Source organism: Podarcis gaigeae (genome assembly GCF_964106915.1).
Source record: "Podarcis gaigeae genome assembly, chromosome: 13".
Taxonomy (NCBI): Eukaryota; Metazoa; Chordata; class Lepidosauria; order Squamata; family Lacertidae; genus Podarcis; species Podarcis gaigeae.
Window position 1 is genome coordinate 54,367,283 of NC_139689.1, and position 104,655 is coordinate 54,471,937.

General features: G+C 43.6%; 2 protein-coding genes and 2 long non-coding RNA genes across 8 annotated transcripts; 1 reads left to right on the forward strand and 3 right to left on the reverse strand.

Moving 5' to 3' along the window:
• Nucleotides 1-26,505: 26,505 nt before the first annotated feature.
• On the reverse strand, nucleotides 26,506-64,145 carry SPMIP7 (sperm microtubule inner protein 7). Of its 4 annotated transcripts, none has more exons than XM_083709668.1 (10): nucleotides 62,752-64,145; nucleotides 59,154-62,669; nucleotides 56,848-56,945; nucleotides 55,970-56,043; nucleotides 47,343-47,481; nucleotides 45,918-45,985; nucleotides 43,093-43,134; nucleotides 39,776-39,883; nucleotides 29,695-29,802; nucleotides 27,111-27,715 (listed from the first exon to the last, which is right to left on the reverse strand). In XM_083709668.1, exons 2-10 carry the CDS (start codon nucleotides 59,635-59,637, stop codon nucleotides 27,592-27,594), a joined length of 1,245 nt encoding a protein of 414 aa, XP_083565794.1. In that variant the 5' UTR covers nucleotides 59,638-62,669; nucleotides 62,752-64,145; the 3' UTR covers nucleotides 27,111-27,591. The 4 variants fall into 4 exon arrangements, with proteins under 4 accessions (XP_083565793.1, XP_083565794.1, XP_083565792.1 ...); XM_083709666.1 differs by having other exon boundaries at nucleotides 59,154-59,772; nucleotides 62,777-62,902; XM_083709667.1 differs by lacking the exons at nucleotides 27,111-27,715; nucleotides 62,752-64,145 and adding an exon at nucleotides 26,506-26,631 and having other exon boundaries at nucleotides 59,154-59,776.
• On the reverse strand, nucleotides 43,948-45,903 carry LOC310830309. The gene is made up of 2 exons (XR_014557570.1): nucleotides 44,699-45,903; nucleotides 43,948-44,551 (listed from the first exon to the last, which is right to left on the reverse strand). It is a non-coding gene; the product is annotated as an uncharacterized lncRNA (long non-coding RNA).
• On the forward strand, nucleotides 63,844-98,768 carry ZPBP (zona pellucida binding protein). Of its 2 annotated transcripts, XM_083709685.1 has the most exons (8): nucleotides 63,844-64,152; nucleotides 73,442-73,504; nucleotides 74,961-75,086; nucleotides 79,727-79,876; nucleotides 81,560-81,778; nucleotides 83,804-83,880; nucleotides 92,914-93,091; nucleotides 98,578-98,768. In XM_083709685.1, the coding sequence occupies exons 1-8, from the start codon at nucleotides 63,858-63,860 to the stop codon at nucleotides 98,667-98,669; spliced, it is 1,200 nt and encodes a 399-aa protein (XP_083565811.1). In that variant the 5' UTR covers nucleotides 63,844-63,857; the 3' UTR covers nucleotides 98,670-98,768. The 2 variants fall into 2 exon arrangements, with proteins under 2 accessions (XP_083565811.1, XP_083565812.1); XM_083709686.1 differs by lacking the exons at nucleotides 83,804-83,880; nucleotides 92,914-93,091 and having other exon boundaries at nucleotides 64,018-64,152.
• On the reverse strand, nucleotides 67,006-69,305 carry LOC310830347. Its single transcript, XR_014557609.1, has 2 exons — nucleotides 69,187-69,305; nucleotides 67,006-68,852 (listed from the first exon to the last, which is right to left on the reverse strand). It is a non-coding gene; the product is annotated as an uncharacterized lncRNA (long non-coding RNA).
• Nucleotides 98,769-104,655: the final 5,887 nt, after the last annotated feature.

Consider the following 104,655-nt stretch of genomic DNA (forward strand, 5'->3'; position numbering starts at 1 on the left):
TGGATAAGGTTCCGCTACACTTTCGTCTTGGCATGGAGCCGTGCCAGGTTGAACAGACTCTAGTTCCTCCTTGAATGGATGTGCACACCGTCTTCAGCTGAGCACCAGGGAGAAGAATCTGCCCCAAGAGAACTGGGGTGAGAACACTGCTCTTTTGTTTTGCACTGCTCTTTATGTCCAAGGAGGAGCCGTCATAATAGACGGTGCCACTCATGTCCACCATAATCTTGTGGAGCTTAGGTGGGCACCCTGTCTTATTTAGCAGTGTGAAGAGTCCTTTTTGGCTAACTCGGTCAAAGGCCTTTGTCAGGTCTGTAAACGCAATGTACAAGTGGGACCTCTGCTCTCGGCATCTCTTCTGCAGCTGGCACAGTGGGAAAATCATGTCGACTGTTGACCTCTGATTTCTAAAGCCGCATTGTGGCTCGGGATAGACCCTGTCAGCTGATGACTGTAATCTGCCAAGAACTGCACAGGCGAAGGCTTTCCTCGCAGTACTCAGCAGGGAGATTCCACAGTCGTTGCCACAGTCATGGCAGTCACCTTTGTTCTTGTAGAGAGTCACACATGTCTTGTGGCACAGATCCTTGTTCCCAACACTGCAAAAGGAGGCCAAGGAGGAAAGTGCTGGGTGAGATCCCATGGACAGTAATACTAAAAGGAAAGGGAGTTCATGATGGCTGGGAGTTTGTTAAGAGGGAGATAGTAAAAGCACAACTTCAGGCAATACCAATGAGACGGAAACATGGAAGGTGCCTAAAGAAGCCAGGGTGGCTATCTAAAGAACTTTTAACTGACTTAAGATTAAAAAAGGATGTGTACAAAAAATGGAAAAGGGGGGGAACCACCAAAGAGGAATTCAAACAAATAGCCAGCACGTGTAGACACAAAGTCAGAAAAGCTAAAGCACAGAATGAACTCAGGCTTGCTAGAGAGGTTATAAGCAACAAAAGAGGCTTTTATGGGTATTTTCGTAGCAAAAGGAAGAACAAAGAAACAGTGGGGTCACTCAGAGGAGAAGATGGGGAAATGCAAACAGGGGACACAGAAAGGGCTGAACTCCTCAATGCCTTCTTTGCCTCAGTCTTCTCCGATAAAGAAAACAATGCCCGACCTGAAGAATTTGGAGCAAATGATTCAGCAGAGGAAACACAGCCCAGAATAACTAAGGAGATAGTACAAGAATACTTGGCTAGTCTAGATGTATTCAAGTCTCCAGGGCCAGATGAACTGCATCCAAGAGTATTAAAAGAACTGGCAGATGTGATCTCAGAACCACTGGCAGTCATCTTAGAGAATTCCTGGAGAACAGGCGAAGTCCCGGCAGACTGGAGGAGGGCAAATGTTGTCCCTATTTTCAAAAACGGGAAAAGAGAGGACCCAAATAATTACCGCCCAGTCAGTCTGACATCAATACCAGGGAAGATTCTGGAGCAGATCATTAAGCAAACAGTCTGTGAGCACCTAGAAAGGAATGCTGTGATCACCAATAGTCAGCATGGATTTCTGAAAAATAAGTCATGTCAGACTAACCTGATCTCGTTTTTTGACAGAATTACAAGCCTGGTAGATGAAGGGAACGCAATGGATGTAGCCTACCTTGATTTCAGCAAGGCATTTGACAAGGTGCCCCATGATATTCTTGTAAAGAAGCTGGTAAAATGCAGTCTTGACTATGCTACCACTCAGTGGATTTGTAACTGGCTGACTGACCGAACCCAAAGGGTGCTCTTCAATGGTTCCTCTTCATCCTGGAGAAGAGTGACTAGTGGGGTGCCACAGGGTTCTGTCTTGGGCCCGGTCTTATTCAACATCTTTATCAACGATTTGGGTGATGGACTCAAGGGCATCCTGATCAAATCTGCAGATGACACCAAACTGGGAGGGGTGGTTAACACCCCAGAGGACAGAATCACACTTCAAAACAACCTTGACAGATTAGAGAACTGGGCCAAAACAAACAAGATTAATTTTAACAGGCAGAAATGTAAAGTATTGCACTTGGGCAAAAAAAAAGGAGAGGCACAAATACAAGATGGATGACACCTGGCTTGAGAGCAGTTCATGTGAAAAGGATCTAGGAGTCTTGGTTGACCACAAACTTGACATGAGCCAACAGTGTGACGTGGCAGCTAAAAAAGCCAATGCAATTGTGGGCTGCATTGGCTTGTGGGGTCCTATTTCAGGGAGAGGTGACAGACCAGTGCCACATGGAAAATGTCGCGTTCATAAGACACATGCTGGCCAGAGCAAGCTAGTGAAGGGAGTCTGCTTCATGAGCTCCAGGAAGCCAGCTATATCAAGGGAAGTAATAGTACCACTGTATTCTGCTCTGGTCAGACCTCACCTGGAGTACTGTGTCCAGTTCCGGGCACCACAGTTCAAGAAGGACACTGGCAAACTGGAACGTGTCCAGAGGAGGGCAACCAAAATGGTCAAAGGCCTGGAAACGATGCCTTATGAGGAACGGCTAAGGGAGCTGGGCATGTTTAGCCTGGAGAAGAGGAGGTTAAGGGGTGATATGATAGCCATGTTCAAATATATAAAAGGATGTCACATAGAGGAGGGAGAAAGGTTGTTTTCTGCTGCTCCAGAGAAGCGGACACGGAGCAATGGATCCAAACTACAAGAAAGAAGATTCCACCTAAACATTAGGAAGAACTTCCTGACAGTAAGAGCTGTTTGACAGTGGAATTTGCTGCCAAGGAGTGTGGTGGAGTCTCCTTCTTTGGAGGTCTTTAAGCAGAGGCTTGACAACCATATGTCAGGAGTGCTCTGATGGTGTTTCCTGCTTGGCAGGGGGTTGGACTCGATGGCCCTTGTGGTCTCTTCCAACTCGATGATTCTATGATTCTAGGCGCAAACTCTCAGCAGTAGGATCCTGGTTTTACAAGTGGTTTCCCTCAATGCCATGCCTCCAGTATAACCACTTAGCCACTACACAGCACCAGCCTTCCAACTATCCATCCCTCTGATCCACACTGGCTCTCAGCTTTCACATTCCCCCCCCCCCCAGCTGGGCAAGGGGGCTGCTCTACCCGGGTATGAGCACACTTTTAGATTCCACTCTCCCCTCCCTTCTGAACCATGTAAACCAGAGGAACATACAGGAAAATGGGGTTTGGACCAGCGTGCGACACCCTGAAGTTGCAAGGAATGATGGGAATCAGGGCCTGTCTGCTGCCTTCCCATTCTCAAACTTCCTTGTAGGCTTGGTGTGTATTGTCAAAACTTCAGAGGCTGATGGGCAAATAGGTTGTGTGGGTTGTCTCCCTCTCTCACCCATCAAATCTCTCTCCCGAAATCTACAGCAGAAAAAGGAAAGAGCGCCTTAAACATTTTTTTGAAAGAAAGGTAAAATGAATTTTAAGCGAGCCTATGTTGAAGAACCAGGATAGTATATTCATTTTATTTTGTATATCTAGACATTGATTTTAATGTTATGTAAATTCGGCTAGCAATTCCTAATCTATCCTGAAATGCAAGTGTCAGCGCTCTTGTGTAGTACAGGTTACTGATGAGAAAAACAAGCTGTGTTTTGCACAGGGAAAGAGCATGATTACCAGCTTTAGAAATTCAGGGCTTTCCCCCCTTCATTACAAATTTAAAATAGGACAAGCTAATGCAATGGAATCTGAGGGAGCACCGGCAGCTGAAAAAGCCAGTATTTTTTTTTAAAAAGAGTCAAGTTTGACAAGAATTGTTTTTCCTCTCTCCTTGAATCTGGACCAGACATTGTTAGATGGAGCTAAGCACTTATTAATTGTCCAGGCTGAGCATTGGCCTTCACTTTCTCTTTTTAAAGGAAAGCTCAAAGGATGTTTCCAAACATATTGGCTTAGTTTCGCATGGGTAACTTGAGGCAATCATGATGAGTAAGTAATTCCTGTCCATTGGCTCAGTGGCAACGGAGCTGAACAAAGCAAAGGCAGCCTGTCCAATCTCCTGTGATTGCACTCATCAAATGCTGCTCCATCCCCGGCGCAGCCATTTAACAGTGGGAATCTGCCAGAGCGTTCGGAGGATCACCAAGGAAATTTCGCCTGGAGGAATAAGGAGGCAAACAGGAAACTGAAGTCCCCCCTCAGGTGAAACATGTGAAGAAATCTGAGGGGAAACATCTGTAATGAGACTAGCAAAATTTCCCAGGGAGGGTTCCACATCCCCCAAGGTGTTTGCCAGATTTCAAAATTTGGAGCGAATGGGAGACGAAGAATACTGGGGAAACACAAGGCACTTGATAAAATTTGTGAAATTTTTCAGAGGGTGCAGTGGAGAAAATACAAAACTAACTTATACAATCCAAGTCAGACTATTGTTCAGTCTAACCCAGACTGACAGTGTTTTTTCAGACCGACTGTGACATAGATCTTTCCTAGCCCTGAAGCTGGAGATGTTTTAACTCGAGTTGCTTGAGATTTAGCATCAGGTGTTTTGCATGCAAATAATGAAGACTGGTACAATGCCTACCAGGTTGTATTTGTATTAAAAGCTCCAATTCATCTTGCTTGTTTCCCATTTGTGTAGAGACAATTGAAACCATGAGTTGTTTCCTCTAGCTGCTTCCTTCTGCTTTAGTTTCTTGCCCTTTAGCAAGTTTCTGGAGTACCACCTCAATTTCCTGTGCATCAATGAAGCTATTATCCCCAGTACCGTGTAGTCTTCTGTTGTCTGTAATGCTGTCTCCCTCCCCCTCAATATCTAGTTTAAAGCTCCCCTGACCAGGTTCGCAAGACTCTTAACAAACACATTCTTGCCAACTGCTTGAGAGTGGTGCAGCCCATCTCTTGCCACAAGTCCTTCCTCAGGGAAGCAGAGACCATGACCTCTACCTCTGCCCCCCCCCCCTCTGTAGGGAGTCACCTATCAGACCACACATCACTTCATCCTCTGGGGAGTGACAGGAATTGTTCGGTACATTGTCCCTTCAAAGCCTCCTTGGAGTATTCTGAGGTCTGCAACGGCTGGTCTTGAGTCTTCCTGTTGTCTTCTGGAGCATATCTGGATATTGTTGGGATAGATTACAAAGGCAGGAAACCAATGGCTTGAGAGCCAATCTGGTGTAGTGGTTAAGAGCGGTAGACTCGTAATCTGGGGAACCGGGTTCGATTCCCTGCTCCTCCACATGCAGATGCTGGGTGACCTTGGGTCAGTCACACTTCTCAGAAGTCTCTCAGTCCCACTCACCTCACCGAGTGTTTGTTGTGGGGGAGGAAGGGAAAGGAGAATGTTAGCCGCTTTGAGACTCCTTAGGGTAGTGATAAAGCGGGATATCAAATCCAAGCTCTTCTTCCAGTACTTGTTGAGTACTTCCTACTGCTTCCTCTCAGCTTGCCTTCATGCTGATGGGGATCAGTTGGTCTGTCACCACCACTTATGGCCCATCATGGTGATATCAGCAGCGGATGCAGGAGCTGGTTTGGGGTGCTGTGGCGAGTGAGGTGGGTCCAGATGAGGTGGTCATTTCTCACAATGCAGCTGCTGTTGGGAAGCAACTGCTGGGTTGGTGCCATCATCCGTGGTGGGCGCAGAGGGGGATGACTGGGATTTGAACTGCATGGAGCCAGGACATGCTGGGGACAATGATGCTGAAGGAGGGCGTGGCAAGAAGGCCTTGTGCTGCTGAAGCAGCACCCAGCAGGATTGAATCGTCCTGCTCTCTGCAGGGCCATTGTGGATGGGGAGGAGATGCAGGATCTCCTCCCACCCCCCTCCAGCTTGTATATCTTAATTATACATTATGGTGGTGGCTATTTTGGGGACAGATCTGGGTTGTTGGGAGGGTGACTGGTGCTCCCAGCCCTAGAAATTAACAAATTATATCATCCAGTTATAAATATCAGTATTTATTTTGTTTCTTGCCATTCCTGAGCACACTTTACAGCTAGCAAGCCATGTTCTGCACGCAGAAGATGTAAGTGTTCAGCTAAATTGTGGAGTTTGCACACCCTGGTACAAAATGTTTTAAATAATTCACAGCATCTCAAGCAAGTCTAGTGGTACAGGGATAGCTGTGTGCTGGGACATGACACTTTACAGGAATGAATTAATTTTTGCTTCCAAGGAAGGTCAGAGGTTACTTCAAAACAGCAACATGTTCAACAGCACAGGCACATCTGCCTTGGCTACTGCTGTCAATGAAGTTAAAACAGATGCAAGCATTCATCTAAGTAATTGCAGGAGGGGAAAACATTAAGAATATGGCACATGTTAAAAATGAACCCTAATTAAAACTGTTACTTAATAAACAGGCCCCTTTTATTAATCATGGATTAAAAAAACAAGTAAGTGGCTGTAAAACAAGCAATTATAAGGCTTATAGAACTCTATATTGTGATTAGGAGGGAAAGTCATTTCACAATCGTCCAATGATCCATTTTCTACCCCACAGCTGTCAAAGTAAGCAAGCAATTGGCCCTCCTTTCATCTAGAGATGCACCGTTGCTATTTTGATTACATACTGTTGCTCTTAGAGCCAGTAAGAGCAGCACTCTCAGACTGGTCCATGCTGTAACTGATTACAAGCTTGCTGACATAACTGTGTATATTTTTATGTATTTATTTATAAAAGTATTTTTATACCAAGTTATAGTGTACAAGGCGGTGTACATTATAAAACAGAAAGCATCAATTAATTTTCTCCCAATGTCTCCCAAGACAGATGAATACAAACAAGATAAACTAATGAAGAATAATTTATTTTTACAAAATCATTTAGAAGCTATGCATTTATGTATTTATAAACATTTATTTGAAAACTGCTGCAACTTCTTCCATTCTTAACTACAAGAACCTGCCAGAGTCGTTTCGCTGTACCACATCATTACTACTAATCACATTTGTATACCCTTCCTCCAAGGAGCTAAAGACAGAGGCTGTCCTGTTTTATTGTCCCAACACCAAGCACTGCTAAGCAGAAAAGTACTGGCCAGCTGAAGGTCACACCGAGTCTCAGGTCTCCCTGCTCCATATTCCACATGCGCCCCATTACGCCAGGCTGGCTTTTCCATCCAGCGAGTCGAGAAGAGTTCCCAAGCACCCTCTGTAGCATTTCTGCAGTTCCTGGGGTGTACCTTATCAGATCATAACATTGCCTAACCGAGTCTTGCCGACACAAAGCCTTGCCAACAGTAATTCACACCAGCCCTCATTTGCCCAGATATTTTATAATCCAAATCAGTTGTAGATCTTCTGTGTGAGTGCTGTCCTGCATTCTGGCAGAGGCAGATTTAGGGGAGCAAGACCAGTTCAGTTGCACTGGGGGCGAAGCCTTGGGGACACACCACCACTATTATTTAGAATGGAGGGGGGCGGGGAGACGGACAACGACATTTTGGTGTTGTATAGGGCACCGCTGAAATTCAAGACACCAAGGTCTGCCTCTGATTCTGATTTAACTGAATGTATTGTATGCAGCATTTTTTAAATTCTTCTAGAAAAATAGGTGTCGATACACACCATGAAGTTGTTACAGTAATTGCCACACTTTTTAACAACAACAAAAGAGATGCTGGTACTGCATACCACTGAGTACCCCCTGAAAAAAGCACTGATTGTACGAATGATGCCCACAAGTTTGTCTTGTGTACAAACCATGGCAGCGATCCATGGCCACCTCTCTCACCATTCTATAGAAAGTGTGCACAACGTTGTGCTGCTCTGCTTCCTGCCTTTTCAAATTTGTATGATGAAAGAGAAGCCAGTTTTCTGAAAGGTGGGGAGTCTTGAGTGAGACTACATATCCTATCCTGGCCATGGGCACCAGCATTCTAGAGACACTCAAAGTGCCACTGAGCCTCTCTTGTTTGTGTGTACATGCAATCAGATAGAACAGATAGAAATGGTAGATAGAAAGTTGGATAATTTCATTTAAAATTAAATGTACATTCTAGCTAATACAGTATAGTTGTTGGATATATAAAAAGAAAAAGAAAAAAGTTAATAATGATGATGATGATAATTAGCAATAATACAGTCATTTCTATACTGTGAATTCAGTGTGTGCATATGTACACAACAGTTTTAAGGGGACTGAGTGCCAACCCCATGTACATGTCTGTTCACATGACATTAGTCTCCTCCAAGTGGCACTTCCTCCTAATTCAGATTTTCTGAAACTGGGGGGGGGGGGGCAAATCCTCTTTTTTTGTTTTGTTATTTTCTTATTTCTTGGAAAATAAAAAGAATAGCAGTAGAATCATGTGGGGGTTTTTAAGCTTTGGAAGATGAGAAATGTCAGGGATCTATGGAATACAGACCTTGCAAAAGCATGGAAAGGATAAGAAGTAGAGGGTAAATATCAGAGATAAAGTGGGTCTGAGACAGAGAAAGAAACATAATGAAGATTAGAGACAACACATCAGAAATGTAAAACCTGAATAAAAACAGTTGTTATTTAATTCAGCAGCTTTTAGCTAATTATACTGAATACTTTATTTGGTTAAATAAAAACAATAGATTTACATAGGAGTTTATGCTAGATTTACTGATGAATAGGAAGAAACAGAAGTCAAATAGTAGATTAAGACAGAAAAGCAAGAAAGGAAAGATGGGTATTCAAATACTGGGTGTTCAAATATTTCATCCACTGATATATTTCCCACATTGGCCAAGCAAATCTGATCTTATAAAGCTAGATCTAAAAAGTCAATTTCAGTAGAGTAGGAAGATATATCATGTCAGCCCAAGCTCACAAGCAGAGCATTGTTTTGTAGATGCTGTGCTTTAGGAGAGGGGACAGTGGGTGCAGAATTCTGCTTTCTGGAAATCATAGATTCACAGAATTTTAGAGTTGGAAGGGATCGTGAGGGTCTACCCCCTGCTATGCAAGACTACGTTGCCCAATGGGGGGCTGAAACCCACGACCTCGAGATGCAGAGCCTCATGGTCTACTGACTGAATCATCCCTGACAACTGGCCTAAGTTGGACCAAATCTCAGCTTTCCTTTACAAAAAAAGTAAGTGTCTCAGCCACACAGATAGGAAGATCTGTGGAGAGAGCGGTGAATTCTCAGAAGCCAAAATGATGGTAGGGATAAGATTTCTGGTAGTTGAGTGGGAATGGATGGGGGGTGAGGCCCTTGATGAAAAGTGCTCCTGTTTGCAAAGAGGAGAAGAATCAAACAAATGAAGATGAAAGAAATCCTTGCTCATGATTAGCGCCAGGAAGACAATAAACATGTTCTGTAAAACGCAAATAACTAACCTTGAGTAACAGGAAAAGGGAGGCCATTGCTATAGTCAGGAAGTGGGAGATAATGAAACAGGTGGCAATTGGAGGATTTGAACAGCAAGTGCAGCATGCTTTTCAACACATTGGGGTTACTTACTAGAAAAGGGGTACACACTACAAATTGTGGATTAGGGTGCAAGATATGTGCAAGGAATCCTAAGGCCTCCTGTAAGTGAGCCCCATCAAATGCAATGGGGTTTATGGAATAAACATGCGTGTCAGTGGGCTTACTTATTGTGTTTGGCAAGTTCAGTCCTAGTTTTCTGGGACTTGCACCTTGTAGACCAGGCATAGGTAAACTCCAGATGTTTGGGACTACAATTCCCATCATCCCTGACCACTGGTCCTGTTAGCTAGGGATGATGGGAATTGTAATCCCAAATATCTGGAGGGCCGGAGTTTGCCTTGTCCCTGTTCTGTCTTCTGAGATTGGGAGCCAGGACAGGAGGCTAGCTGTGTGAGCTGCTCATCTTCAGGATATGGCCCCTTCGATTCTGGAGTCTCTAGAGTCTAAAAGTTAATCTCTGACTAGCAGGCATATGCATCTTGTCTCAAATGCATATACATGCATATACATGCAAACGAAAGTTCATGAAATTCTGAGGTGTCATGTGAAGCATAGCCCGGCATTTTGCATGCTGTAGCTGGTACTTGTTTTAATGTAGTAACATTAGTGAAAATTAAGTGCTCCGGTGGGTGCACAAGTACAAATGCAAAGAATGTACAAGTGCAAAGCATTGGGAGAATGTGCATCTTCTGAGGAAAGATGTGCATTCTGGACTTCAGATGAGATGTGACAGTATGGTGAGAGAAAGCACGTGTATTTCATGCTCTCGTGCTGCAAAATGTCTGGAGCCCCTTGTGGTTAGGAGGCCCTTTCAAAGGGCGATCGTTCACAAGGCTGGGAGCTGCTGCAACCGATACCTGGCTTTAGCAGCGTTTGAAGGGCTGCTAAGTGGGCATGCCTTAAGCATTCTTCTTCCAAAGAGCTTTAGAGATGCCAATAACTTTATTTTTCAGAAAAACTATGCTCATCCAACTGCAAACTGATCCCTATCAGAAGAATCAGAAAACTGAAGAGCCGGAGGAGGAAGGAAGATGATCAGTATCTGTGGGCACACTCTCAAGATCACTTGAAGGTGTCTGTTGACCTTTTGCTGCAGCTCTGTGTGTGAAGCTTGGCAAAGGGGTGTGAAGTTGTTTTCTTCCTTCCTTCCTCTATCTGCTTCTTAGCATGGAACATTTGCATTTTTGATTCTGAGAATATTCCTGTTAAATAAAAATTAACGGGCTGCTTTCATAAACATGCATTGGGTGGGCACACAGGCAGAGGAAGGGGGGGTGTCCGCCCCGGATGTCATTCCTGAGGGGGGGGTGACATTGCCCCCCGCCCTTCTGGGAGGCTCACAACCCAACCCCTGTGGGTGGCTCGCCCTGCCCCCGGGTGCACAGCATGTGCGCCGCTCCGGGTGCCGGAGCAGCTAGCTCCGCCTCTGGGTGGGCAGAAGCCACACCTTCTTTTTAATGTATTTTTTGCTAGCATATTTTTGTGGAAAGGATGGTAATTCAAGCATGATAACATAATAACAATCTTGAAAATGCAGTGCAAAAAGTGATCAGACCTGCACAATTTGCAACGCACTAAACTGAGTTACCATGGCACCTCCTGCAAGCTTCTGCCTTTGTTGCCTAGTTGGGACTACCAAATGAAAAAGAAAAATGGGTAGGTTATAAGAACACTGAGTTGAGTTTGGTGGGTCACAAGCCCCAGTGTAGACTGTCATTTTAATTCTAGATTATGAAAACAGTGTGAATGGTGAAACTGAATTTGGGGTCTTCCATGCACCCTAAATATTAATGAGGCAAGACTTTGCTGCAAAATAAATGCAGAATCACTAGAGTGCCTAAAAGTTAGAGTCCGACAAACCTTGGCTTCAGTTGGAGCAAAGAGATTTTAATCTGAATGGTCTGTTTTAAGGTTATGAGTGTCAAACTGTTTGTTCTGCAGAAATCAGCAAGTGAAGTTTTCCATTGCATGAAGACAAGCAGTATTGTGCAGGGGTAGCGGTTTTTTAAGGGTTAGGCAATCCTAACACAAATCCTAAAGCAATGAGATTGTGCTAGTCAGTTTACCAACACACACCCTTCAGAAGCCATTGCAGGACTGACTATTACAGCGTAAAGGAATGCTGTGTACAACAAGGAATAAATTATACAAATTCAGATCCATATTTGCACCTGCGAAATGTTGAAGGCATGCCTGCAGAAAGCAGCCCAAATATGCTTTCCCTGTTAATGTTCAATATATATTTTGCCTCTGCAGTTACTCTTTTTTAAAAAAAGGATTTGACTTGCAAACCTTCTCCGAGCTCCCAAATGCCCTGATTTCCCCGCTGAGAATACAACATTATCGACCACCTGAATGTTTAGTGCACTGTGCAGCCACACTGAGCGTGATATTTATAGTACATCTTCTGTAACCAAAACCATGTCAGTTAAACCACTAGAGACCAATAAATGTCTTGGTGCCATTTGACAACAGGATATAGTGTCATGTGAGAGGAACACCTACGTTTCTGTCTGTTTCTCTCTCTTGCAGAGAGAAGCAGCCTACAGACCTGTGTTTGAGGCGACCAGTAAACATAGCAAGCAAGCAAGCTTACTAGGATTTTCCCAGCCCCCAAATGGTCTCCTGGGCAGGGCTGGGTTTTGAGGGACCCTCAGCAAAATGCCCTCTGGTGCTCTCCTTCCCAGTGGGCCTCCAGTGGTGAGGTTGCTCAGTGATGGTGGCAGCAGGTAGCTTTGCATGACTACAGTGGATGCTCGGGTTGCAAATGTGATCTGTGTGGGAGGCACGTTCACAACCCGCAGTGCTCAAAACCTGCATCTGTGCATGTGCAGGTTGCAATTTGGCGCTTCTGTGCATGCGCAAAGTCAATTTAGCACTTCTGCGCATGCGTAACCGCCAAAACCCGGACGTAACCTGTTCCGGTACTTCCGGGTTTTGGCAGTCCGCAACCTGAAAAAACGCAACCTGAAGTGGCTGTAACCCGAGGTATGACTGTATTTTAAATTGCAAGCTGAATGGTGGAGGGGTCCACAGCAAATCCCGGAAGAGGCCTCTGTGCTGGGCCCCCAGCAGCTTCCTGAGAGTGATAATGGCCAAAGTGCAAAGCTGTGTCCTGGCTCACAGCAGAGCGCCCAAGGCCGTTGCCATTGTGCTGGGAAAAGGAAACTCAGTTCAAGAGTCCACTTGGGTGGAGGCTGCCTACAGTGTCTCTGTATGCTTTACAACTCAGCCCTTGCCGCCTTTCAGCCAATGTCTCCTGGAAGAGGGAGGATCGCAAGTGGCCGTTCTCTTTGCATCACATGCAGTCAGCTACTTCAGTCACACCTGATGCAGAGACACACCACGGAGATATATTTCTCTCTCTGCGTGTATTTTAATTCTATTAATGTTTGATTGTTTTTCATGAGTCCCTCATTTGTTTTTAGCTGCCTTCCCTGTCAGGGAAAAAGGTGGGTTATATACAAGCAAGCAAGCAAGCAAGCAAGCAAGCAAGCAAGCAAGCAAGCAAACAGTGCAATCCTATGCACATCGACATGGGAGTAAAATCCATGGCCTTCAGTGGAAACCCCTTCTGAGTAACCACACCTAGGATGCCCCTCCTGTGCCCTTCTCTCAGTGGGGGCTATTAGACTCCCTATTAGAGCTACAAGGAAGCAGGGAAGCATTGGGCAGATCCCCTTTGGGCACCCGGCTGTTCTCCTGTGCTGCCCCAAGGCTGTTCTCCTGTGCGGAGCAGGGAAGCTTCAATGACTGAAGAGGGATATAGTTTGTATATATAGCTTTACCCAAATAACAGTTGGCTTTTAAGTGAAAGGAGGACAACAAATTAAAGTAGTATACTTTTTATTTTTTATTTATTAAATTTGTATGCTGCCTTTCATCTGCAGATCTCAGGGAGGTTCACAACATAAAAATACAAGATTAAAACACAAAATGCATAACAAAAACAAGAAGAAAATGAAAATAAAAACACAAACCAATAACCCTACTCCCCCCAACCCCACAAACACATTTTAAAAGGGCATTGGATGTCAATCAGCCAAAGGCCTAGTCAAAGAGGAACCTTTTTGCCTAATGAAGGCACCAGGCAAACCTCCCTGGGGAGAGCATTCCACAAATGGGGAGCCACTGCAGAAAAGGCCCATTCTTGTGTTGCCACCCTCCAGACCTCTCATGGAGGAGGAACACAAAGGAGGACCTCTGGTGGTGATCTTAGGGTCTGGGTAGGTTCCTTGAGGTATAGAGTTTCTGAGCCATTTAAGGCTTTATAGGTCAAGAGCAGCAGTTTGAATGGAGCCCCAAAATGAATTGGCAGCCAGTGCAATTGAGCCAGGATTGGTGCAATGTGCTCAAACCTTCTTGCCCTGGGGAGCTGCCTGATTTTGCACTAGCTGAAGTTTCCGAACAGTCTTCAGAGGCAGCCCTACTTATAACGCATTGCTGTAATCTATCTTTGAGGTTACCAGAACATAGAGAACAGTAGTTAGGCTGTCCCTGTCCAGATAGGGGAGCAGCTGGGCCACCAGCCGAAGCCGAAGGAAGGCACTCCGGGCTACTGAGGCCACCTGAGTCTCAAGCAACAGCAAAGGATCCAGGAAGACCCTGAAGTGATGTACCTGCTCCTATGGTTGGAGTGGCACCTTCAGCATTGCGCATGTGTAGCTGGAGGGTGGTGATGAGAATATTGGTATGAGAATAGGATTGTCAAGTGCTCCTATTTTCACCTATGGAATATTGGAGAGTATGCTCATATGAGCTGAGTGTGTGCTCTTGAAAATGCCTTGGAACACAATTTTCTGTAACAGGTAGACTCTGTAGGGGGCTTTCAAGGATTCTCCAGCAGAGAAGCTGATGTGGAAAGTGTTCTCTGGAGGGAGAATGTTTCTAAAACATTGCATAATACAAGATTCTCTGGAACTGATGTTGAGCCAATGGCGTTGAGCACTTGAAGCCATCCCTGGCAGATGTTTATCCTACCCCTTCATGAGCCAACAAAGATTCTGCAACTTCTTTGGCAACTTGCTATATTGCCCAACTTCTCTTACTACTAGGAAATTTTTCCTAATATTTGTCTTGAATCTCTGCAGATAGAACCACTTCCTCTTGTCCTAAAACAACAGGCAAAAGGAGAACAAAGCTGTGGGCTACCTTCTCTGTAACAAGCATTTGGGGTTGTTGTTTTTTTGGTGTTTGGCTTTTATTCTGCCCCCCCCCCCAAGTTGTTTCTTCTTTTGGTTACGCAGCAGCGAAGGCTGGTAGCAGATCGGCTTGAAGGTGTTCTTGGGTGGAGCCTGGGAAGCAACTCCTTGAGAAATCCCCCCCCTCCCCATGCAAATAAACAGTGTGCCCTTAAGCAGTGCAGTTACACAAATGCTTAGTGCTGAAAAGCGTCTGCCTTGGTTCAGAGGGATCCCAGCTGTCCCACTTGCTTCTCTGCAATCACATTTCTGGAACTCCAGTTAGAGGGAAAGAATTTGAGTAAATCTAAGTAGCACCTCTCCTCTCACTGGTTTCCCTTTCAACCCCCCCCCCCCCCTTCTCAACTTCACCACTCTAAGTCAGAGGTGCAAAATGATTCCAAATGTGTGGTTCTGGTCTCAAATCTTCAGTCTTACACCACTTTGTAAGCCATATCCGCCATGGAGTCTATATATTGTATATACAGTATTGTATATACAGAAAGCAACACTACTTGTCATGACCACTAATGTTTCAGAAAAATACTGATTTGGCAGCACATTGGGCTATGGTACGTGTGCAGGTGGTTTTGAGTGATTTTTTGTTTTTTTTTAATCCTTTGTCAAGTTTACTTGGAAGCAACTTCTACTAAGATCATTGGAGCTTACTCCCAGGTTAGTGGGTGTGGGATTGCTACCTTTGTTGTGAAAGTTGGAGAGATGTGACCTGTTGTTGTTTAGTCATTTAGTCATGTCTGCCTCTTCATGACCCCATGGACCAGAGCACGCCAGGCACTTCTGTCTTCCACTGCCTCCCGCAGTTTGGTCAAACTCATGCTGGCAGCTTCGAGAACACTATCCAACCATCTCATCCTCTGTCGTCCCCTTCTCCTTGTGCCCTCCATCTTTCCCAGCATCAGGGTCTTTTCCAGGGAGTCTTCTCTTCTCATGAGGTGGCCAAAGTACTGGAGCCTCAGCTTCACGATCTGTCCTTCCAGTGAGCACTCAGGGCTGATTTCCTTCAGAATGGAGAGCTTGGATCTTCTTGCAGTCCATGGGACTCTCAAGAGTCTCATCCAGCACCAGAATTCAAAAGCATCAATTCTTCAGTGATCAGCCTTCTTTATGGTCCAGCTTTCACTTCCATACATCACTACTGGGAAAACCATAGCTTTTACTATATGGACCTTTGTTGGCAAGGTGATGTCTCTGCTTTTTAAGATGCTGTCTAGGTTTGCCATCAATGTTTCAAAAAGCAAGACCCAAACGCTCCCACACCGGATGGCAGCATGGTGGGCTGCCAGGGCAAGAGCCCAGGGCACATTTTTTAAGGGGGCTCTGCACATTTGGCTCCTCCGGCCAGCCTTGCAGCCCTAGGCCGCTTTGCGATGCTGGGATCTGATCTGAATAATAATAATGATGGCGGTTTCTTCTGTTTTGTATTTTTTATTTTGTCTGCTTCTCAGAAATCAGCGAAACCTAGCAAAACCAAAAAGATGCTAGGTTCCTTACACTTCAGCAGCTTGTAACGTGAATGTAATATAAAAAAATCAGTTTGTAATTATTGTCTGAATAAAGTATACTTTCAATAAGTAAACGTGGTCATTTTGGGGCAAAGCAAGTTGTAATTACAACTTAGGATCCTAAAGGAACATAGTTGCTTTCATTCTGCAAAGGGCACTAAAAAAATGCAAATTGTTCAACCTCCCTAGCCATTTTATTATTTATTTTCTTATTAAATTCATATACTGCCCCTTATCCAAAGATCACAGGGTGGTTTACAGGTTTAAGGTTTCCATTTGTGGGGGAGGGGATTTTTCCTCCATGGATTCAAAATTTATGGAAATTTTACATCTCTAATTATGTGTAGAACAACTTTTGTCTGTACTGAATCTACTGCCAATTAGATTCATTGGAGGAACCCAAGATGGAGCCACTCTGCCCACGTCAGCTAGACTTTTGAGGACAGGCACAGCTTTGAAGAAGCTCACATTGTAAAACATTTCAGGGTGCTTCTCCCTCCCCCAGCTACTGCACTTGAACTTGGAACAGATAAGTGGTGAAGATCTATTAAAACATTATTGCAGAAAAGCTTTATCAATCACAAAATACACCATCTCTGCTGAATCCCTGGGTTTTTCTAAGCTGCTGTGCAAAGTCTGTAATGGAAAGGTGGGAAGAAAATACAGCATCTCTATTTTAGACTTCATGGATCTTTAACAATTATTTAATGAAAGCTTTGGGATTCTAGGTCAAAATAACCGAGCCAGTAATGACATCAAACAGTTAAGAAAAAACGAGTTAATGGTGTTCAACACAAGTAATCATGTTAAATAGTAAAATTATATTTCTTAAAAACTTAAATCCTCATATCTTCTGGAATGCATTGTATTGCAAGATGTTGGAGTAAATTAAATTCTCCCTTCACTCTAAAGCATCAATTTCCTTATGGTAATTATCTGCTAGATTGGATCTGTCAGTAGCAGGGAAGCATGCCTGACATTATACCCTCTTCACAAAAATGATTACAAAAAATTAAGACGAATGAGTAAAATTAAGGCTGGGGCTGGTAAGCCTATATAAAGCTCTCATGGATCACTTTACATAAGGTCCCATTGTACTGGGGGCTTCAGCTTTTAATGACTAGCCATATAATGAGGTGAAGTCCATTAAAGTGCCGCAAAGGTAACCGATCACAAAGATAAGGGCTCAAAAAAGGATTTTTCAGCCAACTAGAAGCAATTTATTATATACAGCTCTAAGTGAAATGCCTGGATGGATGCAAAAGTTTTTGAGGATTGACAGATTTTCTTCCTGGGAAAGTTTTTGCAAATATGATGGGATTGCATTTTGTCTCATTTGATTCCGTGCGCCCCCTTCCTTTTGGACATTCATTTCTCTAAAAGACACTTTTTTAAATGACTGAGTGAAAGCATCCAGCTGCATTAAATCACATAAAATAAATTAGAAGTTGGCATGAGGGACAAGACAGCATTTCTTACATACAGAGTCTACACTGAGAAACAAACTAATTTTCAACCTACCTCTGTAAAATTGTTCTTGGTACACACAGCTGCCGGGGGGGGGGGGGATCTAGAGCAGCATAGTGAGAAACTTCTAATGGGAATTCGGAAGTTGTGTGAGGGAATTAATGATTTCTAAGAAGAGAGGTGCAGCTTGGAAGTCTGATTCCTTGACTGGCAGCTCTGTCCCCAAACTCAGATATTTGGACGGTGGTCTTGTTCGCAAGGGGGAAGCATTATTCGTATACTCAGACTGGCCTCCAGTTGCTGTTATTTCAGCACCACGATGCTAATATTACTAACCAAACAAAAAATTCCTTCCAGTAGCACCTTAAAGACCAACTAAGTCAGTTCTTGGTATGAGCTTTCGTGTGCATGCACACTTCTTCAGATACAGATATCTGAAGAAGTGTGCATGCACACGAAAGCTCATACCAAGAACTGACTTAGTTGGTCTTTAAGGTGCTACTGGAAGGAATTTTTTTTGTTTTGACTATGGCAGACCAACACGGCTACCTATCTGTAAATATTACTAACAGGTTGTCAATGCAGGTCCCAGCTCAGTTTAATTTCTGGCCATATGCAGCACAGTCCCATTTAATTCAGTTATGCAATCTGAGCAGCCACTTTCCATATCAGCTGAAGCTTCACTGGTCTCTGTCAGTTTTGTGCCCTTTTTTAAAAAGGATTTACCAATGTTTTCTTTCTTGTTTTTGCAGCCTGAACTGCTAGAACCTCATTTTTCTTTTAAAATGAATGCAGAGACTAATCTGATTCTCAGTTCAGTTTAGATAGAAAAAGCACAAACTTGTGATCCTTTTCTGAGAACTATTTCTGAGTTTAAGTGGGGCACGTGTTAAATTCTGCATATACTTAACAGCTCTGTTTTCTTTCGGAGGAAATACCTCTTGAAAGCAATGCTGGTTATTAAAAAGACATTGTGTTGTTTATATCGTATTGGCCCGAATATAAGCTGCACTTTCCCCCCAAATTCTGATTGTGAAAAGTTAAAGTGCGGCTTAATTTTGCGACCTCACAAAAACTGGCTTTTACAATATCACTGCTGAAACAGACACATGGTAAAACAGAACTGGTGAGAGTGCCTGCAGAATTTTGAGGGAGCGGCTTATATTCAGTTATTGCCTTTTTTTCTTTTTTCCCCCTTGAATTTTAAAGGTGAGGGTTATATTTGGGTGTGGCTTATATTTGGTCCAATACTATTGTTTAGTACCTGGGTGCAGAAACAACAGCAGCATTAGCATCCCAGAATTCCCACAAATTTTGCAGGACAGAAAGCTCTGGTGGCCTTTTTAGTCAGCTCCCAACCTCAAAAAGATTTCCTTTTCAATTCTCTCAGCCCACACAATTTCCCCCTTCAGACGTGTCCCCCTTCCACCCAAAACTGCGATGAAATGATCTGCTGCATTGCTTGCCCATTTCCTGGCATTAATGGTTAGGGGTCAAGCCAGGGCAAAGCTGAAGCAACACTTTGAAGAAAAGAATATTGTGACATCTTCAATGCTCACAGAGTAGAGTAAGGTGAGACTAAAACTGTGGCCTATGTACATTATGAGAGTAGGGGTGGGGGATAAATTTGATTTTATTTGCATTTAAAGGTGACTTTTACCAAATTTGCCATTTCTGAAATAAAATGAGAACTGAAACACAGCCATCCTTCAAAATCCACACTTATCCAAATTTTTCAATGCAGTTCTCCAAGTTACAAAAATGTATACATTAGGGGAAAGTGTGCAGAAAAATGAATTTATTATTGAAAATAACAGGGAAATTGCCTGCAGAAATTTGTGCACTAGTCAAAATAGTATATAAAAATGTTTCTTTTAGGATAAATTCATAATAAAATGCTGGTGATGAATTGGCACAGCAAAGTGCTGCAGAAATGCGGAGAGTTGAATTTAAGATTGAAAACATGAGAGACAGAGAGAACTGCCACTGGCAGATCTTTCCATCACTACCTGAGAGTAAATCCAGATGGAACTCAATGGGACTTTCTTCTGGGGAGATTTTGTTTTTTATTCCGCTGTAAAATTGTTTAGTAGTCATTCCTTCTCTCTCCTGAGGAAGCTGTCGTTATGTGAGGAGCACCAGGGAGTAGTGTCTGTCTGAATTAACTTTTTAGATGGGGGCAGGTCCTGTACTTCCATTTCTTCTAATCATTTTCAGTTTTGCATTGAAAACCCTTCAAGGCCTCAGCAGTGAGGATGTGCAGCCTGCGCAGAGCATTGGCACTTCAGCCGTGTAAATACCAGCTTATTTACTGTGTTAAGCTGTTTGTAGCTAATATAATTATATGCTTTCTCACTGATATCTGATCTGTTAATTAGCTGGAAAAAAACACTTTGATTGGGGTGACTGCTTAGTTAAATTGTTTAATAGTCCCACAAGCAAGGCTGTCAGCGAAAAATATGAAAATGACCACAAAGCAGACACAGGCTTTTGTTGCCGTTTTTAAATCACATTAATTGAGCTCCAGGTTATATGCTAGATGAACATGACTAGAAAACGTGGCGAAGAAGCAAATGGGAGACAATTTTTTATTTTTGCAACTGAATTTGGTATTTGACACTTGAGATATGTATATTTTAAGGCTATTATTTTAAACTGTTTTTAATACTGTATTTTAAATTGTCGTGACCCTGTCACCTTCTGGCAAAGGCTAGGTAATAAGTTAAAGTAATAAATTAAATAATAAGGATAAAAAGCAAGAGCTCCCAGGCTGTTCTTCTTAAATCCATGAATCTCAGTAAACTTCATTACTTTGTCAGAGTGTGGAGTAAATTTCCTGTTGCTTTTCAGAAAATCCCTGCGTGTTGCAGCTGGAGTTGTTGAGATACTCCATTTAAATGAAGCCTTTCTAGCAGGTCTTGAACTGCTAATGCTGGAACTGTTCTGAGGTGGACAGTTCTCTGCAAACCCTTTTACCTCTTTCACCATGTTTTTGTTTCTGATCATTTCTTTTTTCAGGAAGAAAAAGTATTCTCGACTCAAAAGAAATAGACTGAAACTTATTGATTAATATATGCTTTCCTATCCTCTTTAAACATATTATTTTCTCCAAATTCATTTTCACGATGTCAGGACCAGCCACCAGCTCCTCCTGGTGCCATCTCATTTTCAACCATTCATTTGTTTCTGTGTATTGTTTATCCAAGAGACATTTCTCTTTCACTTGGTATATTCATTATGAAATAATTCTCTGAGAAGATACAGGCCACTGATTTTTTGCAATTTGCATCAGCAGACTCTTAAGTTATGTTGAAAGCTAAGCTTTTTGGTCCTCTTGCTTCAGAAGTACATTAATATTTCTGTGACCTTTACCGGGTGGCAGACGAGAAGCATTAGGAATAAAATAACAAACAAACTCAGAGGTGTACTTGAAATTACACATTTGTGAGCCTGTGCTAAAAATGAGCATGAGGGGAAAGAACCTGCTCGTTACGAAGATGTCACATAAACTAAAATTTAAAATAACCCTGCTACCCTGGGCTAATTATCTATTACATTTATCTCTCTCCAGGGGCGCCGAACTTATAAAAAATATTGGGGGGGCGGGGGCCCATACCGACTTATAAAAAATATTGGGGGGGGCCAAGACCTCCAAACCGCTGCTGCTGGGGGAACGAAAGGGGCGAGCCCCGGGCTGCCCCGACCTTAAGTGAACCTGTGAGGGTCCGCCCTTTGCGGCAGCCGATTGGCTGCCGCCGTGGGCGGTGAATATTAATGAGCTAGGAGGAATCCCCGCTTCTCGCGGGGCTGACGCCAGCGAGATTGTTGATGGGTCGAGAGCCCGCAACCCCACCCCCTCTCTAGATCGGGAGTGGCTTTGTTTTAACTCATTACTGAATGTATTTTAAAAGGTAACTATCGTCAAACAAGGAAAATAAAAAATACCAACATAATTTTGTGATTTTACAAAGCATAATATAACTAATAATTTTCTTAAATTGTTGGGGGGGCAGAGCCCCCCCAAACGAATTTTTGAGGGGGCTCAGGCCCCCTCAGGCCCCATGGAGTCGGCGCCTATGTCTCTCTCCGTTCTTCTGCCATGGAATTCAAGGGTAAGTGGATGAGATCCACAAGGATATGAGGTTCACAGCTCATCTCCAGCCCAAGTCTGCTAACCTTCCACAGGACTGTTGCCTCATGGCCTTCAGGCCGTACCCCAGCTTTTAAAAAACCAAACAGAACTAAGGCTGTACTTCTAAGCACATAAGCACCCTTAAATGTCACTGACCTCATAGGACTTTCTTCAGATTAAACATATGTAGCCTCACACTGCAAAAGCTCTAAGGAACATGTCCCATGTCACTGTACTGTCTTTCCTCACCTTCCCACTACGCACCATTCCTTATGGATGGGGAAAACCACAGGGGAATCACAGTCTGGAGACAGTGGACAGAATCCTCACATTGTAGAGCTGGATGGGACCCCAAGGGTCATCTAGCCCAGTGTTCCCCAACCGGGGGCCATATGGGGGCCACAGATGAAAAATGTGTAAATGGGGGGCCACAGTGGAAAGTGAGAAATGAAGAAGAAAAAAATATTTTTAAAAAATCCTGATTGGCTGGCTAACTACTTGCCAATCACAAGCAGGTAAGGGGAAAGGGAAATGCTCCTTTTTGCCACATGCATTTTCTTGAAGCAGTCCTGGTTTGTTTCCGGTAGGAGAGGGCGATCGCTGAGCCTCCCATTTTGACCAGTAGAGCCCGCAATCCAGAATCCCCAGGTCAGGTTCAGTGTGGTGGTGGGGTGGCAATGGGTAGGGCTGGGCGAGCCAGAACTGCTTGTTGCTGCCCCCAGTGCTGGGCCCGGTGGCAGCCTGGGCCTGACTCTGCAAAGAGCAATCCACCCCAGCGCCTAGTGGATCAGGGCCTTCAGATGCTGCTGCAAGGTGTAGGGTGAAATCCACCCCAGCACCTAGCCAAACAGGGTCGTCTGGTGCTGCTGACTTGCATCTAGTAAATAACTGTCTACTCAGAAGAAAGCCGCACTGAGTTCAGTGGGCCTTACTACCAGGTAAGGGTGTGGAGGGCTATAATGTTTTATCTAGGCAGCCAGGACTCCTTCGGATGACAAGATCTTTTTACATCAGGTCAGTGAGGACCACTTGCTTTTTAAAATTCCCCCATATATACAGAACACCTTGTGCACCTTTTGGACTGTATCTGTAGCTTTCCCACCTTGTGTCAAATAACTGGGGTCACATAAGTGCTGTTTACTTTTTATTGTACGTGGAAGATGGATCTCGCTTGCGAGGTTGTGGACTCTCCTTCCTTGGAGGTTTCTAAGCAGAGCTTGGATGTCCATCTGTCATGGAGGCTTTAGCTGTTTCCTGCATTGCAGGGGGTTGCACTCGGAAGATGACTCTTGGGGTCCCTTCCAGCTCCATGTTTCTATGTTTTTCTGCTTCAACAATATTGAAGATCCTTTTTCACATAGACTACTTGACAGCCAGGTCTCCCCCAGGTGTCCCTTGGTTGTTCTCTCCCTGCTTGATGAGTCTTCTGGAGAGGCTCTGTGCTGTTTGCTCTGCTTGAGAGTCCTGCTTGGAGCGCCCCTTAGACCTAGGTGCGCTGCAAAGAGCTACTCGCTGGGAGACATGGGGTGGGTTTGTGTCTGGCTGTGGACTAGGGAGGGCATCTGGAGCCTGAAATGAGCCCCTGCTTGCTGCTATCCTTTGCTTGTTTGTTTATTCATTTATTTCATAAAATTATCAGTAAAAGAATTACAACCACTAAAGGGACCAGGAGACAGCTTATAGTGAGGGATGTAAGGCATTCCTGTAAGTAATCCTCAAAATGTCTCTTGCAGCAAAAGGACCAGGGCTGCTGTTCTGTTGGGCATCTTATGGTGAGGGGGACACATTTTCCACTGCTTCCAGCCACCTGCTTTGCTCCGACCTCAATTGCGCTTGCCTGGCTGGAATGAGTCCTCCTTGAACTTGGATTCCTGCTTGCCAGGATGGGAAGAGAGAGGAGTTGGGACAACACAGGTAGAAACTGTACAAAGATAAAATCCACATTGGTTGCTCTGCCCACCTTTGCTCTCACCCACCTTCAAGCTATTATTTTGTGCTGTGCATTTAAGTATTGAAGCTATCACACACAAATTAATTGATACTGAATAATTCCAGGCTCATTCACTTTCAAAGTATTCATGTTAGTTCATAAAGCTGTTGTTGCAAGCAACAAGTTGTATAGCTTTTTCCTTTGTGTGAACAAAATAATCAGCTTCAGATGATGGCTTGAAGAAGCGTAACTTCTCCTTCTGTGGAGTGCTGGTTTGTTCAGTGTTTTAACTTCGCACAGGAAGTCAACTCATTTCCTGTTCACTTAAGTAATGTTAATGTTAACTAAGGTCTCTGGCATAGATGTACCATTATCAGTTTCTGAACTCTCTTTAGGAGATCAGGGGCACGCAGCAGGCTTTTTCATTCCTGTCCTCTTCCCCATCTAATGAACACCTTTCTCTTTGAACTTAAGAAGAGCCTGCTGGATCCGACCAATGGTTCATCTAGTCTAGCATTCTGTTCCCATAGAGGCTAACCAGATGCTTGTGGAAACCAAGGAGCAGAACATGAGCACATGAGCACCACTCTCCCCTCCTGCAGTTTCCAGCAACGGGGGTCCAGAAGTATTGCTGCCTCGGGAGCAGTAGGAGGGAAATAGAAGCACAGCATCATGTCTCTGCAACTATTAAGTTGGAATATTTGCGGTCTAAATTCCCCGGAGAAGAGGAGGAAGGCTTTTCATTTATTAAAAAAGGAACAATTGGACTTAATCTGCCTACAGGAAACACATGTGATTAGGCTTCACAGGAAAGTTTTGATCAATAAAAGATTGGGCCAGGAGTTTATAGCATCGGACAAGGTTAAAAAGAGAGGAGTGGTCATTTATGCAAAAGAAAGCCTATCACCTAAATTTATTTTTAAAGATGAACAAGGAAGGATTTTGGCAATTGAAATTCAAATTCAAGGAGAAATTTTTTTGATTTTAGGCATTTACGCACCAAATGAGGGGAAATCGGAGTTTTATAAGAAGTTGCATGAGACAATGTTGGACTACATGGACTATAATAACATCATTATGATGGGAGATATGAATGGAGTGGTATCCACGAATATGGATAAGGCACAGAAACAGACTGTTTTGAGAAATTAAAAGACAAAGTGCGAGATTGGCTTCATTATTATCAAGTAAGAGAGGCCTATAATTTGGATAAAAAATTGGGTTTCCAGAACTGTTAGCACCTAAAACTAAGATTCTTTCAAGAATGTATAACTTGCTGTTAAAATGGAATACACAGGATGAAACAGTCAAATCAGCTATGATCAAATGGGCACAGGACATAGGTCATAACATTATGTTTGCCGACTGGGAAAAGTTGTGGACCACCGGTATGAAATTTACGGCATGTAATGCCCTAAGAGAGAATATTATGAAAATGATTTATAGGTGGTACATGACCCCAGTCAAGCTTGCAAAGATTTATCACCTGCCTGATAATAAGTGTTGGAAATGTACAGAGTCTGAGGGTACATTCTTTCACCTATGGTGGACGTGCCCAAAGATTAAGGCTTTCTGGGAGATGATATATAATGAACTGAAAAAGGTATTTAAATATACCTTTCTTAAGAAACCAGAGGCCTTTCTTTTGGGCATAGTCGGCCAATTGGTGTTAAAGAAAGATAGAACATTTTTTATGTATGCGACAACAGCAGCAAGAATACTCATCGCAAAGTATTGGAAGACACAAGATTTTCCCACCTTGGAAGAATGGCAGAAGCAAGTGATAGACTATATGGAGTTGGCAGAAATGACTGGCAGAATCCGAGACCTGGGAGAAGAATTAGTGGAAGAGGACTGGAAGAAGTTTAAAGACTATCTGCAGAAACACTGCAAAGTTTATGAATGTTAAAACAATGTTGGATATGGAAATAATATGGCATTACTGATATAGTTTTAAAAAAGTATGCAAAAATGCAACAGAAAAGGGTGAAAGACTAAAGTTATATTATGTCGAAAGTAAATAACATTTTAAAGGTGTTTAAGTATAAGGAGGAAAGATTGGAGACATAATAGAATGAATTTAATAATTAGAAATGAGATCTGAAAGAGGGTAAGGATTTGCTGTATCTGATTGGGTAAAGAGGAACACAAAAAAGGGAGGCGTGAGGAAGTCAAGAAAGGAAGCTAATTAAGTATGATTTTAAAAGTTGGAGTTTTCATGTTTTGTATTTTGTTGTGTGGAATCTTATTTTTCTGTATTCTATTGTTCTGATTTGTTTTATATGTATCTTTGATTACGGTATGTTTTGTTTCTTTTCACTTTTGTGGTAGTTATGTGTTTTTTCTTTTGTAAAAACCTAATAAATATATATATTTTTAAAAAAACAGAAGTATTGCTGCCTCCAGCTGTAGAGCATAACCATTATGGCTAGGAGCCACTGAGAGCTGTCTCCTCCTCTGTCAATTTGTCTGATCATCTTTAAAAGCCATCTAAGTTGGTGGCTATCCCTGCCTCCTGGGGAGTCTGCAGGTGGACTATATGCTGCACAAAGAAATCTTTTCTTTTATCCGTCCTGAAGCTTCCAACATTCAGCTTCACTGGACGCCAGGGAGTTCTAGTGTTAGGAGAGAGGGAGAAAAACCGTTTTTGTCCATTTTCTCCATGCCATGCATCATTTTATAAACCTCTATCACGTCACCTCTTACTCACCTTTTCCCTAGACAAAAAAGGCCTAAAGATGGCAAGCTTTCTTTACAGGGGACTTGCTCCATTCCCCTGATCATGTCGGTTGCCTTCTTCTGAACCTTTTCCAAATCTTCGATACCCTTTTTGAGGTGAGTTGACCAGAACTGTACACGGTGCTCCAAATGTAGCTGCAACATAGATTTGTATAGCAGCGTTATGATACTGGCAGTTTTATTTTCAACTCCTTTCCTACTGATCTCTAGAAAGGAATTTGCCTTTTTCACAGCTGCCACACACTTGGTCAACATCTTCCTCCAGTTACCTGCTATAACCCCAAGATCTTGCTCCTGGTGTGTCACCACCACTGAAATACAGGCACAGGGCTGCACGTCAGTAATCTATAACATACAAAACCTGCTGGACCAGAGATAATAATGAGAGAAAGAAAATGAAAGCACATATGTAGAACAACAGTGACCTAAAATGCTGGAGTGGGGTGAGATTCTATGGTGAATGTGCAAATTCAGCTTAATTATTTTGAAGTGTTGGGGGGGGGGGAGATTGTAATAACAAGGAACAAGGTGGAGAATGGGTAAACATTCATAAACTCAACATACATATGGAAAAGACGACAGTAATAGGATTAGGGACCTTCTGAGAAGCATTTCAAAAAACCTGGCTCCTGGAACAAAGCATGCCATTTTGTATGGACTAGAGAGACTGCTGCACAAGTTCTGACCTGTCGAGTCCAATGCTTTCCACCTGCATGCACTGTGGCCAGCATCCTCCAATGAGGCTGAAGAAAAAGGCTCTTGCATGGCTGGCAGGCTAAATTCAGGCACAATTAGTTGAGCAGACATGGTAAAGGCAAAAATGCTCCACATTAGGCTACATTCATAAAAATATCTCTTTATTTATCAAAAAACATTCCACAGGACCCAAAGTAATGATTGCAGTATAAGATCAGTTTAACATTATTTGAGGGCACACACAGGAGTCCCACCTGGCAGCAGATGGGTGGCATATCAGGCAGACCTGTTGATCCCCCAGCAGTTGAAGCAATGCCAGCAGCCTCACACCTGGTGTGGGCTGAACAGCATGAAGCACCTCAGACATGCGTGGCCTCTGCAGCCGGGCATGAGGAAATGTTAATGAATACGAAGAGAGAAGGTACATTAAAAAAGAAATGCATTAATCAGTGTATGCTTGAAATGGTCATTTGGAATATACAGAAGGTGTCCCACATCATAAAGGCATGTCCTTATGAAGTTTTGTTTCTTGACCATTCTTGAAGAAGGCATTCATTCCACAGCCTTGCTTGTTTCCCATTATCTCTTAAAGCTTGGAGTTGTGCCGTCAGAGACAGATATTCTTTCAAAGTTCAATTCTTTTTTTCTCCTTCTTATTGAAAGGATTTTGAGGTTCAGTGGGTACAAGGGTCTGTGACAAAGGCCCCAGATGCGGAAATTCAGATGGTTGCCCATGCTTAGCCAGGTAACTGCAATCACAAGAGGAGACAAGCATCTTTCTCACCTGAATGTGAATTTCAAGGTCACAATCACTAATGACACCAAGAGACAGTGGGTAGAACTTGCTGGTATTCCAAACAATTATAGACTGTAAGGGGTTGTTGTTTTTCTTTGTTATTATGTTATATAGTTACAGTGGTACCTCTGGTTGCGAACTTAATTAATTCTGGAACTCCGTTCTTAAGCTGAAACCGTTCTTATCCTGAGGCATGCTTTCGATAATGGGGCCTCCCGCTGCGCAAGCGCCTCCGGTGCACGATTTCCTTTCATATCCTGGGGCAAAGTTCACAACCAGGAGCAGCTACTTCTGGGTTAGCGGAGTTTGTAACCCAAAGCGTTCGTAACCAGAGGTACCACTGTATACGGTAAACCTCCCTGTGATCTTTGGACAAAGGGCCGTATAGAAATTTAATGAGAAATAACAGTAATTCCCTTTGACCCCTTCTCTCACACACTCCTGAGGAGGCATAAGAGCTGCTTCCTCCTGGCATGATCTTGCACTGCTGTGTCATGCGTGCAAATAAACAGAGGCACCCGTATTTGGGGTCAGTGGTGTGGCTCTTTCTGCCCCAGTTGTTGCCTAGCTTGAAGGGAAGGCAGTCAGGTGAAAAAGACACACACACCTGACCCAAGCCATGCGGGTACACACTAGGCTTGGGTGTTGCACCAATACATTGCCCAGGACTGTTATGAGGGCCAGAGGGGGGTGGCTGCTTCACCCAGTGGAATAGCGCAGGTGAAGCCGCCACTGCCGCTCCCCAATCCCTCTGACACCACTCTGGGGTAAACTTCTGATGCCTAAAAGTTTCAGGATCACGATATGGAGGGAAGAGTTAACACCCATTCCAAGTGCCATCTTCACAAGCCTGATAGCAGCCATCGAGAAATTTACACTTTAAAACACACACAAATGGCATTAAACTATATGACACATAGGGTGCTTCCAGAGTATAAATTATTATTATTATTATTATTATTATTATTATTATTATTATTACCCCACCCATCTGGCTGGATTTCCCCAGTCACTATGGGTGGCTCCCAACAGAATATTAAAAACACAATAAAACATGAAACATTAAAAATTTTCCTAAACAGGGCTGCCTTCAGATGTCTTCTGAATGTCAGGTAGGTGTTTATCGCTTTGACATCTGATGGGAGGGCGTTCCACAGGGCGGGCGCCACTACCGAGAAGGCCCTCTGCCTGGTTCCCTGTAGCTTTGCTTCTCACAGTGAGGGAAGCGCCAGAAGGCCCTCGGAGCTGGACCTCAGTGTCCGGGCTCAACGATGGGGGTGGAGATGCTCCTTCAGGCAGACTGGCAGTATATTGTGGGAGGACTTCATGTACATACCAGAATTTTGGTTTCCAGCAATTAAAGTGAATTAAAGGGCTTTGTTGCTTCAGCCCAACTAATCCATTTTAAAAACGCGCAACTTATTGTGGTTAGGAAGTAATAGTAAAATGCATTGAAAAGTGTGGTATGGAGGAATAATTCCTAGGAAGACAGATAAACAGCCTGCAAGCAAATAAAGATGACTGCTTGTTGTTGTCTCACCCCCGCTGCTCACAAACACATCAGAATGAAGGCTCAGTGAGGACCACAGACAAGCTGAGCTCTGTGAAAACTCTGAGCTAGCAAGGCAGGATGATTGCTCAATAAATAGGTCATCTGGAGAAGCCCAGTTTTGCCCTCCATGCTTTAGAATTCTTTCCACCTCTCTCTCTGTTTTCAAAGGAAAAGAATACAAATTTCAAAGGAAATACAAAGGAATCTGAAAACTACAGCAGATGTCAAATAATCCTGAAAGCTTTTCTTATAGGTTTTGACTCCAAATTTTTCAAAACCAAAGAAATGTTGTGCTTAATGTTTAATTGTTCTTTAATGAAATAACCATAATTAGAATTCTAATGTATCTGAGCAAATTAAGTAATGTGCCTCACACTTACCAATACATTCGTGAAATTATTGATGGTGATGTTGGTGGAAGATTAGAATTTGCTGGTTGGGTGGCTGACCAATGAACCTTGCCAGTGTATCCAAAGGTGTTTGGAGAGCTAAGGGTAAAAGTTAAAGGGAGAAAAGGAATTGATTAAATGGGCACAGGCTTGAAATAATGACTTCTTGATAGCTCTAATTAAGGCAAAAGCTTTTGTTGTTGCATCTGAGGTGGGTGGGGAGAGAAAAGATGATGCAGCAGGAAAATACCAGGCTACTTCCTAAATGAAAATTGTTATTCCACTCATCTTCATAAAACTCAATCATCTTAGATGAGGATCTTGTTGACATTTAATATACTTTTATACCACTTTTCAGTTTAACCTCACAAAGTAATTTACATTAAAATATAAAAAACAATTAACTATCAGTTAAACAAAAACAGTTAAGAAAAGCTACAAGGGTGGGGAGTGAAGGGTTTTTTGAAAGCCAGATCTCTCCTCTATGCAGGGCAAAATGGTCAAGTAGCCACTGGTGGCAGAAGGAGGATGGAACAGGCCACCTCAGCTGGACGCTAGATGGCAGGCCCTATCCTGCACAGATACAGAATGATGTAAAATTCCACATATTTGTATTTTACACCCCAATATCAGATTTCTCACTTTTTTCCATGGGCAACATTTTGCACTAATGGAATACCATCTGATTCTAAAAGAACTGATATTAGACACTGCCACGTACTCTTGGCAGCTGTATTTTCATGGATATGGAATTTTGCCCTAAAACCAAATTTCACACATACAGCTCTAAAGCATAAAATGACAGCACAAGACCCATTTGCAAAATAAAGCAGCACAATAAAGAAGCAAATAATCTTATGTACCAATGTACAAATTAGATTCAAGCAACAGAACTACATACATGTAGAATGAATTTGTGCATACAAATTGTCTAGTCTGTGGGCAAAAAATAAATTTCAGGTTCAGTTTATTTGGCCATAAACATAAAATACAGTAGAGAGTTATCAAAACAACAACAGGAGACAGGGGTGGGGAGAAAGATAATATATAAATACATAATGAGAAATAGATAAAAATTCAGACAATTAATAATTGTTTCGATGGCATCGAAAGCATTGGAAACTGCCACTAAAATTGAAACATCAATTTCATCTCTGTCTCCCAAACTGACGGGCAAATACCTAGCAAGTTGATAATCACTACTAGATTGATACAGTGGTGAGCAAGCCCCGTTTGCCAGAGCTAGTGAATTTTGCAAATTAAGACCCAGAGCTCTGTCTAGTATAAACGGTTGCCTTTTCTAGCTCAAGCGACAGAAGTTTGGGTAGTGACAAGCCAACAGGGAACCTGCCAGCTGGGCAGGCCCAACAACCAAAGACTACATTGGATCCAGGCTGGGGAGGCGTCACTCACCTGCAACGCTGCCACACCAGGAAGGCTAAGTGGACTTGTGTATCTCTTCCCCCTTTCCATATCTAGGATTTCTCAATGTATGATGTGATAAATTCCTGATTGCTGTTGTGATACATTGCTCAATAATCAGCACCCAATCACATGAGAGAGAGGCTGGGAAACTTGTTGTGTATCCCCAGCATGGAAATTTTAACTTCAATGCATGCCCACCCATGAGGCAAGGTGAGGCAACTGCCTCCAGTGGCAGGATCCACTGGGGCAGCAGATCCCAATAGAGATATTTATTTTGTCCTTGTTCCTGATGTACATCTTCACTCACCCCTTCTGCCCTGACAGTGAGGGGGGCGCCATTTTGTTGTTTGCCTTGGGTGTCAAAATGTCTTGGGTCAGCCCAGCCATGGTGCAACATAGATAAATTAAATGATATGCATGCATGCACCAGGCCTAGAGAGCAAGGCACTTGAGATTTGCTAGTGCTGAGCATTGTCACACAAAGCAATGATGTGTTAAGCAGCACTAGTAATGAAAAGGAATTTGTGGTTGTTGATATGACATTTGGCTAAGAATTGCATGGCCCTCCCTCTTCGTTCCCATGACTGTTCCACAGGAAAACCCCATCTTTAGTGGCATTTCTCCCCCATTGACTTAGAACACCTGCAGAACAAAGTTTCTTGAGTGCTGTAACCTTCAGTGCAGCATTGTGGGGAGGGGGGCAGAAAAAAGGATAAGATACAGCTAAATGAAGCTGAGAAATGTGCTAAATATCAAGTCTGTGCAGTTATGTTTATGTGTGTGAATCATTTGTTGTTTGCCAATGAAAAATTAATAGTATGTTTTTCTGACCACTGGTCCTGTTAGCTAGGGATGATGGGAGTTGTTGTCCCAAAACACCTGGAGGGCCATGTTTGTCTATGCCTGATCTAGGGTATCTAGGTAGCAGCACACAGGTGCAGAAGACGACAAGGTTCCCGTGCCTTAAATGGTTGTGTAAAAAGAGAATTTTGCAGATGCAGCTTCTCATCACGCTCATGACAAGTTGCACCAATCAAGCTAAAAAAAGAGACCCTGCTAGTTTGAAAACTAGGCATGAGATAGAGAGCAGCAGTTGTTTAAAGTTAGAGGAAAAGTTGGGTATTATGGTAGACCCAGTGAAAAGCACTGGATTTGAATAAATTAAGATCATTGGTTTCAGTAGCTTCAGGTATGCTTAGTACTGGATATACCACCCACTGGAAGAATATAACTAAGGAAAAATATAAATAGAAAATAAATTGGGGGGAAACCAGAAACTCTACTAGGGTAAATGTAGACAGCAGCACCTATGTTTTGTTTTGAACTTTTACTACAAGAAACCAATACTATTTTGAGATATACAGCATAAGCAGATATAAGCATTATATCTACATAAAACGTCAAACCATAGGTGGGAAGAAGGTTTCTACTGCTATTTATATTTTGGGGTTTCTCTGACATTTAGGTCATCATGAGGACTATTCTTAAAGGCAGCATCTCCCAACTGCTCTTACAAGCCATTTAGGGCACATGAAAAGCATTGCATCCCAGGCCCTGCCCATCCTGCACTTCCATAGCAAGACCACAGCCTTGGCAGGAGCCCTGGCCATGACAACAAGGAGATCTCCCTGAGCATTCAGGAATGGATCAGATTCCATTCATCCATAACAATCCATGCCGGGGGACACTGCCAGTCAGCCAAAATCTCACCGGGGAATGATCTGTCCATAACATTGGCCTCCCCAAGCACTCCTAACACTGGATCTGTGCCAGCCAACTCTGCAGACCAAACACCTGCCCTGCCACATCTATGTATCAGTCAGGCCTGTGACATATTGAGATAGCTCCATGGTTGTCATAGAGAACATGAAGTCGCGAGCTAGCACATGACAAGGCCACCACAGCACAGATGTTAGGCATAAAATCGCCTATAAGCTGTGGAGCTGAGGGCGCTGCGGTGCATTTGGGGGGGCTGTACACCAACATCATCTTGGGCCCAACACCGAGAACAACCCCTTGCAATCAGTCAGAGCAAGCTGGCCTCCTGGTGAGAGCAATGGAAATGTTATGGATGACAGTGACTTGCCCCCTGCCCCACAGGGCTGGGTTGGTGTTGCACCAAGTACCTGGGGGGACAGTGCTGAGTCAGCACAGCCCCCTCACGCCAAGTCAGCCCACTCACCCATGATCAGATCATGAATGACAGATCACTTGCTTTGGACCACCCTGGAGGTTAGTGGCATCACCAGAGAGGGATTGGTTGGCATGCTCTACCAAACCACGACAAGTGCAGAAAGAATGATAGATTAAAAACTCTCTCACTCCTTTATCTGTACCCCACTGTCATACCGGCCCCATGCTTGTCACTACAAAAATGGAATCCCAGACCTAGCCCAGGCACACAGCGCCATCTCCTCTCAATCAAGCAACAGTCAACAAATGCCGTAATGAACAACCCTGTGTAAAACTGCCTAAGTGCCAAGCAGCAATGGAGTGCAGGTATAGAAGAAATAAAAGTATCTAATAACAGAAAAGGACCATGTTCCAAGTGCAAGTGACCTCACCTTTGTTGTTGTTGTTGTTGTTTAGTCGTTTAGTCGTGTCCGACTCTTCGTGACCCCATGGACCAGAGAACGCCAGGCACCTCTGTCCTTTAGGCTAGGCAATATCTGTTTTTCAACATTGTGATACATCACCAGCTAACCATGGTGATATAGTGATATATCACAATGCCTGAAATAATGCTGAAAAAGCAGTTGGGCTGGGGAGGGAGGGAGAAGTGACCAGGAGGAGGGGAAGGAGGCTGCTGCTGACTCAGGTGAAGGAGCTCCTGCCTGATCCCTCCCTCCCTCCACAGCCCAGCCTCAGCCAAGGGAGCCTAAGAAGGTGTTCTCCCATCTGCTTGCCTGCCTGCCTGCCTGCCTGCCTGCCTGCACGCTTGTCTTCGCCTGAGCAAGGGGGCTGCCTCTTTCCTCTCCGTTGGTCACAGGAGTGACAGACCAAGACCGCCTTTGTCCAGTGACATGCACACCCCTCTCGAACTTCAAACGAAAGGAACAGAGTCCAAGGCACATCCAAGCCATGCAGAAACAACTGGTGCCAAGCAGGGCTAATGAGCTAATGGGCTAACCCTGGGGACAATTTTGAGGGTCCGACAGAGGCCTGCAGGGCTGTTTTGGCTCCGGGGCCACAGGTTCCCCACCCAACTTAAAGTGTGATGCTGCAAAACAAAACAAAACCACCCTGCAGCACCATCAGCTTTAATGGTCATTAAGGGATGGGCAAAGATTTTCTGCAATAGGCGGCCAGTGCTCGGTATAGCAGTCCCCACCTCCAGTGGCCTCCCGTCTCTCACCCAGGAAATATACCACCACACCAAAGCTAATCCTGTCCAGGCTCTCACCTCAGGAGTCACAGATATCTGGTGTCCAGACACCCAGCCAACTCCAATCCCTGTGCCAAACCAAGGTGTGCGCGTGTGTGTATGCCTCCCCTTATTGCAGGGGGTTGGACTAGGTTACTCTTGGTGTCCCTTCCAACTCTACAATTCTGTGATCTCCCCGAAGGATCTTTGGTGTTGCTTTGACTGACAGTGTTCTGTTATCTATGGCAAGACTTGCTCCTTTCAACAGCTGGGCCCTGGGATCGGCCCCGTGGTGTCCCTGGCACCTCCCACTGCTCTTGCAACCAGCAATGGGTGTAGTTGGCCTCCCCCTGCAACCCCTGTCCTTGCCACTTTCCACTCTGGTGCAGATGGCAAGCTGTCATAGAGGGAATCTTGCAAGCCATAACTGATCTCCTCATTCAGGAATCCCTAAGAGGCTTCCAAGGAACAGCAGAATTCCCCAAACGGTTTAAAAATGATTATTTGGCAGTAGCACAATATATCCTCTTCTGGTTTTTTGTTCCTTTTGGCATGCTCCACTGCTAAGATTCTCTAGTTCATATAAGACTATATTTCAGAAATGGCATGCGGCAGAAGCACAATTAGCAGCTGTGTGAAAAGTTAAAGGAACCAACATTTTTACAGCAGTAAACCTTTAGCATCCTCAGGCGACCTCTAGCGGCCAAATGTCATCTCCACACCTAAAGTACATGGACAAGGCCACCATGGGCAGAGAGTATATTTCAAATAACCCCATGTTTTTTTCTTGTGTTGTTAATGGTGAAGAATCATAGAACTGTTGGAAGGGACCCAAAGGGTATTCTGTCTAGCCCAGCCCCCTGAAATACAGGGTTGTGTTTCTCTGGAAAATTCTTAGTACCTGACAATTTTATAATTAAAATGAATATATATTTAGTTACATTTCAGTACACACATATAACTTGCCTTTCAAATGAGACAGTAAATTGGGATTTCCCATTGTGCACCATGCATAGTAAACCATTAAAGTCTCCTGTGAGCCCAAAGTCATTGGGAGTGGAATTCCTCACACCAGCTTTGGGGTGGCTGTAAATTTCCACAGACTGCCTGGGAGTGGCTGGGAAATGAAGGGGTGCAAGCTTGGCAAATGTCTGTATTCTGCCAGCACTGTTTTCCATCAGGATTCTTCCGTGGGCACCTATGTCATGCTGGTGGCGTCTTCCAAGACCCACGGATGTGGCTGAGCTCCCCACTCTGTCACCTTCCTAAAGCCATCAGATATCTGAGCATTACACCTTAAAAGTGTTTTTTTTAAAAAAAAAGACTTAAAGCATGAAGGTTGTGTACACACTCTGGTTTACTCTGTATCCAGGGGATTCCCATGGATAGTTTGTGGAGCTGTGTGCTCATAATATTAGACTCAATGCTTATCCATCCTGTAGTTTGAGAAACACTGCATTTTCAAACCAGTTTTGAACTGATTTGAAAACAGAACCCTTTGGGAGACCTCCATGCCCCCTCTCCACCCACTGGTGTGGACAGGCAGTGTGCAACCGAAAACGCATCCATCCATAGTAACGTGTACAATGACATGCAACATGCAATTAGAGGGTAAAGGACCTCTGGATGGTTAGGTCCAGTCAAAATCGACTCTGGGGTGTGGCACTCATCTCCGCTTTCAGGCCAAGGGAGCCGGCATTTGTCTGCAGACAATTTTTCTGGGTCATGTGGCCAGCATAACTAAACCACTTTTGGTGCAACGGGACACCGTGACAGAAGCCAAAGCACAAGGAAATGCTATTTACCTTCCCGCTACAGTGGTACCTATTTATCTACTCATGCTAGGTTAGCAGGAGCTGGGACAGAGCAACGGGAGTTCACCCCGTCACACAGATTCGAACTGCCGACCTTGCAATCAGCAAGCCCAAGATGCTCGGTGGTTTAGACCACAGCGCCACCTGTATCCCATATATTCAATTAGAAGTGGGGGGGGGGGAGGGTAGGGAAACAATTACCTTGCTGGGTTTTAAGTAGGTAGTGAGTACACTGCTGAAGAGTGCCTCCATTTTCAATCTTTAAAAAAGCATGCCTCAGGGAGCTTGGGAAAGATCTATTGAAACACTGAAATAAAGAGAAATTCCTCCATACTTATTATTAAATTTATACCCTGCCTTTTTTGTTCCTGGCAGGGACTCAAGGCAGCTTACAGTCAGAAATAACTGCTAAAAACATGGGGGGAATAATTAAACAATTAAACACAGATTGAATTAAAACCAGTGCAATTTTTCAAGAAAAAGAGGTGCCTGAACTCACCATGAACACCTCCCTTGTTTTCATATAATGGCAACGGCCTGAGAGGTGCCAGAACTGAGTTCCGGCTTAAAAAACACCCTGATTATATGTGTGTATCTAACAATCTATTATCAATTAAAAACAAACAAATAATTACAACAGAAACAGCATAGCACCAGCTGTCCTTACAAGCAGTCAGTCTCCCAAAGTCTCCACCTGCTGGCAGGAAGACAAGGTGGGAGCCAGTCTAGCTTCTCCACGGAGGGAGTTCCAAAAGTGTCTGGGAGCAGCCACTGAGACAACCAAGAGGGAATTGCTCCCTATTAGTGGGTCAGACTATATGAACTATTCATATACTGTGTTTAGTATCCAAAAGGCATTTGGATGTCCCTATTCTCTTTATCCTGAGGTCCAGCGCCAAGGGCCTTCTGGCGGTTCCCTCATTGCGAGAAGTGAGGTTACAGGGAACCAGACAGAGGGCCTTCTTGGTAGTGGCACTTGCCCTGTGGAACGCCCTCCCATCAGATGTGAAGGAAATAAGCAGCTATCTTACCTTTAAAAAATATCTGAAGGCAGCCCTGTTTAGGGAAGTTTTTAATATTTAATGCTGTATTGTTTTTAACACTTGATGGGAAGCCGCCCAGAGTGACTGGGGAAACTCAGCCAGATGGGCGGGGTATAAATAAATTATTATTATTATTATTATTATTATTATTATTATTATTATTATTATTATTATTATTATTTACCATTGCAGTAATTCTGAGATATGTATCTGCTCCTTTTAAGACCTGATGCTTAATGAGTAAGTTAAAATAGCTGCACCCAAAGGCTAGCTGCAGCTTAAAAACTGAGCTATACAACCATATTGAGCACACAGATAATATCTTACATATTCTTGAGAGACAAGATCACTACAGATAGCAGATGTGTGTCAAAGCCTTCCCTGTCTGACTGCTCTTACCTATGAAAATGCTTCCTGTACATAGAAAACTAGCATATGATTGCAGATGATTTTATCCCAGGCCCCCTGATATGAGGCTTGCTTAGGAGAGAGCATGCCAGCCAGTGATCCCTGCCAACAGTGTGAAGAGGTACTTCAGCAGTAACTGGACAAAGTTTGTGTAGCTTGGTTCTTAGTCCCACTGAAATCCATGGAATTAAAAAGCACAATGCAACACCATCTTCGCTGTGAGTCCTGGAAGACCTGCTCCCTGTCTTGCAGGTCTTTTCTACCTGCCTTATATCATATGATTGATGTGGAAATAGTTCAGTTTGGTTGTGTAGCTTTTGATGTCATATTTATTGTTTATAAGTCATAAGCATAATTACTTTTAGTTATGTTTGTAATTATATATTTTTTCATGTTGTAAGCCACGTTGAGCATGGTTTAACAATGGAAAGGTAGCATACAAATAAAATGATGTGTGGATGTATGTAATACATAAATTCCATTGGAAGCACACAGTGCATGAATTGATTTGCCATTAATATCCCAGAAGGGTCGCGGGTGGCTCTGTGGTCTAAACCACAGAGCCTAGGATTTGCCCATCAGAAGGTTGGCGGTTCAAATCCCTGCAACGGGGTGAGCTCCCGTTGCTCAGTCCCTGCTCCTGCCAACCTAGCAGTTCGAAAGCACGTCAAAGTGCAAGTAGATAAATAGGTACCGCTGCAGTGGGAAGGCCACTTCTGCCTTAAGGAGGAGGTGGTATTGCGGGCTCTCACGACCCTCTCCGCTCGAGAGCCAGTGTGGTGTAATGGTTAAGAGCGGTAGTCACATAATCTGGGGAACCGGGTTCGCTTCCCCGCTCCTCCACATGCAGCTGCTGGGTGACCTTGGGCCAGTCACACTTCTCTGAAGTCTCTCAGACCCACTCACCTCACAGAGTGTTTGTTGTGGGGGAGGAAGGGAAAGGAGAATGTGAGCCGCTTTGAGACTCCTGAAGGGGAGTGAAAGGCGGGATATCAAATCCAAACTCTTCTTCTTCTTCTTCCACATGTGCAGGGGGTGGGTGGCCAGCCCTGCGTGATTGGGGTTTCCCGGCTGTGTCACTGGAGATCTCCCTCTTTTGGCTTCCAGCGCTCCAGTTTACCCACCTTCCTGCCCGTTAAGGTTTTTGTCCCTTTCGACCCCTTGCTATGGACTTTGGTTGGTTGCCATTGAGGGGCCTGGTAGAAATTTTTCCACTTGGCAAATTGGTACCAGCCACTTGGTTTTTGCCTACCTCGTAGCAAATTGTCACAACTTTTATGGTATGGTGGTTAGGCATTGGAATAATTCTGGAGAAGAGATGAGGGGAGGTAGCGCCATCACCTGCCCCACATATTGAAGGGTATTCCGTTAAAGGATTCTGGGAGGGGGTGGCCCTGTCCGAAGCCTAGGGAGGTGAGGGCCCAAGGCACCACCCCTATTGGTAACCCCGGGTAACTCCTAGTTGATGTGCATCAGCAGGACTCCCCCTACTGGTGGTTAACCCTTTCTGGGCTCCCAGCAGATGGGCTAGAGTCAGATATAGTTGGTTAGATCCAATGCCTAAGCCGATACCGCTCATCATCTGTAACCAAAAAAGTTGTGGCCTTTTTTAGCCCATTAACCTTATTTATTTGAGTCTTGTGTCTTTATTCAACAAAAGGAGGGTGGGGTTGAGACCTTGACACGCAAGGTTAACAGCCTTTCCGTGCGCTGCTCTGGTTCGCCAGAAGCGGCTAAGTCATGCTGGCCACATGACCTGGAAGATGTCTGCGGACAAATGCTGGCTCCCTCGGCCTATAGAGCAAGATGAGCATGCAACCCCAGTGTCGTTCACGGCTGGACCTAATGGTCAGGGGTACCTTTACTATCCCAGAAGTCTGTAGTTGAGTCACCTGCACCCAGTCCCATAGGCTCTGGTTCCAAATAAACTTAAATCCTGCTTGGCAGCATGATATGGAGTCCCTCAGGCTCTCAATCAGTAATTACTATACAAGAAAGGAAACTTGAGGTTTACATACTAGGAAGATTTCACATATTGTGGTTCTGCAGTTCGAACTCTGCTGTGAACAATTACATCTACATAGGGATTGTCCAGGTCATCAGGATTCTCTGCACCAACACAGCCTCTGTTTGGATGAAAAGGGGGAATGAATCAAAAGGCAAATATGTATTATTTATAACACAGCTGGCTGAGGCCACCGAAGCTCCAAGTTTTTCGTTATTTATTTAAAAGGTGCACAAAAACATACAGAGAGATTTGTGCAGTCACGTACCAAAATACACATAAAACTAGGCAGTGTGCTTGTAGGAAAAAATGGATGACAACGTTTTACCACATAGGTGGAATAAGCTAATTTGGGGAAACTGTAAATAATGTGAGAAAGAAATGGAGTCATCATTGCTTCCACTGCCTTTTGTATTCAGCCCCAAGAAACTGGTATAGCTCATTTTTTGGTAACAGTTTCATTAGTTTCTTCCATATTTCTATATCCAGTACACAAAAAAACCAACCATAATAATAGTACTAGGAAATAGCAATGTCTCAGAAGCCATGATTTCTGACCCACAATGCTGAATGTAGCCCATTACTCTCATGTTGTGATATGCTACATGCTTGATAATCCCCCTCATGCTTTTGCTATTCCAAGCAAGTGGCAAAAAACAGGAGGTTTCTCAAGCCACCAGGAAGGCAGCAGTGGATGTGGCTGGCGGGCTGTGCTTGGCTTGCTGGATCACAGGTTGTGCAGGCCTGGGGCAAATAAATTTTAGTTGGCCTCAATAACCAGACATGGATGGAGTTTCTTGCCGAGCCCTAATACACGCTTGCATCCTAACATGGACAGCGGGTGTAGAGGAGGAGCACAGTATCATCTCTGACCTTCTGCTGCATTTTGGAGACAAAATGCTTGGTATATCCAAAATGGTCCACAAAAAGCGCTTATCATCATTTCTGTAGTGCCTTGTTCCTATCCCTTTTGACAAGCACCTCTTCTCTCATGTCTGACTCGACACTATGCTTTGGAGACACAATTTCTTAAACATAAGGACGCCCAGGGACGTAGGAGCTAATAAAACCCTCTTAAATCCTCCAGTGGGGCTTCCTTATTGCACATTTCAAACCTATTCAGTGCTGGTATTTAGAACTGCCTGGCCTCACCTCCAAGTGAAACACCCCCCCCCCCCAAAAAAAACACCTCCTGTTTTTTGCCTCTTGCTTAGAATGGAAAAACTCATGTGGCAAGTGCCAACAGGACTGGAGCCAAAAAGTGACACTGAGAAACAGGGGAGTAGATACACTAAAAACCACTGGTAGATGTGGGGACCTCTCCTGCATAGCCCAATGAGAACTGAGTATGCTCAGTAGCCATAGCAGTTTGAGTGTTACTTGGAAAAGAACAGTGAAAAGGAGAAAGGAGCGAAGGGTGGGGTGGGGTGGAGCCCCTTATGGCTTATACCTTATAATATAGTGCTTCGGGGTGAGGATTCACTGAAACATTTTGTCATAGGTCTGACTTGTCCCAGCTGGCTGTTCAACTGTCCACAAGGACCACAATTGCTGGAGCAACTTCTCAAGTCAGTTTCCAAGCTGTTCACAGATGATTTATGAAATCACACAGCCATAGGATAGGTTTTGCAGCAAGTAATAGCCTGAATTGCATGCCTATTCTATTTATCAGCCCTCTTAATATGAAGTCAAGCATGAGAGTGAGTTCATTTCAACTGACAATCTTCTAAAATCAAGTCTATACATTGGGATAATCTCAATGTAGGGAAAATATGTATATTAAAATGGTGGAGGGGTGGTACAAAGTTGATTTTTCTGCCGTGAACTGCCATAAACTGAGAAGAAGCATATGAGAGTATAAGAAACTACTAATTTTGACCAAACTCTATGAATTTTGACCAAACATCCAGTGAGTTTAGAAGTGACCAGTTAGATAGGAAGCTCATATGAAGTCAACATTGTTTTATCTCCAGCATACATAGGCACACTGCCTTTGAATGGGAAAGTTCTGTTTAGCTGTCATGGCTGATATTTAGTAAAAAAAATTCTCTATAATCTGTCCAGTCCTTTAAATATCAGGCTAATCTAGTGGCCACAACATACTGTATATTTTGTGGCAATGAATTTAATATGCTAATTATGTACGGTGTTTCCTCATGGACTCCACTGAAGATCAGCAACATTTGGCTTATCTCTTCCTTTAAATCTTTCCATTTCAGCTGGCCATTACATTCTGTAACTTAAGAAATGGTGCTAAAGGGCTCATCCAGACTTCCTTTTGTGCCGCATTCTAGGCACAGGTCCAGGCTTTAACTCTGTGTTTGAGTGGTTTCCTTTTCGCCCTGGCACTTTCCCCGGGAAAATCCACGTTTTACTACTGAATCAGAGCAAATGCCAATGGGGTTTTCTGCAGATTGCTGGTTGCTCTGATTCAATTGTAAAATGCAGGTTTTCCCAGGGAAAGTGCCACGACAAAAACAAAACACAATAACTGCTCGGACATGGAGTTTTAAAGCATGGACCTGTGCCTCGGAAGTGCAGCGCAAAAGAAAGTTTTGATGAGTACTGATTTTGGTTTTTCCTCCTCCTTCCCAATTCCTTTTCTTTCTGTCATGTATTTTGAGACAGGAAGCCTAAAGACAAGGATTTTCTTATCAATGACATTTGTAAGCCATTCTGAAAACATTTTATGGCTAGGTGACTAGATGCAAAAGATGCACGCTTGTGTAGAAGAAATTTCAGTAGCTATACATGTAATAACAAGCTATGCCTGCTGAAATTTTCTCCCCTAAACCGCCATTAAAAGTGCAAGAGCCCTGCATTCTTTTGTGTCTGACCACCTTATTTCTGGTAGTAGAGTGGGTTAAAATGCTTTAAATAAATACATGTATTTTTCTTCTGTCCTCCTGCCAATTAATTTATCTGGTGATTCTGAATTCTAATATTATGAACTCACACAACATCCATTTTCTCATTATAGAAGACTGCACTCCTACCTGGGAGTAGACCCATCAAGCTCAACTGGGCTTACTTCTGGTGCAGAGTCCTGCTATCTCCTCAGCTCAGATTCATGACATTACTCCTCATATTGTTGAATCTCCACCTCACTTTTGGAATCTCTTTCTGCTCTTGCTTTGTTTCTCTATGGCTCAGGCTTAAGTGCTCCTTGGTCCTATGGATGCCATTGTAAATCGGAAGACATGAGTCAACGGCATCCATAGGACCAAGGAGCACTTATGCAAACAGACTGTGTGGCTTTGTCTCTTTTTGAACGAACAAATTCCCTGCTTAAGAGAAAAGATATATATTCACATAACAACTTTTACTTACGTGTATAAAGGGAGATGTTGAGTTCGAGAGCAAGGACTAACACTGTTAAAGATGAAAGGCACATTAAATTGGTTAACTTACTTCCTACTAATGTACAATCAATATTTGGTATGTTACCAGATGTGACAACTTTCAGACAATTTACAATGGCATGTATATTTTTAAGAGCACATAGTGGACGCAGGGTCCTAGTTCAGCCTTGGTAGGTAGTAAAAACTTTAATTCTGGGTTTCCAACACTTAGGATGATACCATTGCCTGACCGGCTAGATCTTGCAGATTCTAGCCTTGCCACCCGGTGCCTTTTGCACCACCAGCTTGCCCTGGATCACCAGACTTCATTTAAAGTGTGCATGCGTGTGCACTCACACACACACACACACACAGCCTTTTTACTCCTTGAAGAGCTTCCATTGTAATGCTTGCTCCTTAGTATGCAGCTCTGCAAAGGCAATGAGGTAATGAGGAAAGAGGGAGAGTCAGTTAAGGAAGGGCAGTTGGTAAAGGAGACAAGCAGACTGAAGAAACTGGAGACAGAGATCTGAGGAAGAAAGGAGAGAACAAGGAGGAAAGCAAACTCTGGTGGCCTGAAAGACCTGGGACAGAAGGACCAGGGACACAGACTGTCACATGACTATAGCAGCAGCCAACTGCCATCTTGCCAGAAGCCTGGTAGGTGAAGCTTCGGGGGCAGTGAAGGAGGCAGGAATTTGCCATTTCGCCTCAAATGGTGAAACAGGACAGGCTGCCCCTGCCTGCAGGGTTTGGGATAGGTTAGGGTGGGCATTGCGATTGTTAATCGCTCTTAAGTTTATGTGCTAGAGAAACATGGTTACACCTATTTGACTCCTATGTGTTTGTTTGTTTGTCAGTCTGTCCCTCCTCCTCATCACAGAACTCTGAGGCTTTATACCCTTCTTCTTAGTCAATGAGAGGAGTCATAGCTGTGGCTGATGTTTAAGGAACCCATGCTGCCTGGGGGGAACTTAAGCTGCCTAGAGCAGTGTTTCCCAACCTTTTTTGGGCAAAGGCACACTTGTTTCATGAAAAAAATCTCGAGGCACATCACCATTACAGCCCCGTGACGTCAGCGCGCAGCGTCACGCCGGGAGGGACGCATGAAAGTGTAAGTTTCAATTTTTTTCCCTCCCCCTTGCCTTCCTTCTGTGCCAACCGCCAAAAAGCCAAGAAAAAAGCCAAGACTTTAGGGCAGCAGGTCGACACGGAAGAAGCTCCTACCTAAGGACAGGTGCGACGGCCGTGTCCTCTTCTGCCACACTTGGCAGCCCTGCCTCACGGTCGTGACTCCCACCCTGATTTCTCCCCGCAGGTCGAGCGGCACAGGCAGCCCAATGTGTCCAGTCCAGACACAAGCCCCGCTTCCCCACTCTAGATCCTGAATGCGACCAAGTGCTCTGGACTCCCGAGCAGGGTGGGAAAGAGGACTCGCATCTGGTAGCCTCCGGGCTCCTTGCCTGCTCGAGGGATGGCATTGCAGGCAAGCTGCCGGCCGTCGCCATCGCCGCCCCCTCATGCGAGTGGACCTGCCCGGAGTGGTGGGCCGGGGGAGGCCCGCTCTCTGTGGGGATGTGGCCCGCACGCGCGGCCCCGCTTCCTCCTGCCCAGGGCTGAGCTCCTTACCCGCGATCTCGGTCTCGCGCACGCGGATCCCACTTATTCCGAAGCTCGCGGCACTAGCCGGGGCTCTCACACCGTGCCAGGGCGAGGCGGCGCGGCCCACTGACGTCATCGCGGCTCGCCGCCGCCCTCGACTTCCCTGTTCCCTCCCCTCCCTCGGGTCGCCGTGGTTACCGAGGACTGCAAGCCGCTCGGGCGAGCGCGGGGCATTAAGTGGGAGAAGGAAAATTAAAATTAAAACTCGCCCGAAGGCCGCCTCTCCGGATATCTTTCAAATTTTTTAATTTTTCCCGCGGCACACCAGGCAACGTCTCGCGGCACACTAGTGTGCCGCGGAACACCGGTTGGGAAACACTGGCCTAGAGTAGGGACAGAGGATTTAATTCAGCTTGCACATAAAGGGAATCAACCTGATTTGCACCTTCCGAAACAAAAAACAAACTGTTACAGAAATGTAGAGAACTGAATTTAAGATTAGGAAAAAAGAGAAATGGAGAGAGGTGGAAATGGGCAAGATTCACCAACCTCCTGTACTAGGCAACTTGAGAGCTGGGGTGGAGTTAGTCCACACAATCCTGTGTGTGTGTGCATTCTTCAAATGTGCAAGTATTATCTGAACTGTCCTTTTGCAGAAGCAGTACTGGGAGAGAATTAACTCCTTTCCCAGGTGGCGCTGGGGAGCAGATGGATTCTTGCGAGGAAGGGTAACGGTGATAGCAAAATCAGGCCAAGTGGAAAGTACCTCTGCTGCAACCAGCATATCAGGCCCTTGTACCCTGCATTCCCCTTAAAAAAAACCCCCCAAACACAAACCCTAAAATAGTTTGGCCTTCAAGGTCGCTGGCAGCAAATGTTGCAGTATAAGTTATTCCCACCTCAGCTGGTCACTCTCTGTCAGGGGCTAATAGAGAGTGACCCAGCCCCTGACAGAGCTCCCTGCCACCACCCTGCTCCACCTTACAAACACAGAAAAGCACTTCTGGTCATAGCAAAGATCCGTCTAGCTCAAGTGCACTCTCTCTCCCAGCCCAAATTCAGTGCCACCAAAACAACTGTACATATGCGTACAGCAAAAATCTTGCTTAGTGTCACTTTAAAATTCCCATGATGTGAAACCATAAAAGAAAGTACAGATAATTTTTTAAAATCTACAAACATTTTCAAACTATAGAAATCAATGAAGCTCACAAATTAATTGGCTTGTCCGGTGATATGAAGGCTCTTCTTTGAAATCTGTCCCAGAGGCTTCCAACAACCTGGAACAATAAGAATGTTTTTGGTATCACCACCTGTGTGAATAACACCGTTACTGCTAACAATCACAGTAACTTTAAAGACGAATCACATTACAGTACTGAAAAGTGTCTGGCACATTGTAGCTGGTTATTCTCTCTCAGGCAGACAAGAAGAACTGGAGGTTTATTGAGAACGTACATGGGATGCGGATGTTGGGACATGCCTGGGTCACAATTTCAGCACACATTTCTGCACAGGAAGAGTAGAAAGTATCACAAGAAGCTCACTCAGTGTCACAGAAAGACAACACAGGCACGAGTTCTTACAATTATTATTTGTTCATTTAGATATTTGCTTATATACCAAGATGGCTTCTGGAGAGTGGTGAGGTTATGACACATACCTTCACTTCAACCATGCCATAGCAGGTCTTTGCTGTAGCCAGTGGGCATGGTGGGAATAAGATAGATGAGAGGAATGGAACAAAACTTGTTTTGGCACTGAGGTAGTTTGATCTGCCATGGGACAGGATGTCTTTAATTGTGATATAAAGGCTTCTTAAATGACTATAGCTCCTCTCATCCAAGTCCTACATGAAGGCTTCCCTCACGGAGCAGCTATTAAGAGCAGACAAATGTCAGCTTCATGTGGAGACCTGTCTGGGCAGCACATATGAATTTATGTTTTTTAATTAATGTGGATGGATGGGATGGTTATTGTATTTATAATGTGAACTTATGGGTTTTCTCTCACATACTTCCCCTTCTCTCTCTCTCACACTCACTCACTCACTCACTCACTCACTCACACACACACACTTTCCTTTCCTTTCTTAGTTCTCTGTTAAATTTGTTAAAAATAAAAGAGTAAACAAAAAATTCCACATGGAAAATCCTGTCCCAGTCCCCGATTTCTTGCCTGGTTAACTCATTCCTCACTTTTCAGCACTAAAAATGAGCCCCAAGGCAACTTAGCTAAATACTTACAAAAAACATAACAAAAAGAGACAGCATTTAAACAAAGCCATCAACTCACAATCAAGCAGTAGGGAAATCCAGAGCAGTTCAGCATCTACGGTTGGAACTATGGTTCTCCTACATTACACGTGAACTTACCTGATACTTAGTCAGAGCATCCATCTAGCCTCATACTGTTCATTCCTGACTAGCAGCAGCTCTTGGGGCGGGGGGGTCTCCAGTAGAGTTCTTGCCCAGCTCTGCTACTTGAGAGCCTTTTAACTGGAGAGTCAGGGAATTAAACATGGGAGGCACCTGTATAAAAAGTGTGTGTTCTACCACTGATCTATGACTATGATTGAAACAACAAACAACAACAACAACAACAACCCATAAACAAGCTAAAATAAAGTTCACTCACTTGGCTTGTTTCTGCTTCTGGTTCATACTGCTTCATTGAAAAACGCTGCGAGACTCTATCAGCCCTTGGCTCTAATGTCGTATCTGGAGGCTTGACTTTGGGGGGCAACATTCTATCCCAGGGAATGTCTTCATTTGCTCTTCATTAAAAAGAAGGGAAAGAGGTTTTACAGCAGTAGTTATGGCTAGACAAAGAAATAAATAACACAGATTTCCACCACCCCCAAAGGTGGATGGATTTTGTAATGCTTGTTCCATAAGAGTCATTGACTGTGCATATAAGGGGGGGCAGAGGGGGTTTGGTTATGTTATACGTTCACAGAAAAAGTGTCTAAGATGGAAGAGCTTATTTCATCGGGGGGGGGGGGGAATTTGGCTGTATTATGAAGCACAGAATATAATATGCATACTCCATAATGTATGATAAAATTATACATGGAGAGAGCCAGGACAGAAGCATGTGAGTTCTTGGCTTTTTACATCTAATAGTCAAAACTATTAACTTTACTTCGTAACAAAGGTCCCCATTCCATCACAAGCTAAACCACACATGGATGAAATGCTGAGGGACTCCTCCGCTGCCTCTTCACAGGCAAAGTATAATTTAGGATGGGCTGCAACTTGGAGGATGTAAATGCATCTTTGCTGATTGAACACTAGGCATCAAAAGCTGCCCAGGCATCAAAAGCTCACCCAATAATGAGCACAGACTTGATGTTTATCAATATATCTCAATATATCTCAGCTCAACTGAAGACATACGAAACAAAGACCATACCCAGGAGGTCTCGTCAACCGGAGTCCCTCGTGTACAGTCTTATCTAGATTTACGCCATAGTCAAACTATTGAACTCAGGGATATTGCATAGCAATTTGCATGCCTGAATATGTATATTTCCAAGTTCTTTGTGACTGGACATACCTTGTGTGGATATTATTTTGATAGGTATTTTGCAATACCTATTGCATTGGGACATTCAGTGCATATTATACTTTCGGTGCATACAGAGTTGTGTTTTCATTGAACACAAGTTTAACACAAGTATCTATTTGCCTTAATGTTAACACACAGAATGATGGAATAACTACTTGGTTGTAGGGGCTTTGGGTCACCTTGAACAAGATAAAGCGACTAACAATTTTTAATAATATTTTTATTGATTTTCATTATAATAAACACCACTTAAAACAAACATTAACAAAATTCACAATGCTGTTTATACATTCAATAAGACACCCAGATGTGGGATTTCTCAAATCCCTTGACTTCCCTCTACCCCCTCCCGTGGTTCCATTGTTTCATGGTCAATTCATGCATGTCTATGTAATATTATTAATCTATTTGTTTCCAGTTCTATCTTTTATCATAATAATGCAAATGTTTATTACAATCCTGCTAATGTATCAACTTTTATACAATGCTTTGATATATATGTGTCAGGGAACTGCCATCGGAGGGACAGGTGGTGGAGAGGCTCCAGGAGAATAGGAGAGACTCTACAGCAGAAGAAGGAACCAGTAGGGGGAGAGCAGGAGTTCCAGCGGAAAGGGAATCGGGGGAGAGGCTCTGGGATACTTCTAGTGAGAACAGTGAGGAGGTAACAAGACCCCCTTTAGCAACCCCCACCCCTCGCCGGAAGCTGTCACGCAGAGAGTCCAGGAGGCGCATGTCCGTCAAACAACTTTTATGTTGGAGTAAGTTCCGTAGACGCCCACTGTCGGATTCTACCAGCGACTGACGGAGTCATGCTTTGGGGGCTCCGTTAGTGCCTAGGTTTGGGTGACCAGCCAAACCCCAGAGGGATCAAGCTTTTACGCACAAGCAGCTCATTATCCCATCACAGCAATCCGATAGTCTTTGAAAGCATCTTGTGCAAGCAGAGGGCATCATGAGCGAACCAGCCGGAACCGGAGGAGCTGGAGCTGGAGCAGGTCCAAGCCTGGAAGAAAGGTACAGGGCGTTGGAGGTCCAGCTCGCGCTGCAAACGGCGAGGCTCGAGGAGAGGAGGGCTCAAGATGCGGATAAGGGAAAAACCACCCCACTTGCCAGAAAGGTGCCTGGATTGGTGCAGAAATTTGGGGGGGATCCCAGGAACTATCAAGCCTTTAGGACAGAGATGCAATATGCTCTCAATCTACTGTTTGATGACTTCCCTGATGAGAACTCTAGAGTGGCGTACGTGATTGGCCATCTAGAGGGAGGGGCGAGGGACTGGATTAGGCCCCTGATGGCAGCCAATAATGAAATCTTAAAGGACACAATGAAATTTTTTCGCGCCATGGACTTGATGTTTTCCAGCGAGATTGAGCAAGGGGTGGTGCGCAGGCAGTTAATGGCGTGTAAACAGGGGAGCCGATCTGTACGTGAGTACTGGACTGAGTTCACCATGCTGATTCATAGACTGGGGTGGGACCTTGCGAGTGAACCTATTCAAATGCTGTTTGAAGAAGGGCTCTCTCCGGCAGTGAAAGATGAACTTTCCCGGGCGCCTAGGGCGGAGTCTATGGACCATCTGACTAAATCTGCGCTGTCCATAGGAGCGCGCCAGGAAGCCAGAGCTTTGGAAAAGCGGGAAGGAAAGGGGGAACGTTGGAAGGACTTCCGCATTCCGGAGATTCCGGAGCAGCCTTTCCCGCCAGCAAAGCCGATGGAACTTGGAACAGTGCGCACGCGCGCAGTTTCAAACACCAGTGAGGGGCGGAAGAAGGAGGGAAAGAGCGCCAAGAGATGTTATCTCTGCCAACAGCCAGGTCACTTTGCCAGAGTCTGTCCGCAAAGGAAGGAATGGCAAGGGATGGCGGGAACTGTTGGGGGAAAGGAGGAAGAAGAAATCAAGGAGCAAGTAAAAGCCAACGCCTGGCTGCCAACATCAGGGCGCAGCAGCCAGGCCAGGGAGTAGTGAATGTGCCCACGCCGGAACCCCCAAGACCAGCGCTTGTGATAGAGGTGTTGCTGGAACTGGCAAACGGACACCCACTAAAGATAAAAGCGCTATTGGATTCAGGTAGTTCCTGTAATTTCATGAGTAAGGAGTTTGCAGCTGAACACCAGATACAGACTATCCCATTAAGTAAGCCTTTGCAGGTTACCACGATTGATGGGAGGGAACTGTTGGGAGGAGAAGTGAGCCAACAGACTGTACCAATGATAATGAGGGTGGCAAGACACACAGAACTGATAGCGTTTAACATAGCCACCTTGGGAGGAGCTCCTATTATTTTGGGAATGAGCTGGCTGGCACTACACGATCCGCTAGTAGGCTGGCATCAGAGAGTGGTTTCCTTTGGATCAGCACATTGCCTAGAACACTGCAAGGAGGGAGAGGCTCAGGCAGGGGCCAGGGCCACTCTAGCAGGGATGGAAGTGATGGACAAGGGGAAGGTGCCACCACAATACACTGACTTGATTGACGTCTTTAGCGAAAAGGAAGCAGATAAACTGCCCCCGCACAGACCCTTTGACTGTCAAATTAACTTACTCCCAGGAGCACAATTGCCAGTGGGCAAGCTGTATGCAATGTCAGACAGTGAGATGCAGGAGTTAAGGGAGTTCATTGACAAGAACCTCAAGCGAGGTTTCATCAGAGAGTCACGAGCGGTGGGGGGCAGCCCAGTGTTCTTTGTGGACAAAAAACACACGGGTAAACCCAGGCTTGTGTGTGATTTCAGGGGCCTAAATGCAGTGTCAGAACCAGTGACGTTCCCTATGCCTAGAATTGATGACATTCTGACACGTGTGAGAAAAGGGAAAATTTTTACCAAGCTGGACCTTAGAGGGGCATATAACTTGATACGTGTGAGAAAGGGGGATGAGTGGAAAACCACCATGTTCACCCCCTTGGGGGCCTTTGAGTACCTCGTTATGCCCTTCGGTCTACAGGCGGGCTCGGCCTGTTTTCAATCGTTCATGAATCACGTCCTGGGGCCATTGCTCTACAAGAACTGCGTAGCGTTCTTAGATGACGTCCTGGTATACTCAGAGAATGAGGAGCAGCATGTGCGAGATGTAAGAGAAGTACTGAGCAAACTGCGAGAAAATCGGCTGTGGGTGAAACTGGAGAAGTGTCAGTTTCATACCAGGGAGGTGGAATTCCTGGGGTACCGGTTGTCTGACAAGGGATTGGCCATGGATCCCAGCAAGGTTCAAGCGGTACTGGAATGGAAAACACCAAAGACCAAGAAGGACGTGCAAAGATTCCTGGGCTTCGGAAACTTCTATAGGAAGTTCATCAAAAACTTTGCCCATTTAACAGCGCCCATCACGGATTGTCTTAGCAGCAAGAAAAAATTTGTTTGGACGGAAGAAGCACAGCGGGCGTTCGAACACTTAAAGCAGGCGTTTGCGTCGGAAGAGCAACTTTTGCACGTAGATCTACAACAACCAATGAGGGTGGAGACTGACGCGTCAGACCGAGCGGTGGGGGCCGTGCTTCTCCAGCCGGGAAAAGATACGTCCGAATGGAGACCGTGTGCGTTCTTCTCGCGGAAGTTGAACAAATCCGAGAGGAACTACACAGTATACGACCGAGAACTGCTCGCCATTCATGAAGCATTCCGGAGATGGCGCCACTTGCTGATTGGGGCGCAGCACAAGGTTCAAGTCCGAACTGACCACAAAAATCTGGAATACTGGAGAACAGCACGAGTGCTGAACCAGAGACAAGTGAGATGGGCCCAGGAGTTCTCCAAATTCCACTTTGAGATTCGTTACGTGCCAGGCTCCGAGAACGTGAGGGCGGACGCTCTCTCCAGGAAACCTGAGTACTTAGAGGGGGAGGGAGCGCCTGAGGCAAGGCATGTAATCCCTGAAGACCGCTGGGTGTGTGGGGCGGCATTGGTGGGGCAGAGGGAACTGATAGAGGGTACTGAGAACGATGAATACGCCCAAGAGAAATTCAGAGAACTCAGGAGGACAGAGGAGAACACAGGGGGGTTTGAAGAAAAGAACGGGGCGTTGTATTACGAAGGGGCACTGTACATACCAGATGGGGAACTGAGGGGCAGAGTACTCAAGCAGTTGCATGACAGCCCCACAGCGGGGCATTTTGGACAGCACAAAACCATGTGGTTGGTTACCAGAGAGTTTTGGTGGCCCAAGGTGAGGGAGGACGTACGGGAATATGTCAGGGGTTGCGACAGGTGCCAGCGAGCGAAAGGGGAGAGGGTGGCGGCAGCGGGGCTATTACAACCCTTACCCACACCAGAAAGGCCATGGGAGGCAGTATCCATAGATTTTATGACGGACCTGCCAAAATCCAAGGGCAAAACAGCTGTCATGGTGGTGGTAGATCTATTAACTAAGATGTGTCATTTTATAGCCTGTTCCCATGCGGTCACAGCGGAGGAAACCGCCAAGTTATTTGTAGAGCATAATTTCAGGTTGCATGGCGCCCCCTTGAGGGTGGTCAGCGACAGAGGGAAACAGTTTACTTCCAGGTTCTGGAAGAAACTTATGAGCTTACTGCACGTGGAACTCAATTTCTCAACTGCCCGGCACCCAGAAACAAATGGGCAAGCGGAAAGGGCAAACGGGATTTTACAACAATACCTGAGGTGTTATGTAAAAGACAGAGAAAATGATTGGGTAGATAAGTTACCTCTGGCAGAATTTGCCTACAACAACGCGGAGAACGTGTCCACAGGGATGAGTCCTTTTCTAGCAAATTATGGGTGTCATCCCCGGACATTTCCAGGAGAAGGAGGGGAGAGGTGGAGCGTGCCAGCGGCGGAACACTTTTTTGAAGAGATGGAAGCGATCCACCGTCAGCTTCAACTTAACTTAGAGAAAGCCAAGGAAGAATATAAGAAACAAGCAGACAGAAATAGGAGGGAAGGTGAAACTATAAGGGTGGGAAACCGGGTGTGGCTATCCACCCAAGGACTACCGTTCAAGGGAGGGAGTAAGAAATTGAGACCCAAAAGATTGGGACCCTTTGAGGTCATACAGCAGGTCAACCCAGTAACATTCAAACTCAGACTGCCCAGTCACATGAAATTGCACCCAGTATTTCACAGGTCATTACTGTCGCCGTACCGAGAGGGACGTGAGTGGGGGGAGCGTGAGAGAGAGGTCACCCAAACGCCCGTGATAGAAGAGAGAGAACGCGACATGAACGTGGCAGGAATCATTGATTCCAGGTGGAAGGGGAATCAGGTGGAATATCTGGTAGAATGGGAGGGGGAAGTTGAGTCGGAAAACACTTGGGTACCAGCAGAGTTAGTCAAGGACGAGGTTTTAATAGAAACATTTCATCAGCGTTTCCCAAAAAAACCGCAACCCGTGGCACGATTTAGAAGGGAACACTTTGGGACCACCGATGAGGAAGGGGAGTTTGAAGGGTTCCCAGAGTCAGGGGTGGGTGAGGAAGCCGACTCCGACGAAGAAGAGGAAGACGAGGAGAGAGACGGTACGCCGTGGTTAGAAGTGTTTGAATCCTCGGACGACGAGGAGAGTTCCTTCCGGGGCTTTCCGCCCTCACCGCCAGTGGGAGAGGAGGCGGGGCGGTGAAGGGGGCCCTGGGGGGGAGGTGGATGTCAGGGAACTGCCATCGGAGGGACAGGTGGTGGAGAGGCTCCAGGAGAATAGGAGAGACTCTACAGCAGAAGAAGGAACCAGTAGGGGGAGAGCAGGAGTTCCAGCGGAAAGGGAATCGGGGGAGAGGCTCTGGGATACTTCTAGTGAGAACAGTGAGGAGGTAACAAGACCCCCTTTAGCAACCCCCACCCCTCGCCGGAAGCTGTCACGCAGAGAGTCCAGGAGGCGCATGTCCGTCAAACAACTTTTATGTTGGAGTAAGTTCCGTAGACGCCCACTGTCGGATTCTACCAGCGATTGACGGAGTCATGCTTTGGGGGCTCCGTTAATGCCTAGGTTTGGGTGACCAGCCAAACCCCAGAGGGATCAAGCTTTTACGCACAAGCAGCTCATTATCCCATCACAATATGCAATAAAGATTTCCCATTCATTTCAAAATGTTATTGTCTTGATTTCTAAGTTTCTCTGTTAATTTAGCCATTTCTGCATATTCCATTAACTTAATTTGCCAGTCTTTTTTTGTGGGGATCTTTTCCTCTTTCCAAGATTGGGCTATCAATATTTGTGCCGCTGTAGCCGCTGTAAAAGATTTATATATATGTATATTGGTATCTGCTTTCCTGTAATTCCTAATAAAAAGGCTTCAGGCTTTTAAACAAAGGTTATTTTAAACATTTTTTTCCAGTTCATTATATATCATTTCCCATTTTTTTTATAACTTTACATTGCCACCACATATGATAAAACATACCTTCTAGCTCTTTACATTTCCAACATTTGTATTCTCTTGATTTATACTTTTTTGCTAATTTAACTGGTGTTAGATACCAACTGTACATCATTTTCATATAATTTTATTTAATTAGTGTACAAGCTGTAAATTCCAAATCATTTTTCCAAAGTTTTTCTCATTCTGACATTTGAATGTTATGTCTAACAAATTTAATAAATAATAACCATCATCTTATACCTTCAGATCAATGACATGGCCATGTGTACCTGAATGGCTCTAAAATATCCCAACAGATCTTTGTTTTAGGCCTAATATTCACTGAGGTGGTAAACCTGTGTCTGGGTTGCATCACTCCAGACTGCAGGTCTCAGCACTCAAAAGCAAAACCCGAATCCTTCCACATAGGAAACTAGAATGTCATGAAGAAATTTCGGCAAAAATTATTGTCCCTGACCTCCAATTTCTTATGTGCAGGCAGGGTCAGCCCAGTCACGAGGTGGAATGAGACAACTGCCTCAAGCAGTAGGCAAAGGGGAAGGGTGAACTGGCATGCCCCCTGGCCCCCCATCTCTCCCTGCTGCGGGCACAGTCACCTGTTCACCCCCCTACCTGTGGAAGGAATGGTTTCTGCTGCCCCTTTCTCCTCTTCTCCCTACGTTGCTTTGAGGAAGGGTGCAGGTGCTGGCAGAGTTTACCGCAGCAGAAAAGGCTATTTTATTCCACCCCTCTAAGTCTAAACAGCCTTCTTTTGCCCACCCCATCCAGAATGGTTGGCTCCGAGGAAAGATCCCATCCTGTGTTACTGAGGCACTGGAGAAACTACGAGTGCTCTTGTTGGCAATGTGGCAGTGGTGGCAAGAAAAGTAATAGGGGGGAGGAAAGTGGGGCACAACACTGGGGGGAAAGGAAGGGAGACAGGATGCCTTCTTCAGTTCAGTTGAGATATATTGATATATATCAGGTAGGGGAGAGCTTGGAAGTGGGAGCTGAAGAAGCATTTCCCTAAATTTCTCAGCTGTAGCATTTCAGATTACAAGTGGGGATACATATGACTGAATTCCATGTATTTTTTTAAAATAAAAAAACCTTCACAAGCTCTCCCCTACCTGATGGCTAATCTTTGGAAAAGAAGCATGTCAACTTGTATTATTTTGATTTACCCTCCCTTGACTGTAATGTTCCAGGGCATGCTATATCATTGAAATGTAATATTAAAAACAGTTTAAAACAGCTTACAATCACAGAAACAAAGTGAGACCTAAAGGAGGGGTTCAACCGAAAGCTCCTACGTAGCATCCTGTCATCCAGGTGAACACCAACTGTTTAAAGAAACCTTTCCTTACCAGAAACAGAAGCTCACCTTTGAGCCACTGAGGTATACATATACTTCCGCGCTTTCTCATCTCTGAAGGCTTCAGAGGACGGATCACTTGACTTCGTAAGAAACCATTATGAAGAGAAATCATAAAAGATAATGCAGGGATTAGTCCTTTAATTGAATAGTTTTCCAAGCTGTGTAATGTCTCAAGCACACAAGCATAAGATTGCTACCCCTTTTCCTACTCCTGCACCTTTAGAGCAGCCTAAAATGTTCAATAGAGCATGAGACTCTTAATGTCATGTCAGGAGCATGGATTTGAGCCCCACGCTGGGCTAAAGATTCCTGCATTGCAGGTACAGTGGTGCCCCGCAAGACGAATGCCTCGCAAAACGAAAAACGCGCAAGACGAAAGGGTTTTGCGGTTTTTGCGTCGCTTCGCTAGACAAATTTCCCTATGGGCTTGCTTCGCAAGACGAAACGTCTTGCAAGTTCTTTTCCTTTTTCTTAAAGCTGCTAAGCCGTTAATAGCCGCTAAGCCGCTAATAGCCGTGCTTCGCAAGACAAAAAAACCGCAAGACGAAGAGACTTGCAGAACGGATTAGTTTCATCTTGCGAGGCACCACTGTAGTTGGACTACAGAGGTGCCAGGTTGCCCCTACGATTGAGGGGGCCCATCGCGTGCCACATGTGAATGACGCCCCACACAGACAACCGCACATCGTCTGGAGGAGCCAGCTGCTGAAGCTGCAACACACCCTCTCAACACTGAGGAGGCCCAGCCCCTTTCTAACAAATAGTGAGGGGGCTGAAGACACCTCGGCCCCCTAGATTTAAGATGCCTGTTGGACTAGTATTAATTTGAAAATATGTTCCAGGTTTATACAAACAACAAAATCAATAGCAGGAAACAAAAATACCTTAATGTCTGGGTCCACATGAAATGCAAATGTATGAGGTGAAAAATTTCCTTTGACTTTAGGTGGAGCAGGTATAACTTTTACTGGACTTGTCCATCCTGAAAAAAATGTTGAATTTCTTGTGCTATGCAGTCTACTACAGTATTAAAGATTACAACTAAGTTAAATAACTCTTATATTGCTATGTTAACTAACTTAAATGATTTTATGATGATTGTGGTGGTTACTGTGGTGGAAACAATGAAGTCTAATTTGCCAAATTAATGTTATACCATGAAATGCTTGCAAACATACTTTCTAATGAGGGATGATATCAACAACTGAATGGTTGCCGCAGTCCACTTCAATGAATTTTGAGTTTGGCTGAGAAAATACCACAGAAAACCCTGAAGGAGCACTATAGGTCAAAAAGAGAGAGTGAAATCAATGGCTAGCAGACACGGTGAGAAAGTGGTCCCAAGATGCTGGGCAACCTAAGAGCCAGGTAACAACGAGGCAGAGTAATTGAAGGAAGGGGCAGAGCAGCTACTGAGAAGCAAGAACCTGAAGGAAGGGCAGACAGAGGAAAAACAAAGGGCTTGACAAAATGAGCACTTAATAATGTGCGTGAGCTGCGGAGATGCATAATGTCAGGAGGGGCTGCATGACAGGAAACCAGGGGGGGGGCACACAAAGGAAGACATGGTGGGCAGAGTTTGGGAAGAGCCGTCAAGGAATAAAAATCCAAGGAAAAGGGGCAGTGGGTGCATGGTTGAAGAAAAATGGGGTTGGGAAGGAAGTTTGTTTGGGATCTAGAGAGCTAGACAGTGCCTTAACTGGGGCAGCCCCATTGAGACTCCCAGCCTGGGTGGGTGGGTATGTACACAAATGTGAGTGGGTGGGTGGGCCAAACTGGGTCTTTGGCCCGGTTAAAATGAAGCCTAGTTTCGTCCCTGGATCTAGAGACAAAAGAGAGAGTGAGCTGCTGTCAGGAAGTAGACAGGAGGCTGGAGGTTGTGACCCAGAGAGCCAATTGCTTACCGGTATATGTTTACCAGGCCCAATAGGGTGCCATTTTCTTTACTGCTGCTCCCCCTTTTAATATAATTTATATAACATTTTAAATTTGATGTTTTACAGTTTTTACTGTGTTTGTTCTTCAAATGCTCCCATGAAGTACATATTGTTCCTTTTTATTTCCTTCCCACAGATATAGGTTACATCCACACCACACATTTAAAGAACTCTTATACCCTCCCTTCAGCTTCCCACAAAGAATCCTGGGAACTGTAGTTTGTTAACAGGTGCTAAGCATTGTTGGAACCTTAAACTAGTTCCCATGATCCTTTGGGGGAAGCAATGACGGAGTCCTTTCAATGTGTGGTGTGGATGTGACCCGAGGCCGGGGTGCGGTGATTATCCAAGGCCACATAGTGAATCCACGGCAGAGGTGGGACTTGAAATTAAATTTAGCCTCTTAGATTAAAAATGAACCACCAGCTCTCTTCTGCTTTAGATTAGTGAGCCTTTGGAACAACACAACGTATACTTTAGCAAACAGTTACATGATCTGAGTTGCTTGGACAGGCAAGCTATATCTCATCTTATATATTCTTATGTTATAGCTAACAAACCACCTATCAATATTTAAATTTATTTGTTTTAAAAACTTAGATTTCTACCTACTTTCTTTATAAAATAAGCCAAGGTAGCTTACAACCACAAAATATCAAACAATATAAAAACAAATCAGGAAATAAAAATTGCAGCAACAGGAGCAGTCTATCACAAAGGAGGGGGAAGTGGGAAATGTGCCTGTATATTGCAGCGACAACTTGTTGTCTCTGTCAGTGGAGGATAGATTATTCAGGATCAGGAGAGGGATGTGTGCATTTGCTCTCAATAGAACAGTGTCCTCAAATGCAGTACTCCACTTTTCCCCTTTGAAGTGCATGACAGCATTTACTCATACTGCATGGAAGACACCAAAAGGGTGCACCCAGAACCCTGTCTGAGCGAGGGTTACGTCCACCCTCTACATTTGATAAGCCCAGTACTGCAGGGAGGAAACAGATTTTGCCCCTGCAAACGCCCTGCCAACTGAACTTAAGTAGAACCATGGTCAGCAGGGAAAAGGTTAAACAACCCATTTCCCTCACCTGTACTCCTTCAGCACTGCAACTTTTTCATTCACTAGGGGGAAAGTTAAATAACATGCATTTTGGCACTTTAAAGGACATCATTTATGTAGCAAAGCTGCACCTTGCGTCCTTTCATCAGACAATATAGTGAATACAATGAGAACCATAAAAGATAACACCATGTACCTCCAAGTTTGGACCTGAGAGAAATATCTGGCACTGCCCTTGAGTTCCACTGCTGGTCCTGCTTTATCTCTTCCAATACCGAGAGTCTTCTGTTTGCAGGCTGGTGTGTCGTATGTGGGAAGGGGGCCGACGGTGGAGGCTGCACATCTTTACCATTCCCCAGGGGTTCCTTATTTTTGCTGTACATGATTTGATTAGCTTCAACTGCGCCTCCTGGGCTCACAAATCCCGAACAAGGGTTAATTATTGGCAGATCATCCCGATGTGGAGCTAAAAGGTAGGATTTATCTTCAGGCCGAATGAATGGATTGGATTTGAGAAAAGCATTACTGCATTTGTTGTGGAAACTAGTAAAAAAGTGTCTGTCTTCAGGTCCTCTCACAAAAGGCATATACATTCTCTTTAAGAGACCTTCATGCTGCTTCTGATGCATCTTGTGAGAACTGAACTGGCTGAACTGCCTTGCAGTGACTCCAGAAGTCATAATTATTTTTTTATTGTTTCCAAGTAGAGATATTAGAGTCTTGATTGTTTTCTAATCCTGTCCAGGAACTCACACGGAAACTAACAGCACACAGACACAACCAAAAACCTTTCCAACTTATGGAAGAAAACACTACTTTAAAACCCGGAAGGGAACAGGGCTGTCAAATGAGAAGAATCTCTTTGTTGCTTAGTGACAGTAGAACATGAGCACACAATGGAAGTTGTAGTGATGCAGGAGAAATGCAGTGATCTTTCTGATCTATGAATGAAACAATCGTTTTCTCTGCTTCACACATAAATTATATGCTTTTTTCTTCCCTACTGCAATGTTTTAAAATGTATTAAAGATTTAGATTGTCAAACATCAAAGTTCAAAATAATCACCTTATATATTGTTATAGATTTAGGGTAAGCCCTAGAAATTAATAAATGCTAGGGTTTGGGTTGTTTGTGATATGATGGGAGAACACAAGCTACAAAGGAATTCCTGAGCTACAGTGATCAAGGAATAATTGAGGGACAAGAACAATACAAGGGAACTCCTTCCACCAGGTGTGAACAGAGACTGGGGATTTGGGAGATTGCCAGGGTAACTGCTCTGATGGAGGACAAGGGGTTTCTGGGAAGAAGGGGAAAGAGGAGCAATGATTCATCTTTGGGGGAGGCCGGCTGCAGGCAGCCTGCGCTGCTACCTCTTGAAATGACTATGCCATAAGATCTGGACTCCCTCCATGCAGACTGAATAAACCCTATTTCTTAAAGCCAGACAGTCTCCGCCGTGTCTTCTGTTCTCCAAAGGGACACAGACCCCATGGGCTCTCGCCACCACTTGGCAGAGAGAGGGGCAGGCTTGTAACAAGAGGGACTTTTGTAACAATATTATAGTTTGGCCTTCCTCATCTTCCTGAGTGGTAATGTTTGGGGGTCACCTTTTATAAGGTCAGCAAAGAAAGTGTACTAGAGCCTTCTGGTGCTTTGGGAATGTTTATCTCTTTTCAAAAGATTACTGTGAAGATAAATGAAAAATGAATTGCAAAGCTTTCCCTCTTTCTAACCCACCACCACATTTAGTATGCTAATACTAGACTCATAGACTCCTTTTTTCAAGTGCCTATCCTTACGTAGTAAAAAAAAATGGTCAAACACACACACACGGGTGCTTGGGAAGCCCAGGATTTGCAGAAGTACAAAATAAAAACTTTAGAAAAAATCCTAACAGAACCCCTTCAAAATAGCCCAATGAGACTTTGGTTCAGTGTGCATGGACTGCTGAATGTGTGTGGGGTAGACAGAAAACTAGGAAGAGAGTCTCCTGAACAGAAGTACTCTACACAACATTTTATTGTAGGTCCATCTTGTAGATGCGAGTGCCAATGCTTACATTGCCAAAGCAACAATATCCTCATAAAGAGGAAGGTACCAGCGGATGTGGAGGGAATGCCAAGGTTTGCAGAAGTCCAAAGAAGCTTTAGAGGACAATATTCTAAAGGAAGAACCCCCTTCCATCCCCCCCAAAAGAGCCCAGGCATAACTGAGCGCACTCCACAGGATGTTGTGACTGACTCTTGGGGTATGAAATGGAAAAAGGTGGGTAAAGGATTACAGTACAGTAGAGGACAGGGCAGACCTGACTAGAAGAGTAAACAAGAACATTCCACAGTACTACAGTGTACTGTTGCTGGATCCACCTGTTCCTCTCCAATTCCACTTTCCTACACAATCTTATAAAATGATTTTTTTTAATTAAAAAAAAGCTGATCAAATTCCTTTATACTGCTCCCAAATCTACTGTGAAACACATCTTTTACCTGATAAGTTTGATCAGATTTAATAAAAAAGCTAAAAGATTATTATTACTTGCACCGTCCCTCAAAAAAACCCAAGTGTGCTTAAAAAAATATATTGTACACTGGTACCTCGGGTTACAGACGCTTCAGGTTACAGACGCTTCAGGTTACAGATGCTTCAGGTTACATACTCCACTAACCCATAAATAATACCTCAGGTTAAGAACTTTGCTTCAGGGTGAGAACAGAAGTCGTGCTCCAGCAGCGCGGCAGCAGCGGGAGGCCCCATTAGCTAAAGTGGTGCTTCGGGTTAAGAACAGTTTCAGGTTAAGAAGAGACCTCCGGAATGAATTAAGTGCTTAACCTGAGGTACCACTGTATACTCTTTTTAATAATATAAAAAGAGATCTAATGGATCAGGCCAAAGGCCCACCTAGTTCAGCATCCTATTTTCAGTGGCCAACCAGATGTCTATGGAAGCCTGCAAGCAGGACCTTCTCTTTTAAAAAAGATAAAAAATTTTATTTAATTAACATATAGACAAAGCAATTTAAAAAGAATATAATATGACAGCAGATGACTGGTACATCTGTTTATAACATCCAGGCGATTAACATTTGACTGATAAGTTGTTTTTATGGCATTGTTCAGTATCTAAACCAATATTCCATTTCCGATTCTGGATCGCAGAACTGTTAGGTGGTGAGTGAATGCAGCGACTATTAGAGCAGTATCTGGGCATGGGGAACTTTTGTTGTCCCCTACCTACCCCACTGTGGGGCTGCAACTCATCCCTGGTCATTGGCCACACAGGCTGAGGCGGACGGCTGACGCAGCTCAGCATCATCCAAAGGGTCCAAAGTCCCCTGCTCCTGCTTCCCCACACCTCCATTTGCCTGTGCTTTCTAGGCATTGGTCTGAGAGGTTTACTGCTCACTGCATCATTTTCCCTGGGAAAACATGCTGTTTACTGCTGAATCGGAGCAAACATCATCTGCAGGAAACCCGATTGATGTTTGCTGTGTTTCAACAGTAAACAGTGGGTTTTCTGGGGGAAAGCAGCGGCACAAGTGGTGGAGAACACAGGACCAGTGGAAGTGTGGTGAGCCCTGTTGCCCCTGGCATATCTGGATGAAAGAGAAAGTCTTGAAGGACAGAGGACTTAACTTTCAGGCAGGCTTTTAAGCTCAGGCACTTAGCAAAATAAGGTTACATGGATGATTGTTTAAAAGCTAATGAATTCCTACAAATTTATTTTTGCTTGAAAAAAATGACAAAGTGCTTATTATCCCGCTTTCAAACCCCTGTAGAATCTCACCTCGCACTTTTCTTTCCAAGAAGGCTTCTTACACACTCTGCTTGCAGCTGCTACTCTACCAAACTGCTGGTTCTGCCACAGGGTCATTTGCTCAAACCACTGGCTCGGCCGTTGCTCTATTGTCTCAAGCTGCTTAAGGAGTGTTGCTATTCCTCCCTCCATCTTGATTTGGGCACACTTTGCTCACAGGCCCTCCTGCAGAAAGCACGGACCCCAATTCTAGCCCCCATGTTGCACGCCACTCCAAATCTCTGAGCAGTGCGAGGTTCCAGGCACTCGTCCAGGGTTTGTGTTTCCTTTTGTACAGCAGACACGGTGGTGTCTTTATGACATAAGGCTTATTTATGCATATACAGTCATATCTCGGGTTACAGACGATTCAGGTTGTGCGTTTCCGGGTTGTGCACCACGCCAAACCCAGAAGTACCGGAACAGGTTACTTTCGGGTTTTGGCACTCGTGCACGAGCAGAAGTGCTAAATTAAGCTTTGCGGGTGCACAGAAGCACTGAATCACAACCTGCGCGTGCACAGATGTGGCATGGCAGGTTGCGAACGTGCCTCCCGCACGGATCACGTTCGCAACCCAAGTGTCCACTGTATACAACCTGAGTCTATGAAGGAGGGGCTGACAGAATTAACACCCCAAAAGAGTCTGGCTTCCCCCATAGCTGCAGCCGTCGTGGCTCCCTCACTTCTTGCTCTACGGTTTCCCAGCCTGCTGTTTCCCACTTCTAGCTTCTAGTTCACATCTCTCTCCTCTGCCCTTTCGTCTTCTTTTTGTCCTTTGTAACTAACAGTTGAGGGAGGGTATCTGCAAAGAGCCCCTTCCTTTCTTCCCTTAACGCCCCCCCCAAAAAATCTCCTCCTCCTCCTCCTCCTCCACTCAGTTGATATGCTGCCCTTCATGGAAGACGGCAGGGCCTTTGCCGAGGGCGCCGCCGCCTGAGGCCAGAGCGGACCTTCCGAGGCGCCTCCGCCGCCTCCCCCCCCCCCCTCTGAGGGCCGCGTGAAAAGGCCAAGCCGACCAATCCAAGGCGAGCGCGTGCGCGCGCTTAAAGTCTTGGCGCGTGAAAAAGAACGGCGCTAAGAAGGGCGAGGCGAAAAGCCCGCCAATGCTCTGCGGCTGCGCAGAACCCCAAGGCGCGCGGCGGTGGTTCTTCTCGGGCGGCGGCGGCGGCGGCGCCTCCCGCGGCCATTGTGACGAGGGGAGTCGAAGGCCGGCGGTTAACGACCTCGCTGCGCTCCCGCCCTGGCCGGGGAAAGAGCGCGAGCGGCAGCAGGAGGCGCCTTTTCCGGCGGGGGAAATGCGGCGCCTGCGGCGGAGGAGGCTCGCGCCGCCGCCTCGCACCTTCCTCTGCGCGCCGCTGCTGGTCGTGGCGCTCTCGGTGCTGCAGGGCCTCGCCTCAGGTGAGGGGCGGCGGGGGAGGCCGTGGAGCTCGGGAGGCGCTTCCGTCTGGCCCAGAGGGGCTGCGGGCGAGGCCAGCCCCCTATTGACGCGCGATCCTTGCCTATCAGGGTCTCCTCAAAAGGTGCAGAAAGTGCGCACCCCGATCCTGAGAGTGCCAACCTTTCTTTTGTTTTTGAATTAAGGTTTCTGGCATTTATAACTATAGGAGGCGAGCGCGCAGACATTTACTCGCGTTTGTTTAGTAACTGCTCCCATATGTATTTCCCCAACTTCCAAAATTACTCCCGCAGTTGTTCATGATGGTAAGGAGGATGCCATGAGAGAGAAAACGGGGACTTGGGGATTCTGAACAGTGAAATGGTGGAAGTGTGGGTGCAAACTATTTCAAAAGAGAGGAGGATCTCTCAAGAAGTCAAGGCTTAAAAAAGAGCAATGTATTATTGATTTATTAAATTAATATACCACCCTTCATCTGAAAATCTCAGAGCAGTATATAATTGAAAGTGGTGGGCCAGATAACAAAGAATGGGTACAATAAGCCTACCAAGACCTGATTCTTTTTAGAAATGCTAAGAAAGCACTATACTGTATTTGGAGCGATAACAAGGAAGGTGATTTATTAAATTTTTATACCACCCTATACCCACAAGTCTCAGAAACCCAAGAGCAAACCTTGGCTTTACATTGTGGTTTGGAGAGAAACAAACCACAAACACTGATTTGGATATCCGGCTGTGTTGCTCTTGGGTGGGCAAATAGAGGAATGCTAGAGCTTGTGTTTAAACATATCACACCTTGATGTAGCATTATGTAAATGAAGACCGTGTGTGTCTTAGCTAATCATAAGCTAAAGTATGACTTGAAAAACTTGGTATCTGAAGAAGTGTGCATGCACACGGAAGCTCACACCAACAATAAACTTAGTTGGTCTCTAAGGTGCTACTGGAAGCAATTTTTTTTATTTTGTTTCAACTATGGCAGACCAATACGACTACCTACCTGTAACTTGAAAAACTTATACTGCATTAATGGGCAGATTGTGGCCAAATCATAATAGTTGCCCTCCATTTATGCTACTCGGCTTGCTTCTGGAGTACTGCGTCTAGTTTTGGATGCCACATTTTAAGGACATTTACCCAACTGGAGCTGGTCCAGAGAAGGGTGATCAGGATGGGGGTGGGGGGCTGGAAACCAAGTCCTATGAGAAACAGCTGACATGTATAGCATGGACAAGAGAAATTTAAGGAGGAACATGATAGCAGTCCTCAAATCTCTCAAGAGCTGTTACAACAGAAGATTGAAAATATTTGTTTTCTGTTGCTTCAAAGGACAGGAATATAATGTTGTTATTGTTTAGTCATGTCCGACTCTTTGTCACCCCCCGGACCAGAGCACGCCAGGCACTCCTGTCTTCCACTGCCTCCCGCAGTTTAGTCAAACTCATGCTGGCAGCTTCAAGAACACTGTCCAACCATCTCATCCTCTGTCGTCCCCTTCTCCTTGTGCCCTCCATCTTTCCCAACATCAGGGTCTTTTCCAGGGAGTCTTCTCTTCTCATGAGGCAGGCAAAGTACTGGAGCCTCAGCTTCAGGATATGTCCTTCCAGTGAGCACTCAGGGCTGATTTCCTTCAGAATGGATAGGTTTGATCTTCTTGCAGTCCATGGTACTCTCAAGAGTCTCCTCCAGCACCATAGTTCAAAAGCATCAATTCTTCAGCGATCAGCCTTTATGGTCCAGCTCTCACTTCCATACATCACTACTGGGAAAACCATAGCTTTAACTATATGGACCTTTGTTGGCAAGGTGATGTCTCTGCTTTTTAAGATGCTGTCTGGGTTTGTCATTGCTTTTCTCCCAAGAAGCAGGCGTCTTTTAATTTCGTGACTGCTGTCACCATCTGCAGTGATCATGGAGCCCAAGAAAGTAAAATCTCTCACTGCCTCCATTTCTTCCCCTTCTATTTGCCAGGAGGTGATGGGCCTAGTGGCTATCATCTTCGTTTTTTTGATATTGAGCTTCAGACCATATTTTGCATTCTCCTCTTTCACCCTCATTAAAAGGTTCTTAGATTCCTCCTCACTTTCTGTCAACAAGGTTGTGTCATCTGAGGTTGTTGATATTTCTTCCGGCAATCTTAATTCCGGCTTGGGATCCATCCAGCTCAGCATTTTGCATGATGAATTCTGCATATAAGTTAAAAAAGCAGGGAGACAATATACAGCCTTGTCGTACTCCTTTCCCAATTTTGAACCAATCCGTTGTTCCATATCCAGTTCTAACTGTGGCTTCTTGTCCCACATAGAGATTTCTCAGGAGACAGAGGAGGTGATCAGGCACTCCCATTTCTTTAAGAACTTGCCATAGTTTGCTGTGGTCGACACAGTCAAAGGCTTTTGCATAGGAATAGAATAGAATAGGTGGAAATTGCAGGGAAGTAGATTTTGGCTAAAGATTAGAAGGAACTTAAAGGTAAGAGCTGCTTGACAGTGAAACTGCTGCATGAGGTGGTTACCTCTCCTGAAAGTTTTAAAATATTTGAACAGAGATTCAACAGGCATCTGTCAGGCTTCGGCAACCCAGTCATATGGACAAGTAAAATAATAATAATAGTAATAATAATAATACAATCTTGGATTGCATATCCTGCACTGATAGCGGGTTGGACTAGTAGGTGACTCCCAACTCATTAATTCTGTGATTTCCTTGCCTGGTTTATGGTTATCAGGACAAGTAGACTGCTGCCTTTTTGTAAATAGTTGCCTAAGAGCTCATCCCCCCACATACCGTATTTTTCTGTGTATAAGATGACCCCTTTTTTTTTAACCCGAAATTAAGTTGTTTAGCTTTGGGGGTGGGGGGTGGGGGAGGTCACTTCTGCCAATCGTTCACCTGCCTGCCTGCCACTGCTGATCGCTTGCCACTCTCAATTGCACAACTCGCTGCAGCAACCAATTGCCTGCTTGCCGCCACCAACAGCCCACTTGCCGCAGCTGCCAATCGCCTGCCCAATTGCCACAACCAATTGCCAGCAGGCCTGGCCGCAGCCGCCAATTGCTGCTGCCAATCTCCTGCTTGATGCTGCCGTTAATCGCACATCCCTCCCTCTGCATTCGCTATTTGTGTATAAGACGACACCCAATTTTTGCCTAATTTTTTTAAGCAAAAAGCATCATCTTACACACGGGAAAAAACGGTATTTCTGTCAGTGGCTGATTAACCTGTGGCCTTCCAGGTGCTGTTGGGCTATAGTATAGCTCCCTTTGCCCTGCCCATTGGCCATGCTAGCTGAGGCTAGTGGGTATTGGGAGCCCAACAACATCTGGAGGACTGCCAGTTAATTCCTCTTGCCCTACATGTAGGGCAAATTTTCCTGCCTACAAACACTGGTCATGCCTGTGCTGCTGCACCCATAGAGCTCACAACCCAGAAACTCCTACATGTTACGTGGGGTAAAACTTTATTCTAGTAAATAAAACTGTACCAGGTCCTGAGTCAAACATCCTTATGTGCCGGCAATGGGTTTCAGCTATGTCCGCAAGGTTCTTCCTGCTGAATAGACGGACAAGGGACATAGTGGGTGTATTATTTTTTTTAAAAATTTTACATTTATATCATCCAAAGACTTCAAAGAGACTCTCAATTGGCCTGAACTGGAAGTCCCAAACCAGTGCCTGCAGGTGCCATGGCGGAAGCCTTTCAGGGCAACTGGGGGACATCTATAATCACTCAGCTGTTGTTGCCCACCAGCCATATGGAGCTTCTGGCAGGCACTTCCTCTTCCCCACAAAGGTCCTATTTTCCACTGGGGGGCATTATAGGGATAGCCTTACTTGCTCAGCATTGTTGCCCACTAGCCATGTGAAGCTTTTGGCAGGTAGTTCCTTTACTCTTTTGATGGACTTTTCTGAACGGGATGTTGTTCTCTCTTGGGCAGAGCAAAAAAGAGAAGTATGTGTGTGTATTGTCTGTGTATGTACTGTTCACATATGTACAAGAAAGCATGGTGTGGCCACTAGGTATATTTTCCCTTCCTATTATTAGATAACAGCATCATTGTGTGTGGAAAACATCAATAAGGAGTGATCTCGACAATCAGAACCAGCAGGACATAGCTGACTTATGTTAGCAGTGGGCTGTTGCACTCTTTCTAATGTTGGGACTAGTGTCATGACACTTACTTAAAATGTAAAATGTGCCCGTTTGTTCCCATAGTTTGGAAATCCCTGCATAATCAAATAATGTAATTGTAAATGGGAAGCTTGACTGGTAGGCCTTCATTACATACCAGTATATCTAGAAGCCATGTGAAAATGTTTCTCTATAACCAGGCCTTTGGCTGAATAACATCCTACAACCATGGGAAGTGGGTTATTGATTTGCTTTTGTTTTATTGTGTATTTCTCATTTTGTTTTTTAATTTATGAACCATCTGTGATCTTCAATTGAAGAGTTGTACAGAAATTTAAGTAAATTTATAAATATCCTGACTGACACCTTCATGAACAACATATACATTCAATATATCTTTATGTCAGGTATAACAATTCCCTGCCACGTTAACTCTGCTTTTCTTCTAAGTAATTGAGCTTACAGAAACTTTTTGCAGATGTTACAAAGTAACTGGGAAACATTGAGCTATAGCTGCTTCCCTTCCCAAACTACCCAAATCAAATCAGTCAGTCCTTGTTTTCCTCTACCTCAGTGTTTTTCAACCTTTTTTGGGCAAAGGCACACTTGTTTCATGAAAAAAATCACGAGGCACACCACCATTAGAAAATGTTAAAAAAATTAACTCTGTGCCTATATTGACTATATATAAAGTAATTCTCTTGAATAGGAATCAAATAAACACAAAGAAAGTATTTTATAATTACTTTATTATGAAATAGTAAGTAAACAGAAATATTAAAAATTATAAAATACTTTTTTTTTAAATCTTTTGCATTTTTCAATTTTTCCCACGGCACACCAGGCAACATCTCGTGGCACACTAGTGTGCCGCGGAACAGTGGTTGAAAAACACTGCTCTACCTTATATTGCTATATACACTCAAATAAAGAAAAACTTATAAGAAATACTTTCTTACACACGGTCACCTGGATTGTTTTAAGTTTAGTTTAAAATCATGCATCAGGTTTGAAATCCCTCTGACAATTAGGAACTGTTAGGAAGAACTTCCTGACAGTAAGAGCTGTTCAACAGTGGAATTAGCTGCCAAGGAGTGTGGTGGAGTCTCCTTCTTTGGAGGTCTTTAAGCAGAGGCTTGACAACCATATGTCAGGAGTGCTCTGATGGTGTTTCCTGCTTGGCAGGAGGTTGGACTCGATGGCCCTTGTGGTCTCTTCCAACTCTATGATTCTATAATTACTGCCTTATATCATGTGCTATACTGTACTGTGGCTCAGTTCACACATACACTAAGCCAAACCATGACTTCCCACAGACGTACAGGTTCCCAGAGAACAGATTGCAGCCAGTGTGTTCCACTAGTCATGCTGTATTGCTGTCAGGTAAGTCATGGTTTGTCTTACCTGTCACCTGAACCCAGGCTTATCATTTATCTCCTCCAGAGAAGCCGCTAGTTGTAAACCATGGTTTATCTTAGCATTACATGTGAGCCAGGTCAGTAAGTAGTACAGTGGTGTCTCGCAAGACGAAAAGAATCCGTTCCGCGAGTCTCTTCGTCTTGCGGTTTTTTCGTCTTGCGAAGCAAGCCCATTAGCGGATTAGTGCTCTTAGCGGATCAGCGGATCAGCTGTTAAGCGGCTTAGCGGATCAGCTGTTAAGCGGCTTAGCGGATCAGCTGTTAAGCGGCTTAGCGGCTTGGGGAAAGGGGGGGGGAGGAAAAAAACCCCGCAGGAACTCGCAATACATTTTTGTCTTGCGAAGCAAGCCCATAGGAAATTTGTTTTGCGAAGCACCTCCAAAACGGAAAACCCTTTCGTCTAGCGGGTTTTCCGTCTTGCGAGGCATTCGTCTTGCGGGGCACCACTGTGTACTGTAGACCGTGAATAAATATAACAAGCATATTGGTATTTCTAGAGAGAAAGTGTAAGATCTATTCAAAATGTCTGTATATTCAAAGTGGTTTCAAAAACACATTACAACACTTTTCTAATATATTTTTCCTTGAGTATTGTCATAAGAACTTTCTAATCATATTTCTTTTCTCAAGGAAAATGTTCTAAATTTTAAAGAACTGGTTTTGTTTTGGTTTTCAGTCTTTTATACTGTTTCTGAACTTAGATTTAATGATTTTTTTGTAGAATTTTAAAAAATAACATAATGTTTAAAAATAAACATATATGCATAATGTTGGTGTATTACCGAGCTTTTTTATCAGTACATTTATAAATAAATAGACGGTGTGTACTGAAAACATGCTCAAAGAAGTTTGATGTATACTCTATATATCAGTTTTTTTATTTATACTACTAGTATTTTGTATTAGCAGTTAAAGTGCTCCATCTTGTGGCTCTAGCTACTGCATGTTTTTTCTGTTCAGAAAATCTGAAACTAAAAACTTAGAAATATTGAACAGATGGGATGAAAGTAGCTTGAATAATAGATCAAGCTCAGGATGCTGGGAAAGCACAGGCATGTTGCTCAAAATAAAAACCCCCAAACCACTTTTCATATTTGGACTGATGTTATTTGTTGTTTATATAATATAATTATATGATGTTATTTGTTGTTTATATTTGTTATTATAAGTGCAAGTAGATAAATAGGTACCACTCCGGCGGGAAGGTAAACGGCGTTTCCGTGCACTGCTCTGGTTCTCCAGAAGTGGCTTAGTCATGCTGGCCACATGACCCGGAAGCTGTACGCCGGCTCCCCCGGCCAATAAAGCGAGATGAGCGCCGCAACCCCAGAGTCGGCCATGACTGGACCTAATGTTCAGGGGTCCCTTTACCTTTACCTGTTCGTTGTTTAACAAACACTAAATTTTATATTTAATGGATCCAGAAGTTTTTAGGACAAATTAAGTTAATTTTATGGACGCGGGTGGCGCTGTGGGTTAAACCACTGAGTCTAGGACTTGCTGATCAGAAGGTCGGTGGTTTGAATCCCCACGACGGGGTGAGCTCCCATTGCTCGGTCCCAGCTCCTGCCAGCCTAGCAGTTCGAAAGCACGTCAAAGTGCAAGTAGATAAATAGGTACCGCTCCGGCGGGAAGGTAAACAGCGTTTCCGTGCACTGCTCTGGTTCACTTAGTTATGCTGGAAGCTGTACGCCAGCTCCCTCGGCCAATAAAGCGAGATGAGTGCCGCAACCCCAGGGTCAGGCATGATTGGACCTAATGGTCAGTGGTCCCTTTACCTTAAGTTAATTTTATCAGATGGGATCACATTGCCTCTGGTAGCAATTAGATTAAAACTTCCAAGATGTAAGAACTTGTTGAAGTTTTGTGGGCCTAGGCTTAGAAGAAATCACTACTGAAATGATAGAGTTCTAAAAGTGTTTTGATGTTTTGCTTGTTTAGCCCCCTGCCCTTTATGGTGCAGTCCCTATAAACACATCTACTCATAAATCCTATTAAGCTCAGTTGGCTTATTCCCATGTAACTAGTTGCTTGTTAAATATTTATATCACCGCTATAATTCTCTCCTGTAAATAACACCCAAGGAAATATACAAATAATTATATTAATTAGATTTAAAATTTCTATTCCAGAAACATTAATACAAGGGTCTTATTTATTAATCCATTTATTAAAGTTTGCTGTCTCAATAATACGGATTTGTGATTCAGTAAGTGCTGTGAAATCTTCAATGTGTTGAATATTCAGTACCAAAGATCTATTTTAATATAAACATAGCAGAGTTTTAGAAAAAAGAAATAAAGCGGTATCTTTCACATTAATATATTAACTAGTAGATAAACCATGACAAACCAATGATTAGTCTGGGCTTAACACATAGTTAAGCACACAAGCCTATTGTGCCAAAGGCCATATGGGATTTCCTGTTAATTTCAGAGTTTATCCATAATTGCAAACCTTTTCTTTAGCTAGATCAGATCTCTTCATGTTTGACGCTTGTAAAATCAGGAGCTTTGGTAGTTTTGCTGAGAGCATCTTGCACTTTGCAATAGGAAATTTATTTACTGAATATAGAATATGTTTAAAGTACAGTTGCACCTTGCTTTTCAAATGGAATCTGTTTGGGAAATCCGTTCAACTTCTGAAAATGTTCAAAAACCAAGGTGCAGCTTCTGATTGGCTGCAGGAGTTTCCTGCACTCAAGCGGAAGCTGTGTTCGATGTTCGGGTTCCAAAGAACATTCACAAACTGGAACACTCACTTCCGGGTTTGCGGTGTTTGGGAGCCAAAACATTTGAGTCGCAAGGTGTTCAACAACCAAGGTACAACTGTACTTTTTAAAAGAAGATCCATCCGCTTTCCAAATGCAGATAAAGAAAGGAATAAAAGGGAGGTTACCATAGAATGATCATTATTATGTGTTTGCCATCTGCAGCAGCTCTTCTAGTAAATCTCTCAGACTTTTAAAAATTGTTCTTGTATGCTGCCCTTCCAAGGAGCTCAAAGGGCTTTTCAAGGGAATCATTACATTGCATTCTGTATGGTTACTTAGTCTGAAATTGAATGAGTGACACCAAAAGTGCGTGAATTTGATCCCAGCAGTAGCATCCACACCTGAAATTCTATCCACAGCACTGCACTGAGGCTGTGTTGGAGTTTTGATGTGATGGGTAGCTCTGGCATAATTCAAGGTCGGTTCTTCTCCAAAGCCAGCAAGTGACAGGTGGGAAGGGAGGGGGATGGGCCACCATGGTCCTTGACCACTGCTTCATAACCTATGATTTATTATCATGTCTCTTGTTACAGTCACTGCCTAATTATACCGTATTTTTCGCCCCATAGGACGCACTATTTCCCCTCCAAAAATGAAGGGGAAATGTGTGTGTGTCCTGTGGGGCGAATGCAGGCATTTGCTGAAGCCTGGAGAGCGAGAGGGGTCGGTGCGCACCCACCCCTCTTGTTCTCCAGGCTTCGCGCAGATCTCTGCAAGCCATGGGAGCCCGTGCTGGGCTCCTGCGGCTTGCAGAGAGTTGGCTGCATGCCGAAGGCTGGGCGCGCTGCGCTCAGCGTGCCCAGATTTTGCGCGGCTCTCCGCAAGGCGCCGGAGCCCTATGCTGGGCTCCCGCGGCTTGCGGAGAGTTGCCTGTTCTGGGGGCTGGGGTCGGGGGAAGCTCGGGCTTTTTTTTATTCCTAAGAAGCTTGAATTTTTATGCTAACTTTAAAAAATTCTGTTTTGACAGTTCATACTTCGGCCAGTACAGATTCTAGTACATTGAAAGTTGTAGGATCAACCAATTTACCAGGTATAAAGTAAATATTTTTAATTCATTCATGTTAATCTTTTGAAGTCTTTTGAACAATGAAAATGTTATGGCTGGATTTTAAAATACTGTTTTCTTTAAGGTCAGTTATACTATTTATATGATTATTCTGTGACACTAAGACTGCCATCCTAAACATCTAACTTGGGAGGAAGCCCATTGAACTCAGTGGGACTCATGTCTGAGTAGACATGCATAAGATTGCCATGTTAGAGTGGTATTAACTATTGCAGAATAATATACTTGCCGAAAATAATTCTAAATTTTTAAAAATAGTATTTAACTACATTAAAACTTAGAAGGAGGGAGCGTCAAAAGCATATTCTTGAACAGTGCTGCTTTCATTTGATAGGTGGCCAAAGCAATATGGAATGATATAAAAAGGTGTTTGAAGTTGTACACGTGACTTCATATTTTGACAGAACAATTACCAGATTTTCCCTGTTTCCCCTTTAACGTGTACACATTTTTTTACTGCTACTTGTGTCTACTTCCCTCCCTCTCTCTCTCTTTTTCCCCCCTTTCTTTTCCTTCTCCTCCTGCGATGAGGCTACATTTTAATATTTTAATGTTCCATTATTTTAATGTATTTTCTTTTTGTTTTTAAGTTGTAACCATTCATCTTGTTTTTATTATTGCTTGTAAGCCGCTCTGAGCCCGGCCTTGGCTGGGGAGGGTGGGGTATAAATAATATATTATTATTATTATTATTATTATTATTATTATTATATGATTTAGAAAGTCTTGGTTTTATCTTTGTTGAGGGTATGTAGGACTGGATCCAGTTGGCTTTTTAGCATGTGCCATTAAGCATGTTCAAACAGTTCTGAGTTTGTAGGAGAGCTGCCTATGTGTTTGTATCTTAAGTGCCAGGAGGATACAGGAGCCATGAGTGGAAGGGAACAGATGCTAGAAGAGGGGAAAGGACAAGACCAGGAAGGTAGAAATAAAATAGACAGGCTGCAATTAGAACCAGAAAGGAAAGAGACTGATTCTGGGAGTAAGGGAATATTGCAGAATAGCATGGGCTGGTGAATGGAACTACTATGCTATGGACGTTTAGATGTGGGTGCAGGGAGAAAAGCCATACACCTAGGAAATAAAAACAAAAAAGGGGTTCTTGTGAGAAAAAGTCATCTCCTAGCCCTTGGAGTAAGGGTTTCACCAGGCAGTCTCTGAGGTCAAGAGACTATTTGAGGTTCTGAGGATCCTGGGGACATGGCAAAAAAAAAAGGACACCAGGGTTGGCACCTTCTAAATATGGAGCAGAATGCACAAGAAAAGGTGAAGATGCAACGTACGGCTTGAGAATTAATCTTGCAATCAAAATACTTTTCTGTTTAAAGCATAACCTTGTTTTTATTAGTAGAGTTCCATTGAACTTTTGATGTACTTTGCTTTGCCTACAATTGATGATTAAATTATACTGTATTTTCAGTCAAAGTATACGTCAGGTTGAATCATAACAGTCCACGTATTTTATGTGTAACAAAGCGCCTGAGAAATTCAGAATTGATCGATCCAATATTTCAGTGGCATGGACCTGGAGGTGACCTGGTTACAGGTAAGGTTTCTTACTCTTTTAAGTCCAGCTGGCTGCATTTGGATGTTGTACTAAACTGTTTAGTGAGATGTGACTGAGCCATGCTACTCTGTATCCAAACCTCTCTAATTGCTTAGAATTGAGGTAAAATGACACCACCCACACACACCCTGCCCCCGCTTGGAAAAAGAACTCAGTGTTTCAGTAATCCCCCCCCCCCCCGAAAAGAGATAAATTCTGGTTAAATTCTGTCTGGGGTCTAACAGTGAATTTTAGGGGTAGATTCTAAACTTGAGGTGGTTCTGTCAATTTTGTTGTTTTTGCTTGAAAGGTTTGCTGCTCCCAAGCACACACCTTTAGCTGCTTGTTCTAGGGAAGGCTTGACATCTGGCTAGCAGCTTTTACATAATTGATGGGGGTGCTAGTTGGTTTTTTTTTTCATCTTGTGTACATTCTTACCAATGAAAAGTGAATTATTCTTTGCATTTTTCCATTGTATGGAATCAAATATAATGTTTTGGAATTTGAAGGTCTGTAGACTATTAATAAACTTGAACTGACCTACTTCAGAGTGAAGACTGAATTGGATTCTTCTGCCCTTAGCAATGGAGTTGCATAAGTGAATTGTATTGGCTGAGCTGGATTGGCAAGGCAGTGGCTGGCTTCTCCGAAAGGGTATGGGAAAATGTGATGCTAATGTTCAATACTAAGATGAAGGTCTACCAGGCTTTATCAAGGTGTTGAGCACATTGCTTTATGGAAGTGAGTTGTGGACAACTTAAAACTTTCAGGAGTGATGCCTCAATGCCTTCCACATGCGCTGCGTCAGGAGGATTTTGGGTGTCACAAGGCAGGACAGAATTCCAAACAAAGATGTGCTTTCCCAAACCCAAATTCTGAGCATGTTTACACTCCTCTCTCAGTGACATCTCCGCTGGCTTGGTCATGTCCACAGGATGCAAGATGGCGGGATCCCCCAAGGACATGCTTTTGGTGAGCTGGCCCCAGGCCCATTGGCAAACCAACTCTTGAGTTACAAAGATGTCTGCAAACTTGGCATGAAGCCTGGCAACATCAATCCTGCCATGTGGAAATCCCTTGCAGAGGACTGCAGTACCCGTAGACAGTCAAGTTGTGGACCATAGCAGTGACCAGAGGAGAAATGAGCACTGGTGGAGCATAGAGAGAAGAAATGCCATGGTGCATCTGCAACAGCACAACTGGATGCCTTCCTCTACCCCAGCTGCAGCAAAACATGTCTCTCCTGCATCACTCTCTACAGCTACAGCAGGTGCTGCAATCTCCCAACAGCTTGACCTCACCTGCAAAGGTGCACTCCTCCCCAGACAGATGGATGCCAACAACACGACAGTTTCATTTGCTTGAGATTTATTTGAAAATAAAAAAACCCAGTAGCCAATAATGGCAGTGAATTGGTGTATAAAAAGTTTCATTCAGTAATTTGGACTCTCAAAAGCCTTTCTTGTACAGAATATGTGCAATTCTAATGATTTCTAATGGTGGAATTGCAAAAGCAATTTTTAAATATGCTTTAGTTGTGTCTGGAATTTCAAGGCGGAGGCTTTGCTTCTTTTTGGATTTTCCTTCTCCCAAGAGACTGAGGCCTAAAGCAACCTTAATGTGTCAGAGATCATGACTGTATTCACATGGATTAAAAAAATAATTATTGTACAATAGTTTTGACTGATCTTTCTTTAAGCTTGCCCTTGAACTTATTTTCTGCTCTCCCTTTAGGCCAAACAGAACCTTCTTGATATTCCAATAATTACTACTAAAAGTTTTGCAACTAAAACAGCTTGTTTGTTTGTTTGTTTGTTTGTTTGTTTGTTTGTTTTCCTTTGTCCCATACTTCCTCCTGAAAGACCTGTGCTCAAATGTTCATTGCAATCTGCAGCTGCATAGTACTGACTTAGATTCCTCATAGGAATTAAATGGTCATGTCAGAATGTCTTGATTTCCATGCTAAGTTCTGCCCACCCCAGTCCCATATAATGGGATTAAAGTGGCTGTGACTCTTGTTGGATCAGCATCTCTGCTTGCTTAGCTATGGGTTGTATGTGCTGGACCTTCAAATTCTACTTTGTATTGTACCAATTTGAATATTGAAGGTTTTAGTAGAAATTGTAATCTGAGTTTGAGTTCTTTCAGTTCTTCATCCAGTGGGATACAGGACAGTTTGAACCTACACTTCCTTGAGAGGGCTTATCAATGTTCTAATAATATAGGATTGTCCAATAAATCGGAACAATGATACTTTCTGGGCAGAAATCTCAGCTCAGTATTCTTGGAGAGGCATCCTGGGAGAATGTCATGAGTGAAAGGATGTCTATTAGCTCTATTGTGTTTATTTGAACATGGTAACGTACTGTCTGCCTATTGTGTCCCCACAATATTCATTTTCATTTTTTATCTTTTTTATTTATTTATTTTATTTATTTATTTTTATTTTTATTTTTTTTAATTTTATTTTATTTATTTTTATTTTATAGAATCATAGAATCATAGAGTTGGAAGAGACCACAAGGGCCATCGAGTCCAACCCCCTGCCAAGGGGGTTATTAAATTGATTTTTTTATCTTTATTTTTTATTTAACATTTTATTAAGATAATTTCAATTATAAAAAGATAGAGTGAGAAAAAAGTGAGAATAAAAAAAAGAAATAATACTCTTACATTACCATACATTAATATTCAAATGTGTATATTCTTATTATCCTAATGTACATATAATTGTCAGCAACCTAATATATTCTGTGTAAACTCATTCCAGATTTCATTGTATTTATCCAAAGAAAGTCTGTGTCTATAAGCTGCCTGTTCATATGTTGCCAATGTTGTCATGTTGTCCTTGATTAAGGGGAATCATATTCTTTCATTTCATCAGTACCAGTCTCTTGGCCACCATTAGGGTGCGTAGGATCCATTTTTGCTGTTCTGTTGTCAATTTCGACACAATGGGTATATAAGAGCACCTCTGAAAATCTTACATTTTCCCATAGTGTCTTGTTTATATAGTCCAGCACATTTTCCCAAAACTTAGTAAGTGTGGGATATAGTAAAAGCATATTGTCAGGGAACTGCCATCAGAACGAGAGACGGAGGCAGGGCCACCCAGCGATGCCGGAGAGGGGACGAGCAGGGGGGAAGGATTTCAACGTAACACCCATAGAGAAGAGAGGGAGATGGAGGAATTGGTGACAGGGCTCCAAGACCCTTCCCCCGACGATAGTGGAGAGAGCGCTGGGACGCCCCTGCCTTCCCCTTACTTGCGCAGACGCGTTCCGCGCAGAGAACATAGGAGGAGACGGGGTCAAACAGCTTTTATGCTGGAAGAGGTTCAAGAGACGCCCACTCTCGGATTCTGCAAGTGACTAACAGGTCACGGAGGGCGAGCTCCGACTCTGGGCATGGTTGGGGCAAGCAAGCTAACTGAACTGAAGTAAGGTTACGCACAAGTAACCCCTAACACCCATTACACATATGTTTCAAAGAAACATTTGATAGGCCTTTCTTATACAAGTGTCAGGGTGTTCAATAGATTCTATGTAGTAGTTTATGTTGTGTAAATCTTAATTTAAGACCCACTGATACATCTGATACCAAAGCCAATACATTTTCCCATTGTCTAGGTAATAGTGAACATTCCAATTCTTAATTTCAATCATTTCTTAAGCTCTTCGTATGAAACATATTTGTTCATAATTAATATCTCTAAAAAGTAATCACTGACTTTTTAGTTTCAAATGAATTTCCATTTGCACCAAAAATTCAGGTGTCTCAGATGCTATGAAGGCTGCTGGACCAAACAAAGTTACTAAAAGATGTTGTAGCTGCAAGTATTGCCATTGGGCCACCTCTGGCTGATGGTGTTTTTCTCTCAGAGCATCGTACGTACAAAATTCGTCTTCCTCATCTATCAGTTGGTCCAGGGTCAATACACCTGCTATCATCCAGTTTTTCCACATTACCATCTTTTTTCCAATTATTAAAATAGGATTTTCTCACAGAGTAGGTTTAGCAAATGAATCAAATTTATTTTTTATTAGCGAATATATTCCAAATCTTTCTAACTGGCTTAATTGTTTCAAGATTTGTTGGAACTTTCAAATATTTTGATTGTAATATTGTCCACCCAACTAAAGGTGTTATATATTTATACTCCAACCTTGCCCATCTTAGGAGATTACAACCGTCAGCAGGTCTCCAGTGTTTGATACTTGTCAATAAATAAGCATGATGGTATAATTCCAAATTTGGAATTCCAAATCGACCTTCCTTAATTTGTAATTGCATTTTCTTCAACAATATTCTCAGTGCGTTTTCTGGGTATCCCTAGAAAAATAGTGTATGTGTGTTAAGCTGTTGTGGAAATACCTTTTTGGGTGGGGTATGAGGTATAGCCTCACTGAGTTAGGAATGTGTGTGGCCAGTTTAATCTTTATTCTTGAAAACTAATGAGTCCCATAGAAAAAGCAATATTCACAGAAATCTATACATATTTGTGAGATATTGGGACCTTAAAGTGTAATCACTTGTTCATGCATAATTTTACTATCCATGAGGATGTAGTTAGCCTTGGAATAAATATGGAAAGGTTGCGGTATGAAGTAAAACTAAATTTGTTACATTTTTTGAAATAGAAAATCAGACTGTGAAAATAACACCAACAGGAACTTTGCTATTCCGACACTTCAAAAATGAGTTCAGTGGAGTCTACACATGTTCTCTTGTTTTTAAGCCAACCATTGAACAAGATGAAAAAAGCTATTTAATCAAATATATCATTTATGGTAAGAAATTCACCTTCATTTCTGAACCATTTTTCCTTTTAAAAATAGTAGTGGATTTGTTGGAATTATGAGGGAAAATCAGTGCATAGTTAAAAATCCGAGTTGAGTTTGGTGATGTGCTTCAATGTCTTCTGCATTTCACCCTTAATGAGCAAAATCAAAACCATTTACATTTGATTCTCATTGATAGATAACACGTGGTATATCCCAAACAGATTTTCTTTAGTCTTCTCAATCAGAAGTTGGGGGTTACCAACCTGGTGCCATGGGCGTCATGGTGTCTGCAAAGGCCTTTGTTGCTGTCCCCAGGAAGCACTCTCTGACTTTTGAGTTGACAGGGAGCATATTCCAGATACCTGAATTCCTAGTTTTCCTAACTTTTAAGCAACTGAAATGAAGTTCATGTTTTATTGATTAGGAATGCAGGGGGGGGGGGCTTTTTTCCTTTGCTGTGGACTCCCAGCTCCCATTTGCGCAAGCCAACTTAGCCATTGATCAGGGATGACGGGAGTTCTGTAGGGGTCCCCATCCCTGCTATAGTCAGCACTTCCTAGAGATCTGGTTATTTTCTTGAATTAAAGTTTTGCTGCTGCTGCTTCCTTCTAAACTTACTATTTCATACTTTTCTATGAATTGGAGTGAAAGGAATTGAATTGGGCAGATCTTATATTATTGTGGCTCTCTATAGCAGCTGAGCAGCCCTGTGGTGCAATTGGCATCTGACCCAGAGCGTGCATAGGTGTAGAAGCCACCTGTCAGCAGAAATCTGAGCACGGTGGAACATTTCTGATCTGCTGTGCTCATGAGAAACACAGCTTAGAACCAACGCCTGTAATCATGGGCATGCTGAGTCAGGCATTATATCCATTGCACTGTGTCTGTTGGACTGCTCAGTACAGAGGTATTTTCAAAAGGTGGTTGAAATTACAATTACAGTTCCAATAAAACATTCTAAACAGATGCATCTGACTGCTTCTGTTTCACTCTTTTTTGTTTTGTGAAACCAATCATTCTTTTGTATTCTCTTCATTTTTAAAACAAGTTGTCTCTGAGATATTCTTATGTACCATTTCCCTTCAATTATCATTACATTTAGATCCTCCCCTTCCACCAAAGGAATCGAAGTGACATACATGGTCTTTCCTGGTCCTTCCCCCCAACTACCCTGTGAGGGAGGATAGGTTGACAGGTCATAACTGACTCTAGGTCATCCAGTGTACTTTGTAAGTAAACAGGGATTTCGGCTTTCCACTTCTAGTCCCAAACTCTCTTGACTTATCAAAACAGATTGGGAGATTGAGTTGTAATGTAGGCCTGGATAGGAAGAACTGCATGAACTCTGGATGATGAAGAAATCTTTGGATTTGTGTTTCTTGAAGAGCAGCCTTTATGCTGCTGCTAAACTTCTTTTGAAACTAGGGGAAGTTTCAAAAGCAATTTGATGTTCATAAGAAAAATAATAACCCACACGGCCTAACCACTTGGTTGTGCCTGTTGTAGTTTGGATCTTTGGTGTAATCTTTTGCTTGGATGGCATTTTCCAAGCCTCCGTGAAAACAAAAAGGTGTATAATAAAAGCATGTGTTTGTTAATCAACAGTTCAAAATGTAACTCAAATAATTTTATAATACCATCGATAAAAAGGGAAAGCTGAAATGTTAATCTTGTGTTTTTCTTCTGCAGCTTACTCTGACCCTAACTTTTACTATGAGTTTACAGCACGATATCATGCAGCTCCCTGCAACAGTATCTATAACACTTCATTTGAGAAGAAGTTGCTTCAGATACTGACCAAGCTTGTCGTTGAGCTATCCTGTGAGGTTGCATTACGCAAATCAGAATGCCATCATGTAAAAATGCAGAGAGCTGGAATGCAAAATGAAATCTTCTTCACTTTTACAGGTAAAATTTGTTGCCTTTTGAAGAATTGCTTGGATAAAAAATGTTGTGATACATGTATTAAAAATGTTTTACTGCCATCAGCCAGATACATGGAAAGGCACTATTTGTACAAATGCTGTCTGAAAAGTGTATATAATAAGTAACATTTGAATGCACAGTTGATACTGCATTTTTGGTAACTTTCCCGTTTTGTTAATTGATTGGATTATTTTAAAATATTTTGTGAATCAGAACATACTGTTTGAGATTTCAGTTGTTTCTTTGGAACAAATTTTTTAATCAGCTTTTAAAAACCACTTTCTCATTTATTGACCCATAATGGCCAGCTTCTCAAGCCAAACTATTCCAAACAGTGGGTTAGTGTGTCCACACATACCCAGAAAGGAGCTTGCAGCCATATTGCTCCTCAGTCCTAATTGTTGTTACACCACATGGAACTGTTTTCTGATTTGGGGCTCATGGGTAAGTTCTCTTCTCGCTAACCATGAGCTATAATCAAGGTTTGTTCCTGGTTACAGCTTGTGTTTAGCAAGGAAAGAGCGCAAGAAAAAGAAGATGAGCAGAACAGCTGCAAATTCCTCTCCAGGAGCCTACACACGTTTTCCTCAACCAGGGCTTAGCTAAGGTTGGTTAGGGTGAACCAAACCAAATCTTTGGCTACTAAAATAATAGTGATCTAGTTGCTCTTCAAAATGTAGACTTTTTAGTAGCAAAATATTGCAGCTTGTATCACAGACCATAATGGATGCCAATCCTGAAACTATTCCAACACTCAAATGTTAAAAAAAAGTCTCTGTGTTGTCACTGAAAATAGTTGGGTGCTCTTTCAATTTTCTGAATATACCGGAAATCTTTCACTCAAATAAGGTACAAATAGAGTTGCAAATTGAGTTGTTGCTTAAGGTCAGAGAAACAGAGAATGATGTTACTGACATGATACTGAAGAGTAATGTTAGTATGTCATTTTTATTGTACGGCAGCATTTTAGTTCTTAGTAGCAATAACACAGGGTGGTGGTATCAGTGCACTAAATGCATTGATTTCAGTGGGTCTATTCTGAGTATGACTGTTGGATATCACCCACAGTTTTTCCACATTTTTAAGCCATTGCAGGATTGGTGTATGGCTTTCAATTGATTTATTTTTTACGATAGCACTGTCTTAATTTCGTAGCAAGATCCATCTCCACAGTTTTGCATTATCACTGCTTTTAACATTCTAAGCTCTATGTCTGGGCTAGAGCAGAGTTAACCTATTTAACATCAGAATGGGCTTAGTCCTAATCAAAAGTATGTGGAAGGAAATGTATGACTATGTATATGTATTTCTTAAAAACAATGAAGATGAGAGTTAAGGGACTTAGAAATGTGCAAAAACACATTGAAGTTGTAAGTTAAGGTGTTAACTTTTGTGCAAAATGTTTTCCAGCAGGCATGGGAAACCACCCTGTGGGTCATACATGGCCCTCTAGGCTGCTTTCTCAAAACCATGCTCACCTGCCCCATACCTGGTGGCTGCAGAAAATAGGCTTGCACATCAGTCCAGTTCGAGCAGTATCCTCTCCCACCTCCAACTTTGATGGGTGGGCAAGAATACCCACCTCTCAATTACCGGTGGCGATATGATGCCAGATGATTGACAGGTGGGTGATCTCACTCACCTGTCATAGTTGGCCCACTAGGGTGGGAGAGAGAAAGAACTCGCCTGTCGGGCCCAAACATTTCTCCACTCCTGAAAAAGCAACATCCTTTTTCAGTTGTATGGGTATAAGAATATAATTGTAAAATCCCTAACAGTTGGTGACCCTTGAGTAAGAAATAGGGCTTTTTAAAAAACAATCAAGTGGTATATAAATAAATAAACAACAAAGATTTTTTAACTTCATAAAATTCCTGAGATTTATTAAGAAAAGTGACTTAAAGGTTTGCATTTAAATGGATGCAGTTAATGACCTTGGAAAACATGAATGCTGTATGTTGTGCAATGTGTGTTGCTTCCCTTGTAAAGCAGAACATTATTTTACAGTTGCTTCTTTAGATACAGAGAAAGGCAAAAGTGTGTGTCAGAAAAGTGCATGTGACGTCACAAGAAGATTACGAAAGGTAGTGTAGATACACCTTAAAGAAATAAAAGTCAGCAGAAGTTTACCATTGTTTCTAACTCTTCATCATTTAAAAAGGGATTGGAATGTTTAAAAAGGTAATAATGATGACCCCTGGCTTTGATGACTTCAAAGGGGGATGGGATGCATTCATGGAGGATAGCTTTGTCAACAACTGTTAGCTATGTGGAGCCTCTGGGTTAAAAGGCAGTAGGCCTCTGAATGCAAGTTTCTGGGAACTGTGGTGTTTAGTCTTTGTGTTCTGTTTATCAGATTTCCCAAGGTACCTAGTCAGGCACTGTAAAAAAACAGGGTGCTGGACTAGATAGATGTTGGTCTGATCTAGCTGTGCTGTTGCATTGTAAGGTTATGAGAAGATGGTTCCAAATTTCCTAATAAGTCCTTGCACCCTCAAAAAGTAGTTTTAGAAGCCAGTTGTTGACACACATTATACAGTAGCATCACACAATGGATTTGAATGCATAATGGAAGCATGTTCATGGAAGGAGGAAGAAATTACTTGCAGCATGTTCTCCATGGCTTTTATTGTGCAATAGTGGGTAAACTGAATGAACTACAAAGCTGAGAGAGGGCAGAATTTGCTTCAAGCTGAAAAGACTACAGGATGTCAGATTTTGCTCCAATGAAATGGTGGTTCTGACTGAAATCCTTTGCTTTTTCCCATAAAGGTGAATGACCACCATTCATCCATATGGAGAAATACAAAGCACTGAATAAGAAACAGCATAGCAAAAGCTATCCATCACTACAATTTTATCTGGCAGAGGTTCCCCAGCATACAGTCTTTCCACAAATATCCTGCCGGTCATAATGATGGACTTCTCACTATTTAGAATTTGTAGTAATATTACTGGCTATTGCTACTAATGAGGTATTTTTTCATGATATTTTCTAATATTAACTTGAGAGTATTAGAAAAACATTGGAAACCCAGAAGCTGTATCCACATACACAGATTAATTAAGCAAAGAATAAGATAAATTGAACTTATTCTTTGGTCTCTGTGCAGTCACACACAATGGCTATGATCAAGAAGACTCTGACCAGTGGTTTTCCTTCTTACTTAGGGAAGGGCAAAAGTCATCTCTCACATAGTACTTTGCATTTCAAAAAGAGAAATTTGTGAACTTGCAGGTTTTCTGTACTCCAAACAGCAATCCTTGTCTTGAAAAGGGCTTCCATCTGCAGATCAGTCTTCCCAGTGTGAGCCTACCCATAAGGAACTCTGTATTGAGCACTAGTGGGTGGAAACATATCACTCCTACAGTTATAGCTACATTTTCACACAGGTGATTAGTGCTGTCTCCTGCTGCTGGTTGCCTGTTGTGGGGCTGTGGGTGGAGGGGAAAAAAGAGTTGCAGGCATTGCAAATGGCACTCAGCCACCACCCTTCATGCGGAATGCAAGATTGGCACCTATGGCTGTGCATTAGGATCGCTAAACAGGGCCCATGTATAAATAAGCTTCAATTAGGTGCTGCGCTATGAACTAAACTCTTCCCGTAAGCTATGGTTATCTCAAAAGGTTGCTCTGTGTGTGATCGCACAGAAATGTAGACAAGAATTGTTCAGTCCCAGCTATTCAAGACCATCCCCACTTCCTTTGTGTGGAGAAGGTAAATTTGCTGGACTGAGTCCAACTTTACATGATTAACCAAACTGAACACCAGTGCTACATTAAATTATTTTGTTGCCTTGAGTTTGACTAAAGCTGTGCCTCCATGACCATTTTTATGCTCAAGTTAAATGCAAAAAAGATCCCCCCCCATCACTTACTATCTTAAAAATATCAGTGATACCTCTCAATGGATATCAATATATTCTGGATCTCTTCTGATCAATTGGCGCCCTTGGACTCTTTATGGACATAATGTGTGAAATGTATATTATGTATTTTAGGCTTTTTTTTATGCAAGTAAAATGTTTGGTATTTTTCAGTGGAAACTCAATAGAAATGGCTAAACATTTTGTCAGTGTACTTGTAGGCTATTGAGCAAACTGTCTCATTTAGCATTCAGAATGGTACCAACAACCTCTTGTGGCCTATAGACTAGTTCTAATAATGCCTGAATGGGACTTATGGTTTACCAGGGAAGAGGGAACGAAAGGAAATTCTTACCATGAATTTCTATTCCCAGAGATTCCTGGAGGACAGCCAGCCTTTATGCTGGGATGGCTCCTCTCCTCTGACTGAACAGGCAGGGTCACATAAAGATCCTTGCTGGGGGAGGAGTCATTCCATGGTCCCCAGACCAGCTGATCAAACAGGAAAGAACCCCTCCCCATACATTGCCACATTGCAGGTACTTTGCTGTACCCCACTTTGGTTGGCATCTTTCGTGACGTTCATGTCCACCTCAAATTCAAGAGTTTGGTTGTATCCCCAGCCATGTGTGACTCTCCCAGAGTGGTGGGTGCTGTCCTCCAGGAGTCTCTGGGAATAGAAATTAATGGTAAGAATTTCCTTTCATTCCCCAGAGGTTCCTGGAGGACAGCCTTTATGCTGGGACTACCTGAGCTTCGCTAACTAGAGGCATTATGGCTGTACCACCCTTTGCAGCACCTTCCTACTGAAGGCTGCGTCAGTGGATGCTCATTTGTCCAGTTTGTAGTGTCTAGTGCTCTGCATATGTCCAAGGCCTATATACCATATTTTTCCGTGTATAAGACAATGTTTTTTGCTAATGAATGAATGAATGTGTCTTCTTAAACACGGATGGTGAATGCAAATTAATGGCAGCAGCAAGCAGGAGATTGGCAGCGGCAATTGGGCGGGTAATTGGTGGCTGCAGCAAGGCCTGCTGGCGAGTGGCTGTGGCAAGGCAGGCAGGCGATTGATGGCTGCGGCAAGTGGGCAGGTGGGCTGTTTGGCAGCGAGTGGGCAGACAATTGGTGGCTGCGGCGAGGTATGCAATCAGCAGTGGCGGACAGGTGGGTGAGCGATTGGTGGAAATGACCTCCCTGACCCCAAAAAGCTAAACAACTTAATTTCTTAATTTTGGGTTAAAAATAATAGGGGTCATCTTATACATAGAGGGTCTTATACATGGAAAAATAATGTGTGTGTGTGTGTGTGTGTAGCAGTTGATTGATTGCAGCCCATTATTATATGCCGTTTCAGGAGTGCCTCATAATTAACACCAATATTCCAAATTAGTGAGGAACTGATCACAGATTATTCCGGAGACAGAGGTTCGTCCATGACAGGGACACACTTTCCAGGTCGCACCCATTCTGCCTTTCAAGGTGACAGATATGGGTTTAAGTGACACTGCAGGATGCAGTAAACTCCCGAGAACCTCCTGAGGAGCCTTGCCAGGAATTTACCTCATAAATCCTGTCTTTCCACTGCCTCGGAGAGCAGCAGAGCACGATCATCATAAATTGTGATGTCAGCTGGAAACATCCATGGCCCCATTGAATGCTGTTGATGCCCCCCCCCCCCGCCGCCGCCTTGGAATGTGCTCTCAGCCCTCCCAGGGGTCTTTTTCCCACTGTCCGGTAGACACTGAGATGGCTTCCTGAAGCTATCTGGAGATTGAGGAGGTGAAAACTTTACACCCCTGATTATCTCCACACTTGAATGAGACCAATAGGGATTCAGATTTCTAAAGACTGCCTCTTGTGGTACTTGTTGGGATATTGCCAGGGAGACAGGGGCATCAGGCAGGCCCCCAGTTGTCTCCGGACGATCACTGGTCTCCCGTGGAACAGCATCAGTCCATTAGTGACATGAGCCTCAGAGACAGTCCAAGACGCATGCACACCCTTTCAACAGTGTCTCCACAACGAAAGATTCAAGACAGGAGAGCATATTTACAGCTTTATTTAACATAGTTAGAACAAAGGAAAAACATGACTGCTTCCCTCCGTGTCCAGGAAAACAGCCAGAGCAAAAGAGAAAGTTCCTAGCAGACAGTGCTGGATGTAAATAGGCATGTGATACACAACAATCATTCTTGACTCTTTTAAGGTGGAACGGAACTATCCTAACACTACTACCTCTTGTGCCCTGTGGAATAGGGAATTAACCTTAGGAATGAAGGGTCTAGCTGTAAGACCACCTTGTCCTGGTGGAAGATGCATAACTGGGTGTCAGAGGATTGGGCTCCTATCTGAAACTCCTCACTGATGTGATCACAACCAGAAACACCGTCTTTAGGGTTAGTAGACAGGTATCTGTTGTTGCCAGGGGCTCGAAGGGTGAGCCTGTTAAGGCTGTTAGCACCCAGTTCAAATTCTAATAGGGGAGTCTATGCACTACTGGTGGGTTTTTCTGGTTCACCCCCTTTAGAATCCTACGGAGCAGAGGGTGGGTGTGAAGACAGAAAACTCCCCTTTGCATCCCAGGATGCTGCTCAGGGCTGCTGCTTGCCTCTTCACAGTATTGGTGCTGAACCCTTTATCCAGTCTCACCTGGAGTAATTCTAGGATGTCAATGACATCCGTAGCTGTAGGGTCCTTTTTACTCTGACCATGCCCCTCTAGGTAGACCTTCCACATAGAGCTATATGTTCTATAAGTCGAGGCCATGTGTGAAGCCAGAAGTGTTTCTAGGACCCTCCTGGGCTCTTAGTCTTCAAGCAGTTAGGTGGAAAGGCTCTGGGTCGGAATGGAGTAGTCCTTGCCTGAGTACATGTCTCCTGTTTGGTAGTCACCACAGAGCTGGTCTGGAAAGATGCAAGAGTTCTGGGAACCATGGCCTCCTCGACCAGTGTTGGGTGATGAGGATCATCTCTGCAGCTTGATCTTCTGGATCATTCTTGGCAGGAGACTGAATGGTGGGAATGCATATAGGAGACCCATTGGCTGTTCTGTCACCAGTGTCCATGCCCTGTGTTCCCTGAACTTTGTAATGTGACATAAACATTGCTGTCTGAGCGTTTTGTCCATGACTGGTTATCCAAAGAGCTGTGCTAGCTGCTGGAATACCTGAGGGTGTGTCAGTCTGTTTCTGATGGTTTGGTGGTTGAGCCAGTCTGCCTTTGTTTTCCACCCCAGTGACATGTTTTGCCTTCAGAGAAAGGAAGTTCCCTTCTGCCTATTGGACCAGACTTTTGGCCTCTTCCATCAGATCCCCCCAATAGTTCAAATATGCCTTGGCGGAAATATTGTCTGAATGTATCAGCAAGTGTATCAGCATCCCCTGATCATAGTTCCGAACTGCAGTATTGCCAAGTGTACTTCTCTCAGGGCCAGCCAATTTACGCTCATGTTCACTTCTGCTCTGGATCAGGTTCCTGAGCTGTGTGGCATTGCATGTGAGCTCCCCAGCCTGATTTGCTGACGTTGGTGGTTATGACTTTCCATTGGGCATTATGTAGGCCGACTCCCTTCATTAGTTTGGGGCCAGCTACCATTTCAGTTCTTCACACATAGACTTTTGAATTGCTATCTGCAAATGGTGTGCTGATGTGATGTGGTCCTGAAATGGTAGAAGGAACTGAAGAAGGGGGCGTTTGTGGAAGCATGCCCAATCCACCAATCCTTTGCATGAGACCATCATGCCTTGGAGTTGGGCCAGGAGCATGATGTCTTCTGTCTCTCATCTCTGTTGGCTTAAAGATCTGAGCTTCTAGATTTGTTCCTCTGTGAGGTGAAGACGGTATTTTTTTTTGGAGGCTATCTGTACTCCCAGGTGAATTATGTTTTGTGGGGGATTCGACGAGCTCTTCTCCATGTTTAGCATGAAGCTGTGTCTTCCGAGTGTGTCCAGTGTACTCTCAATATCCTTCTGACATCTGTCTCTTGTCAGGGCCCAGATCAGAATGTTGTATAGGTATGGAGGTAAGCCCCTAATGCTGCCAAGACCTTGCTGAATACTCTTGGCATGGACATGAGGCCAAAAGATAATGCCCGGTATTGCAGAGGTAGATTTCTGTAGCAGAATCTGAGGTGTTTCCTTTAGCTCTTGTGTATGCGGTGTGTGGGTCTGTCTTTGATAGAGCTATGGAGGCCGTCCAGTCCTCCCACTCTATCCCCTCTGAAATGGAGTTCAGTGTCTCCATCTTGAAGTGTTCATACTGGATGTGCTTGTTGAGCCATTTGAGATCTAGGATCTTCGGCACCAGAAAAAAATTGAAGACACCCCCACCCCTCTCCCTGCATAGGACATGCTTGATTGCTTGTACATTCATTAGGTGTTATTTTGCTTTCATGTATGCCTTGTGCTTCTCTGCTTTCTGCAAGCGAGAGTTGCCCACAAACTTCTCTCTTCTTGAAAACTGCAAAGGGTATCCTGAGGAAATCATACAGTTGCTCCATCAGTCCAGTGTTGTCCTTGCTTACTTGTGGGCAAAGTGTAGGAGTCTGCATCCTATCGGGGCTCCATTATTTGTTGCTTGGTGTCATTGAGCATTGCCCCCTTTCTTGGGGCCCTTGCTGAATCTTGCTGAGACACTGTTCCCCCTGCCTGATCGTGTCTTGGAGAGCCTGATCTGTCCCAATGTGAGCGGAAGGAGTTAGAACTCCACTTCCCTTTCCCTTGGCAGTGCTTTCTGTTTTGCCCCGGTCTCCACCAAGACCTTTCCCAGGGTGCCCCCCAATAACTTGCCAACTCCAAAGAGTGAATTGCCAAGCCTTTCTTGGGAACCGGGCTTAGCATCGCAAATGTGTAGATACCGATTCTGCCTCATGATTGTCCTGGCATTGTAACTCTGGCTGACATCTGCATGGCATCTCTGGAGGTGTTGGCTTGGAATGTAGATGCTATCAAAATCTAGTCTTTAATCTGCTTTATTATGTCCTCCTCAGAAGTTGATCTGTACAAAGCATTGTCACTCTGGTCATCTCTGAACTCTGCTAGGAGTGTCCCATTCTGAGTCACATTTGTAGAAAATAATTTGGGAGAGGTAGCACCAAGATGTGTGGCTGGCCGTCTGGGAAGGCATTCTTAGCTCCGCCTCCTGAGGTGCTGGTCCCCCCTGTCTCCTTCAGCTTGTCTTTGGGTAGTTCCAAAATCCTCTTCGCCTTGGCTACCGTGGATCAAAAGTATTCTGAGGTGAAAAGCCTACCCTTGGGTAGGGGGTGACTTCCATCTCCTCCTCTGAAAGCTCTCCCTCCTCCTCTGAGGTATGATCCAGATCATCTGATGAGACCAAGCCAATGCATTAGCCATCCACCTGCTACTCAAGCTGCTTTTACCTATGGCTTGTCACTGCATGACCTGCAGTTTATCTGCCTAGGCTGCTTGTTCCTGTGCGGCCTTCTTCCGGTACTGGGACTGAGGATGAGAGGGACTCCCTTGATACTGAGCACGTTGGTGATAGTAATGTTGAAAGAGATGAGTATGGGCTGAAAGGAGATGCCCTCTGTTGCCTCCTTCTTGAGCTATTGGTTTTCCTTGTGCCCTTTCTTCCCTGCCCCCTTCTCTCCTGCTGGTTTGGGGTGGGAATTAGTTGGGGAGGGGTGGTGAGTTTGCCTGTGCTGGAGTGGAGGTTTGGGTAGCTGATGCCAGTTGAGCCACTACTATCCCCTGAGCCCCCTGCGTCATTATTCCTCTTACCCAGGATATGAATCTAGGAAGCTTCTCCCCTGGCCATGTGGATGCTGCCCCATTGGGTCCTTGGGAACATTCCCTTTCTGATGGCCGTATCAGTGGTGCCTAGTACCTGTTTGAGTGGCCTTGGTAGCAGCTGGATCCTGTCGCCTGCTCTCCACTGCTATATCCACCAGCCTCCTCTGAGAGGGCACCCTCTGATGGTGGAGATTGGGTGCTGGGCAACGCCTCTTACCCTGTTCTCTGGCCTGTGGTGAGGAGGGAAGTGCATTGAGTTGGGTCCTTGTGGGCAAGGTAGGCCCAAGATGGTGCCTGCAGCTATGTTAGCTAATAAGGTGATGGTCATGGGCCACACTGCTCTCCTGCCCCTTGCTAGCCTCCAGATCTGCAGTTGGCTTGCAGGCGGAAGAAGACTCTGGGGTTAAAAAACAGTCCTTTGGTTTTGTCAATGATAGAGACTACGGCGCAGGCTAAACATGCACACGGGAGCTCCCTGTGCTAAACAAAACAGCTGAGAGGTGGGAAACACATTTTCAGTGGAGCTGGTGTGCGTCTCTCCTGATCGCTCTGTCCTACTTTGCTCAGTCCCTCTTGACCCAGAACACTTCTGCTACTCAGAGAGAGGTAGAGCTCTCCCTTGCTCTTGCAGGCAGTCTGAGGCATGGAAAAGGGGAGCGTCCCAAAATTCCCCTGAGTCTGCTCTAGTCCCATCTCTGCGGCATTGAATTGAGGCAGGTGAAAAAGGGAAGCTAAAGGAACAAAGCCTTGGAGGAGCAGGAAGACTGTAAAAGTAAATTAAATTCAGGTAGAATCCAAAGAAAACCCTCCAAGAGGAAAAACAAGTAACTCCATAGAAAGGCAAAATTAAATCCAAGCAAAGAAGAAAGGAAGTTTTTAGGGTCGCTGGAGAAGAAAGGAAGTTTTTAGGGTCGCTGGAGAAAAAAAGCCCACCTGCCCATCTCGAAAGGTAGGGACAGTCTGGGGACCGTGGGATGACTCCTCCCGAGACCCTGCCTGCCTGTCCAGACAGAGGAGAGGAGTTGTCCCAGCGTAAAGGCTGCCCTCCAGGAGCCTCGGGGGAATCATGAGTGCACAAGGCTGGAAAGGAATGGATGAGCCTTGGACTTGTTTATGCAATGTCAAACTGTAGAGCTACCCATAACTACAATCAATATTGTTTCAGTTAGTCATATAACACATTTATTTTTCCATGTGTGAAATTAATACATAAAAACAGGAAGGATAAATTTCAGATAGAATTTAGTTACAGTTAGAAGGTTATTTATTGCTGCCCCTTATGTTTTTCAGAGGAAAACTGAAACCATTGTAACTTTACCTTTAACAAATTATGTGTTATCTCAGACTATAGGAACTCATTGCCCTGAATATGATAACTTGCTAGAATATCCGTACAGTACAGAATGTCAATGTATTCTGTATTCTTATCTAGTTAGATAAGAAAAGTATTGCTTTTTATTTTCTCCCTCCCCAAGAAAACCATTTCTGTTTACTTCAGGCAAAAGACCTAATAGAGAAATTTTTTAGCCAGCAAGTTGAAGTTCTTGGGAAACGGACAGCACCGCTGCCTGAGATCTACTATATTGAAGGCACTCTGCAAATGGTGTGGGTTAATCGTTGTACTCCAGGTTATGGAATAAATCCTCTACTACATCCAGATTGTCCAAACTGTTGTGGTAGGTAGAAAGTATAACAATCTCCCAGGTTATAAATCTTAATTTTTAAGAAATACTTTTTATTTCAATGGAATTAGCAGTTGTCCTTTCATCATTTCAGGTAATGTAGTTCATGGGCATATGCTGGAGGTATTGAAAAATACTAATTAATTGCAAATATATGTTAATTACTAATTGGTTAATATGGTGCATTAGAATGTTGATAGCCACTTAAGATGTGTCTGCAATTGCTGGCCTGTCTACAAAGTACATATAAATACATGGAATAAATACGCGAATGAGTGTGCAAACCTCAACCTCAAGTGAGATGTATAGATGTAGCCATTTAACTTGCTACATTCATACCCTTTTGAGTAGTGTTAGAATGATGCTTGATGCTGAAGAGATTGCCTGTCTCTGCCAAGGGATCTTGCATTATGCAAAATTCATTGTAACTGAATGCAAGTTTGGCTAGGAGACCTAAAATAAACCATTGTGCTGCATACAGCAGTGGTTGTGTTGTGCTTATTTTATTTCATTGTATTTTATTTTAAAAGCCTTGATATAAAGCTATGAATTATGTCATCAGTATTGTGGTGAATTCCACCTGAATCTGCCCTTGAGTGTCTCATGTTCTGTTGGAGGTCTGCGGTATGGGTGCATTTCTGTCACATTTTAGCCAGTATAGACAGACTTTTAGGCTGAAGGTGCAGTCATCCAGATCTAAGTCTGTGGACTGAAGCATGATCTTTTATTATGAAAGAGCCTTTGAAATATGCTTCCATAGTAGTATAATTTCACAGGGAAAAGGGAGATTATTTCAAAGGGGAACATATGTTTAACTACCAAGTTCAGCTATTTGTCTATCTAGCTCAGTGTTGTTTGCACCCCAAGAGCTCTGCAGGGTTTCATGCAAGAGTCTTTTCTAGCCCTACCTGGATATACCAAGGATTGAATCTGGGACCTTTTGCATGCAAAGCATATGTCTTGCCACTGAGCTATGACTCTGTATAATATAGTGTATAATGTAATCTGCATTGTATTTGCTATAAATCAAATAGAAAATGTCACTTAGAACAATTTAACATGTTCAGTGCACTAAAATATTTGCAAGGTGTGAAACGGCACAATAGGCCATATAAAATAAATCAAGTAGAATATACTTGTCGGGTTAAAACAGCACCATGGAAGCTGATGTCCCCTAAAGACAACTTAGGTGTAGTTTATTTATTGTGTAGATAAATGCTATTTACTTTCTCAGCAGTGATCTAAATAAGCGCCTGATCACCCATTCAAGTTCCCCCTGCTTGCCTTCTAAGAGACAGAAATTATGCTGTGTTCAAAAATGCAAGTCTTTGCAGATCTAGATCTTTCTCCCATTGATTTTGCTTAAGAATCTTATGAAATCTTATGTGAACTCTTGGGGCCAGTTAGGAAATAACAATCTTGGCTTAATAAATGAAGTTCATGAAGCAGAGAGTGATCATTGTACCTTTGTGCTCCTCCTTGCATTGCAATTAAACCCCTTTTCCATATAATGTAAGTAGAAATTAACAAACCCTAGAAGTCTTCAATTCTAGCCTGTGAAGAAACCACAGTACTAGCTCTTGGCTTTATTTAAGCTGAGTCTTATGTCTGAAACAACTCTTGCTATTAAGCTGAAAAAGGAGTAGAGAGTAGAAGTTAATCTTACTGGTTGATGTAGTGCTAAGTTTGCTCTATTAAAGGATTATTTCCTCCATTAAAAAACAACTTGAAATTATCTAAGACTATGAGTTATGTCATCAGTATTGTATTACTGTACTGTATTACTTCCATTTGAATCTGTCCTTGAGTGTATTACAGTGGTACCTCTGTTTAAGAACAGTCCGGTTTAAGAATGATTTGGTTTACACTATTTCTGCAAAACCAGAAATAGTGTCTTGGTTTGAGAACTTTACCTCGGTCTAAGAACAGAATCTGAACGATGGAAGGGCACCGGCGGCAGTGGGCCTCATCAGGGAAAGCACGCCTCGATTTAAGAATGGTTTTGGTTTAAGAACAGACTTCCTGAATAGATTAAGTTCGTAAACCGAGGTACCACTGTACTGGATTCCTAGTGTATGCTTTGGTGTGTTATTCTAAAGTATTGCAACTTTAGTTGTACCAAAATAGCATTTATGTTTTGCTTTTGAGTTTTGTTGTTGCTGTTGAAAAGCACTTAAAGCATGTTGTTATATGTAAAAGGGACACTGTTGAAGTTTTTGTTCAGTTGAATGAGGAACTTTTTTGAGCTGTACCCTGTGTGGTTGTACATGGACTGTACAACTGTACACTGAAGCCTTGAAACAAATCATTTTAGGTCTTTTCACAGCTCTGGGCTGGGCTCCAAGATTGAGGGCTTATCCACACTTAGCTTTGCCCTAGACTTTCTAGGCTTTAAAGCTCCATGCCCATGCTCTTCTTTTTTTCCTTTTTCTTTGTCCCACCATTTCCCCCAGGAATTGGAACCTGCTTCTTTACCGCTGAATTGGAACAAACAGCAATTCAGGTTTTCCACGGGGAACATGGAGCTTTAAAGCATAGGCCTGCCTGTGCCTAGAAACGCAGCACGGAAGGAAGTCTGAATGAGACTAGACAAAGGGAAGAGAAACCTCTCCAGTTCTCATGTCATCTTAAACATTTGAAAGGTTCTCCTCTTCCATACCATCCTTGGCACTGTATGGAGCAGAAATATTCAGGCAACTAAATCATAGAATCTGAGAATTCTTTGTTCGTGTTTAGTGTGTTAGTGTGTGTCGTCTAGCGAGGCATCACTAAAGCCACACAACAGATTCCACAAGCACACTAGTTTGCCTGAACCCGAGTCTGCCTTGGGTGCTCATGGGGGTGTTGTGTCAGGGAGGGAGCTGAACCTGCTTCTTGCTTTCCTGTCCCTTCTTTTTAAACTTAAACCCTGCCCTTCTGAATATACTTTATAGCTTCATAGAGCTATAAACATTAAACCAACTTAAAGGACTGTTAGTTTAGACAGCAGCCTAGGGGGTCTGTTTTCACATCTAGTTTGACTATTAAACTGTTTGAACAGTCTCCTGGTGGAAGGGCCTTGGCAATTAAAAGTGGTATTAAACACTGTGTAACTAGGGTTTAAACAAGAGCTACAAGGGTCAAGATAGGGTGAAACTAAGCCCCCCTCCTATTATATGGCTGGGGGAGCCCTGCTGTGGATACTCTAAATACTTCATTATGCAGATGCTGTTTGAAGTAATTCATATAGTGGATGCTGAGCAAATTCATCCCCTGCTGACCAATTTATTTAGAGCAACTGATGATTATATTATGCTTAAAGGAGGACATGGACCCCACAAATGTTATACTTCTTAAAACTGAAGTAGCCCATGATTAATGCCTATTTATTTGACTCTATGCCAAATAAGCTAACATAGGCAAATTTTCTTGCAAAAAAATAGTAGTAGTGATATTTATTTACTTAATTTCTAATCTACCCACCCTTTCACTGACAGGTGATTCCAGGGCAGTTATTACTTAATGAAAACAAATGCTTATACCATAGTTCAATTCAATTGATTGATATAATATTAAATCTTCATTAAAATACTATTCAAATACTGTTTGGCAATGCTTAGTTCTAACTGGCCTGCAGTATTTTGATCACTAGGTGGAGCTAATGCTATTTAATAAAATTCTACAATATGAAAAGCAAGAGGATAAGGCAGTGTATTCCTCTGAATACTTCAAATAACAGCCTGGGAATCTCGTGGAGAGTGTGCTTTTCCCCTCAGCTCCAGCTTGCAGGCTTCCCATTAGTATGTGGTTGGTCCCTGTGAGGACAGGGTACTGCATTTAAATGGGCCTTTGTTGTGATCCAGCCAGGCTCCTAGGCTCTTTTCTTAAATCTCAGTAAGTCCAGTGGAACCTACAAGTAAATATGGATAGTGTATGAAATGTAACATTGTCCATTTCCTAGGAGTTATTTCCATACCAGCATCCAGCATTATGTCTGCACAGGTGTTAGTTTGCAAACTCTGGTTATGTTCTCATGTCCTAAAAATCACATACACTGAATATGGAACACATACAGGTAATGTGTTTTTGTTGGCATGAATGAAACTAGTAGAGATCTTTGTGACCTGCTGTTCACTTTTTGGGACAACTGATCAATAGGAGGAAATGCCACAATATTGAATACATAACACACAGGTTCTTGCTTGTCTTTTATAGACATTGCTGTTTCAGTATATTGAGAAATCCATGAGAATAATAGAAACCAGAATGAAGAGAACTCATAGCATCTGTTGGGACTACAGTGGTGCCCCGCAAGACGAACGCCTCGCAAGACGGAAAACCCGCTAGACGAAAGGGTTTTCCGTTTTGGAGGCGCTTCGCAAAATGAATTTCCCTATGGGGTTGCTTCGCAAGACGAAAAAATATTGCGTCCCCCCGCGGGTTTTTTTCGCTTTTTTTCGCCCTTTTCCTAAGCCGCTAAGCCGCTTATCAGCTGTTCCACTGATAAGCCGCTTAACAGCTGATCGCTGAAAGCCGCTAGACCGCTGTAGCCCTAATCCGCTAAGCTGTCAATGGGCTTGCTTCGCAAGACGAAAAAACCGCTAGATGAAGAGAATCGCGGAACGGATTCTTTTCGTCTAGCCAGGCACCACTGTATATGGTTCCAAAAGAGTAATTCATGGAATTCGGCCTTCATTATCTCTCTATAGCATGTCTTCATGCCTTCAGAAAATCTGTATATGGAAACTGGTTTACACAAATCAATTCAGTTTTCCAGTCATGAAGCTATCACTGCAGCTTCTTAAAAATTAAATGGTTTGCCTAAAAGTAATTCAGAATATAAGGCAGGGATGGGGAGCCTGACATGGCACCCTCATACGCCACATTTGGTGGGTGGGTGAGGCCATCCAGTTGTCAATTGCTTGATGTCACAGTGGCATCAGGTGATGATTGTAAGGACTTAAAGCACCACACAGGCCTTGCAAAGATCCCTGCATAGTGCTTTGGAGCACTGCTGATCAACAGGTTTGAAGTCATGGCCCATCAGCTGTTGGACTATGACTTTATACTTGCTTTCTGTAAGGATTGGGTGCTCAGTTGATTTCTTCATGAAGAGCTCAGTCACACAGTTGGTCCAGATATGTCTGTCTGCCACACACTGATTGTCCCATATGATGTCAAGTGGGCCTGCTTTGGGGAAAACAAACTTGAAGGCTCAGTTGGGACCCCTGCCAAGCCACAGTTGACCCACAAGCTGGATCCTCCTCACTCACCCCTGACGCAAGGAGTTAACTTGGTGGCTATTTTGACAATTTGGCAATTTATTCCAACTGGCAGCATCCCTTTCCCAGCCTTGTTACTGGAGATCCATTCTAGACATGGCAGAATTTGAAATTTATATGAAGAATTAAAGCAGAATGAATTTCAGTGTTTAAAAATTCTAACAAATACTCTGTAAATGATTTTTTAAAAAATTTATTATTCAATGTGTTTGTTTACAGTGGTTTGCAGTCCAGGATCCTATAACCCTCGTGAAGGAACTCACTGCCTTCCATGCAACAAAAGTTTGGAATATGGAGCAACACATTGCTAACAGAATACCAGCACAGACCTTGTGCTATATTTAGTAGCACTGATGTACTTGATTTATAATATCTTTGTAATGCAAATAAAATGATTTTTTAAACTCCAATTTAATTGGTATTAAATTTGCATTTGGTTGAATGAAGAATGGTATGAGATTGCTGCCAGAAAAACTACAACCTGTTTTGATGCCTCTGGTAGTTTCACATATTCTTAAGGGCAAAGGGATATGTTATTTTTACCAAGGTCTCTTATCTTAAGACCTTTATCAGACCTGTGTCTGATGTAGTAGATGATCCAAATACAGTTCATCTGTTCGCCGCAATCAATGTATTCTGGGCTATAGGGCTCGGAAGTGTGCTGGTTCATCCCGCTATTTAAGTCATAATATGAAATGGATTTTGCAAACTGTGTAAAAGGTCACTAAATAAATTCATGTGGAAATTATAGGCTCCTTCCATTGAAATAGAGATTCTTGTACATGCAAAAAAACAGTGAGTATATAAGAACACAGAGATCTCAATCGGAAGAAGAAGAAGAAGAAGAAGAAGAAGAAGAAGAAGAAGAAGAAGAAGAAGAAGAAGAGTTTGGATTTGATATCCCGCCTTTCCCTCCTCTTCAGGAGTCTCAAAGCGGCTAACATTCTCCTTTCCCTTCCTCCCCCACAACAAACACTCTGTGAGGTGAGTGGGGCTGAGAGACTTCAGAGAAGTGTGACTGGCCCAAGGTCACCCAGCAGCTGCATGTGGAGGAGCGGAGACACGAACCCGGTTCCCCAGATTACGAGACTACCACTCTTAACCACTACACCACAGTGGCTAGTTAGACCCAAAGATTGTTACTGATCTGTGTTGCTGGCATAGAAGACAGTGGAGGAGTGTGTCTTTGGGGGTGAGGTCAAACTGTTGGGTGGTTAACGCAGACCTGGTCTGTCAACAGCCTAGTGCATGAGACCAGCTCTCCATAGAGCACGTCCTTGGGGTTCCTGCCATCCTCCATTCTGCAGACATGGCCAAGCCAGCATAGACGTCGCCGAAACGGGTGCGAACATGCTGGGATTGTGGGCTTGGGAGAGCACATCTTCGTTTGTAACACTGTCCTGCCATGTGATACCCTGATGCAGCACATGTGGAAGGCACTGAGCCATTACTTCTGATGGTTGTAAGTAGCCCATGACCTCCATAAAGCAGCGTGCTCAACGCCCAAGCCTGGTAGACCTATATTTTGGTATTGGACATTAGCATCACATTTTCCCATGACTTTTGGAGAGGTGAGTGATTGCCATAGGTGCTTTGCCAATACACTTGTGCAGTTTAGCCTTGAGGGAGAGGTTTGCTGGTCATGGTGGAGCCCAGGTAGGCAAAATCATCTATTGCCTCAAGTGTGTGGTCACCAATGCTGGTGTGTGGAGTGCTGATGATGTCCTGACCCAGGATGTTGGTCTTCGTCAGGCTGATGGGCCTCTGATCTTGCTGAGCAATGTGAAGAGTCCTTTACGGCTAGCAAGGTCAAAGATCTGTGCTGCTTGTGAATCAGTGATGATTCTAAGGTGGGATGATGGAGCTGTGACCTATAGGCCAAATCCAGCCCTCGTCTAGCCACTTCATGTCATCCACCAGCCCCAGGCAAAATCAAATGTCTCTTCACATTCGAAAGCTACTTCCTGTGACAAGATGACCTTGCTAGGAGTTGGTAGCTAGGAAGGGCTACCAAGATCTAACAATGGCACCATGCAAGAGGGACAAGAGGTGCCTTTTCAAGGTAAGCACTGGGTTCTCTTCCTCATCACAGTGCTAAGACTGAGAAGAGGCTTAAATCTGTGCTGTGACCGGGCAGTTTGAATCTCCATCCCCCTCTATGCATGTGTGCAAGTAGGTCCTTTGGCCATGCTGATTACTAGCATGTGGCTCTTGGAGAGCTGGCCAGCTTTGAATATGAACCTCAGGCCAATAAAAGGTTAGCCACTCCTGCTCTGAGAACTGAAGCTCTCAAAATGGATGAGTAATTTTATGTATAAATATATAAATAAAAACCAATGTGGCTTTGTAGCAGGAAGACAGATGTCTAGTTTAATAAGAACGGTGTTGAATAAAGTAGATATAAGAAGAAATAAATTGAAAGCTGGTATAGTAGCATTGGATATTTTTAAGGCTTTTCACTGTGTAGAATGGCCAGCATTAAAAATGGTTATAGAAAGCTTAGGATTTGGAGAACGATTTAAGGGATTAATAAATCAATTGTATTTGAGGAACAAGGCATTTGTTGTAGTGAATCATGGGATAACAGAACAAATAACACTAGCCTGAGGTACAAGACACGGATGCTCCCTTTCCCCAATTTTATTTGTATTGGTCACTGAAACTCTGGCCAATGTAATTAGAGAAGATGGAAATATAAAAAGGCATAAGCAGTAATGGAAAATAGAAAATAAGCTTATTTGCAGATGGCACCTTGCTAATTATCAAAAATCCATGGGGAAATATGCAGGTAATAAGAGACACATTTGATTTTTTTTTGAGAAATAACAGGGTTGCGAATTAATTGGTTCAAATCAGAGAAGATATTTAACTGATGAAGACGAAAAATGAACATTTTTGAAGGAAATAAAAATAGATACAATTAAGAAATGTAATAAATTAATTGGGAATAAATGTATCAAGAAATTTAGAAAATTAAGACCAAGGGAATCTTAAAAAGGGAAATTATGGAAAAGCTGGAGGAATACAAGAAAGTTAAGCTTTTATGGTTTGGAAGAATAGCTATAATTAAAATGAAAATTTTGTCTAGAATAATTTTTTTATTTAGATTGTTACCAATTAAGCTATCGGAGACAGAGATAAAGGGTTGGCAAAGTATGATTAATAAATTTTGTAATGGGGATAAGAAACCTAGAATTAGAAGATGGTATGAACTCCAGAAAAGGAGTAGACTGGTAGCTCAACAACATAAAAGGGTAAAGGTACCCCTGCCCGTACGGGCCAGTCTTGCCAGACTCTAGGGTTGTGCGCTCATCTCACTCTATAAGCCCGGGGCCAGCGCTGTCCGCAGACACTTCCGGGTCACGTGGCCAGCGTGACAAGCTGCATCTGGTGAGCCAGCGCAGCACACGGAACGCCGTTTACCTTCCCGCTAGTAAGCGGTCCCTATTTATCTACTTGCACCCGGGGGTGCTTTGAACTGCTAGGTTGGCAGGCACTGGGACCGAGCAACGGGAGCGCACCCCGCTGCGGGGATTCGAACCCCGACCTTTCGATCAGCAAGTCCTAGGCGCTGAGGCTTTTACCCACAGCGCCACCCGCGTCCCTATAGACAACAGAAAGCTATATAGCAAATATATAGTTTTATATATTTATATATATATAACAGAACAGAACAATGTGGGTTAGAATGGTTAGAGAAATGAAGAAGTTAAGTTGAGTATATTTTTTTATCAAACCAAATAGGCAATGGTGACAGAATATTGAAAATACCTTATTAAGAAACATCGAGATATGGGCAAAATATAAAGGAAAATTGATACCAGCAAATTCCCTACGAACTCTGGTGGTGATGATGGAAGACTTCCCAATAAATTTTAAAAAGGAAATTGAAAAAGTGAAAGAAGAAAATACTTAAAGTAGTGGGTGGAGAAAATGAGAAGCCCCACCCAGCATAGCCAATGATCAGGGATGGTGGGAGCTGAAGTCTCAGCAACATCTAAACGGACATCTCACTGGGTACCCTTGTACTAAACCATCTGAAACATGAGCTCTTGAGATGAATGAGAGCATATTGAACTTGCCATCGCATGGCAGGTATGTCGACTTGAAAAATGAAACTATCTGAAAGCCATCTTAAATCATCCATATTTTGCTGCTGTTTGTATGTTTCTCTTATGGATGGACTCCCATCTCTCAGCTTAAGTAAATACTTCCTGTGCGGTGTGGGAAACATGCTCCCCTTATCTTCTTCCTTGGTTCGTTCAGCAACAACTGCAAGCTGTTAGAGATTCAGCTTCTAGATCAGAAGAGCCCTTCTGGGTCAGGTCACTGGTCCATCATAATCCAGCAGGACCTGAGTGCAACAGCACTGTCTTCTCTTACAATTCCCAGAGGCAGACTGTCCCTTCCAGTGGAGATAGTACATAACTACCATGACTGGCAGCCATTGAAAGGCTTACCCTCTATACATTTGTCTAGACAGCTTTTAATGCCATCCAAGTTGGCTGCCATGATTTTCTTTGGAGAGGAAATTTCATAGCTCAATTGCACTGTGTGAAGTACTTTATTTTGTCTTTCTGAATCTGCCAACAGTCCTGGGCTCTAGAATCGGAGAGAAAAAATGTACCTGCACCATGCGTAACTGAATGCATAATTTTATTGCTCTCTATCATGTTGTGCTGTACTTTCTTTTTTTCTAAACTAAAAAGCCCCAAATGCAGCAATCTCTCTTCACAGAGGCATTGCTCCCCTGCACAGAGGCATGGCTGCCCCTTTTGGAACATCTCTGATTATGAAACCTATGCGATTTCTTCTGTTTTTTACCTCCAAGTAATTCAAATGTTTTATATAATGAACATTTCTGAGTGATAAGTTCTTCAACCCCCACGTAATGATGAGCTGATGGGTATGTTTTGGTATTATAAAAAAAATTCTAGGCTAAATCTGAAATATATTTCATGAGCTTATGGCTTTAACTTCTCTGTGCCATTTGAAAAAAAATATTCTGCTTCCTTGTGCTCTTATACATTGTCTGATTTTCTGATTCACACAAAGGAACAGCACATCAACCTGTCTTCAAACAGCAAATGCCCCATTAAACCATTCCTAGCTCAGAAGCTTTCCCTTACAGTGGTACCTCGGGTTAAGAACTTAATTCGTTCTGGAGGTCCGTACTTAACCTGAAACTGTTCTTAACCTGAAGCACCACTTTTGCTAATGGGGCCTCCTGCTGTTGCTGCGCCGCCAGAGCACGATTTCTGTTCTCATCCTGAGGCAAAGTTCTTAACCCGAGGTAATATTTCTGGGTTAGCGGAGTCTGTAACCTGAAGCGTATGTAACCCGAGGTACCACTGTATGTTGAAAAGGCCACTGGGAAATGGCTGTTCATGGAGAGCGGATAAAAATGTTTTTTGTCAAACTCACTTTTTTCACTCTTACCCCAAAATCACCTTTGGGCATTTTCAGTTTCTATGTTCCTTCTAGGCTTTTGCCTTGCTGTTGGCATTGCCAGTCCAGTTGCTGCCTGGAGCTGTTTGTTTTGCTGAAGTCTGCCTACTACGGATATTCTTTAGTCTGTCAGCTAATTTCACACTGAACAGCCATCAAATGTTTTTGGTCTCTTGCTAGCTACAATGGAGGCTAGAATTGAGTCCAGTGACCTAGATGTGAAAGACTTCAATGCCCATTATGAATCCCCTGAGACATCTTGTCATTGCTGCTAGTGTGATGTAACCACATCAAAAAGCAGAAGGGCATCCTAGCTCCACATTGCGGCAATGGTCATGCAAAGATCTAGGTGTGGGTAAGAGGAAATTTAGATAAAAAGCTAGAGTTCAATAAAAACATTTTATCTTCAGCACCGTGATGTGAAAAGTTTTCCAATTTATAATTTTAAAAAGAACATCCTACTGAGGTCATTGCCACAACAGTGTTAGGAAAAGGGGGTACGTACACATGTTAACATGTTTTAGCAGATATTCTGCAACACGTGCATGTAAGACTAGCTGACTGCTCATTCCAGTGAACTCTCACACTTCCACATGAAGTTCTGTTCTATTGAATGTACATTTTTTCCACTGAACACCATGACTTGCCCTACAATGCTCTCGTGTGCCCCAAATTGTGTGCTCAACATAGCAAGCTTATCTTGTGCCATTCTGCCATTGTGCCATTTTGCTATACTCTGCACTCAATGATTTGAAGGATAAAATTTTTATTTACCTATTAAATGCTTGTTTTGGCTTACTACACATTTTAAAATTGATGTCTAAAAATGCAAACCTCTGTTGCTTTTCA

Excerpts from the sequence above, each read along its gene's own strand:
- SPMIP7 (XM_083709668.1), bottom strand. The coding sequence starts at position 59,637 with ATGACTTCTGGAGTCACTGCAAGGCAGTTCAGCCAGTTCAGTTCTCAC. Across the intron at positions 47,482-55,969 it reads TATACCTCAGTGGCTCAAAG|AGCAAATGAAGACATTCCCT; the intron begins GTGAGCTTCTGT and ends TTTTTAATGAAG. Across the intron at positions 29,803-39,775 it reads CAATATGTGAAATCTTCCTA|CTCTCCAAACACCTTTGGAT; the intron begins GTATGTAAACCT and ends TTTTACCCTTAG.
- ZPBP (XM_083709685.1), top strand. The coding sequence starts at position 63,858 with ATGCTCTGCGGCTGCGCAGAACCCCAAGGCGCGCGGCGGTGGTTCTTC. Across the intron at positions 83,881-92,913 it reads TCACAAGAAGATTACGAAAG|GCAAAAGACCTAATAGAGAA; the intron begins GTAGTGTAGATA and ends TGTTTACTTCAG. Across the intron at positions 93,092-98,577 it reads AGATTGTCCAAACTGTTGTG|TGGTTTGCAGTCCAGGATCC; the intron begins GTAGGTAGAAAG and ends GTTTGTTTACAG.